This window comes from Pinus tabuliformis, chromosome J (genome assembly GCF_031772625.1).
Source record: "Pinus tabuliformis cultivar Carrire ecotype Pingquan chromosome J, CPIR1, whole genome shotgun sequence".
Taxonomy (NCBI): Eukaryota; Viridiplantae; Streptophyta; class Pinopsida; order Pinales; family Pinaceae; genus Pinus; species Pinus tabuliformis.
The window spans coordinates 508792065-508936243 of NC_142295.1; the positions used below are offsets into that span (position 1 = coordinate 508792065).

The following is a 144179-nucleotide window of genomic DNA, read 5'->3' on the forward strand; positions in this document are numbered from 1 at the left end:
TGTCGGAAACTGAATATTTTCCTCAATGTTTCTAATTTTCCGAGATCACACTAAGGTGGGGCAGAAAAGAGCATACGCATGAGAAAAATCAAAAATCCTTCATTTCTATTTCTAATTTGCCCAAATTGCACAAAGTCATGTGGCAAAGAGCATACGCATAAATGAAAGGTATAGATTCGGTAATAAAAAACAGAGAGATAAATAAACCGAAATAAATAGAGAAATAAATAACTAAAACTACAAATAAAGATTGTATACCTCCATATCTTAAAAATGATGTAGCTAGGGCTACCAGAACCTTTTCGCGTGAAACGAAAGGGGTTCCTCACTAGAACAGATGCTCCTAACACAATATAGAAATGCACTCGGTCCGAAAGCAATCAAAAACAGTAGATCTAGGAAATGACAGTCGAATGCAGTTGTACGACATTGGATTTGGATCACCAACGGATGCGGCCCTCAAATAGCTCTGATACCATGTAGGAATTTACAGGGTAAGTTCCTCATATAGAACACCAAAGGACACCGCTCACAAACAAATCACAGATCAATACACCAGTATTTTTGACGTGGTTAAAACCCTCAAAGAGGGAAATAGTCCATGGCCTAAGCCAATGCGGCCACTTCAGACAATTTATTAATAAAAGAAAGAAAATGTACATAAACTTCTCTCATGAACGGTGACCTTACAAATGACCCTCCATGCTCTTTAAGTAGAGATCATGGACCAATCGGGTGTTAAGCCACAGATCAAGTTTCGATAATACCAAGGAGAGAATGAACGTCAGATCACTTCATGTCTAGAACATATCGTGATCGTCGGATTGTAAGTTACAAAAGTACATAATAAAGAAACACACCTTACCTAACTCTACACTAGACCAAGTTATACTTAACTATTTCCTATGTGTCGGAATATCCTAACAAATTCAAATACTTCCTCCTATTAATTTAGCAGTTCACCAACAAATTCCAACCATGGGATGAGATTCCTCTTTTCGAGAGGACCACTTTTGACTATTGAAGTGCTCAATTTGGACAAGGGAAAGTGTAATTTTGAATTAAAGCCCACATGTGCATATTTGATCAGGTCGGGCCCAAAAGCAAATTGGCCACCCTTGGAAGGCTATAAATACAAGTGACCTCAACCTCATTTGGACATAATTATGGAGCATTATTATATTCTCTTCTTTGGTTTGGCTTGCATAGGTCTGAGGCAAATTCGTGGAGATTAGTTGGCATAGGTCTGAAATTGCAGGGTCTGAAACTCACATCTTTGATTTTAGGGTTTTGGATCTCAATCATAGGCATGTCATGGAGAAATTTTGACTGCAGTCACAAGCATGTCATGGAGAAATTTCAGTCGAATCATTTCAGTCACATGCATGACACATCTTCCCTGCGACTGGGACCTAAAGATTGAATTTTCAGTTGACTAAAGTTTTCTCCAGTTGACCGTAGAGTTCGATAGTTGACTACAAATAGTGATAGTTGACTACAGGTTCCTGAATAAAGGTTTTGATTATTGGCATTGTCGGGTTCATCTCATGAATGTTGTTTAGTTGTTTTTGTTGGATAGGTTTATAATTAAAGATATGGATAATTGTACTCTCTCCTTGATGAATCATTCAATGAAAATCTAATAAGAAGAAGAATTTGAAAGGGTTTTCCCCATAGTGGGTTTTTCCCTGGTCTCTGACCAATCCTGGTGTCTCTATGTGTGAATTATTTTCTTCTATTGTTCATTTATTGGAATTGTTGGTTTCATCTAATGAATGGTGTTTAGTTGTTTTTGTTGGATAGGTTTATGATTGAAGATATGGATCATTGTACTCTCTCCTTATTGAATCATCAATGACGATATAATAAGAGGAATTTGAAAATGTTTTCCCCATAGTGAGTTTTTCCCTGGTCTTCAATGTGTGAATTATTTTCTTCTAATGTTCCTTTATGTTCTATTTCATTGATGATGATGTTGTTCTTTCTATATAATTGCATATGTTTCTAAATAATGTTGTAAATATGAATAATGTTATGGGGTGAACTGTATATGTAAATGATGAAATGCAATTATAAAAGCAAAGAACAATATATCCCCAAAGAAAAATTAACATGGTATCAGAGATGGGCTGAAGAAATGTCATTGAAGATCACCTATGAATACACCCTTGATGGATGTAAGAGAATATGGAGGAGACCTAAAAGAATACTAAGGTTTGAAGGAAACTCTAGGAAATTTGGTTATTAGGGTTTAATGGATATTGTGAGGTTATGGTTTGGGAAAAACCCTGGTTTATGACAAATATTTGAGATATGTAATATATAAACCCTAGCATGATTTATGTAAAGATGTACAAGCACATGTGATAGATTTGATGATGCCCTAGATGGGATAGTCTCTATTACGCCTGGTTGTTGATAAAGTTGGTTGAAATATTGAAGGCGACATTGTCATATGGACAATGGACAGTGATGGCTCTTGATGGTCGTTTCAAGAGAGAGGTGATCACCTCTCATTGAAGATAAGTACTTTTCGATTTATGGTGCTTCTTTATGTATTTACTTTTGTTTAGATCTTATTATTGTTTTGATTATTAATTATACTTCTTGCATGTATATTTGAGTATTTGGATGCTTCTAACCTCCTAATGAGTTGTAATAAGTGGATCTTTCTTGAGGATCATGGCTAGTGTGGGAAGGGAAGAACTAGTGTTGGAAAGGGTAAAGAGGCACTTGATGAAAATTTAACAAAGTGTTATAACTACTTATGTAAAATAAGAAGGTGCATAGGTATTTGAACACTCAAGGTATGTATGGTGTTTTATTTCACTGTTAGTTGCAATATAAGATAACAAGGTAGGCCCTAAGGTATGATGGGAATGTCACCTTCACAAATGGATCATGCAGATGAAAGTTTGATTCATGGTACTCATGATGGGATGTTGTACTTGGCAGTGAACAAATATCTTACCTTTTAGACATGGTGAACTTCTTGATTCTATGAAGCTACTTAATATTGATCTTTGATATATTGGTACACTTGATGTTTGGCTAACATCTATAATTTTGGATATCTTAATCCCATAAAGAAGGATAGCACCTTGATTCTAATGGATGGTAACTTGATACTATTGATAATGTTTGTGACAAGCATGGTACCTTAATGATGAAAGTATGACAATAAGATTGATATACGGGATCTTCTTTTTATCCTTGGTTAGGTTTTGATAAACTTAGTAATTATGTCATATGGTAAAATATAGATGACCTAACTTGATGGACTAAGTTATGTAAGTGATATTGTGTTCATGTTATTTGAAGTATGATGAATCACCTATCTGCTACCATCATCATAAGACTCTAACTCTTTATAAAAGCTTGATGTCAAGTTCATATATGATAATGAAGTAGTTGAAGTTGACATGTTATGAATATGATAGATATATGTTTCAGAACTTGATATAGCTAGATTTTATTATTTAACAGTTTTGTTAATAGATGACAAGCATTTTGATAGACAGGTTGATGTTTTGAATGATGATGATTGAAGTGGCTTCCCTTTCAGAGGGAGAATCTCTTTATAAGATCCATTCTCCTATTGTAATTTGCATTAGATGTGTATGAGATTTTTTACTATTCAAGTGTGTTTTCTGGACATAAATAAACAAATATATGATATTGTTGGACCGCAACAAGTTCTAGTCTGAGAAGAGAGAGTTTTCCTTACTCTAAGCCTAAACCGCACGGAAGAAATCTTGAGGGTGCGGTTGTAGCCTCTCAACCACATGGAAGAAATCCTATAGGTATGATTATGCCTATAGGTCACAAAATTAAAGGCTTATGCATAAAATCAAGAATGAACCATCAGTATGACAATCCTGCAAATATGGAGAAGACGTCAAAAAGTTCCATGAGCAAGGAAGTTTGAATGTTTGACTTACTATAGAGAATGTGAATGTATTGACTAAACTTGTGAGTAACCGGAATATGCATATTAGTATGTTATTTTGATTTGATCATTAAAGCTAGTGTATGACAGTATTTGATAACAGTTGCAAGGGTTTGCAAGATCTGGCTGATTAGTATAGATGAACAATGACATGATACTTGATCATTCATAAATATGCTTTAGAACATTCACATAATGTTTCATATGTTTTTGGGTTATGGACTGATTGAACTCATTGTGATAACAAATTAGGTTTTATACATTATATCTAATGATTTTCCTTGATGGCAATCCTATGTTAACATAGTAAATTTCAGTGACTAATATTAGTATTCAATAATGGTTTTGTATTGGCCTCATTGTCCTTGGCACAATGGTTGAAGTATAAACAGTTTTGATTCAGTATGAAATAATCTCACAATAAATGGATGGAACCTGCATAACTCATTCTTGGTATATGCATGAAACTTATATGACTTCTCCCTGATATTTAGTGGTATAAATTATTCATGTTATGATCATAATGTTGGCTTGATAAAGGTTGATTGGATAATGTTTGGTAAATAAATGTGAGCTCTACCTGATAGTTGGTCCAAAAAGTTTGTCATGGTGACATTGGCCGAAACATTTTTTATTAGCTTTGGTTTGGCATCTAAGGCTTGATAAGATGAGTTAATTTATTTGATTGCCGAGTGTAAGGTTGGGAATATTAGTTTGGTCAAGTGTTATGTTTGCAAAAAGCATTGTATGAAGCAAGATAGTCGACCCTGGTATGTCTGCACTGACAGTTATCTGGTGAAGTTAGGAAGATGTGTCGATCTTAACCTCTACTTCAAAAGGGGCCAAGGTATGACTTTGATTTTGATTTTATATGATAATGGTCTACCATTGACAGGTAATGAGCCTTTGATGATCAAAGTAAGGGGTTTGGATTCTGAAGCTCGAAATAATGAATCATGGCATGATGAGTCACTTTTTGAAGTATGGAAAAGAAAATATATATCGTAAATCTACTGATTATTTTTTGGAAAGTGGAAATGCAAATCCTTGGACACTCCAGTTGAATGTCAAGAAGTTATGAAGATATATTGTTGAACGTGCCTTGGAAACCAACAGTTGATTGAAGCATTGATGTTTTGTGTGAACACACGTCCGTATATATTTGTCTTGCATATATCAACTTGAGTGAATTCATGATTGAGCCTCTTCATACACATTGAGATGTCGTCGAGCACACTTCGAGATATTTGCATGGGATGATCGATTTTTGGTCTAAGACATTCTTCCTGTGATATGTGGTTGCATAGATATTTTGATGTTTTTTGGATCATTATTGATGACATGAGCACATCTAGGGTTTGCCTCAGTATGATATCTACCATGATATTTTTGCATGAGAAGTCTATAGCTTTAAGCATGGCCGAGGTTGAGTACGATGATGTTGGCATGGCTAGGTTTGATACAGGTTGAAGAAACTCTTTGGAGATCTATTTGAGCACGTTTTGAATATGACATGGATACATTGTGATAATATTGAGTGGGATTTGATTGGCAAAGAATCTCGTATATACAGTTGGGATTGAGATCCCTTCGTATATTGGGTCAATGTTGTCGTATGAGACAAGCTTAGGCTTGTGGTTGTCGCCTCCATAAGAGGGAGTATGAATAAAGTATCATTTTTATGATATATATATTTTCTTGTATATGATATTTGATTGTATTGTGACATGATGATTAAGCAGATAACAAATACGAGCATGATGTACATAGAGAAGGACTGATCAAGAACATTGAACCAGATCTTCCCCCCATGTCTGAGATCCTGGAGTGAGGAATTGAGATGGAGGGATCTTGGGGTTGAGGGATCTCTGGACAATAGGGTCGTAGACATTGCTCCCCTATCTGTTACCCATAGGGTGTGTGTGATCCTTTTATGTTTTGAAAAGTCAGGTATCTCCCCTTATATTGGTCTATACATAGTATACCCCAATTGGTATCATACCCACAAGTTGGGCTTATTGGGATTTCCCCTCCTCGTCTGGCCGACGGGTTGAGGAGGCTTGGGGGTGTGTGATCCTTACCTTTATTAATTTGGGTATCTCACCCAAGCTCAAATTATGATGCAAATGTTCTACCACCTAACTCTTGAGGGTCACTATTGGGAAGATCAGTGGGTAATAGGATGGGCTGAGATGTGCTCCCCTATATCACCTATTGCTCAATATGGGGATGGAGATGCTTTTCTCCCCCATGAGAATCTAGGTTGAGACTAAGCTCCCTGATGTGCTTCCAGGTTGAAATGTTCTCCCTTATGATCATCTCTCTAATGTTTCCAGGGTGGTAGCATTGGGCTCCCCACTGGCAATGATATCGGTTGGTAGCAGTGACTCCATGATGGATAGAGGGTGGTAGCTTAGGCTCCCCTCTGATGTCAAATTCTTCTTATTTTAGATTCGAGAATTTTCAGCATATGAGTAGGGACAATCAAGAGATAAGCAAGAATAAGTAAGAGATAGCAGCGATGACATTTTATGGTGAGATACTTGAGATTGGATATGATTTGATGACAAGATTCTTTCAATGATTACATGATGTAGTTGGAATTTCTCCCTAGCTGAGATGGAGTGTTAATTTGGCATCTCAGTGGAAAAATCCAACCATGGGACGAGATTCCTCTTTTTGAGGGGACCAATTTTAACTATTTAAATGCTCAATTTGGACAAGGGGAAGTGTATTTTTTAATTAAAGCCCACATGTGCATATTTGATCAGGTCGAGCCCAAAAGAAAATTGGTCATCCTTGGAAAGCTATAAATACGAGTGACCTCAACCTCATTTGGACATTCATTATGGATCATTATTCTATTCTCTTCTTTGGTTTGGCTCGCACAAGTTTGATGCAAGTTCACAGAGATTGGTTGGCATAGGTACGAAATTTCAAGGTCTGAAGCTCACATCTCTATTTGTAGGGTTTTGGGTGTTAGCCACAAGCATGTCATGGAGAAATTTCGGCCGAAGCCTTTCAGTCGCATGCATGACACATCTTCCCTACCACTGGGACCTAAAGATTGAATTTTCGGTTGACTGAAGTTTTCATCAGTTGACCGCAGAGTTTGATAGTTGACTACAGAGAACAACAGTTGACTACAAGTTGGTTGAATTAAGGCTTTTATTATTGGAATTGTTTGGTTCATCTCATGACTGTTGTTTAGTTGTTTTCGCTGGATACGTTTATGGTTGAACATATATATCATTATACTCTCTCCTTGTTGAATCATTCAATGACAATCTAATCAGAAGAATTTGAAAGGGTTTTCCCTATAGTGGGTTTTGCCCTGGTCTGCAATCAATCTTGTTGTCTCTATGTGTCAATGTTTTTCTTCTATTGTTCCTTTATGTTCTATTGCATACGCGGGCAGCCAGCCCATGAATATGTTTATGATCTGATATTTATTTTTGAACTATATTGTATATAGCTGAAAATGAAACTACTGATAGCCCTGCGTGGCAACTTATATATATGATGATAACAGAACATCCTATGAGATGCATTTTTGCTCTTTTTGTTAGTACAGAAAGTAAAAACAGCCTCACGCTTATATGGCGGAATGAACATACAGCATATGCTAAACGCATCTACAACATGTAATTTTTTCCATATAATGAAAAGATTACGATTTTTCCAGTGGAAAAAAAATTGCATACGCTACTGAATAATGTTGTAAATCTGAATAATGTTATGGGGTGAATTGTATATGTAATGATGAAATGCAATTATCAAAGCAAAGAACAATATAGCCCTAAAGAAAAATTAACACCTCCCAAGTGGAAATTGTAAATCGACAATTTAAAAACAAATGCACACTGTCTTCGAATGCCAATCCGTAATGTGGGAATCTCCCAGGGCTCTGGAAGCCTCTCTTCATTAGATTTTCCCAAGTGATAATTCAATTGTGAAGAGTCATCCAAGTGAAGCATTTGAATTTGAGCGGGACTTCCCATTTCCACATCATATTTGTCCAATCTGCATAAAGATCGGGCTTATTATTCATTGTGAGATAAGAATAGAACTTTTTAGTGTAAATTCAAGTGTAGCAACACGACCTCCCCACACAAGTTTATCTTGCTTATGGGACAAAGAGATCCCAGCGTCACAAAAATGATTGCAATATACTCCCAATCAACCTCGAACTCCTTTGGAAGGCCAATCTCCCAGGAAGTTGGAGAGAATAGAGAGGGGCGGAATACATGGAGACTAGCTAAGGAGAAAATACCCTATTGATTTAGCATTTGAATAAAAAGAGTCGAGAGATTATGATCCCCATACATTCCCTTTATAGCATGCAGACTAATTAAAACCTTCTCGCCGCTACCCACCTGCGAGCATAAATTTCCATAGAGCCCAGGTTTTGCGAGCATAAATTGCCATAGAGCCAAGGTTTTGCAAGCATCAAGCTACGCCAAATGAGGGATGCTCTCTTTTTTGAGGGATCCCCTATTGTTATCCAATCCTCTAGGCTTGTATGTTGAATATACTTCCCGAATATGATTTCTTGCCATATACCATGTTCGCTAAAAACGCTCCACATATTTTTGATAGCAGGGCGAGATTAAAACGCCTGGAGTCCCATATACCCCACCCTCCCATCTCAGTCAGCCTAGTGATGGATTCAAGCCGGATTAGATGGAACTTCTTAATGTTACCATAGTCATACCAAATATTTTTTCCTATGATTGCATTAATTTTGTCGATGACCGCTCATGGAAGATAGCACAAATGCATCCAAAATATTGATATTCCACGCAGGACTACCTTGACCAATGTCCCTATTCGTCCTAGAGTGAGCCATTTGTAAGCACAAAGAGCAAGCTTTTTTTCAAATTTTTAAATTAGTTGGATCCAATCCAAATTTTCTTATTTGGTAGGCTTTAAATAGAACCCCAATATTTAAATCCCCCTAACAAAGATTTGTTTTTATCCCAAACAGAGATGCAATTTGTTGAATTACCTTTGAATCCTCTTCATCTAAAATGATTTTTTATTTTATCTTTGTTGATAATAGGACTAGATGCCTTGCCTTCTCCAGAACTGAGAACGTCATCTACAAATATGAGGTGAGTTGTTGAAGTGTTTCTACATACCCTACATCCAAAAATTGAACCAGTCACCTTCGTTTCTCTAATACCTTTGTTAAGTGCATCAATGATCAGGATGAAAAGAAGAGGGGAAAGAGCACATCCTTATCGCAATCCCCTAAAAGTTTTGAAGAAATCAATAGGCACGCCATTGATTAAGACAGCCATGGTCGTTGAAGACACACAGGCCATTATCCATTTGATGTGCCTGTAAGGAAATCCAATTTTATGGAGGATCATTCTAAGAAATTCCCAATCTACCATGGCATATGCTCTAATAAGGTCGATTTTCATGAGATATGCTTTCAGATTGCGGGTTTTAATTGTATGTATGCACTCTTGAGTGATAACCACCGCATCCCAGATTCTTCTATCAGATAGAAATCCAAATTGCTCCAGAGTGATATGCTGTGAGAGGATCTTCTTTAACTTTGTTGGTTAAAAGTTTAGAAATTATTTTGTAAACAGAGGTACATAAAGAGATAGGTTTATAATCAGAAAAATATAAAGATTTTGACATTTTGGGGATGAGAGTAAGGAATATTGCATTGGTAGCACCTGATATGTGGTCGAAGCAAATATATTCTTCCACCATTAGTAGCAAATCAGAGCCCATAAGGTCAAAGAAGAAGAGGAAAAGCTCGACCGGCCATCCATCTGGACCTGGGCTCTTGTCCTTCGCCATCTCCTTCAAAGTTTACATGAGGTCATCCTCCAAGATTGGTTTATCAACCTACAAAATGTCTTCATCATTGACCATGTGAGGGAATAGATTAGCCAACTCCATTTTATTTGCTATATTGTCCTTTGACTCCCTGAATTGCTTGTTGCAATATAGGAAAGCCTATTTCTTGATATCCTTCATCGAGGTGAGAACCCTACATGGATCATTTCTAATTGCCCATATGGAGATAGTACTCTTTTCTCTTTGTTGCCTTGTGAAAAATCCAGTGTTCTTGTCTCCTCCTTTAATCCAAGCCAACCTGCTCTTCAGTCTCCACTCATCTTCTTGAAATTTGAGGATTTTGTTTTTCCTTTCCCCCGGGTCTAATACAATCTTCTTGGTTTGATCCGAAAAATATTTTGAAATCGAAGGGTCCATGAGAGTTGTGATTTCATGTTCAATTGCAGACAGATCTCTCCAAATCTCTTTTTTACACTTGGAAATTTACGCTTGAACCTCCTGCTTGAGCCTCTTTAATTTAAGATTGACCTTCTCCATCTGTCTATCATTATCAAAAAAGTATGGTTACTCCAAGATTAGTGAACCAAGTCGATAAATTCTAGTTCATGCAAACAAGTGTGGTTGAATTTGAAAGGAAAAGTATTTGAATCATTCTCTTCGCTCCATTCCAATAGTATAGCATTGTGATCTAAGATTTCCCAGAAAAAGGATGTAGACTGGAGCTCCTTCATTCTCTCATACAAAAAGGAATGGACAAAGAACCTGACAAGACTTTTTGCAATTCCATCTACTCCAGAATGCCCATTTCTCCAATTTGGGCATACTAGGGAAGGGACTACATCCCTAAGCATCTTATGATTAAAGAGGTCTTTAAAATAACTTGCTCATGAGTCCATATTTGCTAGTTATCTTTGTGAAATATGCAATTTATCACTATGGAAAGTGCGATTTTTGTGACCAATGCATAGTTCATGATTATGATATAAACTAAAAGATGATAATCCGAGCTACTTGATGATGATTCAAGTCCATAATCTGAGTCTCAAGCATGAATCGAGTCAGTGACTAAGTCCGAGCCTCTTTACCTCTATATAAAGGTAACAAGTTTGAGCTACATTACCTCTATAGTATGAGCATATTATCTCTATGGAGTAGTAACCAATAGAAGTGAAGTTTGAAGTACATCATCTCGATGAAACTAGACTAGAAGTCTAAATTAAGTTGATTACAAACCGAGTTTGTCATTTCTGACAGTGACAAGTTTGAGTAAGGAAACAAGTTTTATCTTGTATCTTTGTGGAAGGAGTCAAGATCGAGCCACTTTATCTCTTTGGAAGGTGACAAGTTCTATGCTTGTGGTTACCCAAAAGTCTGAGAAGTCCAAGCTAATATAGTTCGAGCTCATTTTTGAAGAAGACCGAGCTAGCATCTCTGAGATCAAGTTGTTGAATTTGACACTATAGAATAAGACCAAGTTCTATAAAAATAAAATTAGGGATTTCTCTCTTCCTGTTATTCTCAATAATCAAGGAAGAGTTACATAGTCAACATAGTCAAGATAAACATTATATAGGCAGCGCCCAATAGAGCAATACAAAGGTAGCTCACAAAGGAAACTGAGTTTCATCTCTGAATAGTCTGATATAGTATTTCAATGAAGAAACAAATTGATATAAGGACAGAAGTCTAAGCCTTTAATAATACAAGACTGAGACCTTATGTTGTTTAATTCATGCTCTTATAGTATGATTTAGGTATCTTTTGTTGTAATCTTGAAGTGAAGTCCAAAAAGAAAAGTTTGAGACAATTCTATGAAGATTTATCTAAGGTATCAAACGGCATTAGAATAATGGGTGGCTTAGTATCTCGAAACTCATAACCATTAAGAGACTAACGAAATCATAAGTCTCCAAATGAATGTATCATGGCTTGATTTATCTACTTTGGAATTTGCATTAGCAACATCCTTATGTGCTTGGAATGAAATACTTGCATCAAAAGGTTATTTTCACTACAACATGATCAATCGCTTTTTACATCCATGGATTCTTGAAAAATCCATTATGGACTATTGTGATTCTGAATAAGTCTCCTCACCCACAAGTTCATTGGATTCACAATTGATCTCCTATCATGCTCATTGACAAAACTACAATTCAGTTGAAGAAGTCATGTAACCTTCATGTTGAATAACAAAACTTGTATAAGATATTATTTTGAAGTCGCCTTGTAAAACCTGCTAAATTTGAAGATATCACTTGTTGAAGATCAGAAAGAAAGATTAGGTTCCTCTCCAAGCTTTTAATATCGAATACTCTCTTGATATAGTCATTTGATTTGAAGTTTTTGCATATAAGGATAAGACTAGAATGAAAAGTTTAATGCACTTGGAAGGAAATTCCAAGTCTTTAAGGATTAAATGTTGCTTGATTTAAAGTGATCAAGGATCATCAAGGACATTTGAATATCTTGGGTTTGTAAACCTTAGCAAGCAACAAGGCTTGCATAAGAAAACCTTAGAGTTTATGAACAAAACCCTAGGATTGATTGCTTCCGCTGAAAGAAGAAACCCTGGGTCCTGTAAGGAAGGAATGGCATCATAACGATGATGAGGACAAAAGTTGATTAGCAAGTTGGATGAAGGAAGTCTAAGATCAAGGGGGAATCGACATGTTCTCAAAAGAACTATTTTATATATCTCTTTCTTGATTATTTTCATTTTTAGTATTAGTCTCGTGTCCTTGCATATCTTGTTTGATTGTATTTGTTCCTACATGGCTTCATAATGAGGACTATAGGTACATAATGAAGATTGCTAAGGTTGTGGCAGTAGATGAAGAATGGAAGAACAAAGTAAAAGTGTGTGACAATAGAACTTGTGTGGAGAGATATTAGATGAGTTATGGATGCTGAGGGAGTAGACAGATCAGCAAGATTAAAGCTTGTTTTGATCTATGTCGAAAGAAGTCAGTTGTGAATTCCAAGATAAGGATTGCTACAAGTACAAAGCAAAGGATTACCTAAGTAAGAGGGAGACAACTATGAATTCAAGCACCTCATGCATGGTACTTTCAAATTGATGGCTATTTGGTTCTGCAAAAAGGGACGTTGATTCGTTTGTTGAAGATGAGCCCGTGATTTTGATGATCTATTTATGACAAGGGCTAAGAACCTCTTTGTCCAGTGAAATATTGAAAACTAGCGAGACAAGGTCTTCTTGACTTGTGCCTTAGTCAAGAAATACCACGAGTTGTTCTTCTTTAGCATGCACAAGTCCCTATAAATTAAGACGAGTTCATGAAGCAGTTTGACTGATGTGCTAGAGTGGGAAGCTTAGCGTGTTGTCTCCTAGTGCGAGTTATTTTTGAAAATTGACATGTGAAGAGTCTTAGTTCTAAATTGAGACTAGACAAATTAGAAGACTCAGATTGACTCAGTTAACTCATTAATCACTAGTTTGACTTCCAAAAAAACCTAGTCAGATTTAGCCTATTTGATTTGCATATAAGGAGGACGAAGGCACTCACTGTATCATTTAATTTTGTGAGCACAGGTTTGTGTGAGAGTTTGTGAGAGGAAGAATGTGCTAAGGAGACACTTGTGCACAAATTAGTAGAAGCAATTTCCTTTGGAATTGTGCAATGATTTATGAAGTAATTCCTAAATAAGAGGAGTCACATATGTGCAAGGATTTAGGAAGAAATAAGGAGAAGCATGATTAGCGAGAAAGAAAAGGGTTTCAAGCTTAAGATAAGCAAAGAGAACAAGATTGTTTTCTATTGAAACAAGTTTGTATTGTAAGCAGATGTATTGCTCAAATTTCTATCAATAAAATTCCCAAACAAGCAAAGGGTTTCCCAGGATGGGTTCACTAGAAAAATAGTGTTTTTGCTATTGTGTGATTTTGTTTATTTCTGATTTTCTTTTCTACAAATTAAGTAGAGAAAATTTTGTGTCTTGGGTTACAAGTTAGTTTCAGATTTGTCCATTTAAGCAGTAGCAGAATTTTCGTGGGTTTTTGTAACGAACAAAATTCGTCTACTCAGAGGAATGCTCTGATACCAATGTAACGAACAAGGTTCATATACGCAGCGGAGTAATTTTCAAAATACTTGGAAGACGTAAACATCCATAGTAGGATAAGTAATTGTATATTGAATATTATATAAAAGAATTGATGAGATATATGAGATGTTACAATGAAGGTGAGGGCTTACTTATATACCCTAGGCAGGTACCTCTTCACTAACGGTCATGTCCTTAGGGACATATATTTTCATTAACTAGTTACTAATTTAACCATTATTTATTATTATTATTATTTTACATTATTTGAATTATTTTATATATATATTATTCATAACATTGTCTTCCTCTTAAAAAACTTTGTCCTCAAAGCTTACTGATAAAAGGGCTTAATTTCTTTTCCCATTTCGAGTATCTTCTCACCACTGAACTTTCAACTTCGTTGATACTAGAGGATATGATGCTCTCATTGATAAACAAAGTTGTCGGACTCGGAATGGATTTGACATCCTAGATTAATCTTCTATGGAATCTTCCAATCGCTAGAAATTTGTAATGAATGGTTATCATAGGATTGGATTTTGCAAATTCCAGCATTCCTTAAAAAATAAATGTTGTTTCCGCTCTAAATAGTTCAAATATGTAGACTGACTTAATTGTTTGCTCTTATGATTTGGATGTCAATAAGGAGTTCCTCTGGTTGGAATTTCCCTTATCATGTGTGGCAGTTTCATGTTTTACTTCAGATATTGTTGTTGTTGAGTTGGTTATTGAATCATCACTTGGAATTTCCATTGTTTGAACTGCAACATCTGAATATGTTTTAACTTTTATTGGTTTCTTGGTATTCGTTCCTCTTTCTTCTACTTGGACTGAAGACTTCGACACTTATTTCGTGATAAGTTCTAATTTGTTTTTAAATGATTTCTTATCATCCTTAAGCTTTTTAATTTGAGTGAGTAGACTTTGATTATGGTTTCTGAGACATAAAAGTTCCTCATTTTCTTAGTTAACTTTATTTTGGCATTCAAGCTTCTCATCTTTTAACATGGTCGAGCAACTCAAGTTTCAATTTACTTATTGGGTGGCCCCTCTCAAATAAGTAACTAAAAAAGCGATGGCGGCCTTTTAGTCGAGCGTTCGTTACCTCTCCCATAGGTCGAGAGTTCGACAGGCTCACCCTCATCCATATGATGGATGAGCGATAAATCCCTCACCCTGCCGGACCTCTCCTTATTAGTCGAGCCCCGTTGCTGGTCCTTAACAGTCGAGCATGCTTACGCATCCATTTGTTCTAATAACCTTTGGTTAAGGTCCTCAGCCCCAAGGGTTAGCTCAGCTGGTTGAGTCCCGATTGTTAAGTACCTCGTCGATCGGGAGGTCACAAGATCAATTCTCCTTTATGCCCTTGGGGTTAGGCCCTGCTAGTCTGGCCGACAGGTTTTAAAAGATTCCCTTCGGGGTTGATTTGCCCAGATTTTCCATGGAGGTAACGGCCACCCAATGACCATGAACCACCCAAAAGAAAAAACTTTGGTTAAGGTTCTTTAAACATAAACTTTCTTCTTCTTTTCCTGATGGACTTTCGTCGAGTTTCTTTCCAAAAAAATCTTTTCCTTCTTCTAACGGGTGTTTCTTAGCTTTATATTTTCTCACTTGTGTAGGTAGTTTTTTATTATGCTCCTTCAAACATGAATTTTTATGCTTCTTTGATATTGTTTATGGATTCTCTTGAAACATTAGTTTCGAAATATCCGTAAAATCTTTAGATAGAGACATTATCAGTTTTGATTTCGTTATCATATCTTGGAACGTGGTCATCTTCTTCTTGTAAGAAAACATCAAGAAAAAAATTTGTTTAACATGAACGTACCTAATTCTTTGAACCAAGGTCGACCGAAAATTATGTCAACCTCTTTGTCAAGCATAGTTACGACACAGAATTAAGATATGTACTCATAATGATCCACTGTCACTTGTAAATCATTAATTTCATATTCTTTTTTGCCCAAAATACCTTCTCGTTCGGCTATATTTAGCTCTAGAACTAATAGTTGATTTGTTAAATTAATATTGACGTAATTATCCTCGATGTTTGGATTAAGATACTAATCTACTTCCCTTCGATACATCCCTTTAATGTAAATAATCTAAAATTTACAATTGGAATACCTTTATAAGAGAACCTTCTTTCTTTTCTCATTTTCGAATTAGACTCCATCTTGTTCATTGAATATTAAATACGTTTGCCCCATTTTTTATGGTTTAACTATAACTATCACTTCTCTTTTATTCAGCGTTTATATTTTTAACTTTCTTTTGTTTTATTTTATTTTTTATAAACTTTTTTTCTATATATATTATTCCTTTTGTTCTTCTTTTACCTTGAAAATAGCATGGACAATTACCATGGGTTGTTAAAACCATGAGCTTGTAAACTTTAATGAAGAATTAAGATAATCTTATCAACTCTTCCTTCTCTTACGTATAGTTTAAAAATATTTGAAAATATTCTCTTTGGACTTTATCATGCACTATCTTTTTTTACTATTTTTTTAATAGAATCATTGAAATGTCAATGGCCAAAGACCCTTTTTTTCTTAAATAATTCTCTTTTTCTTTTTTTTACCTCTTTTCTTTTATAACATTTTTCCAATTCTTTTCTAAATTGATCTCGCCGAAAATGAGAAACTCCAACTCGTGTAGCAAAACGCTTTAGTTGTGACGACAAATTGATGGCCAAAGGTCGAGATCTGCCAACATGGCCCTGATACCAATTTAATGAACAATGTTCATATACACAACGTAGTAATCTTCAAAATACTTGGAAGATGTAAACATCCATAGTAGGATAAGGAATTGTATATTGAATATCATATAAAAGAATTGATGAGATATATAAGATGTTACAATAGGGGTGAAGGCTTGCTTATATACCCTAGGCAGGTACGTCTTCACTAACGATCATGTCCTTAGGACATACCTTTTCATTAACTAGTTACTAATTTAACCATTATTTATTATCAATATTTTACATTATTTGTATTATTTTATATATATATTATTCATAACAGTTTTCTACATGAAAGGAGGAGTTGACTGAAGGATCCTGGTCTAACCACCTAGGATTGAAAGTGTGGCATAATCTTGTTGAAATCTTTGTTGAAATCCTTTAGAAAATTGGCATGATGGACTATGAGTCCATGGATACCTCCATGATGGTAAATTTGAAGAAGTTGTGAGACTTTGTTGCTGACTTGCTTAACCCTACTGGTTGGCTCGTTGAACTATCTGATGCATGGATTTGTTGATTCTGATTGGGTTGGATGTTCTAGAGCACTTCTAGATGTTGTTTTAGCCTAGATATCATGGATGAGTATGATGCAGACCTTTCTTGCACTTAACATCGTTGAAGCTAAGTATACAGTGGATTCATGAAGCAATTTGGCTTTGAAAATTGTTTTGATCAGGGGTTGGAATCGACTATGATATATAATTACAATCAAATATGTGTGAAGCTTTCTAAGAAACTACTTTTTCATGACAAATTGAAGCACATTGAGATCAAGTATCACTATATCCAAGATGTTGTACAAAAAAGAGTTGAGGCTCAAATACATTTTTGTTTATGAGAAAGTTTCTAATGCTTTGACATAGCCACTATACCCGATAAAGTTTGATTCTTAAAGAAGCCTGGAGTGGTTGAGAATCCCTCTCATGGAGAGTGGAAGCATTGATTGTATAGCATCATGAATCTTCCTTGGGCTTGGCTGAGAAACCATGGTTTATGGTTGAGAAGATTGTTTTGGTTACTCCCTTGGGTCATTGAGTTTGACCGAGAAACCTTATGATTGGGGAGGTTGGTTATGAGGCTTCTAGTGATCCCTTAAGTTATTGCATTTGACCGAGACTAGTAGGCTTCGTTGGGGACACTGATGTTGAGTACTCTCCCTTGGGCCATTCTATTTGACTAAGAGACCATATGGTCTGGGAGATTGACCCTTTTGACATCGATATTAGGATTTCTCCTCGAGGTCGTGGACCGAGAGACTATATAGTCGAGGGGTTTGATATTGAGAGAGGGATTCCTCCCTTAGATCATTGAACTTGACAGAGAGACCCTTGTTTATGGTCGGGGAGATGGACCCTGTGAATTCTCTTAGGTCATTAGGTTTGACCAGGAGACCATTGGCATGGTGGGAGAGTTTGATCCTGATTACTCCCTTGAGCCATTGTGTTTGATTGAGAGATTAGTAGGTTAGTCAAGGATAATGATGTTGAGCTCCCTCTCTTGGGTCATTGATTTTGACTGAGAGGCCAATGGGATGGTCAGCGAAATTGACTTCGATTACTCTCTTGGGTCATTGTGCTTGATTGAGAAACCGTTGCATATGGTTGGCGAGTTGGGCCTCATGAACAATGTTGATTGATGAACCTAATGCTATGAACATTTCCTTATGATGAGACTTGTACATCTAAACTCTCCCTTGGATCATTACCTAGAGGCGAGTGGATTGGTCGGGGAAACTGATCTTAAGAGAAAATGAAAAGACCTCCTTAGTTAGGGGGGAGTGTTGAAAGATTGTAGTTGTGGTTGGTATTTTCAAAAGAGAAATTTACTGATTCAAACATAGTCATATATTTGTTAAAAGAAAATTGTGAAAGGCATTTTTCATGACCTTGAAATGGAAAAGGAAAATAAAATTTGCATTTATATTTGTTGATTTTTGACCCCACAAGTGTCCAAGTTGGCCCTCCTAAATCAAGTCATCATGACCCCTTGGAGGCACTCATTCGACCCCTCTTGGAGAATATATATATATTTGATCATTCCTAAGTGCGAAGATCCTAGGGACTGTCTTCTGTGGCTAAGTGTGAAGATCCTAGGGACTGTCTTCTGTGGCCAATGTGAAGGTTTGAGGTACCTTCTTCTGTGATATCATCCGAATTCTGAGTCTGAGGAAAAAGCCAAAATTTGGTCCTCTTGGAGTCCTGAAGCAGACCTTATTATGAACAAATCTGAGACATCTTATATTAGATATTGGAAGGTCAACTTAGCACTTGTGGGAAGTCATCTTGCTGGTCAGTTTGTTTCTATGTCTTGATGTCTTGTTGAAGGATCTTGTCAAAGGTATGTTTACCTTGATTGATGAATCTGGTGTACAAATTGGTTGAATTGGACATTATCTCCTAGGGAAAGGGTGTTGGGTTTTTCCCCTTGGAGTGGGGTTTTCCCAAGGTAATATTGTGTGTCTTGTTCATTGTTTTATTGTGATCTTTACTGCTCTATGGATCCTAATGTTAATGGCTGAATTTTTTTTCAAGTATAACTACTTGATGATTTGAATTCACTAAGAAGTCAAAACTGTATCATTAGTAGTTATCTGGAAGAAAATTGTTCTATTCTGCCAACCTACTAGAAAAATCAACACCAATTTCTCAGATCAGTGGAGTTGGAATTACATACCTACAGGACTCCCATTACTTTTTAAGTTTAAAGCAGTGTTTGGAATAGGATCAAACAATGTAGCAGAGTTCATGTCACTCAAATTAACCCTCATGTCGGGAGCAGAGCATGGAGCACAAAATCTTCAAATCTATGGTGATTAACTAGATTTTGGTTGTGTGTTTTGTAAAACATTACAGAGGACTATCTATGATGAGATCCAAAAGGATGATATGAGCATTCACAACTCTTTCTTTCTGCCATGTCTATAGGGAAAGGAACACTTAAGAAGCTCTGCTATCGAAGGAAGGACTGCGGTTGTATCCTAGGAGATGGATCATCAAAGTGGTGGATAGAATCACCAATGTTTCTGATCATGTGTCCTTTTATTAAGTTAGAGATGCTCTTCTTTACCTGGTCTGGATAAATTTTCAGAAGATCTTAGTGGAGATTGTGATACACTACTGAGGGGAATGGAAAACTGTATAATTGGACTAAATGGAAAGACTATATAACCAGGTTCTTGTATGGACATTTTTTATATATGAAAGAAGCCACCTGTGGCACTGTTCTTTTATTGGATAGGAAATAGATAAATTGCAGCAAATGACATATACAGACCCTTTGTTATAGAGCTACATAGCATGCTGATAAGCATCTGAAAAATGTAATTCTATTGATAATGATATAAATATTATTGCAAAAAGATTTCACGCGGGTTCAAAAAATACAAAAAAAAATCTATAATTGTTATTACTCTGTCAAGAAAGGGGCACTCCCAGAGCTGACACACAACTACACTCCCACGACCTAGCCACTAGTGAGCCACATGGAGATCCACATCATTTAAACGTCAGGTATTCTACCAAGGTTTAATGACATCCGATATGGAACTGGTATTTTCTCCAGTAATTTAAATTTTCCAAATCAAACCAGAAAACCAGACAAATGTGAACGCATTCATAAGACCTCTTGTTTTATTAGATATATTAGAAGTACAAAAGTTATATTAAATCACACAATTTTGATCATCTCCAAAATACCCAAGGCAACAAAGAACTAACCTGCAATAAATGTTTCGTACGGAGCACGTTTACAGTTAATAGATTCTCATATGTCCATAATAGAATTGTCGAGGATGACTTTGCTCTGCAACAATTAATTTGTTTGCCCAAGAGAAGACATCTCAACAAGAAATGCCTCTCTAACCTACATGCATTGTTGCACTCCAACCAATTTGACTTCCTTCGTAAAAGCATATCTGCCCTGCCAAGTACTCTAAAAACTCTTATTTCTGAAATATATTGATATTGTGAGCTAAAGAGGCAAACGAAAACATCTGTACAAGAATGAAACACACAGCCGTTGCACCAAATACTCTGAAAACTCTGTTATTTCTGAAATACAATACTACTGGGAGCTAGACCAAATATGTGACCGAGATTGTGCCCTTAAAGCATCACTCTCTGGTGCATCAAATATGTAAACCTATAAAATGATTTCATTAACAAATCCTACAACTATTCAACTTCCTAACCACAGATGAATTAAAGACTTCCAACCACAAAAAAACTCTTGTTATTTCAATTTTTTCATTTATAACCATGAAGAGCATATATCACTAGGCTACTTGCAAATAACCAATAAATATACACATCAAATGGTAGGAAAAAGGTGCACACACCAATAATTTAGCTCTTTTACTCTTCAGATGTGTCTATACCTTGAAGTTTACTTCGCTGTAGCCGAAGTATCAAAAATACAATATATAATTACAAAGTAAAACTTAATTGGCTCCACCTATCATGTGCCTATCCTCTTGGCTCCACATTCTGAACAGAACTTGGAGGTCTCTCTTAAATATGGTGAACCACATTGATCACAATATTTTGGAGGGCTCGTTGGCTGGAAACCACAAAAGAAAGCATTAGATAAAAACCATGCGTGTTATGAATTGATTGAATTCTTACAAACAGAATTTGATCTTCCCGTAACAGCAAAAAGTAGTATAAATACACTGACTCGCATAACTTTGAGAAACAGGCATTGCATGATTCAAGACAATTGGAATACATTGATGCAAATTTTGACATGGGGAAAATGACTGCATCAATTTCCATTTCAACTATTAAAGGAGATGGGGCAGTGCTACTGTTTATACATAGAAAAACATTCAATTACAGTAGTTCAGTTAGCATGATACAGTCAAATGCATACATAAATCAAAGCACAATGGGCTATCTGCCCAAGTGCATTAACCTGACCCAATTTTGAAATAACTAAGTTGTGGTTGTTAAACGCTTATTAATTCAGTGGCATATATGAAGGAGATTGCCTAAAGAGTCATGTAAAAAAATTTCCTATATTACACTAGTTATCTGAATGGGGGAACAGCGCAGCACAAATTCTTCAAGGGATGGCGGGTTGGGGACGTGTTATCACTCAAATCTGTGTCCACAAACCTGCATGACACTTTTAGATAGTCAATCCCGTCACAATTGAAAGTCTCTGCATCTGGACTGGTATTTTCCAGTCTCAAGGGGTGTCCCTGCATGACGTATTGCAGTTATCCACTTAATATTGCTGCGTAAAACTTCAGTTTGATTAGCATACAACAAAACTTCACTTTTGACTTGCCGGTAAGCAATCAAAAGTGGAGTAATTCTTCAAATGAAATATGTAATGGTTGATATCAGATTTCTAAAAATAATAGTAACAACGAAATTGAAAGTGATGCAAAAAGCGAATGTGCGCCTCAAGTGACATAATTCAAAACAAATGCACATCGCACTACATAAAAATGTATTCAATGGCCTCCAATACATTCAAAGAGGTAGAATCAAACATAATTGAATAAAATCACAGATTACCCAAGACGTTGGTTGCACCATAATGAGTATTGGGTGATGGACTACCATGAATTCCTTCACTTGCGGTGGAGGTAGTGGTCTAAGAGATTAGAGCATGGAAAAGTGAGATCTCCGCTGCTACCAAAGCATCTAAGAATAATTGTCCAACACTTGTAACGCTTCTCTGAAATGCCTGTATGGAAGAAACATTTCCTCACTCAAACTAGTCAATCCAATGGCTCAAAACAAGGAAAACTTGGAAAACCCAAAAGCTTTGTAAGTTCAGCCATTTTTTCTTTCTTTTCCGGTTTAGAATTGCTTTGCCTTTCACTGAGTTGCTCTTTTCATTATGACTGCTGCCTTGAAGATTTATTGCGACCTTTTAACTTAGCCTTTTTCTCATCCAAAATATCTTTTCTCACTGATCACCATTCATGCTTTACTCAACAGCTGGTTTTTTGCTTTTATGGGTCGAATTACCTCTTTATTCCCCCTTTTTTCACCATGAAAAATGTATCTTTCAACTGCTGGCTGTTAGTTTTTGTTGGATATGGTAGCATCGAACAGGTGTTATAGTCTCTAAGGTGTCAGAGAGGCTAAGGAACACAAGACCCCCAAAACCCAAAAAAGGTTTGGAGAAAAAACACTTAGAAAATTCTCAATTAAATTAATTGATTAATAATTAAAAAGTTCCTAAGTCTAACTTAGGAAAATTGATTAATTAATGGGTATTAATTGAGAAAACCGATTTTGCTCTAGAGACTTCCAAAAAATCGATTTGACAAAGTCTACTACAATATAAACCATCGATCATGATTAGATCTTGGTCATTGATGCTCCAGCGAAAGATTATAAGAGCAGGTCGAAGGGACTGGAGAGGACACACACAGTTTACAGTTAGTTAGCAAGGTAGTTCGAATTACCCAGTTCGCAGTATTTAGCAAGGTGCAGTTCGAGCCTAGGGAGATATAGTAGCAAGGGTTTGCAGCAGTGAGAATTTCCGGAGAAATTCTCGGGAGATTTTCCAGTTTTCAAAAACCAAGGAAGGAAAGCCGAATTATCCAGCAAGGAGGTTGTATTCTGCAGTGCGAGTTGCCCTGCTTGCCAGTGTGAGTTGCCCGAAGAAGTATCGATTCAATAGCGAGGGCCCAAATCCATTTATGGGAGGGACTCATCTAAAGCTGTTCCAGAGGCAGAACGAATTTTCTCCAGCAAGCAATGTGTATTTCCAATCCAGCAATGCAAATTAGCTGGGAGATGCAAGTTTGCCAGAGAAGCCAGATCTAGTAGCTGTAAGGGAAAAGAATTTTCTTTGTATATTTCTAGTTGAGATAAATTGTTGGAGGATTGCCAGTTGAGCATCCAGTTGTAATTCTCTATTTTTGTTGCATAATAATAAAACCCTCATCTGTTGCACCAGTTTTCCCTTTGGGGTTTTTCCGGGGACAGTTGTCCAAAAACAACGATGTTAATTTTATTGTGTGTGCATGTATTTCTCAGTTCCTGTTTATATTTCTGCAACATAATTTTATTGTGAAGAATTACAGTGTGAATTATTCGCTATTTGTCGTAATAATAATTACATAAGACAAATAAATTGTTAAAGTTAGGAGAATAATTTCCAGTTGCTGCAGTTCAAGGAATTTTCACATGGGATCAAAGCATTGAAGATCAAATCAAAGGCTTAGAGGCGAAGGAAGCGAGATTGTGCAGTTTCAAAGGGAGATTTGAAGCACCAGTTTCCAAATCTACGCAGGCCAGCCAAGCAGTCCGAGTAGCGGAGAGGCGGAAAAAAATCGATTTCAAGTTCAGGTGAAGGAAAAGTTTGATTTTGCCTTAGACCTGTAGTAGCAGGCAGTAGGATTATCAGAGAGGATTTCCAGTGAGCAAATCAGTGAGTTCGCAGTGCAGATCTGGCGCAATTATTTTGCAGCAAGGGCTTTGCAGCAACAGATCAACGAAGGGAAGGAAGAGAAAAGCACACAAAAATGGAATTTCAATAATTTCTCAAAGGGTTTCCAGTTTTCCAGTTGCAAAATTGGAGACCGTAATTTCTAGTAGCAAAAGGTAGTAACAGTCTTGTCAGTCCAACAAGTAAATTTCAGGGCTAGCAATGTGTGTGCCAAATTTCGGAGAAGGACTTCCAGAAGGTAGAGTGAGTTGCCTAGAGGAGAGTAACAGGCACTACGAGTTCTGAGAAAGACACCAGAGGCAAGTGCAGAAGCAAATCTGTGCATTCCACGAGTGCGAGTAGCAGGGAAAAGGTCGAGTTGGTCTGTCGGAAGGAGAAGAAGATTTCCAGCATATAGTTCTCCAGGGTATTTGAGTTTCGCAAAAATGGTTGCAGCAAGTGTCAGAGATCAAGACAGACTTAACGAAGCCTCAAACTTTAGCATCTGGAAGGCCAGGATTCAATTCCTTTTGGATGAGCACGGTTTGAAGGAGTTCGTGACAGTTGTAATTGCTAAACCAACAGATCCTATCTAGTTTCATGAGTACAAGAAGGATATGGCCAAAGCAAAGAGGATGGTCCTAGACGGAGTTTGGGATCACATAGTCCTGCATATCACAGACAGGAACACAACTAAGGACATGTGGGAAGTCGTCATAAAGTTGTACGAGAATCCATCTGAGAATCAAAAAATGATTCTCAAGGAGAAGCTAAGGACGTCAAGATGCAGAAGGGCGAGAACATTGTCTCTTATCTCTCCAGGACAAGGTGTTAGAAACCATCAGAAAGTGAGATGGTGTGCACAGCACTCAACGAGTTCACCAAGGAGAGGCGTACTTTCGTCCAAGTGATTTATGGGCGAGATACACTTCTAAGTTGGGAGCGCCTATGAAGTGACTTCACTTAGGAGGAGCTAAGGCTCAGTCTTGTGGAGGGTACCACCAACAGTAGTGGCAAAGGACCAAAAGTGGAGGAGAATGTTGCTCTTGCAAGTAAAGGAAAGGTGAATGGAATGAACAAAGTTCGTTCTTCAAGTTAAATACTCCAGAAGACTTGGAATATGTAGATCTCCATTTCGGATACAAGAATATATATTAAAATGTATGAGTAAGAATGATGTTAGAAATGAGAGTAAGGGGCCTGCCTTTTCATGGAAGGTCATGTCCCATTTAGACATGCCTCTTCAGTACTAACTACTAATAAACTAATGTCTTCTGCTTGATCTCTTTTTCTGCTACCAATGTCTTCTCATCTTGGAACAATCATCTTTGCCGATACAAGTTGATATGATCCTCTAAGTGACAAACAAAATTGTCACACTGAGAAGGGATCAGACCATCCTAAATTAATCTTCTGTCGAATCTTGCATTGACTGGAAACTTGTGATGAACTGTTATCACTGGACTGAGTTGTGCGCACTTCAATATTCTTTGGAACATAAGTTTGTTGTTTATGTTCTAAATAAGTAGCTTGATTGAATTGTCTACTTTCGTGATTCAGATGTCGATAAGGAATTTTAGTGATTTGACTTTCCTTTATCTTGTTTGTGTCACTTTCTATATGTATTTGAAGTATTTGATTTCCTTTAGCTATGGAAGTTACATGGTTAATTTCTGGATCTTCACTAGAATATTTTGTTGTTGAAACTGCAATTTCTATGTACATCTTTACTTCATCTAGTTTGTCCTCTTCTTGAGTTGTGATATTGACTGGATCGGTATTAGTTCCCTTATCTTCAACTGGGGATGTTATGGCTGGCAACTTCGATACTTCCTCTTGAATACATTGTTCTAACTTGTCTTTTAACGACTTCTTGTCCTTCTTAAGCTTTTTAATTTGTGTTAGTAATTTTTCGTTATGATCCTTAAGTCGCAAGACTTCTTCACTTCTATCAGCAGTGATTTTATCAATTTCATTTTGCATATTTTGTAATACTTTTTTACCTTCTTGAAAAATTACTTTTGAAATATCTTGGATGTCTTCTGGTGTTACTGAATTTGGCTTTACAGTGACATCCTGTAGTGTTATTTTTTTCTTTTTGTAAGAAAATGTCAAAAACTTCTTTTTCGTATTCAAGATGAAGGAACCAAGGGTTTCCATTCAGGGTGAACCTAAAATAATGTCACCTTGATCGCTCCATAGTGTTTGAACTGAGAATTGTGATACGAATGTATAATCTCCAACGTTTAATTGTAAATTGGTTATGTCATATATTTTGTTGTTAAAACAATCAAATTTTTAATTATATTTGACTCGAGAATCACTAATTGATTTGTGATGTTAGGTTTTATATAATTTTAATTTTCGGCTGGCGAGATAGCAATAGTAGCATATTTTTCAGCAATAGACCCTTTAATTCTAAATAGCACCTAGGCATAGTTATACTTAGTTTCTGGAAATCTTTCGGCCTTCATTTCAGTATTAGGCTTCATTTTTCTTCTTTAGGGTTTTAAAAGTAACCCCTTCCTTTCTTTAATAACCCTCCAAAACTTTTATTATTCCTTAATAATCCTTCCTTAAAATTATTTCTTATAATACTTTACTTTTCTTCAGATATAAAAATATACCTTTTTGAATTTTTCTCCTCCAATGTGTAATTTTATACTTCAATGAAACATATGAAGTATTTTAATTCTCTTTAAATCATTTTTAAGTATAACTACTTTTAAAATCTTGAATTGGAACTTTCTCTTTTCTTTTCTTTTCCTTTTTCTGTTTTTTTTAAATCTCCCCTATTACATTTTAGGTATCTTTATTTTTTTTATTTTACTTTATATAATATCTCTCTTCTTCTTTTGTAAAATTACCCAAAGTAAATTAGTCTATACACGTCTTCGACTTCTAGCACTTCCTCTTCAGCAGTAAGTGGTTATCTCTTATACAACTCTTGTATACTGATTTGAATTATTTTTTTTATTTATTATAAATATAAGCTTGGCCTTGAGATATATGTCACGGTCGACAAATTAACTTAATCTGTAAATGTATTTTTTTTGGTGGAAAATGATTGTAATTATTGTTTATGAAAGGTTGTGGACCGATTCAGAGATTACTTAAGTGCACGGGTTGCGCGATCATCATAATAGTCGAGTAATTGCAATGACAGTGATAAACATGTTGTTATGTGGTGTCTTGAATTGTCGACTCGACTCTTTCTGAAGGATGACTCCCTCCGAAAGGAGTTTCCCACGATTTATTTCTTCTTGGATATGAATCGAGGGCTTCCCTTTTTTTTTCAACCAGCGATTTGGTACAAGCAAACGTTGTGAATCCCTTCAATTGAACGATCTTTCAATACCTTAGAATTTGAATTGAAGCTTCTTCTATTTATGGATTAATAACACGTCTTTCGCGTCTCTCTCTTGACTGCAGTTTGGTTGCTTTTCATGAAATGACTTGGTAACAGTAGCAGTGGCTGAATTGGTGGTTGGCGGCGGCAGCGGCACCACTGGTTGGGGGAGCCCATCACGCTACTGCAGCACCCACTATTTTTTTTTCTTTCACTGACTGTGACTTGGCCGACTGGCAGGTGGTGAAGCTCTTGAACAACGAAAGCAAGTGAGGTAGATGCGGGTGTGAACGACGAGTAATTGGCGGCTAGTTTTGTCCTGCCTCGAAGGCAGAAGGCGACGTCTGTGGTAGTAGACAGCAATGGCGGAGCACTATGCAGTGGGTTGTTTTTGTCCGGCGAACAATATTTATTTATTATTTTTATTGTTACTTCTTTGTATTTTTTTAATTTTTTACTTCTTTATATATATTTTAAATCTTTGACTCTCTTTCTATATTTTTTTCCTTTTTTTATATACTCTTTTTTTTTAATTCTCTTTTCTTTTTCTTTCTTCTTTCTTTCTTTTTCTTTTTTCTTCCTTTTCTTTTTCTTAAATTATATGGCCAAAGGCTTGATGGCAAAATGGAGAAGCTCCAAATTTTGAGTAGCGAAACGCTTCAATTACGATGGCAACAAGGTTGACGAAGACTGAATGGCCAAAGGTCAGGATTGGAGAACATGACTCCGATACCAAATGGAACGAACAAAGTTCGTTCTTCAAGTTAAATACTCCAAAAGACTTGGACTATGTAAATCTCCATTTAGGATACAAGACTATATATTAAAATGTATGAGTAAGAATGATGTTACAAATGAGAGTAAGGGGCCTACTTATATACCCCCTGGCAGGTACCTCTCAATGCAAGGTCATGTCCCATTAAGACATGTCTCTTCAATACTAACTACTAATACACTAATCATTATTATAATTATCATCATTATTTTTATATGTTTTATTCATAACAGTGAAGAAGGATCCCAATCAAGGAGAAGGAGAAGGCTCGAAAGAAGAAAAGAAGGCCTTGTCGAAGGTCAAATGCTTTGAATGTGGTGAGTTTGGTCACTACGCCAGCCAGCGTATGAAGAGGAAGAAGGTCAAGAAGGGGGAGCAAATGGCAGCTTCAACAAAGATCGATGAGTTGACCTTGAGATTAAAGGAATTCGCATTGACAATGGTAGTACCTCCAAATGGAGGAGGAGCATGTTACTTCAAATTGCCAGATCAGGCACGGTCCATGGGAGGCGCAGCAAGTGGTCTAGATCTAGCCATGGCAAGCTTGATCAGTAGATAAGTTCCTGTTGTTGTAGAGTCCTCACATGGATCAGTACCTATGCTATGGGAGCCCACAGTATTTCAGTAGCAGGAGATATCAAGTTTCCAATTGCAATTGCAAGAAATTCGTGTGATTGGTGGCAGTGCAAATTGGTCAGTTGCAGGTAGCAAGCACAGTTCCATCCAGAGAGAGACTCCATGAGAGAGTTTCAGCCAAGGGTGGCAGTGCGAATTAGCCAGTTGCAAAGTGTTGGTGTAGTTCCAACAAGAGAGAGACTCCATGAGAGGGTTTCCAGCCCAAGAGAGATTTCCCAGTTCTTATTTAGAGGGAGATCATGATCAATACACACAGTAGCAGTGTTAGCAACAATGGAGTAGTAATGGAAAGGCAGCAACACAGAGGCATCAACAGTGTGAGATCAGAGTAGCGTAGTAGCAGCATAGGATGGTTCAGTTACAGGTTGTAGCAGTTGAATCATAGATTGTGTGCAGCGTAAGTTAGTCCAGCTACAAGATGTTCATCAATGAGAAGATGTGTAGAATGGATAGTAGAGAGTGAACACCTTCCTCACTAAGAGGGAGTGTTCGTTTTTTATGGATATGGTAGCATCGGATAGGTGTTCTAGTCTCTAAGGTGTCAGAGAGTCTATGGAACACGAGATCTCCAAAATCCAGAAAAGGTTTCAAGAGAAAACACTTAGAAACCTATCAATTAAATTACTTATCAATAATTAAAAAGTTCCCAAGTCTAACTTAGGAAAATAGATTAATTAGTGGGTATTAGTTGAGAAAATCGATTTCGCTCTAGAAACTTCCAAAAACTAATTTGACAGAGTATAAGATGATCTGAGCCATCGATCATGATTATATCTTGGTCGTTGATGCTCCAATGAGAGACTATAAGAGCAAGTCGAAGGGATTGGAGAGGAAGCACAGTTTACAGTTAGTGAGTAAGGAATTTCGAATTACCCAGTTTGCAGTATTCAGCAAGGTGCAATTTGAGCCTAGGGAGAGATAGTAGCAAGGGTTTGCAACAGTGAGAATTTCCGGAGAAATTCTTAGGAAGTTTTCAAGTTTTCAAGAGTCAAGGAAGGAAGGCTAAATTATCCAGCAGGGAGGTTGTATTCTGCAGTGTGAGTTGCCAGTTTGCTAGTGTGAGTTGCAAGAAGGATCGATTCAGCAGCTAAGGCCTGGATCTATTTTTGGAAGGTTGAGTGAATTGTTTCCAAAGGCAGAGGAAGGCGGGACAACTCATCTGGAGGTGTTCCGGAGGCAGAACAAATATTCTCCAGCAACCAGTGTGCATTCCCAATCCAACAATGCAAATTAGCTAGGAAGTGCGAGTTTGTTAGAGAGACCAGGTCGAGTAGCTGTGAGGGAAAAGAATTTTCTCAGTATATTTCCAGTTGAGGTAAATTGCCAGAGTATTGCCAGTTGGGAATCCAGTTGTAATCCTCTATTTTTGTTGCATAATAATAAAACCCTCATCTGTTGCACCAGTTTTCCCTTTGGGGTTTTTCTAGGGACAATTGTCCAAAAACAACAGTGTTAATTTTATTGTGTGTGTGTACATCTATTTCTCAGTTCTTGTTTATATTTCCATAGTGTAATTTTATTGTGAAGAATTGCAGTGTGAATTATTCGTTATTTGCCGTAATAATAATTACAGAAGACAGATAAATTGTTAAAGTTAGGAGAATAATTTCCAGTTGTTGCAGTTCAAGGAATTTTCACACTTGCTTTCTCCAATTTTGACCAATTTAACTTGTACCTTTAGAGTAAGGTATTGGGTTGTTGTTATATAACCTTTTCCATCCAAAGAAATGGCTTTCATTGTCGTTTTTTCAAAACATAAACCATCTTCTTATCCCTTTGTGTTGTTTCCCTTGGCTACTTTCTATTTTTCCTTTTAAAACTCAACATAACAGCCACTTATTAGTAATAGAATTTTCTAAATTCATAAAAATGAATGGCCTTTAATGACTGAAAAAGAACAAGTTAAATAAAGCATTCTTTGTCATTAACACATATATAAATGTAGCAACTTTTCTCCCCTTTTCATTGCTAAATTGTTGTAGAAGATGACTCTGGGTATCATCTTGTTCCCATGCAATGATGGGGAACAGAGGCTGAAGATTAATCTCCAAAGCATGAGCGAATAAGTAAAATGTGTTAAATTATGGTATGTTCTATGCTTAAGAGCAATTTACTTCAATTCTTCTTATTAGCCCAATATCAATTTCCAGTATGCAATCACATCAACATGATAGTAAAATGCAGATAGAACATAAATGTAAACAACAGAAGACAAGCCAAGACAAGAGACACAAGATGTGACGCTAGCCAAGGACAATCCCCAATGCAGGGAAACCCTTTGATCAATTCTTCTATATTCTTCAATAATTCAGCAGAGAGAGGGAGAGATAGTACAATATCACAAATCTGTGATTTACAACAACAGTAATGAAACCCTTGAACAACAATAGCAAGGGTGATCAATCAACTCCCAAATGTCCTCAAGACAACCTAGGAGAACTCGGTCTCCAACAGCAGTAATAGCAGCCCAAAACAGTCAATGTAAGATGGTCAAAACAGCAGTCAATGCTACAACATACTGCAACCAGCCCTAACCAGTCAACGTTGTCCCAAATGTGTCCTCCAACAAGTCAATGCAGGCTATCCAGCAATGCGGCTAGCCTAGGAGAGGTTGCCCACACAAAACCGCAGTCAATGGAGCCTATACACTAGTCAACACAGTCCTTTATCACCCAAACAAGGTTGTTGCACCTTCCTGCGTCCTCCTACAATGTTGCCCTAACTGCATCCTCTTTCCCACGTGAGAGAGTCTTCTTTCTCCTTCGTATACCCAAGAGACAAGGAGAGAGAAGAGATGTGAGGATGAGATGAGTGTGCTAATGCCTCAAGGTCTCCTCTACTTATATGCCACGTTGAGGTTTAGCTGGGGGTGTGCAACACAATTTTACTTGTTGGCCGACCTTGACAAATTGTCAAGAAATACAAATAAATTCATATCTCCATGAATACATGTCGGAATCGGATGATCATTAGATCAATCCTACACCTCTCGATGAGAGGAATCCAAGAAAAATATCAGCTGCCATAAATAAGATGACCCACATGGAGTTTGGCCCTCGTTGCCAATTTTAACACTCCCTCTCAACTAGGGAGAACTCCATATGCTAATCCATCTGTCTCTCGGTACTATCTCTGCCATCAAATGCACTGCTCGGCTTTGCTATGCTCTGTTGAACTATGAATAAGAAGAAATGATCGAGAATGTATCATACCATCCTCTACTGACCCGAAGTTAGTCCCAGATAAAAGAGAGCGCCCAATAGCACTCTTACTGACCCGAAGTCAGTCCCAATGAAGAGAGTGTGTCATACCACTCTTACTGACCCGAAGTCAGTTCCAAAAGAGAGTGAGTTATATCACTCTTACTGCCCGAAGTCAATTCCGATTGATCCCAGATCAATGTCATCCCTGCATAGGGAGTACGGTAGATACACGATGTGTCCATTGGTACAACTATGGTCCCTATCCTCATTTCCCTACTCATTGGCCAGATGAGAGGTACTTCCCATGCGTCTTGGATTGCATGGGTAGGATGTCTCAGCAACAGAAGGATGAGCCACTCATCCTGCCTACATGTTGCCACGGGGTATCACAAGGGAAGGCTAAACCATTCACCCTGTACACAGTGCACCACTAGGGGAGGGTGAGTCACCCTATGGTTGCTCGTCGCTCCAAGAAATACCCCAAGCCCCCTGGAGCTCCCAGAGCTCAATGTATGCATCATACAGGACCCTCATAAGAGGGTCTCTCCACGACTCCTAGTCGTTCTCGGAAAGTCAAGAATTTGACCTTTCCCAGGGGCTTCGTCAGAATGTCGGTAACCTGCTCATCAGTGCCAATATGATGGAGCCTTATTGCTCCTCGTTGTACCATATCCTAGATAAAATGGTAGCTGATATCGATGTGATTAGAGTGATCATGAAATACGGGATTCTCTGATAAACGAATCCCACTCTGGTTGTCGCAGAGGATCACAGTAGTATCCAGCATATGACCAAACAACTCACTAAAGAGCTTCCGCAACCAAACAGCTTCACAGGAGGCCATACTCGCAGCAATGTACTCGGCCTCAGCGGTGCTCAAAGCCACCGACTTCTGCTTCCTGCTCATCTAGGAAATCGAAGCAGAACCCAAAGAGAAACAACACCCAGAAGTGCTCTTTCAGTCCACCACACTGCCTGCCCAATCAGCATCGAAATAACCATGCAGCCTCACATCTCCAGCAGTGTATCTCAGTCCATGAGTGATTGTGCCCCAAAGATATCTCAGAAGATTCTTGGCACCAATCCAATGTGAGTGATGAGGCTCAACCATATATTGGCTCAACGTGTTGACTGCAAAACATATATCCAGACAAGAGTTCACCAAGAACATCAATGCTCCTATGAGTTGACGATACTCAGAAGTATTTCCAAAAACAAGTCCGGCAACACTACCGCATAACTTCTTGAAGTTAAGCTCCATCGGGGTAGTCACGAGCTTGCAGTCTACCATACCAAATCTCTCCAATATCTTCACCACGTATTTTCCTTGAAATAGAAAAATTTCTCCTGACTTTTGCCAGACCTCCAACCCTAGGAAATAGTGCATCGGTTCTAGGTCCTTCATCTCAAATTCGAAGGCCAACTCCCTCTTACATTTGTGAATGAGAGGGTCTGCACCTGTCAGAAAGAGGTCGTCAACATACAACACCAGTATGAGAGGCTTATCATCTTCAACCTTAAAGTAAAGGTTTGGATCGGCTTCACTCCTAGTGAATCCCAGCTTCATCAAATAGCTATCGATCCTCTCATACCAAGCTCGGGGTGCTTGCTTCAGCTCATAGAGAGTTGTCTTCAACCTGCATACATGAGATTCCCGATTATGAATCTAAACCCCCTCGGGTTGTTCCACATAGACTTCCTCTTTAATCGAACCATGCAAGAACGCGGTCTTGACATCCATTTGATGTAGGTTCCATCCTTGCGAAGCAGCAAGGGCTATGATCGAGCGGATGGTGGTGTATCGAGCAACGGGTGCAAATATCTCATCATCATCTACACCTTCCTTTTGAGAGAAGCCTCGAGCAACAAAGCAAACCTTCTACTTTTCAGCACTCCCATCAGTTCCATGCTTTATTTTGTAAAGCCACTTCGAGGTGACAATTGTTTTGTCTTGGGGTCTGGGAACCACATCCCAGACATCGTTCTTCATGATGGACTCATATTTTTCATTCATAGCATCCTTCCATACTTGATGCTTCACGGCTTCTTCGAATGACAAAGGCTCATTTTGAATGATGGTGGCAGGTGCTCATAATGGTCAAGTATCCCCGATACCTGGTCGGCTTCTTACTTTCACAGAAAGTCCCTCTGGGTGCAATATGTCTCTCGAGATCTTCAGGAGTCCCCTTAAGCCACGAGGGCCTCTTCCTAGAAGAGGAAGGCTCTTGCGGAGGGGGATCAATAGGATCCATAGGTTCTTCCACATCGGGCATCGTCTCATCTTCCTTCTCATCCGACTTCCTGGTGTCAACTTCTTTATCTTTCCTTAGAATAGGAACATTGTCAACCTTGCTAAGAGCCAAATCTTCATCAAAGGTGACATCATGACTTATTTCGACTTCATTTTGACCAGCCACATAGATTCTATAGCCCTGAGAATTTTCTCTATAGCCCACAAATATTCCCTTCTTTCCAGATGCACCCAATTTGTTTCTTTTCTCTTCCGACACATGAAAATATACAGGACTTCCAAAAATTCTAAAATGAGAGACATCAGGTTTCTTACCAGTGAACATTTCTTCAGGAGTCTTGGAATCAATGCTTGATGAGGGCATCGGTTTTGAACATATATGGCGATATTCGCAGCTTCAACCCAAAGAAACTTCAGAAGCCTTTGATCATGGAGCATGGGACGAACGGCTTCCACAATCATACGGTTCTTCCTTTCTGCCACACCATTTTGCTCAAGAGTGTATGGTGTTGTGGTCTCCCTCTTAATCCCAGCTTCTTTGCAAAAGTCATGAAACTCATTGGATTCATACTCGGTCCCATTATCAGTCCTTAAAATCTTTATCTCCTTCTTTGATTCTCGATCAAGGCTTTGAAGTGACAGAACCAGGAGAACACTTCATCCTTCTTTTTCAAGAAGTATATCCAAGTCTTGCGAGAATAATCATCTGTAAAAGTGAGATAATATAGATATCCTCCCAAAGAGTTCACGGGCATCATACCAGATATGTCGAAGTGAACCAACTGCAAAATGTCGAAGGTCTTGCTATGGCTTGAGGGGAATGGTCCCCTTTTGAGCTTTCCTTCGGCACATCCCGGACATACACCTTCATGCTCTATTTTGAACTCCAGCATCCCAACAAGTCCGGAGGAGAGGTAGTGGAGAGGGACAATATCAGATAATAATCATCTTGCTTATTGTTAACAACATTTGATTCATACCTGGAGTTCCTTGTTTTCTTGGAGGGTTGACCACTTCCTTGATTTCCTGCATTTCTCTTTCCTTTGCCATTGAACCTGCCATTCCTTTGATTGTGGTTGGAGCTGCCCCGGGAGTGATTTTGATCATCGTCATATGATGAGTCATTTCTATTTGGACACTCCCTCGCATAGTGGCCAAATTTATTGCAAACGAAGCATCTTCCCTTCCACCCTTCGATCCGGTCTTTCCTTTGAAGTGACCTTTAGACCCAAAATTATTTCTCATTTTGGCATGAGAGGAGAAAGCAGTGGGATTGCCTTTGCTTGAAGGAATTTCTTGCTCCACCATCCTTGTCTCTTCTTGAATGCATCTCACCATCAATTCCTCAAATCCCAGAATTCGATCATTGTTGAGAAGAGTGGTTCTAAATACATACCATTCGGATGGGAGCCCTCCAAGGGTAGTGATAGTTAGTTCCTTGTTAGAGATGACTTCTCCAATCGATAGGAGATCATTCTTGATCTCAGTGATCCTTAAGAAGTAGGATTGAATATCCTCGTCCTTGCCCTTCTTAATATCCTTCAACTTATTTTTGAGGAACAAAACTTGATTTGCATCACTAACTTTAAACAAGCTTACCAGTCTATCGTAGATCTCCTTCGAGGTGTTCAACTCAGAAATGTAAGCCACCAGACACTTGTCAATTGAGTCTCGGATGATCTTCTTTGCTTTGACTTCACCCTTAGTGTACTTGTTCCTTGTAGCAGTCGGTGCATTTGATGGAGGTTCTGTAATTCTACCCCTCACATAGTCCAACACTTCCTGCTCTTCCAATGTCAGATCAAGGGACATCTTCCATCCGTGATAGTCAGACTTCTCACAGAGCTTGTCTTCGGCAAGGAAGTGTGATGTGTAACCCATGAAGCCTTTTGATTTTTTTCCAACTGTCTTCAATGATTGCTCTTGCTCTTGCTTGGGCTTTGTCTTCACCTCAGCTCTAATACCATGTTAAATTATGGTATGTTCTACGCTTAAGAGCAATTTACTTCAATTCTTCTTATTAGCCCATTATCAATTTCCAGTATGCAATCACATCAACATGATAGTAAAATGCAGATAGAACATAAATGTAAACAACAGAAGACAAGCCAAGACAAGAGACACAAGATGTGGCGCTAGCCAGGGACAAACCCCAATGCAGGGAAACCCTTTGATCAATTCTTCTATAGTCTTCAATAATTCAACACAGAGAGAGAGAGATAGTACAATATCACAAATCTGTGATTTACAACAGCAGCAATGAAACCCTTGAATAGCAATAGCAAGGGTGATCAATCAGCTCCCAAATATCCTCAAGACAACCTAGGAGAACTCTATCTCCAACAACAGTAATAGCAGCACAAAACAGTGAATGTAATATGGTCAAAACAGCAGTGAATGCTACAGCATACTACAGCCAGCCCTAACCAGTCAACGATGTCCCAAATGTGTCCTCCAACAAGTCAACGCAGGTTGTCCAACAATGCGGCTAGCCTAGGAGAGGCTGCCCAGACAAAACCGCAGTCAATGGAGCCTAAACACTGGTCAACAGTCCTTTATCCCCCAAACAAGGTTGTTGCACCTTCTTGCGTCCTCCTACAATGCTTCCCTAACTACGTCGTCTTTCCCACATGAGAGAGAGTCTTCTTTCTCCTTCATATACCCAAGCGACAAGGAGAGAGAAGAGACGTGAGGATGAGATGAGTGTGCTAATGCCTCAAGGTCTCCTCTACTTATATGCCACGTTGGGGTTTAGCTGGGGGTGTGCAACACAATTTTACTTGCTGGCCGACCTTAACAAATTGTCATGAAATACAAATAAATTCATATATCCATGAATACATGTCAGAATCAGATTGATCGTTAGATCAATCCTACACTTCTCGACAAGAGGAATCCAAGAAAAATATCAGCTGCCATAAATAAGATGACCCACATGGAGTTTGGCCCTAGTTGCCAATTTTAACAAAATGGCTAATGATAATCCTACAAATTAAACCATCTTGTTTGTTTGACCCCTTTCCTCTTCTTATCATCAGAGTTCTGCTAGCATACTGGTTGTTTAACCATTGTAATGCTCAAAGTCTCTTTGCGGTCGTTTCTTGTAGGTGCTGATTGAGCTGTGTGCTGCTAACTTTGATCCCAGAGTTGTATTTCACTAGTTTTCTACAGAAAAGATACCTTCAATTTCACATATCCATTCAGCCATTCAATTATGTATGGAACAACCTCCAGACCTGTCATTATGTCTCCCAATCTGAATTAGTTTGATAGCTGCATAATTCCCGATGATCAGTCCATGATTTGCAATCAAATAATTGTGTATGAAATGGATCAAAGCAGACCCTGTATGTGTATCCATGATGAACAAATTATAACAGCAAAAAACCTTTTTAGAATACGGCCAATTATTAGTCTTTGGAAGAAAAACCTTAGATGAGGAAATATGCCCACTCAAAATCGAATAACCTTATTCTTTGCTGACATTAGTATATCTCTGAACTTATATAATGGTTGAAAAGGGGCAAATGGTGACAGATTCCTCTCTAATACCTCCACAGATGTTAGTATCACCAACTTCAGTCCTCTTATGTCATCAAGATAGTCATATAGGTTGCACAATATGTGCATCTTGATGTGGGTATCAGCACTTGAAGACAAGGTGGCTTCTAGAATGTTTCCAATCTTCTTTTAAATCAGGAATTCAAGTCCAATAAAAAGAGACCCAATGCCAATAATGATCAGACTTTGGTATAAAATTCAATAAAAAGGGACCCAATGCCTATAATGATCACCTTTGGTATAAAATTCATCTAAGTGAAGGTAGTGCTCATTCAGAAAAAGAATATTAACCATGATGATTTCTCCTTTATCCATCGTGGCATTCAGATCTGGCCAATATATGTTGTTGTTGACTACAGTCAGCAATATTATCTAAAGAAATTTCAACCCCCACTCTGGTTATCAGTTTTCCATATCACTCCATGCATTTAGTTTTAAATCCAAGCATAATAAAAATTCTAAAATCTGGAAATGAAAATATTTTCTGAAAACACAAATTTAGAGATTTCACAATTGCTGAAATTGCAGAAATATAACACAGCAAAATTATGACAGCCACACACAGAAAATAACACAGTGATTTTGGTCAATGTGACCCTGGAAAACCCCCTACAACTCTTGGGGAAAACTAGTTTGAGAGCTCTTCTTTATTTCTAAAAATGCTTTTACAGAGAATCTGAAATACACAGTAAAAATTCCAACAACCACAAATTACAACTTATCTCGGTTTCTGTACTTGAACTCCACCTCGAAAATCGTGACAATTAGCAAACAGCCAAAACAGAAATTTTCCAGCAATAAAACAACATTAAATGTTGTACGGTCTGCCTCGAAAAAAACATGCACATAAGTTGTACGAATGTACAGATTTCAACAGTACGACTGCCTTGAAAATCGTGTCCAAATCTGCCTCGAAATTCATGCCTTTGTTGCTGTCCCTCTTCATCGATTTTTGTGCCTTTCTCCTGCTGTACAATTTTGCCTTGGGATGTGTGCTAATAAATGTTGTTGCCCAGATTTGCTTAAATGTCTTCTTGCTGCTTTTCTTCAGTTCTTCACTACTCAGAAATTTTCTCCTTGCTCTCTCTTCTCTTTCTTTCAAATGCTCATGAAAGAATGAATTGATCTTTTTCACTTCTCTTCTCCTTTTACTCTCTAAATGACCTTTTGGGTTACCCTAAGATCTAATGGCTGAGATTCATTTAAATCTAGGGATGAGAATAAATGTGCATTTAATTCTCACTTTCTATTTTTTAACTCACCCACTTAAATAAAGACCCACTTAGCCTTTTATTTCCATAATCACTTTTTCACTTTCTAATTCTTCATTGACTTTAATAAAGTCACCTTTAAATTAGAATGTAACTTTACCACTTATAAAGTCACTTTTAAATTAAATTGACTTTACCACTTATAAAGTCACTTTAGGAGAAAAGTACAAATAAATTTGGACACTTTTCCCTAGGCCAAAGATCAAAGCCTTAGGGAACCACTTGTCCTCTGGTACCCAAATTTTAACACTCCTTACCGAGGAAAGTGTTCCTCACCACTCCCATCTTGTCTCTGAAGTAGACATGCTTGCCCCGTGGTAAGGCTTTGGTGAAAATTTCTGCTACCTGCTCATTTGTGGAAATGTACTCAAGCTTGACAGCTCCCTTTTGGACATAGTCTCTAATGAAGTGATACTTGATCTCAATATGCTTTGACCTGTCATGAAAAATTGGATTCTCCGTGAGTTTTATGCAACTCTGATTATCACAGTAAATTACTGAAGGTCTCAATACCTGACCAAATAGACCAAACAACATCTTGCGAAGCCATATGGCCTCACAACTAGCCAAACTAGCAGCCATATACTCTACCTCAGTTGAGCTCACTGCAACTGACTGTTGTTTCTTGTTGATCCACGACACAACTGCCGAACCCAAACCAAAACATCACCCGGAAGTACTCTTCCTATCTTAACCACAACCTGCCCAATCTGAATCCGTGTACCCTGCCAGTTTCACTCCATCACACTATCTATAATCCAGACCAAAATCCACAGTCCCCTACAAGTAACGAAGAATGTGTTTTGCAGCCACCCAGTGCACTCCCCTGGGCTCACACATGAATTAACTCATAGTGTTAACTGCAAAACATATATATGGTCGAGTGTTGACCAAATACATCAATTTACCAATCAACTGTTTGTATAGAGTAGGACCCACCAACTCGGAATCAGAACCGTGAAGCTTCTTCTAGTTAGTGATCATAGATGTAGACATGGGTTTGCAGTCCTCCATGTGAAATCTACTAAGAATATCCACAATGTACTTCCCTTGTCCCAGGAAGAAATGCCCCTCCTCCTGCCACACCTCCAATCCCAGAAAATAATGCATCAAGCCAATATCCTTCATCTCAAACTCTGAAGCAAGATCTCTCTTGCAACCCTCAATGAGTCTCTCTGCACTAGTAATGATCAAGTCAACAACATACAACACCAGAATGAGAGGCTCCTCACCCACCACAATGAAGTATAGGTTCAGATCAGCCTCACTCTTTGTGAAACCCAACTGTTGCAAGTATGTATCAATCCTCGAGTACCAAGCTCTAGGAGCTTGCTTCAGGCCATAGAGTGCCTTTTTCAATCTGCATACATGGGACTCCTTCCCATGCACCTCAAAGCCCTGCGGCTGCTCAATATAAACCTCCTCCTGAATGAAGCCATTGAGAAATGCAGTCTTCACATCCATGTGGTGGATCTTCCAACCCATCTCTGCTGCAATCGATATAATGGAGTGAATAGATGTATATCGAGCTATGGGAGTGAACGTCTCCTCAGAGTCAACTCCCTCTAGCTGTGAGAACCCTCTCGCCACAAATCGAGCCTTGAACTTCTCAATGCTGCCATCTGCAGCGTGTTTTATCTTGTAGAGCCATCTGAAAGTAACAACTAATTTACCTTCAAGCCTCGACACTACCTCCCAAACATCGTTCTTCATAATAGAAGAATACTCCTCCATCATGGCCTCTCTCCAGACCTGCTGGATGGCTACCTCCTCATAACTAGAAGGCTCGGAGTCAACAATGTTTGTTACCAATGCCATGTAACTACAGAACCGCTCAAGTGGTTTACTCTCTCTAACCTGTCTCTTTGGCCCAGCAACTGATGTGGCCTCGCGCAAGGTATCTTGAAACCACTTGGGCTTCCTCTTCCCTGAGCATACGTCTCCCACTGGGGTGAAAGAATCCTCATCATCATTAGAAGCTTGAACTCCCGAAGGCATGCCCACTAACCTCATGCCTGAATTTGTGCCTATAGATGTTGAAATACCGTGCGAACTGTCCATTAGTGGACTACCCTGTGAACTGCTCTGCGGATTGCCCTGCATGCTGCCCGAAGAACCACCCACCTGACTCTGAGAGCCATTGCTCATTGATGGACCTGACACTGTAATCGGTGTAATTCTAGATCCTTGACCGCTGGATCCCTATGACTGACTCAGCTACTCCTGAGGGTCTGGTGACTCTAGATACTCTAACTCACGTCACCTCCTGAAAGCTCTCTCCTCGAACTTCACATCCCGCCTGACAACCACTTTCCTCTGCACAGGAATATAAATCCAATAAGCTTTTGAGGTCTCGCTATAACCCACAAAGATGCCCTTGTCTGCAATGGGCTCTAGCTTGGTCCTGTTCTCCTTGGGGACATAGGAATATGTAAGCCACCTAAAGATACGAAAGTGCCCAACATCAAGCTTCTTCCCAGAAAAAGCCTCCTCCAAAGTCACATTCCCCAAGGCACGATGTGGACTCCTGTTCTGCAAGTACACAACAGTGTTGCAGGCCTCTGCCCACAAAAATAAAGGTAACCCCTGATCATGAAGCATGGCTTTGGCAACCCCTACAATGGATCTATTCTTCCTCTCTGTAACCCCATTCTGTTGGGGGTTGTAAGGAACTGTGAACTCCCTCCTAATGCCTGCCTCAGCACAAAAATCAACAAACTCACCAAGGGTATACTCCCCTCCATTGTTTGACCTGAGGACCTTGATCTTCCTACCTGTCTGGGTCTCCACAAGAGCTTTGAACTCTTGAAACCGCTTGAAGACCTCACTCTTGGTCTTCAAAAAATAAATCCAAGTCTTCCTGGAGTGGTCATCAATGAATAAAACATAGTACTCATAGCCACTCAAGGATACATGAGACATCTGACCACTCAAATCGGTATGAATCAAGTCAAGGATCCCGGTCGCTTTGCTGTCACTGCTGGGAAAAGGGGATCTTGCAAACTTTCCCATGGCACATCCTCTGCATACATCAAGGTGATCAAAACTGAAATCTGGCACACCAGTGATGATCTCCCGCAATGTACTCAAGGCCCCATGATACATGTGCCCCATCCTACGGTGCCAAATCTCACACAACTCTGAACTGCTAGATCTAGTGTCGGTCCTGCCTCGGGTGTTGCTACTCAATGCCATCAAGGGTTGGAATGAGAACCTGTACACCCTGGCATGGCGCACACCAATCACTCTCGCTAAAGAAGCTGGAGTTCCCCTAGGATATATAAGCACTTGCCCTCTGCTGAACAACACATCATACCCTCTGTCCTCAAGTGCTGAGACGGATATCAGGTTCTTCATTCCAAGCACATATAGAACATCTGACACTTTCAAGGGAGGTTTGGGTCCCCTATCAAATGTCAATGTCCCTACACCGACTGCTCTAACCATGTTGTCATCACCAAGTACTACCTCCATATCAGTATCATCCTCTGAAAGCTCTGAGAAGTACTCTTTGACTCCTGTCATATGGCGGGAAGCGCCACTGTCAACATACCAAATGCTAGAAGATGCTCTGCTAGTAGCGGGGAATGCACACTCCCTTTGAACCTATATGGCAGGTGATCCTACACTAGTGGCTTCACAAGCTATGAACCCAAACTCCTGATCAAAGCTCTCTATCTCTGCAGAAGTTGCCATGGGTTTGTCTCTCCATTTCTTGTTCTTCTTCTCTGGACACACAACAGCATAGTGTCCCAACTTTTGACAATTCCAACATTTGACTTTGGAATAGTCCTTCTCCTTGTTCCGTTGCTTGCTCTTACCTTTGCCTTTGCCTCCACTGTTGGAAGCTTGCTTCTTTGCTTTGCCCTTCTTGCCTCTTGCTAACAATGCCACATTGTCATCCTCCTCCACTTGTTTGGCTGCCCCAAGATGGTTCTTTTTGATCTCATTCTCAATGCAATCATCCCACAACCTCTCCCAATCGAGAAGGTTTTCCTGTGCAACAATGCCATCCACAAAATTCTCCCAAGTTTTGGGAAGACCATTCAAAGCAATCCTCACCAACTCAGTGGGTGCAATGATCTCACCTACGGCTACCAACTCATCTCTCACTGAACTGATCTTTGTGAGGTATGTTGTACCACTATCAGTCTTAGACATTTTAATGGCCTTCTGTTTCTTCTTTAGGACCATTTTTTTGTTTTCATATGAACTCTGGTAAAGACTGGTCAAGGCTGTCCACATCTCATGTGCATAAGTCTTTCGTCTCACATGAGGAATGACATGATCTTTCATTCCTTCCAGAATCAATATCTTTGCCTTAGCATTCTTTTTGTTAAACTCTACCAACTCTACAGGGTCAGCAGGTACTACTACTGGGTTCTGTGTGGTATTTACCATAATGCCCCAGACTTCTGCTTCCTCAAAGATGCTTTGGATTCTCTCCTTCAATGCACTGTAGTTGTTCTGGTCATCCAACCTATCTTCCACTCTCAAACCCAAAGACATGTTTCACAGTCCTACAAAACTGAAATTTTCAAATTTGTGGTAAAGGTTTCTGTTTTCTGCGTAAAAATCAGCACGCTGTAATTTTCACTTCGCTGTCCCAACTTGCACTTTTCAGCCAACCAACTTCTGATACCATGAAAAAATTTCAACCCCCACTCCGGTTATCAGTTTTCCTTATCATTCCATGCATTTAGTTTTAAATCCAAGCATGATAAAAATTCTAAAATCTGGAAATGACAATATTTTCTGAAAACACAAATTTAGAGATTTCACAACTGCTGAAATTGCATAAATAAATCACAGCAAAATTATGACAGCCACGCACAGAAAATAACACAACAGTGATTTTGGTCAATGTGACCCTGGAAAAACCCCCTACAACTCTTAGGGAAAACTAGTTTGAGAGCACTTCTTTATTTCTGAAAATGTTTTTACAGAGACACTGAAATACACAGTAAAAATTCCAGCAACCACAAATTACAACTTATCTCGATTTATGTGCTTGAACTCCACCTCGGAATTCATGCCCTCGATGTTGTCCCTCTTCCTCAATTTCTATGCCTTTCTCCTATTGTACGGTTTTGCCTTCGGATGCGTGCCAATAAATGTTGCTACTCAGATTTGTTGAAATGTCTTCTTCCTGCTCTTCTTCACTTTCTCACTACTTAAGTATTTTCTCCTTGCTCTCTCTTCTCTTTCTCTCAAATGTTCATGAAAGAATGAATTGATATTTTTCTCCTCTTCTCCTTTTACTTTCTAAATGACTTTTTGGGTTACCCTAACATCTAATGGCTGAGATTCATTTAGATCTAGGGATGAGAATAAATGTGCATTTAATTCTCACTTTCTATTTTTTAACTCACCCACTTAAATAAAGACCCACTTAGCCTTTTATTTCCATAGTCACTTTTTCACTTTCTAATTCTTTATTGACTTTAATAAAGTCACCTTTAAATTACCACTTATAAAGTCACTTTTAAATTAAATTTACTTTACCACTTATAAAGTCACTTTAGGAGAAAAGAACAAATAAATTTGGACACTTTTCTCTAGGCCAAATATCAAAGCCTTAGGGAACCACTTGTCCTCTAGTACCCAAATTTTAACATTATCTTTTCTTAAATGCAGCCCATTGTGTCCTCTGTCTAGGAAATCGCATCAAAACCATCCAGCTATGAAATTTACTAGCTTGCAGCCACCATTTTCATACCTAACTCACTGATTCCTGTGGAGAATACTAATCATAACCCTGTCCTGTGTCTCTATCCTCTCCTCCACTTAAAGAATTATTTTGACAAAAGAATAATAAAATCTCAATGAATGAGGGCCGAGGCTGAATGGGCCTCTTGGCAAAAACACAAAATCTGCTTTTCACATCTCCCCATTGAATTGGTTCTAGCTTTACTCATGAAGACATTAAATAAAGCTCCCACGCTCTCTTTAAAACAATTTGACCTCTTTTCCATGTGGTTAAATAATCAAATGAAAATTTAATGATTTCATTTAATTATTTAATCATTTCACAACTTATGACTTTGAAGTCATAATCCTTGAAAATTTACATTGAGATATGATTTAGATCCAGGGTGAGTGTCAGCTTAAGACAAAATCCAGTGACATAGATGTTACTCGACACCTCACTTTTCCATGGAAATGAAGTTCAGACCACCCCTCAGTTGCTAGTTAGGAACCACGACCAACACCTACACCTGCTAAAAATTTAAACTTAATAATCATATATATGCCTAGAAAGTAAAAAGGCAGTCTTCCTAAAAAAGCACGAGCAGCAAACTTTTTGGCCAAATGACATATTGGGCCGTAATTAAAAAAGAGCAAAAAAGCACAAAAGCGAAGGAAAAAGTGCCACTAAGGATCTGGGTGAAAATTGTCCCATTGGACTCGCTTTTTCACCAAGATCAACAAGAAGTAGCCAAATTGGATGTTTGGGCCCCTCATGGTCTAAATATCATAAAAAGCAGAACTGCCCAAAATAGCAATTTCCTGGAAACTGACAAAACCGAGTATAATAGGTCCTCTGATCAATAGTTATGCAATGAAGCATCTGAAAACAGAACAGTGTGACAGTCTCATTGGACCTTAACCCTTCAGTAGCAAGAAGCGCTACTGGGGTTAACAGGGTGGGATATATACCCTTAAGTGGCAAGAAGCACTACTGGGATTAATACCCTTCAGTAGCTAGAAGCATTACTGGGGTTAACAGGGCATATATATATATATATATATATATATAACATTCAAAATTCACCATAAACAATTGTAGTTCCTTCAAGCTTGTAAGTATAACAGGCTATATTATATGGTATTACAAACAGCCCTTCCACAAGCCAATTCTGAAAAAGCTTGGGCAATTTAAAAATCACTGAGTGACATTACATTATTGGCTGCTAGACATGAGCAAAATGCAATTAAGCTTTAAGAAACGTAAGTGTAACTATTTGCAATTTGCAATAAGGTCCATGTAGGGCCTATAAGACAGAGAACTGTCCCTATAGCAACTTTTCTTCCTCATTTTCTTGTTAATGATAATTATGTTAAAACATAAAAAACATTCATTTTTTAATAGGTTCTGCAAATTTTTACAACTCTGTTGAAAACCACTACAAAACACTTTGGTTCTGTAAAGATATTAGATTCATATTTCAGATCAAGGTGATAGAATACGAATTTATTCAAACATTTAACACCCAATCCATGTCACTAGTATCTGATTGTTTTCTAAAAGCCTGAGCCTGGGATGGTGGAAGAATTGGATTTGAATGTATCCTAAAAACCGATGTACTATATGTAAAAGCTGACATGACCCGAAAAATGAGAGCAATAACTACAAGGAACAACCCTTTGAAATGTTGCATTTCATGGTTTTTTGACATTAAGGCTTTGCTTGCTGTAATTTTGTTGCTGAAAATACAATAGTTAAATCACCAGAAACACAAATTGAAACCCACCATGCAAAACCCATGTTTTGAGCTGCAATTGTACAACAGGTTTAGATTCAGTGCAATATAAAACAAATGGATGGAAAAAATGATCATATTGTCCAATCATCAATGTCCATTTTCAAAATTAAACATATGCCCGGAATACCCTTAAATATGCCCAAAACATCACTGAAATCTGGCCAGAATGTTCCTTAAATCTTCCCAGAGTGTCTTTGGGATGGCCAACAAGTCCCCAAGTCCCTGAAGAAGTCATCAGCACTTTGGGGATGTTTCCTGGGATCCCCAAGTCCACGAAATGTTAGAACAGAGGGTAAAGGGATTCTTTTGGGGGGGCAGTCATTAGAACAGAGGGTAAAGGGATTCTTTTGGGGGGAAGGTCCCCGTACAACAAAGGAATTTTTCCTTTGCAACCTACTACTGGATCAAGCAAACACACCCTACCTTTGGCTCTTTGCATTTTAAAAGCACCAAATAGGACCAAATGGCAGCTGGCCGTACATCATCCCTGCCACAGTTGCACCTCCAAACACAATGCCCTTGATGCATTTTTCTGGTTTTTAAACTGTGTACCTAGTCCAGCACATGCATCCCTCTACAGCTGCCTCAGCATCAGAAACGTAATGCATTCAGACCTCCCATATCTGCATTCATGGCAACAGCAATCACCAACCCATGAGCCCTTTGTATTAAAGGCACAATAGCTTCAGCATGCTAACATGTGCAGCTAGGGAATACTTCACACCATGCCCTTTGGATAGGATAATTGCCAGTCTACATGCCTTCTCTTTTGCAGTCATACTCACTTCAACTCTCCAGAACGTGCAACCAGAGAAACCCAATCATTATGTTCCTGCTCTAACAGCCATGATTCCAGGCATCTTCTCTTTTGCAATCATACTCTCCCAGGAATCTCAACACATGCAGCTTGGCAAAGTCCATCTTCTGTTGTCATTGATCGGCATGATTGTATTTTGCAGGCCAACACGCTTTTGGGAATCTCCTTACATGCCACGAAGTGCAGCCCCCTATCACCCTGACAGTCCACTGTTGCAGCCATACTGCACACTCTTTCTATCAAAGGCAGCTGATTCATGCTAAGCATGCCACATCAAAGTCACAGCCACTTCATGCACCAGTAAACAAAAACTGACCTTTGTTGCAACGGACTCCATTAGAACTACCTTTCCACACTATTCTTATGCTTCTAGCAAATCGGACATGCCCCCCAGGGCCCGCATGTCTATACCCTGCATAGCAGAGACTGAACACACTAAGAAAGGTGTCGTAAAACAAGACACGTGTCAAACACGTCTGACACATGTCCTAGCAGTGTCCCAACACCAATGCATGGAGCACATATGGGAATTTGCACACTTAGAAGAAGAGAAAGCTTTAGCAGTCCAAAGCAGAGACAATAGTATATGTGCATTCCAGCTTTCATTTTATTTACAGGATGAGAAATGAGCAGCTGAAGGGAAAATAAAGATGTGGGATGTGTTTCCTAATGATATGGATTTGGACACGTTTTGAATTGCCATTAGCCAAAATGGAACTTGATGAACTAGTTCTAGAGCTGATCAGTTTGGATAATGGTGATCCTCTTTAAGGGGTCATCGTCCACACCAGCAGATGCAGATCTTGGATTGAATTGGAGGAGGATGGAGAGAGTACTGGCAGTGGTGGTGATCTTGATGATTCAAACATAGTGGAGGACAATTAATGAACTGAGTTTTTCTATCAAGGGTGCTAGTATCTACCCTATTTTGTATTGTCAATGGCATTCCCACCAATGGTATCAAGGATTCAGTTTCTCGATACATTCTGATTTTGATGACATCAAATGATTCAATAAGAAAATTGCATTTTATGGTTCTAAACTCCTACTCTATGTGTATTGAATATTCTAATTTCTTATGTTTGATCATCATTTGACATTAACATTGATGTAGTGTAACTAGTTGCATCAATATTTTGTAGAAGTTCTAGTTTCTAAAAAAGCTGAATCTTTATGTCTATATTTCGTATTTCAACTTTCTTGTGTTTGATCATCATTCCACATTGACATTGATGTAGTGACTAATTTTATTTGTAATTCAACTGATTTTCTCTTCTTTACGTCTATCTTTCATATTTGTATTTGTAATTTGTATATATATATATATATAACATGTCCCTCATCTCCTGTTTCAGGGGTCAACATGTCCCATGTCAGAAACTTTTATCTGTGTGTCCTTTGTCACAATGTCATGTGACTATGTTCTGCTTCAACTCCATCATTGTTCAATGCCACCTGCTTACAGAACCAAATAACATTGTGCCCTTATGCTTTGGGGAAAAGCGAATATTTAGGGCCATATAGTGTTGCATCAGGATTAGCACCTTGTAATGAAATCCTAATGATGATCACAACCCAAGCACGCACCCTTAAGTGATCAAGTTTGACCAATGTTGACTATATGAATGTATTTATACCTACAAATGCCATTGTAAAAGGCAGGCATGAGAATCAAGTAGCAGTGTAGTAGATTCTGTTGTGCTCCCACAACTTGTATATTAGTTTCAGTTATGGAATCTCTTTCAGCATTCTACAACCAGGCTATCTCTTAAGCTTTGAGTGTTGATTCTATAATATTGATGTGTTAAAAATGTGCAACAATATCTCTCAAAACAACAGTAGAAAACATTTTTTCTTCTGTAGGAAATCCCCACAACAAAGAGGGCATTCCCCACCATGTCGTTGTCCCCTAGGAATGGGGAAACATGGACACATTCCTATGCTTTTTTTATGTGGTTCACAGTCCCCAGAGATCAGTGACTGCTACATCCACGGAATATTTTTACCAGGCAGATCTACTCAAAACATAGTTACACGGGTACCGCTCCCAAGCATTGGAGAGCAAATACCCGACACTCCCCCACTCTTGGGAGCTGGGAGCTGGGAGGAAATGCTCCAAAACCGTCGAGAACTTAAATGGGTACTTTGGAGCTTTTTGGGAGCTTCACTGCAACAGATTTTGACGTTTCGGGTACTTATTTTGAGCAGATTTTGATGTTTCAGGTACCTATTTTGAGCAGGGAAGGTACCATTTGTTTATTTTCTAAGTGATACATGCCAGGTCAGGGGGCTGGACTGCATGAACTCTGTAAAGCGACAAAGACGTGGAGATGTAGCAAAGGTTTCAACAAAATATAGACAGTTGTCAATCATTCCTTGGCAGCTTCTGTTGCAAATCTTGAATTTCAACAATTGCAAATAAGTCTACTCTCTTGAAGCCTATCTTGAAGCTTTAATGATAAGATTCAACGAATTACAGTGATGGTCAGAAAGAGAAAGAGTAGTGTGTCAGTTTCATTTTATAAATTTCCAAACTTGAATTTCAAAGTTGAATATAATATAGCATTGCTTGAAAACACATAATAATCGAGTAATAACAATGTTTTTTCCAGTTCGAGACTTCCACATGTCTCTTCGCTGGGAAGGAATTTGACTGGCAAATTGTTGATGAATTAATATTTTGATTTTTTGGCAATGTTTCAAAGTTCAATCTTTTACATATTTCTTTGCAAGATGGAATTTGATTGGCAAGTTTTGTATGGAAATAAGTTAATTATTTTATTTTTATTTTTAATATATTATATTATTGTCACTCCCAACTTGACGTTTCCTGTAAATTTGGGCAAAGCTTCTAGCCGTGCCGGATACTTGTTCCCCGTACCCAAAACTCGTGCAACATACACTCAAAAGAATCACTTCGTGTCGGCTCAACCATGAAGCCTGCCCCCAGAGTGTCGAGAGAATTGAACCCGTGACCTCTGCAATAGCAGAGGTGCTTTAACGATGGGGAATCAACCAACTGAGCTAACTCTTGAGGCTAATGCATTCCTATGCTTTATATACCACACCATAGATTTTAAGACAAGCGTCCAAGAGATACACTATCAAAGCAATGGAAATAATAAGAAACCCTTTGCCGTGACAAGTTCGTATAACATCAAATAGTAAGAAATAATGAAACCTTTGGCACACATTGAAACTTGGAAAACAGGTTAATAATAGTTTACAATATAAACTGCAAATATGGGCATATTTTTTGCCACAAGGAGCAGGTAGGATACAAAACCCTGCATAAAAACTAGTGCATAACATCTACTATGATCGGCATGCATAAAAATTTAAAGAACAAACCCACTTTGTGGCCACCAAAATGTGGCAAAGTGTTGGGATGACTGATGATCACTCTAAAGATCTCAAGTACGAATCCAACAACCCAAAGTTGTTTTCTGTAACACCCCAACCTTCATATGTCAGTTTATGTGGTGCACTGGCACATGGTTATTTGGTTGCCTATTTGGACAAAAGTGCATTCTGTCAGTCTCTGTGGTGCAGTGGCACATGGGCATCCAGCTGTCCATGTGGCACAATAGCATGTATTGGTATGTGTGGCACAGTGGTGCATGGCTGTCTGTTCTGTATGGTACAATAAGCACACTAACCCTAGATTATGATTGATTAGACACTTTCTAGTGCAGTGGGGGATGGACTTTGGATATAATAACAATGATTTTCCATTGCTTAACATAGTTGATTATTGTAATATTTTGCAAATTTCTTATGGGCAGGGATTGTCAGCTCCCACACTAATGTCGTCAGATAATCCAACCACCAATAGCACCTTGATTGAATAAATGATGGCCAAGATTAGCGACCCTGAGCAAGGGAGTGTCTTGGGTGGGTATATGTGAATTCTGAAATGCCTTTCTGACTACACCACTCCTGTGTTTGTTGCATTGGACATAGATTGTGGCCTAGGTGGCATTCTCCCCCTTGAACCTAGTGAACGTTGGCCCAGGAACTGAAAACTATGGGATAAATGGGTGTGTAAGCATTAATTAACATGCAAAATTAGTAAATGAAATATATGAGGAAAGGACACAGGGCCCTCCATGTGTACACATGAGAACTGTTGGAAATATTTTCGAAATAATGGAGAGCCTTCCCTCTCAGCTTGCCTTGGAGAACAGAAACCTTGATTTCCTTTGTAAAACTCAGTCTATCTTGACTGGAATGTGCATTTTGGCCTTTTCCTTTGGTTTATTGCTGGAATGTGCATTTTGGCTTTTCTCAGCTGTGTGTTTGGTGGGGAGGTTCATGGCTAGTCTCCTTTCATTCCCGAGGAGTAAATTGTTGTAGAGAGTTTACTGGTGTGGGTTACAACCAGTGTTGTTAAAATCGCGATAAAATCGCGATTTTATTGGAAAATCGCGATTTTTTCACCTTGCCGATCAAATCGCGATTTTTATACGAAAAAATCGCCCTACTTTTTTTTTGCCGATTTTTACTGAAAAAATCGCGCTTTTTTCAAAAAATCGCGATTTTTTCGAAAAAAGCGCGATTTTTAACGAAAAAATCGTGGGGGCTCAGGACAGCATAGTTTTATAACTTTTTTTGGGTTTTTTCATGCAATGTTTTTTGAAAGAAACAAATAATTTTTGAGTGGGATAGCTTAATGATCAAGTCTAGGCCCTAGTATGGATATGCTATTCATGGTAATGTTAAATTCTTAAAGTAAAAGTGACATTCTCCTTAATCTTCATTTTCATCCTTTTACTTAAATTTTTAACATTACCATGAAATGACTCAGGATGTTTGAGAGTGGTTCCAGCCTCATTGGATTTCATATGGAGAAAGTAGAATTTTAGATTTCATTTAAAATTCAGCAGACTTATCAGTTTTTCAGGATTTCAGGATTGGGAGATTGTAATGTTTCCAGGTGACACCACCTGCCCGGGCTACCCCTGCCACCAGTAGAGGACGTGGTCTACCTCCTATAGCTCCTACTTCTAGTTCTTCAACGTCTAGAGCACATCAGACTCCACTGCCATTTCCACCTGCACGGGCACCAGCATCTACATCTAGAGGGAAAGGGAAAGCTGTGGCATTTTCTCGCAAGAGGGGCAGAGGAAATCAATAGGATTAGACTTTCATTTTATTGTATATGACATTATGACATGATGAGATACATTATCATATTTTTTGTTGATATTTTGAGGCTGAGTTGGGACTCAGGAGTCAGGACTTACTATTCAGGACATGATTCAATGTTATGTGTGATTTTAGCGCTAGAAATGATATTAAACATCTTATATATTAGTTTTTTTATCATATTTATGTGTCAATGTATTTATTTTATGTTGTAGATGGTTTAGATATTAAAAAAATTGAAAAAAAATGAAAAAAAAATGAATATTTTTGTACCAAACGATTTTTTCCCGCTTTTTTCCGATTTTTTCCCGATTTTTCCGATTTTTTCCGATTCGTTCCCCGCGCCGATTTAATCCCGATCGCGCTTTTAACAACACTGGTTACAACAAAAGTGAAAGGCATCAGGTTATTGTTTTTGACCAATGAATATTGTTCATTGATGTGATTTGAATTGAATTGGCATAGTGGCTTGCTTGGAAAGGAAAATAATAGATTAGTTACATGCATGTTTATATTGTTGAGTTATTAATCACACATATTGACTCAGATTTATGAGCAAGACATGGGTAATGGCAATCTAGCGCATATCGCTGGGTGGGCTGTTACAATTTCAATATAAATTGTGAGTTGTGGCTTAACTGATTTCCTCTTATCTGCTGAAACTGCATAGAACAAAGAAGCCATCAATGGTATAAACCATAACCAAAATTAGACCCAACCCGGCTTCAAAACCAATTGAATCAGAACAGAACCAGCTGCAACTAGCTAGAACCTGTCTAGACTCTAAACCAGGTTAGGTCAGAGCTGGTCCTGACAAGACTCAGTCAGAGCCAGCAGGTCTCGTCAGATTCAACTGGGCCTGACTGAGTCAATTTATACCCTTTGTCCATAAAATCCAGAAACAGACCTATTTTGCAGCAGATTTCCAGAGCAACATGGAGCAATTTTCCCAGTGATTCTTATGCACAGTGGGGCCATGTTAGACACACAGCTAGGGTATAGCAATAGAAACATCTCCCCCATTTGTTTACCATTATGTGTTACAAATTTTGTGCTTATTTCTGAACAGATTTGAGAGGATTTAGGGCACGGATTTTCACCAGCTAGGACACAGAATTTTGTTCCCATCTTCAGACCTGAATTTTAAATTTTTCACTGCTAAGAGAAAATTTCTGCAGGCTTCTGAGCTCATTCTCACTGGCTAGGACAGCTAGGATACACATTTCCGATTTGATTTTAATACTTGAGATTTTCACAGTAAAAGCAGCATTTCCAGAATTTCTGAGCTGAATTAGCTCATTAACTGATCTGAACTTTTGGATTTTTCTCACCTTTTACCCACCAAGCCTTTAAAAGTGCGTAATTTTTTTCAATTTGTCGGCTCTTTGCTGGGTCAATCCCCAGGTCTCTGCTGACTCACAGGTCAACTTTGACACTTCAGCCAAAATGGGTCAGGCACCAAGTCGGGTCTGACATCTTTGATTGAAAAGCTATATAAAAATTAAGGTACATAAAGGATTAAAAAACATACTATCAGTAGCACAGTCATTCACACAATAAACAGGAAATTTGAACACGTAAACATATTTCAGATGCTCATCTCTCGAGCTTGAAACAAAAAGATGGTACTGGAAAGAAATGAACAAGAACCAAAGCCTCAAACAGGAAGACGTACTAGAAAGAGCTAAAAGAGAAAGCATTGAATATCAATTTTGTTTCTTGAAAATTAGGTGTGACTCTTGCATTTCACAATGTGAACAAATGATATAAAACCAAAGCTAATGTATTCATAGTAGTCAAGACTACAAAAAAAATTAACTTTGTCGAGAATGAAGATCAACAGAAAGGAGAATTAGAAAGCATTAACCATTAAATTTCAGAAAACCTAAGTCATTGATTGTAGAAGCTAACACCATTCCTTGGTACTATCAGCAACATGCATAAGTTGCATATGTTTTCATCCCATCGCAAATTATTAAATAAGGTTTCTCATTTTACTTTTGAAAAAGGTCAAAGAATAAGCACTAGATAAGTGGAAAAAGTCAAAAGATGCTTGGGAACTCAACCTCCAACATAGTGAAATAATCAAAATAAAGATTGGACAAAAGCCATGTCAAATAGGCACTTACCAACACAAGCATTCTGCCTCCAACATTTAAAGGTGGTTGCTGCAAATTGCGAGACATATGCTGAGGTACTGGTGAGGTATGCTGTGCATGGGGCATGTCATCCAAGTGTGACGTGTGAGTGCAATGTTGTCCATGAGATGGATGGGATAAGTGCGGTGACTGCTGAGACTGATGAAGAGACTGGTGTTGGGATTGATGCAGCTGCTGGTGTTGGGGTTGATGTGGTAGACAATGCAACTGATGTTGTGGTTGGTGCTGTATTTGATGTTGAGGCTGTCAAATATGGAAAAACAATATATTATTCCAATGATACAACTTATAATAACTATATAAATATTCTACATATATATCTTATAACAAATAATGATGTATAGAAAAAAGCAAGTCCTACATACAGGTGATCGAGATGTGAGATTCAGGACATCATTCGTGTACTGCAACAACTCAGTTATAATTATTATCATGTCATTAGTTCGTGAATGCATGCCATTAAAAAAAAATAAAAGAATAAAAATTAAATTAAAATTAATATAAATCCAATAAAATAAACATTAATAAACAATATAACCAACAAGCAATAAGACAAATAGATTATAATAGAAACCAAACCAATGAGAATGCCAACTTACAGGTGAACGAAGACCAGGAGGAGCACCTAATGCTGGAGAATTATCTGCATTAGGATATGCCTTATCCACAATGGGCCAATATCCATGAGATAAAGAACACTTCAGTTACATTTCCAAAGTAAAAATGGCAACCATCGCAATTATTGGAAACTAAAAGCATGCAGGAACTCAAAACATTTGCAATCAAATTGTCATACTAGAATCAATACACTCACAGGCATTCCAGTTACAGTAGAAAGGGTGTTCTGAGGGGTACGTCTATATTTGTGTCTCGCTGAATAGAACTTATAATCTCTTTCAGAAATCGCTGCTTCATGCCTTCCTGTCAAGCGTTTGAACCTGAACCACATTGATCTTCCAAATGAGGATAAGATAAAAAACTTCACAGTAAATTCACAAGATATTAAGTTCCAAGATCTGGCCAATTTCCAACAGTTCTCAAAAACAACCTGAATCAACCATAACATCGCAGGGACCTTATGACAAAGGATATGAATAACCAATTTTCCTCTTTAATACAAGAATATTATATGAGTAGAAGATAAATGCAAAGGATATGAATAACCAATTTTCATTACTTTTATTGTTTTGTATACAGTGTACACCAATTAGCATGTCTCTAGAGTCGAGACTCAACCCTTACATGGCAATTCCAAAGGTAATGTGTGCTCAGATGGAACATGATGAGAAGAATGATAAAAGCTCCCTATGCAATGGGAAAATACAGTCTCATAAAAACATAGAACTCTGTTAATTTAAAGAAAACAATTTATCCATTACATATGAGGTGGAGACTTTAGAAAGAGGAAAGATCCTTACATGCAGTCAGCCCAATATGTAACTTCCTCTTCTCTAAAGAAACGATTGTAATTTCTAAATAGGAAACACATATCTACTCGGATGGCTAAGTGACAGTAGACAATAAAGAAGGAACATTAAACAAAAGGATAAATGTTACACTTAATGTATATATCTACTATACAAAACTAAGAAACACAAACAACATGTATTACTCATAATTTCCTCCCTACTTTAGAAGAAATTTGTCCCCAGTTTTGCTGTAAAAGAATAACTTGCTTTGAAAACTATACTAGGAGACCCACTTAGCTTGTAAAGCTAAGCTTCCTCTCTTGCCACCCAAATATGTTGTGGTTAGGTTACGTCTAGCAGTTCATGCCTTGGTGCCCACAAGTTTACCTTCTAGTAGTGGAGGTTGCAAATCCGGAAATTTATCCTAGTGTATTGATTTCACACTTGGTTCTCATCAGACAACAAACCCTAGCGGCTCACAGAATATGATATTGATAAGGAACTTTCATGCCCAATCCCCATTGATAACATGAGACCTCTAACTTTCCATGACTGATGATATGTGTTGTTTAGTATTCCATGTATTGTTCTTTGCCTAGATCTAGGTGTACGAGTGCAGGTTACCCTTTTTCTGATCTCCAGTATCTAGGTGAGGCCCTAGCCCACTGGTCTGGATCACTATTTATCCTGGTTAGGGATTTTTGGGTTCTTACCCTAGACATTCTCTTGCTATGCAGATCAACCATGGCATGCATGCTTATATTTGGTCCATTCATTAATTAGAGATGCTTTTAGGAGGTCTCCAACATTGTTAGCAGACAAGGACCTACTATTCCATTGGGTGTCTGATATGAATTTTTTTTAAATGATGCTTATAGAAACTTATAGTTGTTCCTTTAGCTAAGCTGCCATGCTATGAATGGTGTATCTATGCCATCAAAATCACCCAGGACTTGCACCTGGCCTCAAACTTGGGGAAAAAATGTCTTATGCACTTCCCACATTCTTACATTAAGCATACACATGCATAGTATTATAGTATATACTAATAATTCTCTAATTTTAGCACTTGAAACTATACATGCTTATCTCTCATTCCTCAACATATATGTAACTCACCAAATAGTCCCAGTCTATTAACAAAATTTCAAGTAACACAGCAGCCTCACAATTCACCGCCAAAAAATATCTTCCAGGTGGAAAGAACCAAGAAAAATTTGCATACCATTCAGCATCTTCAATAGGCATATTTGGCTGCTCCACAATCTCCAACCCATGAACCACTACAAAACGTACACGTTTCTCTTCCCTCGTAACCAGCTCTGGGAACTTTGTCCGTGCTTCTAGGGCAGATGCCATCTCTCTCCTTCTGAATGCATATGTGCCTGGAATTGTGATCAACATTTAAATTATGCTATTAATACGAGCTTCCATTTACATTCTACATAGCGTATTAAGATATAGCATTCATTCAAGCACATACATAAGTAAAGAAATACACTGTAGTCAAAATCCACAACAAATAAGAATAAGAAAATGCATATGAACATGAAAATCATACAGCAATATCGCACTACACAATCCACAATGAATACCTTTCCTAGGGAACTTCTTTACTAGTCTTCTATACAAGCCACCAGCTGCTTCAAGTGCCACACCCATCGTCTTTTCCCGGATTCCATCCAGAGTGGCAAGCCGTATGTTCACCTCATTAACAAGACTTTCATATAAGTTTGCCACATAAGCAAGTGGCAAGACAAATCTTGCATCACCTTCATATTGTGCCTCTCTGGACTTTCTCTTTTTCTGCTTATCCTTTCCATTAGGACTATTATAGGAAGATTCTGGTGAATCGGGAACTTCAATTACACGAGGTCGAAGAAAATAATCAAGAATGAGTTGCAAAAATCGAGCCCTTGCAGATTCAATTGGTATGACATCTGTTCCACATTGGGCACAAGGGGAAATTTCAAATTTTTGAGTTACAGGAAGACCATACACTCACAGAGTTGCAAGCAATCTAAAAAATCTGCATTGTTCAAGTCCCTATTACTGGTATAACTTTCCAACTACTTTAATAGAAAATAAAACAAAATAATGATTACCATTAATTGACAGTACACCATAAGGAGACCGTGGAGGTTCATTGTTTTCAAGCTGTAAAGAATGTTCTGGTTCTACACCACCCATGCCCTGTAGCTGCAAAGAACTTCCATAGGACTGGTGCACACAACCCTGAGATGCATCCACCACTCAGCATAGTTAACATCAGCGTAAATAACCTACAACTCTCAATGCAACTACAGGAATTAAGTTTTCTCCAAAAAAGATGATACAAAAATATAAGCAGATCTGTGATGCATAAATTTTGCACCTGCGTTATTTAAGATTGATAGGATGGAAAAAAGCAAAAAAAAGCAGGTGAACTGAAAAAATAAGGCTTTCTGCCACTGAGACACAATGTAAAAGCTTCTAAACACTGCTTCCAAAATAAAAGAAACACATCAACTTTATTTTTGGATGCACAAAGACAATGACACCCCTGTTGTCAAGGAAATCCGAAATATATAACATCAACACTTTCTAAAACACAACCACGAGATACTGATAAGAGTTTATAAAGTAGATGTACATGAAACATTTTAACGTAATAAGCCATGGTTCACAAATCATCTGAACTTGCCTTGTACAATTCCTTTAAGGCAAGTTATCCCTTGGTGAACAAATCAGAGAGGTGTACAGATCTGTTAAAGACTGCTACTAGTTAAATTAACAACTTCCCTTTGGTCCAAATTCCAATTAATCGAGTTAACCACATCTAACATGGACGATAAAGTTATAAACAAGGTTTTGACTCCATTTCAAATGCAGATTCGTGCTTCACCCAGCAACTTCAAATCAGTTTTTACACAACACATGCCATGCATGAAAAGATGCCATCATCCATACAGTAGTATGTCTAAAGCATAATCTCGAAACTGAATAAGCTACCATCAAAATTCGCTCTCAGATTTCAGAAAAGCAATCACAGCCTAAGCACAATGGGAAGATCAATCAACCTCTGTTACATTTCTGAGTTTCTCCTGCCTCGGGTCATGCCACAAGAAGTCAGAACAAATGATGTGGCACCAATATTTAGATCATTCCCTGGACTGGAATTAGATCATTGATCACTCTCAGCTAGCTGAGCATCAGAAAATTTATGGCAACCACTGTGGATGATTCCATAAACCTTAACTACACTGAGGACAGATTCCAACTTTTCATCAAAAGAATCAAATCAAAGTTCTTGTTCCTTCAAAATATAAAAAACAGTGTTTAGAGAGAATAATTTTGATTTTGTATTTAGAGAGGAAGTCAAAGACTGTGATTTATAGAAAACAAGGAAACCCAAACTCGGGAGAAACCCAGCAATATTTTCTAGGAGAAATTTTTCAATCAGCAAAAATGCAATCTGATATTTACAAGTCAAACTTGGTCAACCCAGACAAAAAATACAGTACCAGTCAAACCTGATCAAACAGGCTGAAATTCAGCCTTCTGCAGCAGCAAATCAGCTCAGTTAAATGGACCAGAAATACTGTGAAACAGTCAAACAATGTGGCCCACACGTGAGAGGTCAAACTCAGTCAACCACAGGTCAAACAGATCACAGAGCAGCTCAGCCAACACAGGTCAAACAGACCTCAGAAAACTCAGTCAGCACTGGTCAAAAAAAGATTTCAGAAAGTCTCAGTCAATGCTGGTCAAACTTTGGCTGTCTCAGAAATTCGGCTCCTTAGAAACTTCACCCTCTTCCTCATATTGTTTCCCACGTGTGAGAGAGAAAAATGTGAGTGATGAGTGAATGAGAAAATGAGAGGCTCAAGTGTCTTTTTATAGTGATTTTAGGGTGGCCAAGTGGCATGTCTCTTTGCTGGGCCGACCTGTACTTTTGGGGCCGACTTGAGAAAATTAAAATTAAAATTAATTTTAAATATAAATTTAATTTCCTTTCTTTTAATTTCCTTTCAAGAGCCAACTTGTGTAGGTGGGGAATACCTCCTGCAGCTACCAAAAAAATCAACACTCCCTCTTCGCTGACGTATTCACCTGAATTCCTCAAATGTCCACTTCACTGAAAATTTCTCCATCCCAAGAAAAGATTGAATGAGTTTGCCATCTTAATGTATCCATCCACTTCATGTTCTATTCTAGAACCATGTGGAAAGCATCCTACATCAGCATCATGCAAAGGATTTAGTCGCCAACTAGCCAAATACCCTCTGGCAATACGGTCAAATACCCCCTGACCAGGATAAAAACAAAACTAGTCTTGGATCACCAACTAACCAAGTTGTCACTTGGAACAAGGTCAATTTTTCCTGACCAACAGTGAAACCCTGGGCCCATTTACCATTCCCCCATGTCATCACATGGCACTTGAATGGCAAAAATACATGCTTTGAGGCACTCACTCTACTCGCTAACCAAGTAACCCTTAGCAACTTCAAAACCTTATGACCAAGGGAGCACTCCGAGCCTTGATGTTGTCTAGGCCGTTCTCCCTAGCCACATTACATGGCATCGAATCGAGGCCTTTGACCAAGGAAGATCTCACCCGGCTTCTGCCACACTTCTAATCCCAAGTAATAATGCATCAAACCTAGATCCTTCATTTTGAACTCAGAAATCAACTTCCTCTTACACTGATCAATGAGATTTTCTACTCCTATCAAAAACAACATCAACATATAACAACAAAATCAAAAACATATAACAACCGTGTAGTGAAGATTGGGGTCGGCAATACTCTTGGGGAAACCAAGACTCATCAGGTATCCATCAATCCGAGAATATCAAGCCTAAGGTGCTTGCTTGAGTCCATACAAAGCCTTCTTTAGTCTGCAAACATAAGACTCCTCATGTACCTCAAAGCCTTGTGGTTGCTCTACGTACACTTCTCCCTCAATCACTCCATTGAAGAAAGTGGTTTTCACATCCATCTGATGCAATTTCCAACCCAAAATATAAGCAATAGAAATAATAGTTCTAATAGAAGTGTAACTGGCAACTGGAGCAAATGTATTTTCATGGTCCTCTCCCTCCTTCTGGGAGAACCCTCTTACCACGAATCTCGCTTTGTATTTCTTTATGATGCCATCTACCACATGTTTGATTTTGTAGATCCACTTGGAAGTCACCATTGACATCCCCTCAAGTCTCGAAACAATTTCCCACACATCATACTTCATGATGAACTAATATTCCTCCATCATGGCATCCTTCGAAACTTGTTGGCCTGCTGGCTCCTCGTAGTTGGATAGCTCAAAATCAATGATGTGACTCATCAATGTTGCATATCCTAAGTACTTCTTAGGACGTTTGTTTTCCCTAAAAGTGCCACGGGGAGCTACATGCCCCTTTGCATCCTGCAATGTACATCGAAGCCATGTTGGCCTCTTCTTGGATTCTGGAACAACGACCCTAAGTAAGTCCACTGGCTCAACGGGCTCTTCTGGCTCTTTCTGATGATCTAAAGGATGTTCCACAAGTACAAAAGGCCCTGAATCCACATCCATGGGAGCCTCTTGCTCCTCATCATCAAGATCCGTGTGAGATCCTTCAGATCTCAAGTAGGTTGCATCTTCATCAAAGATAATGTCGCAGTTGACCTCAACCTGCCACTATCCTGGAACATAAATCTTATAAGCCTTTGATGTCTCACCATATCTAACAAATGTTCCCTTCTTCCCACAAGGCTCTAGCTTTGTCCTCTTCTGCTAAGGTACATGAAAGTAGACACGACAACCAAAGATCCTCAAATGCTCGACCTTTGGTTTCTCACCTGTGAAAGCCTCTTCAGAAGTCTTATTCCCCACAATCTAGTGAGGACTTCTATTACGAACATAAAATTTCATTTTGAATGCCTCTCCCCATAAGAACTTGGGTAAATCCTGATCATAAATCATTGCCTTAGTAGCCTATACAATGGAGTTGTTCTTCCTTTCGACAACCCCATTCTACTGAGATTTGTAAGGAACTATCAACTCCCTCTTAATCCCTGCCTCCTTGCAGAAGGCAATGATGTCCTTGGAAATATACTATACTCTATTATCTAACCACAGAACCTTGATCTTCTTCCCTGTCAAGTTCTCTAACTGAGCCTTGAACTCTCGGAACCTGGCAGGTTGGTTGGCATGTTTAAAGTTAGTAATGCAAACCAAGTTCTCTTCCTCGATATCAAGTTGAAGGACATAAAAAAGGGAAGAGGTGAAGATATCCAATCCTACTTCATGAGAATTACCGAGATAAAAAATGATCTTCTTTCAATTGAAGAAGTTATTGTTAATAGGGAGCTCACTCTCATTACCCTCGGAGGACTCCCTCGTGAATGGCATGTGTTCAACACTACTATCCTCAATAATGACAGGATTCCAAGTTTTGATGAATTGTTGACTAGATGCACTCAAGAAGAGACAAGGCTGATGGAGAGAGGCATGCCTTCAAATACGAATGATCCTATTGCATTCTCTGTTCATGCTAAAAGAAGAACAATGCAGGTTCAAAGAAGCAATGTCAAGGGAGACCGGGATTCAAATATGGAAGGAAGGGAAGATGCTTCATTTGTAACAGGTTTGGCCATTATGCTAGGGAGTGTCCTAATAGAAGGAATACACCTCATGATGATGACAACAACAACCACAACAATTACAAGGGAAACAACAATCAAAGGAATGGCAAATTCAACAACAAAGGAAAAAGGAATGCCCCCACTACTCAACATGGAAATGGTCGGCCTCCCAAAAGATCAAGAAACTCCAAGCATGATGACTCTAATGTTGTCGATAACAAGCAAAAAGAATTCTATCTTATCTCTGCCCTCTCTACTGCCTCTCCTCTGAATACCTTGGGAAATTGGTTGATTGATAGTGGTGCCTCAAGGCACTTTACTAGGTATAAGGAAGCTCTTTCAAATCTGATAGAAAAGGATACAAATTTGGAAATCATTCTTGGAGACAATGCCGTTTATCCCGTGAAAGGAGTTGGGAATATTACTCTTCAATTGAATCAAGGTAACATCATTCATCTACAAGAAGTACTATATGTACCTGATCTAAAGAAGAACCTAGTATCTATTTCAGCGATGGAAGACAAAGGATACAAGGTGGTATTCATCAATGGAAAGGTACATGTTTGGAAAAGGAATTTCAAAGAAGCATTTACTCTTGGATTCAGGGTTGATAACCTATATCAAGTTGGAGGAAGTCCATTGGGAGCTATGTCTTGCGACACATCTCTTCAATCCGAACTATGGCACCGAAGGTTTGCTCATCTTCGTTATAAGGCTCTACCTGATGTGAGGAAGATGGTGATAGGTATGTCCAAATTTAAAGTAGAACATGAAGGTGTTTGTCAGGGATGTGCCGAAAGAAAACATACAAGGGGACCATTCCCCTCAAGTGATAGCAAGACTACCAACATTTTGAAATTGGTTCGTTTTGATCTATCCCGTATGTTGCCTGTGACATCTTTGGGTGGATATTTGTATTATGCTATCTTTGTAGATGATTTTTCTCACAAAACTTGAATATATTTCTTGAAGAAGAAGGACGAAGCATTCTCATGGTTCCGTTCTTTCAAAGCCTTGGTCAAAAATCAAACCGAGAAGAAGATCAAAATATTGAGGACCGATAATGGAACCAAATATGAATCAAATGAGTTCAATGACTATTGTAGAGAAGCTGGCATTAAGAGGGAGACTACTACCGCATATACTCCTGAACAAAATGGTGTTGCTGAAAGGAAGAACCATTCAATTATAGAAGCCACTCGTGCCATGCTTCATGATCAAAGCCTTCTGAAGTTCTTATGGGCGGAAGCTGCCAACACTGTTGTGTACATTCAAAATAGATGCCCTCCTCAAGCATTGGACTCCAAAACTCCCAAAGAAGTTTTCAACGGTAAGAAACTCGATGTTTCTCACTTTAGAATTTTGGTAGCCCCGTATATTTTCATGTGCCGAAAGAAAAGAAAAGCAAATTGGATGCATCTGAGAGGAAAGGAACATTTGTGGACTACAGTGAAACTTCAAAAGCATATAGAATCTATGTGCCTGGTCAAAGAGAAGTGGAGATAAGTCATGATGTCACCTTCAATGAAGATGATGTCCTTGGGAAAATTAGTAGTAACCTTCCTATTCCAAGGAAGAATAAAGAAGCAGATTCAGGAAAGCAAGCAGACCCACAGGATGAGTTGATGCCCAATGTTGAAGGACCAATGGATCCCATTGATCCACCTCCTCATGAGCCCTCCTCCTCAAAAAGGAGACCCTCATGGCTTAGGGAAACTCTCGAGGATGTCGAGAATCATATTTTGCTCCCGAGGGAACTTTTCGCGAAAGTAAGAGGCCGAATAAATACCAAGGGTACTTAGTTGCAATGAGCACCATTGTTCAAACTGAGCCTTGCACATTCGATGACGCTGTGAAGCACCAAGTTTGGAAGGATGCTATGAACGAAGAGTATGAGTCGATTATGAAGAATGATGTTTGGGATGTGGTCCCTAGACCCAAGGACAAATCCGTTGTCACCTCGAAATGGCTCTACAAGATCAAGCATGGAGCTAATGGAAGTGTTGAAAAGTTCAAGGCCAGGTTTGTTGCTCGAGGCTTCTCTCAAAAGGAAGGTGTGGACTATGATGAGATATTTGCACCAGTTGCCCGATATACCACCATCTATTCGATTATAGCCCTTGCTGCCTCGCAAGGATGGAACCTACACCAGATGGATGTCAAGACTGCCTTCTTGCATGGTTCACTTAAGGAGGAAGTCTATGTAGAACAACCCGAGGGGTTCGAAGTTCAAGATCATCAGACACATGTATGCAGGTTGAAGAAAGCCCTCTATGGGTTGAAGCAAGCTCCCCGAGCTTGGTATGAGAGGATCGACAGCTATCTGATGAAGCTGGGTTTTACAAGAAGTGAAGTTGATCAGAAACTTTACTTTAAGGTTGAGAATGACAAACCTCTCATCTTGGCACTTTATGTGGACAATCTCTTTCTGACAGGTGCAGACCCTCTCATTCATCAACGCAAAAGGGAGTTGACTTCTGAAATTGAAATGAAGGACCTACGATTGATGCATTATTTCCTAGGGTTGGAAGTCTCGCAAAAGCCAAGTGAGATTTTCCTTTCTCAAGGAAAATACATTGTGAAGCTACTTGAAAGATTTGGGATGGTGCACTGCATGTCTGTGACGACTCCGATAGAACTTAACTTCAAAAAGTTATGTGGAAGTGTTGTTGGGCCCGTTTTGGGAAATCCTTCTAAGTATCGTCAACTCGCGGGGGCCCTGATGTTCTTAGTGAACTCCCGTTTAGACATATGCTTTGCAGTGTATACATTGAGTCAGTTTATGTTCGAGCCTCATCAGATACATTGGATTGTTGCCAAGAATCTCTTGAGATATCTTCGGGGCACAATCACTTATGGACTGAGATACACTACTGGGAATATGAGGCTCCATGGTTATTCTGATGTTGACTGGGCTGGCAGTGTGGTGGATCGTAAAAGCACATCGGGATGTTGCTTCTCTCTAGGTTCTGCTTCGATATCCTGGATGAGCAGGAAGCAGAAATCGGTTGTTTTGAGCACTGTTGAGGCTGAATATATTGTTGCTAGTATGGCCTCTTGTGAAGTTGTTTGGTTGAGGAAGCTCTTTAGTGAGTTGTTTGGACATGTGCTGGATACCACCGTGATCTATTGCGACAACCAAAGTGGGATTTGTCTTTCTGAGAATCCCGTGTTTCATGACCACTCCAAGCATATTGATATCAGGTACCACTTTATCTAGGATGTGGTACAAAGGGGAGCAATAAGGCTCCGTCATATTGGGGTTGATGATCAAGTTGCAGATATTCTTACGAAGCCCCTGGGGAAGGTCAAATTCTTAACCTTCCGTGAACGACTTGGAGTCGTGGAGAGACCCTCTTATGAGGGTCCTGTTTGAGTTGGATATTGAGCTCTGGGAGCTCCGGGGGGCTTGGGGTACTTCTTGGAGTGATGAGCGACCATAGGGTGAGTGGTTCACCTTCCCCTAATGGTGTGCTATGTACAGGGTGAGTGGTTCACCTTCCCCTGTGATACCCCATGATGGTTGAGATATGCATAAGATGAGTGGTTCACCTTCTCCTATGACATATGAGCAAGATGAGTGGTTCAAACTTCACCTTCTCCTACCAATACATCCTAACCATGCAGTCCGAGACTCATGGGAAGTACCTCTCATCCGGCCAATGAGTAGGGGAATGAGGATATGGACCATAGTACTACTAATGGACGCACCGTGTACTACCATACCCCCTATGGTAGGATGTTTGATATTGATCTGGGATCAATGGAGACTGACTTCGAGTCAGTGGAGAATGGTATGACACATTCTCGATCATTTCTTCTTCATTACTTCTTCATGGTTTTGTAGAGCAGAACAGAGTATAACAAGGATGTCAGAGATGGTACAGATTGACAGATGGTTTGTGGAGTTCTCCCTAGTTGAGAGGGAGTGTTAAATTTGGCAACTAGGGCCAAACTCCACCTTGGACAACTCATATGATGCAGCTAATATTTTTATTGGATTCCTCTTTCCGAGAGGTGTAGGATTGATCTAAAGATCATCTCATTCTGACATGTACAAATGGAATTATGAATTTATTTCTTCTATGGACAAATTGTCAAGGTCGGCCAACAAACTAATGTAGGCTCAGAAGCCCAAAAGACATGTCTCTTCACCCTCAACGTTGCATATAAATAGAAGGAGCATCTACCTCATTTGGACATCATTCATCACTCACATATCTCTCTCTCCTCATCTGATTGGGTGTACAGATTTCTGGGCAGCCTCTCTCCTCCACACGTGCGAAGGACAGTCTGTGATTTTCTGTTTCATGCGTTGACCAAATTGCAAAAGGTTTGACCAGCGTTGACCGAGCAGCAATTGACCTTGTTTGATTGCAATTTTCTTAGAGAAAATTCTGTTTAGGCAAGTTGCATTTTTGGGCACAAAATTTGAGGCATTCTGAACTGTTTGACCAGTGTTGACTGCATGGAAGTTGACCACAGGTTTGCCTCTGCGTTGACCGAGTTTGACTGGTATTTTCGGGACTGTTTTGGGCTGATTCGGGTTGTCCTTGGTGGTCGAATTGACTGGGTTTGATTGAGCTGATTTGGAGGTGTAATTCTGCTAAGTTGACTAGCGTTGACTTTATGGTTAGGGCATCCTATTGACTACAGTTTCACTAGACATATTTGACTATGACTAGGCAAGTGAATTTTGTGTATTGTACTCTCTCTCTCTGTGCTGAACTTTTGAAGAATAATAAGAAGAATTGATCAAAGGGTTTCCCCACATTAGGGTTTGTCCATGGCATGTGCCACATCTTGTGTCCTCTTGTCTTGGCTTGTCTTCTGCTTTTTATATATGTTCTATCTGCATTTACTATCATGTTAATGTGATTGCTAATCTGGAAATTGATATTGGGCTAATAAGAAAAATTGAAGTGAATTGCTCTTAAGCATAGAACATACCATTGTTATCTAAAATTAACAAGAAAAAATTTCTACAAGATGGTTCTCAGTGGGCAACCCCTTGGAGCCACCAATTAGGTCGTTGTGTCATTTCTTCACCACTTAAGCCAGAAATGTGGTCCCTCACCCATCTGTCATGATCGTATGTTTGAAGGTGGACCTCCCAGACCTAAAGGTATGCCTTGTCATTTGTTATTGAGTATTGTAGTTTACTTATCGTGGAAACTTTTGGGCATGGATTAATGGGGGGATTCGGCGGAAAGAGTGGGCTAGGTTTGTGCTCCTGTCCCCTAGACCTCTTTTGGATGTTACCCTTGGACCTTAGTCCCATGGGATCTCTTTTACTGACCTTTGGGTTCTAGGGATGGTACTTCATGGGAAACCCTGATTTTGGTTGTGTGGTCCCACTCCCTCATCCACATATATCACTCCCCCTCCATTCATTATAACCCCATTTCATCATTCTTCCCACCTGGGTCCACATTCCTTCACTAGGTCCACATAGGGTTAGCCTCCCCTTCCCCTTACCCACACCTTGGGTCAGGCATGGAATGATGCCCCAGAGGTTGATGCAGCTAAAAAAAAAAGTAAAAGCATAATTGGCCACATTCAACAGGAAAATGTACCACAAAATGCAAAAGATGGTCGAGACAAACACATTTAGCACGTGGGCAAAAGCCAATGCATGAGCTCTACCCCATTCCCATGGCCATCACCCTGGTTCCTATAGGCCCTAGATGAGCCTCCTCTATCATTCAGGAACCCATGATTGTCCCAACCCCTAGTGGGAAATGAACCGCCCCACCTCCAAGGGGGTATCCACTGTTATACTTTACACATCATGCTCTTGTTCCTTGAGCCCCAAGCAGTTAATCAAAGAAAAATCATAAAAGGCAAAAGGCATATGAAGAAGGGTGGAAAAATCAAGGTCGGGGTAACTCATGTACCACGATTGCTCCCTCCTATACATTATATACCCAAGTGTGGGCTTCCCTTTATTAGCTACCCTTGTACCCTAACATGTGGCCCAAGATTGCCCCTTTCATTCCCTATCCCATTCATCTATTTATCACATGCCACCACCTTTTGAAAGATGTACCTTGGACATATTGTCCCCTTTAAAGGTAGAAACCACCTAATAGGGTACTTGGTTAACCCCCTTGGAGCTAGGAGACATTAGCACATGTCAAAGGCCACTATGGAAGGGCATGCCATGATGAAGTGCCCACCTGTTGTCCATGGTTTGTAAGCTCTTTAACTCGATTTCTTTAAATGACTCGTTGTACTGGAAGGCAAGAGGACGCATCGGATCTTATGCAGGATTGCAAATGGTCTTCATTTTGGGTTTGGTCTCCCCATACAGGGTCCTAACCCTCCAAAGGGCTACATTGGCATATGTAGGGTGTGTGTAGAGAGCCATGGGCGTTCACAAGCAGTAGACAACATTCCATGGATCCCCGGAGACGTTCAAAGATTGCTCGAGATTCACCTATTGGACAAAGAAGATGCACCTGGTTCACCATGCCCAGTCAGCCTCACCGTTGTACCATGTACTTGGCAAATGACCCAGGACCTGTATGATGATGTGGCATCACTTACACCATCATTCGAGCCCTTGCAAATGATCTACAAGCATCTTCGATCTATTTGGAGACCCATGAGGTTACTTGTGTGCCCCCACACCCATTTGGAGCACCACAGGTTTATTATTTGGAGAACAAGGGGCCAACCCCTTGTCCACTACTTTTGGGAGTCCTATTTCTCATTATGGCACCTATGGACTTCACCAGGCCTCTTATAAGGCCCAACGACATGTACTATTGGTCATTCGACCTCTTGAGAGGCTTATTCTTTTGTTTATGAGCTAGTTTGGTGGGCTTGTCACCAAAAGTTAGTTATTTTGTACATTATTTTATTTTAGGGGCTAATTAAACCTAATTAGCTAAATCGGACTCATTAGAATTTAGAAGTGTATAAATACAAGTGATGTGATTTCATTTTAGCATCATCACTTGGATTGGATCATATCTACTTGTGAGATTTTCACTATCTTTTGAGGATGAGATTTTTGGGATGAATGGATGAATTTCGATGTTTGGTTAATCTTCTTTGTCTTGGAGCTTCTATGATTGGCATATCTTGGTGATTGGATATATTCTTCTTACATGTAAGTACTATGTTAATGCTATTTTGATTCTTTATGTTGTTGCATTCATGATATTGGGATTTTCGCTATTCTAGGGTTAATTTGTTGCTTTTCTTAGAATGAAATTGTGGAAATTGAATCTCTAAATAGTGATATATCATGTATGGGCCATGTTTGAATGAATGAATGTTCCTAGAGACATTTTGTCTTGATAAGTCACCAAATATTGTTGAACGAAGTATAAAGACCTTGAAGCTCCTTCCATTAAGCCCTAATGCCCAACGAAGTTGCTTTTTAGGCCTCCTTGACAAGTGGAAATAAATCCAAACTCTTGATCTTCCATGACTCCATCTCTCCCAAAGGATTAGGCACTGGTCCTCCATAGGTGATCACCTTAAAGCATATTTTTTGCACCTTCTTTCTTTCTAGGCCTAACCTACATAGGTCACCTAGGGCATCACTTATCTCACAATCTAGCCATCCAAATACTTCGATTTTTGGTCCACAACTGCGTTGGAGTTTGCTCTAGAGGCCCTCCAAATTTGAAGCAAATTTGACGATGGGATCTCGAGATATTGCAAGCCCTAGCTCGAGGATTGTTTCTTTCCCTAGGTTTCCCTTGGCTAGTGACCTCATTGGGATTATTGCATCAAATTCAAAGAAAAATTCTCCTTTAATCCCTTTCCCCCCCTCAATTAGGTCAAGCACACCCTTGGTTGATAAATTCCATCCCCTTGACCTAATTTTGGGTCCACTTGGTCTCATGTGGTCCCATAACCTTTTGAAGATAATTCCATAAAGACCTTTTGATATCCAAGTTTCCACAAGATCTTAGGGTCTAAGAATCTCCTTGATAAGTCATATACTCAAACCCTAGCCCTTGAAATTCTCCCAAACCCTTCCTAAAGAGCCTTTCATCTTGCTTTCCAAGTAGGCTAGCCATATATTTGAGCCTCTCTTGTGAATAGGCTTCTAGGATCACCTTTCACCCTATCGTTGATCCATTCATCTTCATGATCCTCATTATATCGGGTCTCCTCCCATCGGTGAAAGTTCGTAAAGAGCAGGGAGCCTTAGCTAAGGTGACAGTGGGCTATCACTCTATTGTTGCCCTTGACCTAGTAGTTTCCCTATAGGACCCCCTCCTCAAACCCCTGCTAGTTTGAGTGGTAACAGACCTCATCATTGGTCTTCATGAAGTAGATCCATGTTTTTGGGAGAAATCATCAATGAAAGTTACATAGTACAAGAAACCACCCAAAGATGATATTGTCATTGATCTGCATACATCTGAATGTATTAGATCTAAGATCCCCTTGGACCTACTATCACTACTCAGAAAAGATCCCTTGACATTCTTGCCAAGTGCACAACCCTTGCAAACTCCTTCATGCTCTACTTGGAGCTCTGGAAGACTTGTAACCATCTTCCTCAATGTTAGCAAAGCCTTGTAGTGTATGTGAGCAAATCTTCAATGTCATAACTCACATAGATTGGTGTTATCATGTACCAATGCTTGGGCTGATCATCCCAGGAGTTTGTACAAGCCTCCCTCTCGAACACCAATCACCTTTGCAGAATCTATGCTTGAGCCCTTATTCCATACAAGACTTGTCCATCAATGCAACTCTATACCCTTTGTTTTCCAAGGATGAAGTAAAGATTAGGTTCTTTTTCAAACCTGTTATACATAACACATCATTTATATGAATATTTTCTCCCAACTCCAAATGGAAAGATGTTGACCCAACACCTTTGACTACATACTTGGTATTGTCACCAAGTTCCACTTTCTGTGTTGACTTCCTCTCTACCAATTCTATGAGACTATCACGGTCACCTGTCATATGTCTGGAGGCACCACTGTCCACTAACCAAATGTCACTGTGATCTGCAACAATGCATGCAAGGGCAGAGAAGAAGAAGTAATCTATATCATATGTACTATCATTCCAGAATCTCTTTTCATGTGGATGCTCATTAATGTTTGTTGATGAAGCATTTTGATTGCCCTTCCTCTTCCTATCATTATTCCCTTCAGGACACTTGTTTTTATATTAACCAAAATTATGACAACTGAAACACTGAATCTTTGACATATCCTTCTTCTTCTTTTTTTTAACGGGCGCAGGTATTCTGCCTGTATTCCTTTTCTGAAATTTTCCAAAATTTCTTCTTCCTTTACCATCCTTCGTATGAGCTGTAAATGCTTGAGACTCACCATCTTGAGGTTGAGACTCGCCATCTTGAGGTTGAGACTCGCCACCTTAAGGTCTCTAAATCTTCCCCTTTGATATCAGCCTAGACTCCTCTTGGATACAAGAAGCCCATAGCTGAACAAACTTTGGAATTTGTGTTCTACCATAAATGCTTGATACAAATGACTCCCATGAATCTGAAAACCCATTAAGGGTCACAGTCACAAGTTATGACTCGTTAATATTTTGTCCAATGGCCTTGAGCTGAACTCTCAACTGAGAAATCCTCATGAAGTAGGAAGCCACAGTATCTAAGCTAGACATCTAAATTAGTGTGGAAAAAGTCGGCAAAAAGTCGGGATTAAATCCCAAAAATCCGATTTTTTCATCAAAACAATTAAATCGGCCGACTTTTTGCCGACTTTTTCACTGATGAAAAAAATCGGGAATAAATCGAATTAATCCCGATTTTATCGGGAGTTGACCAAAAAAATCGTCCCTCTTTCCTAGGCCGCAGATAAGAGGCCGAAAAGGGGGAAAACACATTTGTTTGTTGTTTTTGCTCCCATTCGTCCCTGTGGAGAGAGTAGTTGTTTGCCATTGCCCAAGAGGAGGAGATTTGCTAGTTTTGTGGTGGGGATTTGGAGATTTGTCCACTGCTCAACGTGAGAGATTCAAAGTGTCGAATTGTTGCTGCCAGGTATGTATTTTAATTTCTCTCTTAGTCTTTGTTACACAAATGGCTTCTTAAATCTTTCTATAATTCTATTAGTTTGTTTTTATCTTATTTTTGCCTAGAATTTTGAATCAAAACATTGTTTAGAATCTAGATTGAAGCAAAACTTCAACTTTCAAGAATCAAATGACAAAAATTCAAACCCTTGTTTACTGAATCTGAGTGTGTTCAAGTGAGTGAGAAGAGGCATTTAAAATCTAAAATCAACAATTGCATTTGTGTTTGCTTCTTATGTGATGGGAAATTTTTAATTTTTTTCAAATTTTTTTTGTGCCCAGGTTCAAATTCAAGTTCAAAGTTTAAAACAAAATGCCAAGGCTTTTGGACGCTATGTGGGAATATGGTGAACCTGATACTATACCCGAATCTGGGGGGATCAATAGAATGTATTTGACTTGCAAGTTGTGTGGCAAGCATATGTTAGAAGGTATCAATAGATTAAAATTCCATTTGGGGCAAATTCTGGGGCAAAATGTAGACCTTTGCCCAAATCCATCTCCAGAAATCATCCGATAGGCCATTCAATCGTTGATGGATAAAGAGGAGGGCAAAGACACCAGGGCAGCACTAAAAATCCAACTTGTAGGGGCCTCAAGAGTGGGGGGAAGTGAGAGTGCTTCTTCAACATCACCTTCCACACCCATATGTCCCAACCCCTCAACTTTCTCATCTTTTTTTGTTCCTAGAACCACACCTGGTGCACAACCTGGCATCAAATCAGCATTTAAAAAAAAGGAAAAGGCGGGAACCTGACACGTTGGTCAGTAAGTTTCTTTCAACATTGCCAAGACAAACCCATTCTACCAACCAATGTTTGATGTTGTTGTTGTCGTTGGCCCAGGGTACAAAGCCCCCACCTTTGCAGAATTGAGAGGGCCTTTTCTTCAAGATGAAAAGACTGATTGCACTTCAAGATTAGAGGAGTTTAAAGCATCATGGGAACACACTGGATGCAAAGTCATGTGAGATGGTTGGACTGACCAGAAGGGTAGGACCCTTCTTAACTTCTTGGTTAGTTGTCCCAAGGGGACAATGTTTATGAAATTTGTTGATGCATTTGCACACATTAAATATGCACGTTTATTATGTGAGTTGTTGGACATCTTCATTCAGGTAGTAGGCCCAAGCAATGTTGTCCAAGTCATAACAGATAATGCTGCAAATTATGTTGCAGCTGGCAAGTTGCTTATGTAGGGGTATCCTAACTTGTTTTGGACACCTTGTGTTGCTCATTGCATTGACTTAATGTTGGAGGATATAAGTAAGATTCCTAGTGTGAGGGATATTGTTGAATCATCCAGGAGCATAACAAAATTTATATATAATCATGCATTTGTGTTTAGCTTGATGAGAAGATTCACCAACAACAAAGAGTTGGTGCGTGCTGCCATTACATGATTTGCCGCTACTTTCATATCTCTTCAGCCTCTGTTGAATTTTATGTGGGATGTGAAGAGCATGTTTCTTTCACCAAATTGGCGTGCTTTATCTATTAGCCGCAAACCAGAGGGGGAGGGCATATGCAAACTAGTTTCATATGATCAAAGCTTTTGGACAGGAGTAGAGGAGGTGTGTTCCATTTCATAACCTTTGGTAAGGGTTCTTCAGTTGGTTGATGGAGAGAAGCCCGCAAATGGGTTACTTGTATGAAGCCATGGATAGGGCCAAAAAAGCCATTTGTGCTTATTATGAAGATAAGGGAGACGAGGGGTTAGAGAAACAAAAGGTCATATGGAGAGTGATAGATGAGCGATGGAAAAATACCCTCCATCGCCCCATTCATGCTGCAGGTATCTACCTCAACCCCGCATTTGCTTATGCATGTGGTTTCAGATTTGATACCGAGGTGATGGATGGGGTAAAAAAAATTCAAATTAAATTTTTTGAATTCATTTGATTATTTTTAATATTTATTTTTTCTAAGTACTAATTTACAATCTATGACCCTAATACAGGTTGGAGTCCCAACGCCTCAATGAGATGGTCTACGTCTACTACAATCTTCAATTGTGGGTGAGACAACTTCAGAAATCTCCTGATGTGGAAGCCATCTCATTAGCAATATTGATACCACTGTTGCATGGAGGGTCGAAACTGAGAGGTCAACCATGGACTCGATCCCAGATTGGTTAGATGTGGATCCAGAGGAGGTAGCAGTTGCAGGGGAGGGAGAGCCAGAGGTAGAGGAGGAGGAGCAGCATCAGGGTCAATAAGCAGAGCTAGATGAGGATGATGAGGGGGAGGTGACACCATCTAGGATGGGCAGCAACAGCATAGGACAGAGGTCACCTCTTTCATTGGCTTCTAGAGGATGACTGACTCCATTTGTATTTCCAGGGGCTAGACCTTCTTCCTCTAAAGGAAAAGGCAAAGCTATTCCCTATTCCCGTAAAAGGCACAGAGGACCTTAGTGGTTGATTACTTTATGACATGTAGATGACTCATGATATGCATTTATTATATTTTTTGTTGATATTTTGACTCTTGAGAGTTGAGACTCAGACACGACTCAAGATTAAGGAGTTGATTCACTATTTTGATATGTGATGTAGCACTAGACTTCATATACATATTATATATTAGCTTTCTTTACATGTTTATGTGGAAATGCATTTATTTGATGTTGTGGATACTCTAGATACTAAAAAAATAAAAATAAAAATAAATGAATATTTTTGTGTTTTTTCAATTTTGCCGACTTTTTCAAAAAACTCTCGACTTTAAAGAGTTTTTCAACTTTTGGACCCTTGCTGATTTAATCCCGACTTTGACTTTTTCCACATTGATCTAAATATCAAGAAGTTGATTCGTCAAGGTCATCTTCTGACCAATGTTGTTGACTTCATATGGCCCTACTAGGGCATCATATATTTGCTTTGAAATCTTTAGCCCAACAAACAAATGGAATCAAATGGTCTTTGATGGATTCAACAAGAATCTTTTGGCCTTAGTTTCCATCTTCTTGTGCTTGGCCTTTCCCTCATCATCCTGAGGTTCAGTAATCTTGCCTTCCACATATTCCATGACATCATTCTCTTCAAGAATGAGATCCATTCTGGTCCTCCAAGCCCTAAAATTTGTTGCACCTTCCAGCCTATCTTCAAGCTTGATAGAGGGAGCAATCTGGTCAAGGATCTGGCAAAAGATCAGATTGCAGAATAAGTGTCTTCAAGGGTGATCTCAATAGCCTCTGTTCACCAAAGCTTTGATACCATGTTGATTTTGTAGTGCTAATTAGACAAGCACAATTTTCTGCAACTGATAATTACTTCCAATGATATGTGATATTATTTTAGCACACCTCAGAACATCACTAAGCAATTACACTCGGACAATTCAACTATAAATGCAACCGAAACAGTAAAGATCACAGTAAAATAACCATGCACACTGGACACCAAAATTTTGCCCTAGGAAACTCAAACTCGAGAGAAAACCCAGCAATCTTTTCTAAGAGGAATTGTTCAGTTCAGCAAAAGTACAATCTGACAATTGCAAATCAAACTTGGTCAACCTAGACCTAAAATACAGCACTGGTCAAACAGGGCCAAAATTCAGCGTTTTGCAGAAGCAAATCAGCTCAGTCAAACTGACCAGAAATATTCAGTCAAACAGTCAAACAATGCAGCCCACTCAAGCAAGGTCAAACTCAGTCAACTGCAGGTCAAACAGGCCTCAGAAAACTTGGTCAACGCTAGTCAAAACTGATCTCAAAAGGTCTCAATCAACGCTAGTCAATGCTGGTCAAACTTTGGCTGTCCCAGAAATTCAGCCCCTTAGGAACTTCAGCCTCTTCCTCAGAGTGCTTCCCACGTGTGAGAGACAGAGATATGTAAGTAATGAGTCAGAAAATGAGAGGCTCAAATGTCTTTTTACAGTGATTTTAGGGTGCCTAAGTGGAACGTCTCTTTGCTGGGCCGACTTGAGCAAATTAAATTTAAATTTAAACTTAATTTTCTTTCAAGAGCCGACTTGTGTAGCTGGGGAATACCTCCTGCAGTTACCCAAAAAATCAACAACCTTGAGTTCAAATATAAGCAGCTTCCATATCCTAACAGTCTTCCTGAACATAACAAGGAGAAAGATAAACTGCAGTCTTCATATCTGAGGTGACAGAGAAGGGGATCCAGGAGATTGTCATCTCTTATCACTCTCCTCTCTGTGTATTTGAGGCCCTACAGGCTAAGGGAGGTTACCAAAGAAATCCCCCATCCTATGCTTAATTTGTCAATGAAAAGCAGTTGCTCCAGATGGATATTAGTATTTGGCATAATTATCCCCATATAAATCTGTGCTTTCGTTTGAAGTTGTCTTGGTATAACTGTCTTTAAGATCATTCCCTGAACTGGAATTAAAGTTTGATCACTCTCAGCGGGCTGAGCATCGGATATTTTATGACCACTGTGGATGATTCCATGACTCTTACTACACTCAGGATATATTCCAATTGTTCATAATAAGAATCCTATTGTTTCTTCAACTTGTCAGCAAGTAAATTCTGAACAGCCCCATTCAGTTGTAATTGCTAATTGGAAGACTGTTCTTTGACCACAAGTATGGATAGGAACCTTATCAGCAAAGAAGAAAGTACAGTCTTCGTCTGAATCCTTGGATCAGTCGCACATATTTCTGTCCAAAATCCCCATTTCATGAACCACCATAAGTTATTGTTTCTTCATATTACCAGCAAATAAAATCCCAAACTGCCCATTCAGATGTGACTGCTCATAGGACTGTTCTCTGACCACAAGTGTGCCTAGGATCCTTGTCAACAATGAAGATAGAGGAATCTTCCCCCTTTGAATTCCTGAATGAATCCCACTGATTTCTACCCGAAATCAACTCCCTCATCCTTTTGAAATATCAGCTCCAATGACTCCAAACTTTCTTTCCAAAAACAAGACCCCTCCTCTTGCCTCTTATGTCTTTTGTGTCATCCTCCTATACCTTTAGGATGCAGGGACTCAGGGTTTCTGTTGAACTTTCTGAAACTCACTTGGGGACCTTGGTGATCTGGAGATGGTGAATGCTGTGGCTGCCCACTGTCATTAATATCCACTACATAATGATCATTTTGTGGCTGATATAAATCCATTTTGAAAATATAGTCAAAGGGGGTAACATAAACAAGAGAACAAAAATATGTGTTCATGTCCAAGTAGTAATTCAGAACAAGATAAACTCCACGAGAGATATCCCAGTCTAACTAGGTTTGGTCTTCATTATTGTACTTGGAGTCAAAATGTAATATATTTGTCAAAAGAAAGTGAAAAGAATTTCATTGAATTGACTTATTAAAGCATGGGTTTCATGCTTGGGTCAATTATAGGTCAAGCCTCCATTGTAGGCTTTAAGTTGTTGTCAAAATTATGTGGTCAAAGACTCCTCCATGAAGTCGTCCTCTTCAGCAAAAGTCATCACTCGGTCTCTTCATCAAAGTCTTCAAGACGGCTTCCCTCAATATATTCATGTCAGCCTAATTTCAAGGGGAAACAACTATATAAAGGAGTATAGACTTTGCATAAATGACAGTCAAGACACTCGGTCTCTTCATCAAAGTCTTCAAGACGGCTTCCCTCAATATATTCATGTCAGCCTAATTTCAAGGGGAAACAACTATATAAAGGAGTATAGACTTTGCATAAATGACAGTCAAGAAGTTCGGATAAGATTTCAGAGATAGTGTTTTGCTACTACTACAGGATAGGAGTTTGGATAGATCACAGAGATGATCACAGTAAAGAAGATTTCGGATAAATCTCAGAGGAAAGGTCTCGGACCTCGGTATCACTGTCTCACAGTCTCGGTGCTATCTCACAGTCAAGGTCTCGGTGCCATCATGGACAAGGTCTCGGTGAAATCTCAGGGAGAAGGTTTCGGTGCTTTCTCAGGAGAACATTTCGGTGACATCACAGTAAAGGTTTTAGTGCTTTCTCAGGAGAACATTTCGGTCGGTGTCATGACAATAATGAGGTTTGGGTGGAATCACAGTAAGGAGACCTAGGTGTCATCACAGTGATAAGGATGGTGTCTCAGTGCAAACACAATGACAGGTATTCAATGCAATCACAGTGAAAGGAAGATCAAAGATGACTTGATGGAGGAGTCTCGAGTCTAAATTGTAAGAGTCCTGGTTGTCTCATTTGTTGAATCTACTGAAGGAAGAATTTGTGACTGGTTTTCCCCTCAAGGGGGGTTTTGCCCTGGCAGCGTGCCTACATCTTGTGTTCTCTTCTATTTGTTGCTTGGCATTAGTCTTGATGATTAGAAAAGATAAATCAAAAGAACTAATAATAATAACGAAAACATCACAAGATAATGTCATAATAAGGAAAATCATTTAACTGCCATCTCTATCGATTTTCCAACATGGTATCGGAGCTATGGTCATGGTCAAAGGCAGTTTGAAGAAGGGCAATTCTGGGCTAATGAAACTAAGATTACAGTAAGCATATTAAAGACACCTAGAAGGAGGAGGTTCGAATGTCTCAATGAAAACAAGTTCGGTGTAAATATCAACAAGAAATTCGAGTATAACCATAATACATTTCAGTAAGAGACAGTTCGGATCATTTCAGGATAGGTTCATAGAACTTCAATGAAGAAAGGCTACAGTTCAGAGATATAATTCCGCTCCACAGGACAGTGATATAATTCATAATATCAAGTGAACTTCGAATAAACTGCAGTAAGGAAATTCGTAGAAGTCTCAAAGAATAGGAATTAGTTTGGTGTATATCACAGTAAGGAAGCTCGGTACTATTGCAGTGAAGGGAGCTCAGTATTATTGCAATAAGGCTGCATCAGAACTGAAAGGGAACCAAACTATATTGTTGACTGCATACCACCATAGAAAATGAAGAACCTAGTTATTTTTATATTGAGACTATAGAATTGAAAGACTGAAATATGTCTCTGCTAATAGAGGACTGAATTAATGATGCCACTACAAAACTAATTGAAGTCAAGTTACATCTCTAATAAAAGCCTAGTTATGATTGAAGTCTGGTAAAGATAATACCACAGATGTCACTGCGGAATCAGATTCTGCGCTAGGTAAGGATGCCACAGAAATCAAGTAAGTATTCCTTATGCACAAGTCTAATGAGCTATCTAATCAGAGGTACGTAAATACAAGGTACATTTTTTGATTTGTAATCTTAGATGATGACATACAAGAACTTTAATCCTAATAAGTAGTCTAGTATTTCAAGCAAAAGTCCTTGATTATAAGAAGAAATAACTTTTCGTAAGATTCCATCCTCCATGGTTACATTGGAGATCTAACTTGAGAAAAATTAAATTATGTTCTTGGTATCACATGTTTTGCTTGAAAGCATGCATTACAGGTATAGAAGATCATGGCTTACACTTCAAGGAATTCCTACAAGGTTTGTCAAGGAACAAAGGTATGCCTTAAACTATAAATCATTGATCTCTTCATATTAAAGGTTTATTCATTTGATATTCTATTACTAACATTGTTATGTCTACCTATATTGAATCATAATGATTCTTGTTCCAGGTGATTCATCATCTGATAAATCTACCCTCTTTACATCCTTAAATGTTTGGAGTTTTGGTAAGATCATGAAAAACCCTAACTTATTAGGGTTGAAATGGTGTAGTCTGAAATCCCAGACGTTTGAAGTATTGGTGTAGTAGGGTTTGCTTTGCTATGTTAGAAAACCCTAGATCTTTAGGGTTTGGTTGCCTCTATAAGCAATACTCCTATCATGTCTTTAAAGTTGAATCCTAGGAATGAAACCCTAGGTGTATATGTGTCCATGTGATCAAAACCCTAGCCTGGTCTAGGTCAGTATATGTCTAATGTATTAATGTTGCCTGACATATGATTATGAATGATGATGAATTCCTAGATATGTGTGTTGACCTAATTATTGATGGTCATAAGTCTTAGGGTTTAATCTAAGCCCTTGTCTGAGTTTGATGTTCTAGGATGATGTTGTTTGGAAATCTAGGGTTTTGCAGCTAAACCCTAGTAGTAGTTAAATTCTCTAGTATGTGTGATATGACAATCTGGAATCTATGAATCTATATAGTGATTGCTGAGAATTTGAAAATGGAAACCTAGGGTTTACATCAAACCCTAGTAGATGCTAGTTGTGATGTTGATTAAGTTGTGATTGGTTTTTATTGTTGAAGCTCATGTATGAAGTCTTAGAGAGGTCTAACATATGAAGTCAAAATGTAATATATTTGTCAAAAGAAAGTGAAAAGAATTTTATTGAATTGACTTATTAAAGCATGGGTTTCATGCTTGTGTCAATAATAGGTCAAGCCTCCATTGTAGGCTTTAGGTTGTTGTCAAAATAGTGTAGTCAAAGACTCCTCTTATCAAGTCATCCTCTTCAGCAAAAGTCATCACTCAGCCTCTTCATCAAAGTCTTCAAGTCGGCTTCCCTCAATATATTCATGTCGGCCTAATATAAGGACGCATCTCTTCATATAGTCATGTCGGCCTAATTTCAAGGGGAAACAACTATATAAAGGAGTATGGACTTCGCATAAATGACAGTCAAGAATTTCGGGTCAGATTTCAGAGATAGTGTTTCGGTACTACTACAGGATAGGAGTTCAGATAGATCACAGAGATGATCACAGTAAAGAAGATTTCAGATAAATCTCAGAGGAAAGGTCTCAGTATCACTGTCTCACAATCTCAGTGCTATCTCACAATCAAGATCTCGGTGCTATCTCACAATCAAGGTCTTAGTGCCATCTCAAGGACAAGGTCTCAGTGAAATCTCAGGGAGAAGGTTTCGGTGCTTTCTCAGGAGAACATTTCGGTGCCATCACAGTAAAGGTTTTGGTGTCTCCACAGAGATAAGATCTCAGTGTCATGACAATGATGAGGTTTCAGTGGAATCACAGTGAGGAGATCTCGGTGTCATGATAGTGATAAGGATGATGTCTCAGTGCAAATACAATGACAGGTATTCAATGCAATCACAATGAAAGGAAGATCAAAGATGACTTGATGGAGGAGTCTCAAGTCTAGATTGTAAGGGTCCTAGTTGTCTCACTTGTTGAATCTACTAAAGGAAGAATTTGTGACTAGGTTTTCCCCTTGAGGGGGGTTTTGCCCTGGCAGTGTGCCTACATCTTGTGTTCTCTTCTATTTATTGCTTGGCATTAGTCTTGATGATTAGTAAAGATAAATCGAAAGAACTAATAATAATAACGAAAACATCACAAATGTCATAATAAGAAAAATCATATAACTGCCATCTCTATCGATTTTCCAACAACCTTGGTGATCTGGAGATGGTGAATGCTGTGACTGCCCACTGTCATTGCTATCCACTACATAATGATCATTTTGTGGCTGATATAAATCAATTTTGAAAAGACACAAAAATATTTTTTGGTGTCCAAGTAGTAATTCAGAACAGGATAAACTCCACGAGAGATATCCCAGTCTCATTCTACAGTAAAGCAGGAACATCAAGACCCAAGATAACAGAACTGCTGAACTAGAGAAAATGTTAAATAGAAAAAACAATCAGTGGCACATGTACAAGCAACCTTCAACAGAACACTCCTCCCCACTCCATTGAACACCGACATGAAAGGGATACATACCAGAAACTAGCTCAAAACTGAAAACAAGAAACACCAATAGATTTGTAGAACTTTGGGACAATCACAAAGTGAACCTTCTTGCACTGACAAAAATCCAACAGATACAAGAAGCCAGGAACCCAAAAAAAAGATTCGAAGGCTCACCAAGAACTGCAATAATGAAATCTGTGAAGTGAATCATCGTGACTCAGAAAGACAGCCATGTTTAACAACCCAGTAATACCAATGATACCTCCTTCACTTGATTATATAATATTTCCCACAACCCATACTGCAAACAGCGAATACCATACACATCTGGGAGAGATAGTGAACAATAAAGATATCCATCAATTTGTTAAATTATAAAATGCTACCTTGTCATACCAATTACCAATGATACTTGTCCTCTAACAACATACCTTTTGCATAATGGGTCAACAAGTAAATGGGAAAAGCAGCTTAAGCAGGAGGAGGCACTTTCCAGCCAGGGAATCTCCCAGTTGTTTCTATTTGACTGAAAACTGATTGATCTAGACATGAACAGGTTCAAGAGAGCTCCAACAAGGCTTGAAAGACCAACCCCATGTATGTAGCAAAATACAGGAGTGTTCACTTAGCTTTGGTTCCAGATAAATTCAAATCTAAATAATTTTCCACATATATGTGTCTGTGTGTGTGTGGGTGGAAAATAATTTAGATTTGAATTTATCTGGGACTAATCCATATATATTCAAAAAGGAAAATAAATTGGCATCAGTTTCCTTATCCCCAAGACTGTCAACCATCTCTTCTGGGAAAGATAATTGAAAGCTCCTGATTTGACTCAACTTTGGAGGCTATGAGCATGCTTCCATGAAATTTCTCTTATGATTAATCTCGTACCAACTTGACCAAACATCTCACTAAGATGAAAGTGATGGTAAATAATACTCCCTCCCTTTGTTTGGTTACATAAGAATTTGTCTTCTAATAATTATTGTCTTCCCTTTGTTTCAGATCCCCTCCATGACTTTCTAATATAATAAGCTATAATTCCCAGGAAATCCTGCCTTGACTGTTAACTCTTTCCACCAACAAAATAGGTATCAATGTTAGCCAATCCATCCACTATACTATTGTTCTTTTCCTGAATATGTTGGAATCTAATATCTTCAAAAGAATTAAGTAACCTACTTGCCTCCTTCAAAGAAGCCATAAGCCCCCATTTTGAAGATGAAGAGGACCCAAAACTTCCTGATCCAGCCAATTTCAGTTTATCTATAATAATTTTTTAACCCTTGGCAATCACCATACATTGGATACCTAAATCAATTGCCAATGTTAATCCTTTTCTTACCACCATTGAATCTGCATGGCTATTACTCAGTGTTTCACGGGGACGCGTCCCCCAGGGTGGGGAGCGCGCCCCCATGCTGGAAACTCCTGGGGAAACGTTTCCCCAGTGAGGGAACATGTTTCCCTTGTGGAGGAGGGATGGGGGGTAGGCACTCAGATGCACCCTCCCCCCTTCCCACGAATTTTCTCTAATAATAATTAAAAACATCAACAACAACAAAAAATCCCAGGAGAACATTTAATCCCAAAAGACCTTTATATCTATAGGTAGGCTTGTAGCTAAAGTTCCTCCAACTGCTCCACCAACCAAGAAAAAAAGGAGCGGATCATGTCACTGGAAATGCAATATTTGTGGCCATACTTGGGTAGGGAGTTACAGTCGGATTAAACAACACCTCTTGGGCATTGGTGGAAAAGGGGTTAGTGTATGTGATAAATTAAAAATGTTTGAGAGATCTGAGCTTTTGAGGCTAGAAATGGGAGATGCAAAGGGCGCCTTATGTAGCCAAAATGTCACTTTAGTTGAAGGTCAAAATGTGGAAAGGAGTTTGAAAAGGAAGGCTAACACAGCCACCAATATTGGCAATATGCCTCCACCATGTTTTGCTGGAACATCATCAAAAACTAAAAGTAAGGATGTTCGTTCTGACATAATGGGGCCAACTATTGCAGGGATGTATGGTAAATTGAACCGTGATGATACAGATGATGCAGTTGGCATATTTTTTTTGCCAATGGCATCCCTTTCCTCGTTACTTGTTCTTATTACAAGAAGATGGTAAAGGCAATTACAAAAGGGGGAACCTCGTATGTGCCTCCAAGTGAAATAAGTTGAGGACAATGATCTTAGAAAGAGAAGTGTCCAAAATTACTATGCAGAAAGAGATTATGAGACAGACATGGGTGAGGGCAGGGTGCTCTATTGTTATGGATGGGTGGACAGACATTGCAAAACGTCCACTCATCAACATCATAGTTACATGTGTAGATGGGTCTTTCTTTCTTAGAGCTATTGATTTCTCTGGAAAGTGCAAAGATGTGACTTTCCAATTTGAACTTCTTCAGGATGCCATAGAGGAGGTTGGTCCCGGGCGATGTTGTGCAGGTTGTGACAGATTCAGCAGCAATGTGCAGATCAGCTGGATTATTGATTCAGGGTAGATACAAACATATTTTTTGGACCCCTTGTTGTGTGCATGCACTCAACAATGCACTGAAAGAAATTGGTAAAATTCATTGGGTATCCACTTTGGTATTAGTTGTGAGGGATGTGCAAATGTTTATCTGCAACCATCACACCTCCTTAGCCATGTACAGGGCTCACTCGAGGAAAGAATTCCTCAAGCCCACAGAGACTAGATATGCCAGCTATTTTCTTTTATTGGAGAGGATGTTGCAGGTGCAACTAGCATTGCAAGCCATGGTTTTGACTCCAAGGTGGAACAAGTGGACAAAATCCAAGACAAGAGAAGGGAAGAAGATCAGGGCATAGATATTGGATAATGATTAGTGGGTAGATTGCAGTTACTTGGTCTTTATCTTACGCCTTGTAGTTGAGGTCAATCGCTACACTAACGTAGACTCTCCTAATCTTGGAGAAATATATGAGACTTTTGATAGCATGTTGGGTCAAGTAAAGGCAACCATTCATGAGAAAGAGCCCTCCTTAGAGTTCTATATAAACCATATTCGACCCATTATTCAGCATAGATGGGATCGAATGAACACACCTTTGCATATGGCAACATATGCATTGAACCCAAAATGGCATATTCCTAGGCCTGGTAGAATTGCTCCCATTGATGATAAAGAAATCAAGAATGGATTTTGAGCTGCCATTTCAAAGATGTACAGTGCAGAGGAGGGGAAAATACTTCGAAGGCAGTGAATTCAATTTGCAAGTTTCACTAGTCCCTTTAACAATAACGATGCAAGGGAAGATCATGATGACTTAGGCATGGATGACCCCATTGGTTGGTGGAGGATGCATGGAGATGATGCTCCTCTGCAGTTGAGAGGAATTGGTCCACATAGAGCTTCATCCATCAAGAGGAATAGACTCGCCTCCATAAGAGAAGAGAAGCTAGTTGCAGTGCACAATGCCCTGCATCTTGCACACAAGAGAACGTCATATTATCAAATGGAACCAACTACACAATGGGATGTGGTTCCAGAGGAGGATGCACGAATAGATGAGGAGGATAGATAGCACGAGATACAGCATGGTTTGGTTGGTATGCCATTGCTTACTCATGAGAGTGACTCAGACTCAAATAGTGACATTCCCATTGATGGTCCTGATCGCTTCATGCAGCAAATGGATGTAGAGAACCAGTCGCTAGAGCATTAGCACACTCCTCTATGCTTGTTAGTTATTCGATCATGATGTTCATTTCTTTTAGCTACTTTTCATTGTTCTAGTTTTGAACTTTTGACTCTAGATACTGATGATTGAGTCCTTGACTCTTTTAGTATATGTTATCTAGTACTTTTTGAGAAGCATACTATTTCATTGCATTCTATGTTTACTTTTATTTTAGTATTCTATGGCTATTTTAGGCTTCAGCATAATGTCATTGTCATATGATGAATTTACTATTAGATGTACATTGCATAATTTCAATTGTCAAATGATGAATTTAATTTAAATGTACATTGCGGAAATGTTAATTCATGATAGTCTAATACGAAATGATGAATTTCAATTTAGATGTACATTTCATAATTACTAAGATTTACTATTTAGTTATTGACATATCCCACTTCTTCACCCCTGTGAGCATCCCCCGATGCAATGAGTGCTAAGTGGACTATTCAAAAATCATGATAAATTAGTCAGTTACAACTACCTCTCATGGAAATGGTCATAGATGAATGACTCACTTTAATGTAGTTGAATCCCAAAAATGATATCTAATATAATGCACTACGAAATCCCCTCAACACTTAAATATTGTTGAGATTTTATTTTTTATTTTTATATATTAAATTTTTAATAATCTTATAATTTTTTACTTCGACGTCCCCCGTTTCCCCGAAATTTCCTTGCATATCCTAGCTCCCGCAATTCCCCGCCCCTAGAAACTCGGTGGAACATTGTTATTACTAGATTCACCAACATTCCGAACAAAAAAACCCATAGGTTGCCCATTAGTGTCTTAAATAATACATTCAACTCTAGCTCTACTTGGATTTCCACACAAGTATCGATCCAAGTTTATGTTATAAAATGGTAAAAAAGGTTGAATAGTTGTTGATTTAGATTGTGGATATATATTCGACTTTCAATTTTGATCTAATCCACAAATACACCCTTTAAATCTTCTTTTGTCCACTTTTTAATGAAATTACTTTGTAGATATTTTTTATTATAATCTTGAATTGCAACAAAAGTTTTATATTTACTTAAAGCATTCTCACATTTTAATTGTTCCATATATTCCAAGTGATCGTACATGGAATATTTGCCCATACTCTCACTCCAAATTTAGAATTGATATTTCCCATGGACCAGGATGGACCACGTGTGAAGCAATATTGCAATATCCTCCCAATTGGGAACCTTGTGCCCCATACAATGGCGCACCCACTCCCAACAAATTTGGGTGAAAGCACAATGAATAAAAAGGTGGTCAAGATATTCTCAAGCTTTCAAACACACAACATATAGAGGAGGCCCCCTAAAACCACTTCAAGAAATTATCCTAGGCCAAAGTTCTTTTCCAAGCTAACTACAATGAAAAAAATTAAGCCATAGATATGAATTCCAAACCTTTGCCCAAACCATGTCTCTCCTTCCCAAGTATTGCAAATTGATACTTTTGTATAAGCTAAATAACATCTCACCAAAACTCTTTCCAAAATCTCACCAAAACTCTTTCCCCCATCTAAGGATATAGGACCTTCTTTAACTAAGATTTGTCTCCTCTCTATTTCCTCCCAGAGCTTATCTTTTGAATCTCCCAAGCTTTTGGAGGACACTATTTACAGATTTGATTGATCCCTATAGATCTGTTTTCTAAGAGTTTTGAAAAGAGATAATCTAAGGATATAGGACCTTCTTTAACTAAGATTTGTCTCCTCTCTATTTCCTCCCAGAGCTTATCTTTTGAATCTCCCAAGCTTTTGGAGGACACAATTTACAGATTTGATTGATCCATATAGATCTGTTTTCTAAGAGTTTTGAAAAGAGATATTTATGATAAGTAGTAATTCTTCTTTGCTATACTTCCCTAAACCCAGCCTCTCTCAATGTTGTGTTGTTGTTGTGTATTTTCATCACCTTAGCCTCACCTTTATAGCTTTACATTGAGCCAAAACCCTAATCCTAACCCTAACCCTAATCTCAAATCGATGGACGGGCGAGATTAGATCTTGCCTCACTTGAGATCAATGTCTAAGGTCAAAACTTAATCACTAAAGTAAAAAAAATTACTTTATCTAAGTTTCTATTTTAGCTTAATAAGCCAAACATATAATTATGTGTTTTTCCTAAGTTAAACTTAGGCTAAGTTACATCAGCAAATATTCTAACTTATGCCCTTGGGGTTAGGCCTTGCTAGTTTGGCCAGCAGCTAAATCCTTTCGAGTTGATCTACCTGGATTTTTCCGTGGATGTAGCAGCCACTTAGTGTCCATGAACCACCTTAAGAAAAGCAAAAATTCTAACGTGATATGTGGGCGACTTTCGCGCACCTAGACACGAAGCCTATGCAGAAGTACCTTCCCAAGCTACAAACTTCAACACTCCACCTGGATCTGTCTCCAAACCCATCTCAATATTTGTAGTTGCTCCCTCTGACATTGAATCCTATCCAATTACCTTATCTAAAATCGGAGTTGAGAACCTATCACATCCAACCATGCTCCGAGGATACTGCTCCTGAACATCCATCAATGTCATATCATACCATCTGAAGCTCTCGGCAGTACCTAAAGAATTACTCTTCCCCCCCGCTTACTCCCTCTCAACAACTGACACTGATCCTATATCCAAGATCCCCTCAGATATACCCACAGGCTATCCCAACAACCTATATGACTGCCCTATCCGATGATAAACACTACAGTTGCATCTAAGGTCGCTCCCTCTGAATATAGAAACACTTGTCCATCCTGAAACAAAACTCTATATCTAGCATCCTTCAAGGCTAATACCGAGAGCACATGTACCACCAACCCTGGAACAAATAACATCCCTATCACCTCTAGAAATCCTCCTGACTCAAGCTAGAATCTGACACATCCAAGCCCCATCACTGCATGCATGGTGCTAGCTCCACAACTCACATGGCAGTTTGAGCCCGTCTCTAAAATACTACAGAACACTGACCTCATCCCCGTCATGTGATTAGACGCTCTACTATCCACTAGCCATAACCCACTATCCTCATACACAACAGTACTACTATCAGAAACATAGGCAACTAGAGAAAATTCCTTCTCAAATTTCTCCATAAAGTCATCAATCTCAGATGACATTGATGTAACCCCCTGATCCTCCTTCTTCTTGTATGGACACTGGCTCGCATAGTGACCAATCTTGTGACACGCAAAGCACTTTACTTTGCTCATGTCCTTCACAGAAGCAGATCCCCCACTTCCCTTTACTTTACCTTTGCCCTTTACAACAAGAGCAAAATTCTCCTCATCATCCTTTCCATCATGTTGGCCTGCAATTTTGGAACATCTCCTTGTCTCTTCCTGTACGAAATCATCCCACAATCTATCCCAACTAGGCAGATTTTCCTATGCGACAATCCCATCAACAAAGGCATCCCATTTCGAAGGAAAGCCACTCAAGGTTGATCTGACCAACTCTTCACTATCAATAGTTTCCCCCACTACTGCCAAGTCATCTCTAATCTAAGTGATCTTGGTTAGGTATGATGCAATTGTGTCAGTTTCAGACATCTTGTCGTTTCTCAATTTCTCCTTCAACACCATCCTTTTGCTTTGGTTTGTACTTTGGTACAACTTGGTTAAAGATGCCCACATCTCAAAGGCATACTTCTTCTCTGTCAAATGAGGTATAACCATAGTATTCAAAACCAGTCGGTTTGAACCGTAAACTGGTCAAACCGGCTGGTTCATTAGCCCACGCCATCAAACTAGTTGCAAAACCAAGTTATTTGAGCGGCCTCACCAGTTTTTTGGTCTAATCGGCCATAAACCGGCTAGTTTAAGACAGTACCAGTCAGTTTTCTCATAAACAGATCGGTTTATTACCAGACCAACCGCGGACCCGACAGAAAGTGGTTTTGTGAGTTTTGAAGCGGTTTTGAGGGAAACATGGGTCTGTTTCCCTCAAAAAACAGCCCCTCCAAGAAAAGAATGCCTCCCCTCTCATTTTCCTCACGCATCTCAACCCTAGCAACGCTAGCAATCAATGGTAATGTTAAATTCTTAAAGTAAAAGTGACACTTCCTTTATCTTCATTTTCATCCTTTCACTTAAATCTTTAACATTACCATGAAATGACTCAGGATGTTTGAGAGTGGTTTCGACCTCATTGGATTTCATATGGAGAAACTAGAATTTTAGATTTCACGCAAAATTCAGCAGAGTTAATGGCTTTCAGGATTTCGTGGTTTGGGGGTTTGCAATGTTTCCATTTGATTCTATCATGCGTGAGGGTATGAGATTGGCATTTGATCAAGAGCAAGAATCCCTTTAAGAACCTTGATGTTGGTGGCATTGATTGTTGAACTTCGTTGATGTTGGAGGTATTGATTGTTTAACTCCTCTACCATGGCCTTAACAAAAATGTACCCTTCACTCAAAGGAAAATAACTAGTTAGGTATGCCAAGCCTTTTCTACCACATTATAAGGTTGAGGAGATGAACCCTTCACTCAAACCAAAATCACTGGTTAGGCATGTTAAACTTTTTCAATTTCTATCATATTATAAGGTTGAGCAATCCAAGTCTGAAGACTTTGAGCTAGATGATGTTTATGTATCTCTTGTTGATGATCCCATTTCTAGTAGTGCTAAATCAATGATGAGTTTCATGAGTGATCATGTTGATCAGTGATTTGTAGTTTTGATGTCTAGTTTTGCTGCTACTACTACCACTACTACTGAGGTTGCAAAGGAGTTTTAGGAGTCCTCAAACTCTGAGCCAGATTATTTATGTAGCTCATGTTGATGATCCCATGTCTAGTAGTGGTGATGAGTTTGATCATGATGAGGAGAGATCATGCCGATCAATGATATGTAGACTTGTAGTAGGTCAGTGGCCCCATAGCTTGTAGCATTGTTTTTGAACTCTAGAGGCCATTTAGAGCCTCATTGATTATGTATTTTGTTGTTGATATGTATTGCACTCGGTGTCATTTTGATATATTCACCTTTACATGGTATATAGATGAGCAAACTTTGCATATTTTGTCTCTGATGGTTTCGAATCATGGTTTTAAATCTTCAAAATATTTTTTTTCATTAAAAATTAATTATTTCATGTATTTTTTAAAGACTAGTTCATTGAGATCTGAGCAGCCCCGATTTGAAACATGTTTTGATAGGTGGACCGGTTCGGCCAACCATTCTGATTTTGAATACTATGGGTATAACATTGTCTCTAATGGAGTCCAGGATTATTCTCTTGGCCTTCACGTCTTCTTATTAAACTCAACCAACTAAGTAGGATTTACAGGAATTGGGGCAACCTTCTCCATGATGTCCCACAACTCCTGCTCCTCAAATAACAGAAAAATTTGCTCCTTTCATGCGCTGAAATATCCTGCCTTGTCCAACCTGTCCTTGTAACGTAGCCCAGTAATCATCTCTGTCAAACTGACCAATAGTTAACTTTTCACCCTTTGCACGCTGCCCCCGCCCACTGCCCAGACACTTCAGAAGTATAGCAACGAAATTTTTTTAATTAATTTTAATTGTGTGACCCTCTGCTCAAAGTTGTGTCGGCTTCTTCACTAATAGTGAGCTCGTCTGTGACCTCTGTTGCCACCACCTACACCTGACTGTCTGCGCAATCTGACGCCCAATTATTGTTGCGTCCTCTAACCATCCATCCACGGCCCTCCTCAACCACCAACAAGCTTTATCTTACTGCCACCACCACAACTCTAGCTCATGTCGCTTGACCCCCTTTTGGCTCTAACACTCTACCAAATCTGATGTCTGACCAGTCTATTGTCGTGCTTGCCTAGTCACACCCATCAAATCTTGTCATGAGCCTATGTCCCTCTCCACTCGTTTATATGGTTACGGGCCTGCAACCCTTCTCTTCATTGTGTCACGAGGACTCGACCCTATGCTCAACACCATCCAACTAGCGCAGCCTCAACCCTCCTGCCACAAACCTACTTTCCAATCCTCAGCTCCGCCTGTTCTCATCCTTTCGGGTCATCTCTGTCGAGCTAGCGGGTTGTCCGTTGAGTGTGGCTTATTCCATTTCCTTCTACCTATGTTACATTGTCGTTGTGTGTGTGTTCAACCCCCCGCCTCCAAACCTCTACACACACTTGATTTGCTACGACTACCTGGTCCGTGTTCTCAACCTAACGTTCTTTACGCGCAGTCCAACTAGTCGACCAACTGGTCTAGCTACAGTTGTTATCGGTGACTAACTGGCTCGGTTGTCGGCCGCTACCCCGTCCTTTTATTATTATTATTATTATTATTATTATTATTATTATTCAAAAAAACAAGCCCTTGTCTATTCCTTTACTTTTATTTTTTTGAATCAGACTTTTTTTCGAATAAAAAAAAATCTCGACCCCAAAAAAGTTCTCACCGCCTTAATAAAAAAATTTCGTTCCCATGATCCCAACCAACCAAGCTCCAACAATCCGATACGAACCTAACACCTATAATTCCAAGATCGATTCAAAGTTGGAGCTCTAATACTGTGTTAGACTTTCTCGAACCCGGCACCAGGTGTTTGATTCACAGCAATAATTAACTGAATGAATACATAGCCAAATTCCTAACACAAAAATATATAGCGGAAGCAAAAAAAATCAATTTGAATCACATGCACATAAACAAATTTCTGCCCAATCAACAGTTTTTCATTAATAAATTAATCGTGGAACTTACTTGGGCTCCCGTCTTGGGATAATGGCCCAATTGAGAAAATAAAAAATATATAACTAATCATCAGTCTCTTTGCACTCTCTCAAATTCAGCACACGTTCACTGAGAAGCCTCTCTCAATCTTGTGTTGTTGTGTCTTCTCCACACCTTAGCCTCACCTTTATAACTTTACATTGAGCCAAAACCCTAATCCTAACCATACCCCTAATGGCAAATTGATGGACGGTTGAGATTAGATCTCGCCTCACTTGAGATTAACGACTAAGATTAAAACTTAATCACTAAAGTAAATAATTTTCTTTATCTAAGTTTTTATTTTAGCTCAATAAGCCAACATATAATTATGTGTTTTTTCCTAAGTTAAAGTTAGGCTAAGTTATATTAACAAATATTCTAAGGTGATATGTGAGTGACTTTCGCACGCCTAGACACAAAGCATGTGTAGAAGTACCTGCCCAAGGTACAAACTTCAACATTCTTCAATCTCCTACATGATTCCAAAGTAATGCCTTGTTGATGTTTCATCTATTAGATTTTGTCTCTTATAGAAGTATAATGAAAAAATTGTGTTTGTCCTCCTATTTAAACCATCTTATCCATGACTTTTATTTTCATAACATCTCCTGCCAATTTTTGCTCCTAGATTTTTTCTGATGGTGTAGATTCTTGACTAGCAAGTTTAGGAGAGAAACCATTCTGAAGAAATTCTTCTTGAATATTAACCACTTGTCTAAAATTTTCCTCTGCCTAAAAAATTTGCCAAAGACCTATCTGTTCCACTCCTCATAATTTATCTTTAAAAGTTTGAGTTTTTCTGGAATATAAAGATTTTTTATCCCCTCTCTATGTTAAGATGCCACCCATTTGAAATATTTTTATTTTTTTAATTTGAAGGGGGCCATCCACATCATTTCAAATCTGAAAGGAGAATTCAAGGGTCTTGAATTCGATTAAAGAAGCAGACATGGGCAGTGATCTTGATCAGCTCATCTTTGAGTAAATATTCTACTATTGTGTTATGAGCAAAAAGAGATAATCACTCATAAAAAGCCAATCTAATCTTTTTGCCAATGAGAGTTTATCAAACTCTTCTATTATTCCATGCAAATAAATCATTTTTAGCCATGGTATCAACCAACTGTAAAGATTCAATGAGTTCTTGCAATTTATGAACTGCCATATCTACTTTACGAAGCCACCTTTTTCCCCGAGTTTGAAGTATAATTAAAATCTTCCCCAATTATCCAAGGTTCCCCATTAAGTTTTGTCTCTATATAATGAAGAATGCCCAAAAGGCCATATTTGCTTGATATTGAATTGGGGCATACATATTAGTAACCCTATCTCTTAGATTACTCCCAAATTCCTTAAAGTCAGTCAATAATCAGAATTGCCCACTTCCTTGCTTATCCATTGCAATGGTTCTATTATATGGTCCCCTACAAGAAAATTGTTTCTAAAGTAATCTAACAAAGTTGTGTTTAATCAATATTCTTTCACTATAGGCATTTAGCCCTCCTCTAATCCAAATTGGATCATTATGTTATTTGTTAACTATCGTGATTCCTTCAGAGTTGAAAAATTGGAGAAATTAGCTTACAAGGCCATTTTTTGCAGAGGATCCTAGTTTGATGAATTAAGGTTTGAAACCTTCCAAAGGAAATTTGAGACATTAAACAAAGTTTTTTGGGGTCCAAAAACTCTCACTCACGCCAAACTCCCTAGTGTTACTCTACACTTGCGAACCTTTCCAACATTGTAAGAAAGAGGTCAAATGGAACCCATATGCAAAAGTTATGCCTTCTGGAAGTTAACCTTCCTCTTTTTTCCACCATAATTTGAAAGGATGTCAACCCCATTACTCGAGGAAAAGTGGCTAGCCACATGGAGACTATGAAGAAGACTCTCAAAGAGTTAAAGTTATAAATCTAGTTGAGACTTGGAGTCAAACTTAACCCCTAGTTAGCTATTGGGCTATGTTATAATCTGTCTAGTGGGAGAAAGAATGGTTCCATTCTATTTGAGTGCATTTTGTTCCATATTATAGCAAAATAGCTAAGAGTGGAGAGAGAGAGATAGAGAGAGAGCTCGTATTCTGTAGCAGCCCAAGAGCCACAGGTATCGGGTAACTCCACAGAGAGCACCTTCACCTTTGTATTTGCATCATTTCCATTCTAGACAAAAGAGCGCAGAGCAACCTCACCTTCCAATTGAGTAAAGAGTTTCCCAAATCATATCTTGGTGTTCATTGTATTTCATTGTTCTCTAGTTTTTGCATTTTATCTATTGCATGCATAAACAACATAATCAATAATAATAAATCTAAAATCTAAAGGAATTAAGCCTTCATAGTATCAATTTCGGTTTACTTTAATAGATATGTTGTGATGAATTGTCCAATGGAATATCCATGACGGTTTACCGATCATATTGGTATCAGAGCAAGTTTCTTTGGGTATTTTGGGGGAAGTTGCAAGGCATCAGACAAGTTTAAACAAAAAGTCATAAAACCCTAGCCATGGCCAATGAATCGATTTATGATAACCCACGGCTAGAAGCTCAAGGTGCAAATATAATTGTAATGTGAGCCTCCTCATGACAACCCTAACCAGTAAGCATAGGCTAATCGAAGAAGATAGGGGTTCCAACTCAAAGGTCAAATCAAGCAGAAAATCATGGAATCCAGAAGAACAAGAGAAGGAGTTTAGGAAACTTGAAAAAGTGCAGTCTAGTTCAAGCGTCGTGAACCATTTACAAGCAGTCGAGTTCAAGCGTCGTGAACCATTTACAAGCAGTCGAGTTCAAGCGTCGTGAACCATTTACACTCTCCCTTCAAGATGAAAGCAAAGGTGCATATCAACCAGTATCAAGGTGAGATAGATGCTTTGAAATTAAATCATTGGTTGCAATGATTAGAGGTTTATTTTAGTGTTCACCATGTGGAGGAGGAACAGGAATTTTCATTTGCTTGTTTGAGATATATGGCCATGGGCCGACCTAGTGGGAAAGCCATATAAGAACCCTTAGGCTAGAGGGAGATCCTCCAGTAACTATGCAAGAGGATTTTAAAACTATCATCACGTCCCAATTCTACGCTATCGAGTATGTAGAGGACCAATGGTTCCAGTGGCATTTCTTCAAGCAAAGACAGAGGCAGAGCATACAAGAGTACACCATACAAGAAGATGTTTAGTATTTTTCCTCAAGACCCAAATGTACTCCTCAAGTATGTGGAGGCCCTATAGAGCCATCTACAAAAGCAAGTGACGTTGTTCAAACCAAAAATAGTGGATGAGGCTTGTGTGTAGGCCCAGTGCCTTAGAAAACATAGGCTAGAAGAAAGGGCAATCCATTGGTCAAGAACATGAGAAATCTTTAAAGGAGGAGAAGAAAAACAAAGGGGGAAAAGACAAGAAGAAAACAGCAATAGCATACTAGTACAAAGACCCTAGCAACCACTACCATATTAATGGTCACATAGAGGAGAAGTGCTAGATATCAATGTTGCGAACATCGCGATCAGGATTAAATCGGCAAGGATCCGAAATAAGAAAACAAAAAAAAAAAAAACAAAAAAAAAAATTGTGGAAATCGGTAAAAATTGGCAAAATTAACAAAAAATATACATACATACATACATACATACATATATATATATATATATATATATAAATCGTGATTTTTGCAACATTGCTAGAGATTACATCCAAAGTTCAACCTGAAGAGTTATAAGGAGGGAGCAAGGAAGAAAAATTTGATAGCCACATATTCAAGCAATCAAGTGGAAAGCAAGTTGGACATGGATGAGATGATTGCTTACACATCAGTGCAAAAAGGGGTGAATCTAAGTAGCCTTCAATGGCATGAAGAGAAGGAGATGACCAAACTTTTCCATGTAAAGATATAGGTCAAAAAAACAAAGGCTTATGCTCTATTCAACTCAGGTTCACAAGCAAATCTCATAGCAGCAAATCTAGTAAAGAAACTTGGACCAAAATTTCATGGCCATCCTACCCCATATCCATTGGGATGGGTGAAAGAGGAGGCAGAGATAAAGGTAAATAAACAGTGTAAAATGAAAGTTTATAACTTTATATTACTGATGATTTTATTAATGAATTAGAATTGGATGTAGTTCCACTTGATGTATGTGGAATTCTTTTTGGGAGCACCTATTTGAACATGTAGGATGCAATCCACGTGCAAAGAGCCAATAAGTACCACCTCATCAAGGATAGAAAATCCTTCATTCATCAAAGTGCACAAGGGAAAATCAAAGATTTCACTTACAAGTGTTGACCAAACTAAGAAATTGATCCGTTCTAGCAAGAAGTATGTTTTATTATTCTTAAGAGAAAATCAATCTGTAGAAGAGTCAATGAGAGCAAAGGCATCCCTAGAGGGTGCACTAAGTAACAAAGACTGCAACTGAAAGAGTTGCTATAGGCATACAAGGGAGTTTTTCAAGAACCTCAAGGGCTACCATGCAAGAGGGATGTAGAGCACGAGATCCAATTATTGCCAAACTCTCCGGTTGTACAAACAATCCATTTTGAAAGCAAGTAAAGTGAAAAAATAGTTGCAGCAGCTGCTAGAGCAAAGTGTTATTCGACCAAGTACCTCATCACGTGGGACACCCATCATAATTGAGCCAAAAAAGGATGGGACATGGTGAATGCACATTGATTACAGGTAATTAAACAAATTCACGCTCAAGAACAGGTACACCCTACCCTAGATATATGATCCGTTGGACAAGTTGTAGCAAGCAAAATACTTCAACAAGTTGAATTGAAAATCAGGGTATCACCAAGTTTGAGTCAAAGAAGAAGACCTAGAATGCCACTTTCAAAACTAGACAAAGTTTGTATGAGTGGTTAGTCATGCCTTTTGGTCTATGTAATGCACCAACTACATTCATGAGATTAATGAATGATGCACTGTGCCTTTATCTAAATTCATGTGTTATTGTTTATTTGTATGATATATTGGTTTACAATGCCAATTGGGAAGAGTGCATATCACACTTGATGCAGGTGCTTGAAACTTTGAAGAAGCACTAGTTGTTGCCAAATCTCAAGAAATGCGAGTTTGCACAACAATCTTTGGTGTATTTAGGCTATGTGATTGGTGGAGGATAGCTCGATATAGATCCTACTAAGATGGAGGCCATCAGGAAGTGGTCAGTGCCTGCAAATGTTTCAGAGGTTAGGAGTTTTGTTTGGGCAACACAGTACCTGAGGAATTTCATAGTCTAATTTTCAACAATAGTTGCACCACTCCACACCCTAACAATGAGTGGCAAGAGTTTCCAATGGGGGAAGGGTAAGCAGAAGGCCTTTAAAGAGTTGAAGAAGAAAATCAGTCAAGCACCAATTCTTGCATTACCAAACTTGCAGCAGCCCTTTGAAGTGAAGCTGGATGTGAGGAGGTATGTTATGGGAGCAGTTCATGATGAAGGGAGGAAGGCATGTATGCAACCATTCTGAAGTGTTTCATGGGGCAATCCTCAAATACCCTACCTACGAAAAGGAGCTCTATGTACCCCATGGAGCTTCTGATTGAACAAAGGCAGCAACTTCAAAGAGCAAAAAACAAAATAAACAACCTCCAGACTTAGATTGAAGAAATTCATCAGATGGGTATTCAGGGTACTATGTTCCCCCCTTCCTCTGTCAATTCTGTAAATTCCCCTGCATTTATCCTTCCTGACCTAAATGTAAAAGCACCATGCCTGAAGATTTTTACAGGGTTCAGCTCTCCCCCAGATGTCTAAATAGTATGCAGGTGAAATCTGGGCTCAATTTAAGAATTTTCTATAAAATATACACTAGTAGAACTTTTAGCTTTCAGCTGGGAAGCAATTTTGGTGTTATACTGTAGTGATGACAGGCTACTAGAACAGTGGGTAGACCCCAGACAACTAGAACAAATCTATGTAATTTGGAAGCCTTGCTGTGTTGACACAGATTTTGATTAATACAAATATTACTATTATGGTGAAAAAAAGGAGGACATGGAGAGGAGAAGAAAGGAGCTTTTACAGTTGTAAAAACAATTCCAACATGCACTCAATGAACATATCCAACTTTTAACCAAACATGCCCACGCATCATACAGCACACAGAGAAGTGGAAAGGAGGCCAAGCAGAAGGCAATCTAGCAATATTTTAGGAGGCCACGACCATAGTCAACAAATCTCCAGAATAAGCTTCACGACAGGAACTTTAAAAAATAAAATTTAACCAAAAACAAAACAATTTGAAGAAATTTGTATGTTTCCAGTATCTTGCCAATTAAGACACATGTTTCCAGTATATATTGCCAATGAAGGCACAGATAATAGGATTTTTTAGATGAGGTTTTATGGTCATATAAATATGTCCGAAACGTCATCATGCTTTGGCATATGGGACTTTTATTGTTATATGGAAAAGAGTACTAAAGAGCACTGCCAAAGGGTATTACTGAGCACTACCAGACACAGAATATGTTTATATTATTTCGGCCGCACAGAGAGAGAAGGGACCAAGACGCCATTCATTCTTTGGTGTATTAGACTTTTACTGTTCAACATGGGAAAGGGTATTCATTATATAGCATATGGGACTTTTAATGCTCAACATGGGAAACAGCAGACAAAAGATATGCTTATATTTTTTGACCGCGCAATGGAAGGGAGGTACCAAGACACTATGCGGTCTTAGTGTATAGGACTTTTACTATTCAACATGGGAAAGGATACAATCAAGCATTGCCAGAAAGAGGACTTTTTTTATTTTTTAGGGCAGCACAAAGGGAAAGAGGGGAAGGCCAAGGAACCAAGCACACTTGGCCCACAGCTAATCCAACATTATGTGACTGGGAGTCAGAAGGTGAAGATTCCATATTGAATTAAAGAAAAGTGTAATGTCAATGCCCAATATAAACAAGTAATTGAAATTTTCGTTTTTTAAAAAACCCTGATGGGTGTAGCACTTGGACGAAGGCATCGAAGATTGGAGGAAGGGATACTTACAGCAGAACTGGAATCATCGTCGTTGTCTAAGCTGTCGCCGGTAACAGCGTCCCTCTCGACGTCGCTGATTCCGTCAATTTGAGGAGTGGAGGTGCCGTCAACGGTGTTGAGGTCGTGCATAGAGTTGCCAATAAAAGAATTGGCAGAGTTGAGATTGTAATGCGGCAAGGAACCCATGCGGGTTCCCATCTCCACTATTCTCCTCGGACAAAGCAGAGATGTGAACGAGGAGGGGAATGAAGTGTTCGCATTTGACGCCACTGTGATGATCTTCCACTACACTCGCCTAAAGGCTGCTGCTTGGACGGTTTCTTGCTCCCGCTTCTGCAAAGACAAGAAGAAGACGACGCCACGGGAAATGAAAACCCTAAGGCCATTGCAAGCAAATTTTATCAAAACAGAAACAGAATGAAGCTAACAGGCCAGTCCGGGTGGAAAAAATATGTACAGACGAAGGGAATATCAAACCAGGTTATTTTGAATGTGGAGGAAGAGATCTTGTTCGAAGAATTCCCAACCTCCCACCATGCCTCGTTTCATACCTGATTCCACACCAGACCTCCAAGCCTCGAACCTCCCTACTTCAACTTTAGTTTCGACTGTCAAAATGTTAGCGGTCAGGTCACTTCGCCCTTTTACCCTTTGGTTGGTAAGTAGGTTGGGATCAACATGACAGAAAAAGTGGAAAATAAAAAAAAATAATAATAAACAAAATTATTATTGTGGAACACATTACATGCCTTTGCTTCGGGCCTTCATGGCTTTTCAATATTTGGAACATTTTTGGTATGTGTTTTTAAAATAGGGTCGAAGGATTTATTTTATTCTTATTTTATTTTCTTCTTATTTGTTTTTGGGTTTTGAAAATAGCATTAGGTAGCATTACATTGGGGTATGGAGGATAGAGTATATGGTAACAGCATGTTTTGTTAAGGTATTTTGTAGCAATGTTTAAAATGTTGTAGGTAATAATATTGAAGAATATTTTTGAAAATGATTAGTAATTTATATGTTTTAGGATTTGTCATTATATCATAAATATATATTTATTTTAAAAAAATATAATATTGATAAGAGAAATTTGGTTTAAGATAATTATGAGTTTTATTATATCATAATTTTAATATTAATGATATAGTTAGAAAAGTATATAATAGTTGATTGGTTGTAAAGTGAATGCTTATAGTGTTTTTCTAAAAATGTCTAATATTTGTGTGTTTTAGAATTCTTCTTATGACATGAATCATGTTTATTTACAGTTTGGGGAAGTTTTGGAATTGTTTCTACAGCATAGATACACCTCTATCTACAAATTGAGAGGAAAAATCTATGTACAAGTGAGAATATTTGTCATGTTGTCGAGTGACATGGAGGCCCTATAGCCTTTCAACTTGAAGGTGGGGTGCATCAATTAGAGACACCACCATGCAAGGTAGACAAGACAGTTGTGGCAAGAGCAAATGGCTCCTCATTAGGGAAAGTCTCAAAACTTAATCTTAACACCTCAATGCCTACATGGAAAAACAACGATGAACCCATACTTGGATATAACATCTTCTTTCAATGGTGGGTGAAGACTAAGTAAAAGTCAAAATGTTACGTACATCTAAAAATGTGTACAAAAAGTTTTTATTACCATGTTATCCAACATAAAGGATAGAGAACAAATCTATACTTCTTTAACTCATTCATGTTATAAATGAGGTGTCGTACAAGTGTTTTTACCTAGCAACAAAGGATTTCTCTAAAGTACATGTATGGATTGGAATTTTGAAACCTAAAACTGATAGCTGGTTGAGCTTGAATGCAAAAATACACAAGAGGTATTTAATAATAATTTATTATGTATATAAAATGTTTAAGTGATAAATGTTACAATGAGGACCCGCATATATATACCTAAGCAAGTGTCTTTTTGTGAAAGGGCATGTCTTTTAGACATGCCTTTTCACTTAACTTAATGACTACTTAACATAACCAATATTTGATTATTTAATATTTACATTTATTTTATTTATTTTAGTTGTTATGAATTATATTCATAACATAGCCCCTTCCTTCGGAAGCTTTGTCCTCAAAGCTTTAATGTTGTGGATTTTCCTCACTTAGTGTCTATCGTCTCGATGTATATAATCTGACCATCCTCTGGCCATGTAGCTCATCAGTAATATTCCCTTGGATTTTTTGTTTTTTTATTTTTTTTCTACTCTAAATTTATTTTTATTTTTTATTTTTTATAACTCTAATAATTTTAATTTTTTTATAACTCAAAAAAAAATTACACTGATTTTTTTAATTAATTAACTAGTCTTGTCTCAAATTGTGGAACTCTGACTGTGGATAATAAAAAAAGACACGTGAATATATACACACACACCGAGCCCACCATGCACCGCTCCAGCATGAATCGATGTCGAACCCATTGACCCTTGACGTTTGACCAGTTATCACGATGCTTGATTGCATGGACAGATTCCTATAAATTGTTTGTCAACTGTCAGACAGCGAAGCACAAGTAGTATAGCAGGGTTTAGAACGAACGGACGTTGGTTTTATCGGGCAATCGGCTGAGCTACAAATGAATAAGTATTTCCCTCAGGCATTTGACCCTGGCCATAACCGACAGCTCGAGGAACTAGATACTGATATGGAGGAGAGATTTGATTCATGAAGTTATAATTGGCATTTACATAGACAACATGATTGACATTAGCATTGGGCACGCTCGAACCTTGATGTGGTGATTACACTAATAGATTCAAACCCTGGTTAACCCAAAAGGACGGATTATCAAAACTATGCGCATGAATAATGCCAACATGTGTTCCAGTTTGATTGAATGGACGAATATCGAAGCCATTGGCAATGGTCATCGAATTGACCCTGCGAGACTTCAAAGTATGCTTTTCATTTGCCAGCTTGCAAGACAATTGATGCCCATCGTCTATTGTCTTCATTAACTCCTCTATAGCACATTTTGTTGCCTCCGCTATCTTGAAAATAAAGAGGGTGTATCCCCTCGACCTGCTCGTCTATTTATCAAACCTTAGCAGCCCCTCTTCGATATCACAGTACAAAGAAAAAAAACAAAAAAGACGATTGGTCTCCATGCCCTGCTCTAGTAAATTTTGATATGCCACAGTCGACGGGTAAGTAGTGGACAGTGTCAGACTGAGTTTAGGAATTATCGCGGATAGTTGGGGATGGCACACCGAGACAGAGTCTGGAATATATTGAATCGAACTGGTGTATTGCTAATCGAACGGTGACCAAACGTTTGACAAGAGGTGCGAATAGAGCAGTGACCACTACGTTTGACGGTAGGTGAAATTATTCTGAGCCATGGTCGACGGATAGGTAGCGGACTGACAGTGCAACAAACGAGCAAACAGGGGATGGATTTCGCAGCATAATGGATAGAAGCAACAGAGATTGGACGACAGTGTTATTATCGAACAATGTTATTATCGGCGTGTGGGGCACAATAATACGTTAACTTATGCAGACAGTGACACAATTGTGGACGTCGAGGAGTGAACAAGCGTGGACCAGAAAAAAATGGTGGGCAGGAGTATGGTGGTGTCGAGGGTGCACAGCGGAGAGGGAATGACGAAACCGTGTAGTCATCCTTTGGCCATTTTATTAACTTAGGTAGGGGTTGCTTCTGAATTACATCCCATTTTTTTATAATATTTGCCACAACTCCCTGATTTTGGTGATAAGCCACATCTAGGGGAGGGATGCCATTACCTATGTGCCCTCCCCTCCACCTCAACTTTTGGCACGTGGACACCTGCCCCCAGTGTACGACACCTGCCTAGTGGAGCCTGCCACATGTTGTGGTGGGTGGCCGCATTTAACTTACCACATTACTCGTCGTTTAGGGTTTCATTCCAGTTGTTTTCTCCGATGTCTGCTCTGCCCTGTGTTGTTTTGTTCGGGTCCGGTGTGTGGGCGATGCGCTCCACTAACGATGGCGTGGGATGGCTCCAATACTTGTGCGCCTTGTCCGCCATTCTTGACCTGCTCACCTGACGAGGTTGCTTGCAGTGGTTCGTAAACGGACTAGGGTTTATGTTGTGGTTGTTTGATTGTGCCTACCATTGTTGTTCAGGGTTTAGGGTTTTGTTGCTTTACCTGTTTCGAGGGGGGTTTAACTCTGTTGTTGTTGTTAAACGCTCTGCGGGGTCGGGGGTTTACATATGTCATTGTTGTTGTTCGTTCTGCACCACCGAGGGTTTACAGATACCTTGGTCATTGTTTCATTCTCACGGCCTGTTGTTTGGGAAGGAGCCAGTACCAAATTCTAGCCAGTTCGAGGTCGAAGGTAAATTTATAAATACATGGGTTTTTATGGGTTTTTTTTCAAATTGTGTTTGTATATTTTTGCCATCTGCTAATTTTTTCATGTTTTACAAGTTTTGGTTGCAGGTCTGGCGAGGTCTAGAGGACGTTTGGACATGGCTTCTGCGTCTTTCCCATACATATGTATGCAGTAGATTAGGGAAGCTCGTATTGAATTAATACTTGTAACTATACATAACTTTCTTACATAGATAGCGAGAGAAATTCGTGCATGTAGCTTTTAATGGGATTATCATCTTGTGCAATCATAACGTGTTGCCATAACCTATGTATGATTAAATGTTATAACAGACTTCCAGCAATCATAACAATGACCAGTCTTCCAGGATGTGTTGTCTCACAATAATATTTTGGGTAAATGTTATGTGCTGTTTCATCACCAAGTATTGCTACAATCTGATGAAATGTAAACTAAAAATGTTGTCATTGTGTATTTATGGTTGGGCATGATGTTATATGTAATTGTAGCGCTAGGCACAATACATTGTTACAAGGTGTGAGTTTGTGATAAGATGTAGAGATTTCACATTGCAGATATTTCACATTCAGAGGTTTCACTTGTATATTGTTGTTTCATTCCTTTGTGGCATCTGGTTTGTGGAAAAATCTGGATTTTATGTCATTTTGGAAATGGTTTTGGTTCTGGTCAGATTTAGACTGTTGCCTTATTGAGTTTATATCAGATGGATCTAAGTTGTCCTTTTGTAAATTTCTATATTGAGGAGTTTCTTTATTGCACTGTCTCCATATTTGTTGATGTATTAAATGTTGGTTTATAAGGGATATTCAATGCCCATAGTGCATTGCCCATTTGTATTGTGTTTTAATTAGAAGTGCATTGATTTAAAAAGGTAAATTGATGCTCATGGTGGGCTCGTCGACCAACCCATTTGCATTGTATATTCATTTATAAGAGTTATTCAATGTCCATAGTTGGCAGAATTGGAGGTAAATTGTTTTGTAAGAGCAACTTTGCATTGTGTTTGGATTCGAAGTAAATTGGGTTATAAGGGAAATTCAATGACGAGAGTGAATTACCCATTTGTATTATGTTTTAATTGGAGGTACATTGATTTATAAAGGTATTTTGATGCTCATAGTGGGCAGTCTAGCCCATTTGCATTGTGTTTTAATTCATTTATCTATTGTTTGGAATAGAGTTTGTGATAATATGTAAAGATTTCACATTCAGAGGTTTCACATTCGAACTTCTTAGACATATACTTTAAATGCAGTGATTGCATTAATATGTGAAATTCATTTTCCGATTCACTTACAGTTAAAAGATGTAATTTCACTTAATGTTTGGGTTGGAACGAATGTACAGTTGAAAGATGTTTGGGTTGGAACGAATGTACTTGTGTATTGTTGTTTCATTCCTTTGTGGCATCTAGTTTGTGGAGAAATCTAGATTTTATGTCATTTTGGAAATGGTTTTGGTTCTGGTCAGATTTAGTCTGTTGTCTTATTGAGTTTATATCAAATGGATCTAAGTTGTCCTTTTGTAAATTGCCATCTTGAGGAGCTTCTTTATTGCATTGTCTCCATATTTTTTGATGTATTGAATGTTGGTTTATAAGGGAAATTCAATGCCCATAGTGCATTGCCCATTTGTATTGTGTTTTAATTGGAAGTGCATTGATTTAAAAAGGTAAACTGATGCTCATAGTGGGCTGGTCTACCAGCCCATTTGCATTGTATATTCATTTATAAGAGTCATTCAATGTCCATAGTTGGCAGAATTGGAGGTAAATTGATTTGTAAGAGCAACTTTGCATTGTGTTTGGATTCAAAGTAAATTGGGTTATAAGGGAAATTCAATGTTGAGAGTGCATTACCCATTTGTATTATGTTTTAATTGGAGGTACATTGATTTATAAAGGTATTTTGATGCTCATAGTGGGTAGTCCAACCCATTTGCATTGTGTTTTAATTCATTTATCTATTGTTTGGAATAGAGTTTGTGATAATATGCAGAGATTTCACATTCGAACTTCTTAGACAGATACTTTAAATGCAGTCACTGCATTAATATGTGAAATTCATTTTCCGATTCACTTATAGTTAAAAGATGTAATTTCACTTAATGTTTGGGTTAGAACGAATGTACAATTTAAAGATGTTTGGGTTGGAACGAATGTACAATTTAAAGATGTTTGGGTTGGAACGAATGTACTTGTGTATTGTTGTTTCATTCCTTTGTGGCATCTGGTTTGTGGAGAAATCTGGATTTTATGTCATTTTGGAAATGGTTTTGGTTATGGTCAGATTTAGTCTGTTGTCTTATTGAGTTGATATCAGATGGATCTAAGTTGTCCTTTTGTAAATTGCCATCTTGAGGAGCTTCTTTATTGCTCTGTCTCCATATTTGTTGATGTATTGAATGTTGGTTTATAAGGGAAATTCAATGCCCAGAGTGCATTGCCCATTTGTATTGTGTTTTAATTGGAAGTGCATTGATTTAAAAAGGTAAACTGATGCTCATAGAAATCTGGTTCACTATTTTATGGAATTTTCATATTAAAATAAGTGACTTGTTCAAGATTTCATTATTCACTCGTTTGTCATCATATTTACAACTCAGTTATAAATGTTTTGTAAATCATTTGGTGTGTAGAGGCATAACAAAAAATCCCATTTGCATTCTCAGGTAAGATTTCTACATTATAATAGACTATAGATGTTCCTTCTAAAATGGATTTTGGTTACAATGCCGCAAACAGTATGAAATAAAACAACCTAGGTTGTAAGCCAAAATCTTTTTGTGACAAGAAAAAGATACAATCCATCCAAAATCCACATCATAATGTGGTTACAACCAAAAACATATGACACCCCTATTCTTTATGGCCTTGAGAATCTTGAGTGCCAAAACTCCCCGAGTTACCTTCTTGAGCCAGGTAGGTTGGCCTACCTAAAAAGGGTTGATTAGGAAATGGTTGATTGTTGCCATATGATTGAGTCCAATTTGCACCTTCCAACCATGGAGGAATTGAGTACCCATACCTCACATTTGCACTACTAACCCCTGCATTAAGTGGAGGTGTGTAATGAGCATACATAGAATTGACACCTCCTCTAGTAGGAATAAGGCAAGTGGGTAAACCCTTAGTTTGATAGTGAGGCACTTGAATGTTTATGAGGTCTTGGAATAATGGTGTATTATCTACAATATTGTCCAATGAGTTTGAAATAATCCTGGTTTCATCAACTATGCTTGCATCATTATCAACCATATTGATCATCCCTTGTTCCTTTTCAAGCATTTGTTGTGTCTTTCTTGATTCCTTTTCCTGTCTTTCCATTTGTTTTTGTTGGTCCTTAACTTGCCTTGCTTTATCTCTTTCAAGCCTTTCATATGCTCAACGTTGTGCTACAACAATCCTTGCTGCCTTCCTCTCCTTAACTAGATCCTTCTTTTTCTGTTATAATTCTTGCATTTCAAATTTCCTTTTTTTCAAACTCAACTAACAGGTTTATCTCGTCTTCTGAGGTGAGTAATTGTGAACTTCGGCCGAAACGAAGACTACCCAGTGTACCTTGATTTTTTTCAATTGATACTCTCTCTACTGGTAGCTTTAGGAACCGGCCAAGTATCTTCTCCACCCCTCCCACCTGCATGTCATTGCTTGGTACTTCCCTTTCAGTATCTGAGACAACTGATTGAACTCTTTCATTATCTTCATTTGATGCCTCATTATGTGCTTCATCTTCTTCCATTGATTTGTTGTCCACAAAAAAATGAACAATTTCACTGTTCAATTCTGCTGGTTGTGAGGGCATGTTCATGCTTTGTTCATTGGTTGTTGAGACACTATGTTCATTCATATTAATCATGGCTTTTGCCAGCCATGACGGTGGGGTTACTTGGCTTGGCAATGTCAATTGGTCATTGTCAACTACATGTTTAACAATGTCATTAACAATATCAACAACAAGATTTTCATGTTCTTGAGTTGGTGGAACGATCTCCATGTTACTGCAAATTTGTTCATGATTATACTATGTTTCACATACAGTTTCATCATCTTCATCATATAAGTGTCCTTGAGAGAGGGAAATCATATTACCAGCTGCAACCACATCATCTTGGTCATCTACTTCTTGCAATTCAACACCTATTTGGACATGCCCTTCTTCCCGACCATCCACATGAAACGCCTGGCTACAACCAGTATCATGCATAAGAGCATCATAATTCAGTGGCTAGATTCCTGTCCTCCTAAAGCCAGCCTTGATATTTGATGGTGTCAGAGCCCTTTTAAAAGCTTTACTTGCAAGCTTTGCTAGCTCGAACCTTTTCACCTCAACCCCTGGATTCTTTGCCATCCATGCAGCACGCTCTGACCTGAAATAGCTCTTGAAAGGGCCAAACACACTAACATCAAGGGGTTGCAGTCTGTGAGTGGTATGAGCGGGCAATGTCAACAAGTCAATGCCTAAATTGTTTGCTTCCTCAATTGTTTGTTTAGCCATGTGGCTCCCATGGCCATCTAATATCAATAGGTGTCTGTTATTAGGTGAGATGCCACCTAGTACCAATGCAACAAAGTGAAAAAGCCAACTTAAAAACAGTTCTTTAGTCATCCATGCATGGGGATGTGCAACCATGCATGCACCTAGTTCACAGTTCTGTATATAGTTTTTTAGTTGATTTTTACCTTTGAATTGATAAAATCCTGGGTTTGAAGTACCAATTGCATTGACACAACATAAAATAGTTATCCACTCCCTACTCTTAGGCAAAACCTTTGGCACATTTCAACTCCCTCTCTTGGCAATCACCTGCATGCCACAATTCCTCCCTGCTTGTAAACCTATTTCATCACAGTTCCATATATGGTTTGCTCCATAAGAATGTTTATCGTAAGCACAAGAAAGAGTGTCATAGAACTTCTACACAACTGCAGGGCGCAAATTTAATGCTCTGTCTCTGTCAAGGCCCTCAGTAGTATGCAATACAAGGTCTGGATGCCTTTTTTTAAACCCAAACCCCCATGATTTACCAGGAAACCCATCTTTGAATTGGTTTGGCCTCCCTTGACAGATTTGAGCAAAAGTTGATTTGAGTTGTATCAACTCTAGCCCATGTCCCAAATGGGCAATGTCTTTACATCACTCAACCACCTCAGACTCCCCCTCGTCAGTCATAACTGTAAGAGGCCCTCTACGTTTTGTATGAGTCAGTCCATTTATCCAATAATGCATTGATGAGGGAGGAATACCATGTTTTTTTACAGATGCCCAAACTGAGTATCCATTAAAATCTATGTCGTCAATTGCAACTAACATTTCTTCTTTTTTCCATCCTCTTATAGTGCTGATCTTTTTAGTTGAACTTGCCCCTTGGACTGTTGTTGATGGTGGTTCTATGGGTGATGGTGTGAGAATATCGGCTTTAATTGCATGCTCATCCTCAACAACATTCCTTGGGGCATTGTTGACATTGAAATCACCTGTCCTATCCTCATTTGACGATGGGCATCGCAGCTGGGCACCCTTGTCACTCTCCTGCCACTTCTCCTTGTATGAGCAACATAACTAACTCTTGCCATAGATGCAACAACCTGTAGAATTTTTATTTTTTTTTTTATTTTTTTACAAAGTCGGCTGCTGTTTATATTCAAAAAAGATAGGGGAGACTAAGCTCCATTGTTACAGGGTAGTGTAGATGAGAAGTAGAGTAGGGGAGGACAACATTGAGAACAAAATCCCTTTTGCTTCCATCATTCTTAACTGTATGAAAAACTGAGCTAGTATAGACTCGAACAAACTGAAATAACAAAAGATAGTATTTGCAATTCATGCTTAATCAATGCTTATGTGGTGGATTTGACGTGTTGTGGATTCTTCAGGGTTGCCTTCAGCATCTCTATTTCTTGCATTTGCTGAGCTGGTACTTGGAGCATTATTTTTTTCCAGAATATACTTCAGAATATCCATGGACTCTTTGACATGGTTGCACCTGTTTGAGAGGTCATTGAACTGTCCTTGGAGTGAAGACACTCTGTGATGGAAGAGATTGAGGTCGGCCTCATGTTTCTCCTTATTAATTTGAGCTTGAGTGTCAATTTTGGTATCCAAGATCTTCTGTTGTGCGCGGATTTGCTCCAGCTCTGCTTAGAGATTAGCACAGTGGAAGTAATCTTCGCTTCTTGCCATGCTTTGAGAGCAATTTGTTGAACCTGAGTGTAGCACAAGCCTGTAAAAGTGTAGCTCCAATGGGTAGAGATCTGGGATAAAGAGGTAGCAGGGGGCTTTGAGAAGCAAAGGGACGGAAGATCGGGATGAAGAATGATGAGGGAGATGTGGTCGCATAGAAGGGGAATGCAAGAGCGGAAGAGGGAAGAGGAAGGAGTGATTCAGATCGAGGGGGACCATGATTAAATACAAGTGCTTGGCCAAAGAATCGAGGAGGTATGGAAATGCATTCACATGAAAATTGAGAGATAGTTCACGGGAATGGTATGAAGACAGTAGGAACGCTTGTGAGAAAAGACGGAGGCTGAGTATTTGGGTTGAATTCAGAGATTTTATGACATTGATATCCTCTACAATAGATTTGAAGGAGATTTTAGGTGACCCATGAGCTAAATCAATCATGAGAATAATACAAATGTCAATGAGGAGGGATCCGATGGAATTGGACACCTCTGCAGATAACCTGTGAGGTGATTTATTTCTGATTATGGCAGAAAACATTGTGACTTAGAGGCGTTACAACGAAGTATGCCAATAGGGTGGAAGCAGACTCTGTTTGCACGTGTATCTGCCTCCTTGTTGAGAGCGTGGAGTACACGATAGAATCGAGCTTCTTTCATTTGATGGGCAAGTGCTTGGCATCTACTGATTGATTTTTGTAGGATCACATTGGAGGCGCTTCAGTTGTGCACCATGAGGCTGATGATAATAGTTGAGTCTTCAATGATTGTTGCTATGTGTATGCCAAGTTTTTTAAGCTGGAGAAGACCTTGGTAGAGGGCAAGAACTTCGACCCTGTTATTGGATAGATTGCCTAGTCCCCATTCATAGGTAGTTATGATGTCTCCATTGGCGTTATAGATGATTCCTCCAACCCTAGCCATTCCTGGGTTAGATTTAGAGGCACCATCAAAGAAAAGATAATGGGTGTTGCAATTTCTGAGCCATAAAGAAAACTCCTCATCTTTCATTCTAATTTTCCAACTGTAGCTAGAGTTGTTGTTGTTGTTGGTGTTACTCCTGCTGTGGGCGTTGTTGTTTTTGTCCAGCAAATACCCTATGAAGTTCCTTTCTTCCACATAGAGATTAGCTGTGTCAAGTTTCCCTTGACTTTTGGCAGACATTTCTTCCAATGTGAGACTCCATGCCTTATTGTATAACTTTCTGATGCTTGATTCTTTGTCCTTGAAGACCATGTGATTTCGAGCTAGCCATATGTTCCACAAGGGAGAGCTTGGTAAAGAATTCCATACTCTACGTGCAACGTTGTTTTTCTTATGTTGCCAAGGGTAGTTTCTTTTCCATAGTTGCAGGGCTTCAACAACAGAGCTGTTGGTACCCCAAGGTAGGTTGATGTTCCGAAAAGCTTCTCTCCAACAGGCTATGGCAAAGGGGCAATCTATGAATAGATGTTGAATGGTTTCTTTAGCTGCTTGACAATTTGGATAGTGGGATGGGCCAATTACCCCATGTTTTTTTAGATTCTCAAAGGTGAGGACTTTCCCTTTTAGGGGGACCCAAATAAAGAATTTTATGTTTGGGAGGGTCTCCGTTTTCCAAGCTATTTTCCACTGCGTCCAAATGGGCATGGGGTGTTCATCGCTGCAGATCTGTTGGTAAGCGGCTTTGACTGTGTAGTTGGAGCGTGAGGGGTCCCAACGAAAGCCATCATCACTGTTGCGTTTGATGGGGGCAATTCCATGAAGATGGGTTTGAAGATTGGTGAGGCTTGCTTCTATTTCAATGGGTATATTTGGGAAGGTCCATCCTTTCCAAATCTGAGATTGGGCGTCCCACTGAGATATCTGATCCAAATTATGAATCCCCATGCTGTTAAGAAAGGATAAGATCTGCTGAGTACCAGGTCTGATGCTAATGGTTTGCTAGCCCATTATCTTATCTGCTCCAATTCTAATATTACGGCCACCCTTGGCAACCTTGGAAATGTTTTGTGCAAGGAGGGGGATTGCTTTCTTACACAGCGCCCAGATTTTAGAACAAGATCTGCTAGGGATCTCATGATCCAAGAGTTGTTGCCTTGGGGAATTGAGATATTTGATTTCTAACACTTTTTTCCACCAAGCAAGCTTGCCATTAATGAGTCTCCACACAATATTGCCACTAAGGGCCAGATTTAGGAGTTTTGGTGATCTAATTCCAAGCCTTCCTTGCTCCTGAGATGGAATAACATGTTTCCAGTTTATAAGGTTATATTTTTTTCTTTCATTTTCCCCCCTTGCCAAAGAAAGTGATGGAGGATGGCCTCCACTTTGTGATGAAAACTAGCTGGGGCTTGCAGGAGCGAGAATTGATATAAGGGTAAGGAGGAGAGACCTGATTTTAGAAGAATTAGGTGCCCTGCTGGGTTAAGCCAAGAGGTGCCCCATTGCTGCACTTTCCTTTTCATTTTGTCAATAATAGTGTCCCAGACTGCAGCTTTCAGATTGCCAGCACTCACTGGCATGCCCAGGTAGGAAAAGTGCCCCCAATCCAACTTGCAAGGGACTCCAAAAGTGTTGGCAATGTTGTGCAGAGTTTGAGCAGAAGTGTTCCAGCCATAGATGCAGCTCTTGAGGTAGTTGACCAAACCTCCGGAGTAGCTCATATATTTATCTAGGAGGGATTTGAATCGGCGAGCTATGATGTTGGAGGCTCCTCCCATTAACAGTGTATCGTCAGCAAATTGGGAATGGTTTATGTTCTTGACTCCATTTCCAAATTTGATCCCAGTAATAAGTCCCATGCGACGATTGTAGTCCAAGGCCCTGCTGAAGGATTCAACCATCAAGATGAAAAGGTAAGGAGAGAGGGGACAGCCTTGTCTTAGACCTCGGGAAGATTGGAAGGAAGGCCCTGGTCTACCATTAATGAGAGGGGAGATCTAGGGGCCAATAATGCATGCTTTGACAAGGTCAATGAAGGGCGCGATCCCAATTTGTCCAAAACAACAAATAAAAAGGAGTGCCTAACTCGATCGAAGGCATTGGCTAAGTCAAGTTTTAGGATGAAGCCTTTTTAATTTTTAGTTTGGCTAGAATGAATGGCCTCTTAGCCTAGAAGGATGGAGTCGGATATTTGTCTGTTGGCCAAGAAACCTCCTTGGTTTTCAGAAATGAGAGAGGGAAGGAGAGGTTTGAGGCGCGAAGCAAGGATTTTGGTCAAGATTTTATAAGAAGAGTTGCACAAAGAAATGGGTCGGAAATGAGAGAAGGATGAGGGTCTATTCTCTTTGGGAATAAGGGCAAGATGAGTGGCATTAGTGTATCCTCTGATTTTGCACTTGCATTGAGCCCATCTTATCATTTTGACAAGGTCTTTTTTGATAGTTCCCCAATAAGTTCTGTAAAAACAAATGGGGAAACCATCTGGCCTAGGGGCTTTGTCTGGCTGGAGCGTCTAGATGGCATTTTGAATTTCATCCTCTTCAATTTCTTTGATTAAGCTTGCATTGATTTCCTCACTGATTCCCGTGGGCAAGTGCTGAAGAAGATCTGAGTAGTCTTCTGCTGCTTTTGTCTCAGTTAGGAGGACACTGTAATAGTCTGAGGCAGTCTTCTTAATAGCATCTTGAGCAGTTTGGAGATGGCCTTCCTCGTCAATGATGGAGGTGACATTATTCCTAATTTTCCTGACTATGGCCTACTTGTGGAAGAAGGCAGAATTTTTATCCCCTCCTTGCAACCAAAGCTGTCTCGATTTTATTCTCCATTTTTGTTCTTCATCTCTATTGGCACGATAAAGTTGGAAATAGAGATCGCCTTCTAATGCTTTGTATTCTTGGGAGAGTCCTTGTTCCTCTATTTTGCTGTGGACCCTTTCTAATTCACTTTTTATTTCAGCTTTGGCCTTCTCTGGTTCTTTGTAATAATTCTTTGCCCAATCCTTTAAGGTACATTTGGTCCTCTTCAACTTGCTTTCCCAAATGAATCTCAATGATCCTTCTATGTGCTGACTCCATGTGAGTTTAACAATCTGATCTGCGGTGGGAATGTTGCTCCAAAATGAGCTGAATTTAAACGGAATGGGCCCCAAGGGGTAGTGGGCCTCAAGGACTAGGACTGTAGGATAATGATTAGATGCTGAATAGGGAAGGACAACAGCGTAAGCAGTGGAGTAAGCAAAAAGAAGAGAGACATTTATCATAATCCTGTCTAGCCGCTCCATAATGTTATCTTTGCCTAATCTGCAGTTGTTCCAAGTGAATCTACGGTTTTTTGGAACAACGTCAACTAAATCGTGTTCCTGCATGATAATTTCCAGCTTTGTTCTGTGGGGATCATGGGTAAAAATACCTCCTCTCTTCTCATTGGAGTGGAGTATGAGATTGAGATCTCCGCCAAGAATAATATTACTATTATCTTCATCATCTATGTCTATTTTGAGAGAAGCCCAACATTGCTCTTTATCTCTGAAGTGATTTGGTGCATAGATATTGTAGATGACTATCTGTTTGTTATCTGATTGATTCTCTAGAGTGACTTTAATCCAATACTGACTGATTGTATTGGATATGCATGTCCAAGTACTTTGGTTCCAGATGGTGGTGATTCCGCCGGAGGCGCCCCTTGATTCACAAATGTAACCTTCATACTGCTTGAGCTGATCAATGATTCCTTTCATTTCTTGATGTCCTTGTTTTGTTTCTTGAAGCATTAAGATTCCTGGTTTCTCATGAGCTATCAGGTCTTTCAGGGCAGCAATTTTAGAGGGGTGCCCTAGTCCCCTGCTATTCCAGGATAGGACCTTCATCATTGAGTATGGGGTATACGGAGAGTTGCTCGCCCTCCCTGCTCCTTGTGTGCTACTTCTTTGCTATTTTGCCCCAGAATGTAGGTTTCTATGGGGTTTTGTGTACCCATGGCTATGTCTTTTTGGGCATTTTCATCCCTCTGTTGCTTTATGGATTTTCTACCTGGTCCTTGTTTTTTATGCGTTTCCAGATTTACACCGTGCTCTTTAGAGGAGCTCCTGGTTGTGCGGGTAAGGGGAGGGTCATGAGATGAAGAGGGAGAAGTTTGCGAAAGGGGGATGGGGATGGGGGGGTCATTTTCAGGGAGGGAAAGGGCATCAAAGGGGTTAGATGATTCCAAAGGAGTCTCAGAGTGAGGAGCAGTGGCAGAAATGTTAAGGAGAGGATCCAAGGAGGAGGTGGAGGGGGAGCTGAGTGATTAATCTTGGGAGGAGCAGCTTTAGGGTTTGCCTTAGGAACGGAGGCAGTCTTCTTCTTTTTTACAGTTTCCCATTGCTCATCTTGTGTAGCATTTTCAACATCAACTAACTTAGAGCAGCGGTTGGCAAAATGGCCATATTCATGACATACCTTGCATTTAAATGGGATCTGTTCGTAGTCCAGCTGCTGGATGTGAGTCCAGTCATCCACTTTGAGCTTGATAGCTTCCGAAAGACCCTTGCCGAGATCAACTTCAACACAGATGCGCGCACAAGCTTGCATATTGTCCTTTGGCTCGCTGCAATCAATAAACTTCCCAACAACATTACCGATGGCTCGAACCAATTCATCTCCCCAACAATGGAGAGGGAGACGAGGAAGCTAGACCCAAACCGGGACTACACTAGGACATCAAGTTCGGGATCGATGTCCGGAGTCCATTTGTTTAGATACAATCCTCTGGAATCCATGAAATACGGTTCGTTCCTGAAGATTAGATCCTTGTCTTCTCTTGATTCAAAGTGGAAGGTGAAGTATCCTTTCTCATAGAAGCGAATAGAGATTTTGCCGCTTATTTTGTCAGCCCAATTCCGCTCGATCCACCTTTGTACTGTCTTCGGGGAGGGCCATAGGCCAGTGAATTGCCTAATGAGGCCTCATTCTGCTAGAGAAAGAGTTGCCATACGACGAAGGGCAGGAGGAAGAACTACTTCTTGCAATCCATCCAACTTCTTTACAAATTTCGAAATTGCAGGACAAGGACGTTGGGACGAAAGAGATTTTACTAGGGCGGAGAAGGCCATTTGGGTAGCTGCCGGCTCCGGGGTTGCATCCGGAGGGGCCATGGCAAATAGGAGGGCCGGAGGCCGCTAGCGAAGGAGGACACAGGCTCAGAGCAGAGCGGCGCGACCTAGCTCAAAGAATCCCAAAATAAGATAACAACCTGTAGAATTATTGCATGCATTTAGTTAAGAATATTTGTAAATTATGCTTTCATACAAGGCAAAAATACTTATGCTTTATTACAGGACATTATCAACATGTATGTTAGTATCCTTGAACAATCAAATCTGCAAAATCATTTTGTTATATGTCTTCAAAATTATCAGTGATTGTTGTTTTTGATAACTTATTTTTACACTTAAAATACCATGACTGTATTTGTACTTGGAAAACTACTGTCGGTTTCCACCTTCTTCTGGTACTATGAGAAGATCTGGAAGTTATTGTTGTTTGAATTAATTTGTTTAGACTCATGTTTGTTATCGCAATTGAATTCATTCATGGAAAACATTGTCTCACCAAGTGGACTTGCATTGTCAATCATATAGTTCAAGTAGGGTTTTCCTTATGTTGCTTTCAAGTTGAAAAGAACTTTGAGTAATAAGAAACTTCTACTATGTTAGTATCCTTGGAAAATCAAATATACAGAATCATTTTGTTGTATGTCTTCAAAATTATCAGCGATTGTTGTTTTGATAACTTGTCTTTACCCTTAAAGTACCATGATTGTATTTGTACTCGGAAAACTATTGTCAATTTCCACCTTCTTCTGGTACTATGAGAAGATTTGGTAGTTACTATTGTTTGAATTAATTTGTTTAGACTCTTGTTTGTTATCGCAATTGAATTCATTCATGGCCCCCGCTGTCTCACCAAGTGGACTTGCATTGTCAATCATGTAGTTCAAGTAGGGTTTGCCTTATGTTGCTTTCAAGTTGAAAAGAACTTTTGAGTAATACAAAACTTCCATTGTAGTTAAAGTTTCTCCTGCAAGATTTTATCCAGGATTGCTAGTGTCAATATTGCAGGCTTGTCTTGGTGTTTTCATATATTCTAGCCTCTGCCAACAGCAATGGTCTGAGTTACCATAACCAACCTAAGAACATATTGAAGGGATTGGTTGTTTGCCTACAAAGTAATGAACTCTAAGATGAGGTCAACATTTGGTATTCTCAAGGATGCACTGATGGGAGTGGGCTCATGTGTTTGGTAGGATGTATTTGAGAGTTGTACTGTTGGAGGATCATGTAGTTCAAGTAGTGTTTTCCTTATGTTGCTTTCAAGTTGAAAAGAACTTTTGAGTAATAAGAAACTTCTACTATGTTAGTATCCTTGAAAAATCAAATATACAGAATCATTTTGTTGTATGTCTTCAAAATTATCAATGATTGTTGTTTTGATAACTTGTCTTTACACTTAAAATACCATGATTGTATTTGTACTTGGAAAACTACTGTCGGTTTCCACCTTCTTCTGGTACTATGAGAAGATCTGGTAATTACTATTGTTTGAATTAATTTATTTAGACTCTTGTTTGTTATCGCAATTGAATTCATTCATGGTCCCCGTTGTCTCACCAAGTGGACTTGCATTATCAATCATGTAGTTCAAGTAGGGTTTGCCTTATGTTGCTGTCAAGTTGAAAAGAACTTTTGAGTAACAAGAAACTTCCATTGTTGTAGAAGTTTCTCCTGCAAGATTTGATCTAGGATTGCTAGTGTCAATATTGTAGGCTTGTCTTGGTGTTTTCATATCTTCTAGCCTCTGCCAACAACAATGTTTGAGTTACCATAACCAACTTGAGAACATATTGAAGGGATTGGTTGTTTGCCTACAAAGTAATGAACTCTAACATGAGGTCAACATTTGGTATTCTCAAGGATGCACTGATGGGAGTGGGCTCATGTGTTTGGTAGGATGTATTTGAGAGTTGTATTGTTGGAGGATCATGTAGTGTTTTCCTTATGTTGCTTTCAAGTTGAAAAGAACTTTTGAGTAATAAGAAACATTTACTATGTTAGTATCCTTGAAAAATCAAATATACAGAATCATTTTGTTGTATGTCTTCAAAATTATCAGTGATTGTTGTTTTGATAACTTGTTTTTACACTTAAAATACCATGACTGTATTTGTACTTGGAAAACTATTGTCGATTTCCACCTTCTTCTGGTAGTATGAGAAGATCTTGTAGTTATTATTGTTTTAATTAATTTGTTTAGACTCATGTTTGTTATCGCAATTGAATTCATTCATGGCCCCCGCTATCTCACCAAGTGGACTTGCATTGTCAATCATGTAAAGAACTTTTGAGTAATAAGAAACTTCCATTGTAGTAGAAGTTTCTCCTGCAAGATTTGATCTAGGATTGCTAGTGTCAATATTGTAGGCTTGTCTTGGTGTTTTCATATATTCTAGCCTCTGCCAACAACAATGGTCTGAGTTCCCATAACCAACCTGAGAACATATTGAAGGGAATGATGTTTGCCTACACAGTAATGAACTCTAAGATGAGGTCAACATTTGGTATTCTCAAGGATGCACTGATGGGAGTGGGCTCATATGTTTGGTAGGATATATTTGAGAGTTATACTATTGGAGGATTATGCGATGATTTTGGGCTTGGATTTTATGAGGACAACGCAAACATTTCCTTTGTTGGAGAAGGATAAACTTTTTATCATTAGAGACCATGGAGCTCAGATAGTGCCAATGGTGAAGAAGAGTAGTGTGGGATATCATTCAATGGTATTCACAGTTGTGTTGTATGAGATAGATCCTCAGTTACATAAGTTTGAGAAGGGGTCAACCCTATATCATGATCAACAAGAAAGGGAGCAGGTGGACATGCCTACATGAGCATCTTAAATTGACAATATGAGTCAATTTGTAGGTTGGGTAGGACCACAAAGATAATGCCTTCTAGGTCTGTTCTTCGATCTTCAAGAAGACTCTTTGCGGGTTCACAAAATACACAGAGATTGAAGATGATCTTCGCTTCTTTGTCACTATTAAGACTCAGATTTTAGACCTTGAAGATAACTCCCTTTATAAGGACTATCTCTACAAACTATGATTCGGTCAAGTACAGAGTGTTAAACTCGGCGAGAAGAATCAGTCCTGCTGTTACTAACTCCTTGATTAGGATTTCGGCTTTCATGCCCAACATTTGATTTAATGTCTCAAGGAGCTTGGTCCTGGGAATGCTTATGATTTTTGAAGAAATGAAGCCAAAGCAAGACTTCTTTTCAGAATATTAGGCTATTTTTTTAATCAATCCCTTACGAGTTGTTCCTATTCATTTAGGGGCATTCTTGAGCTTTTTTATGAAAATAATGTGGGGTTTTAGTGGGTCCCCAAAGGCTATCAGTAAGGTAGAAAGGTAAGAACGTTGTATCATGCTTGCCATGTAATTGAATCAATTTGTTCAAGTCTCTAGCTGTACTAGGTTTGTTTACAAGGAAGTTCTAATTGCCAGTTATAAGAGTGCTTTGATTAACAACATGTTTCTAATGCTTCAGCGTCTGGATTTTATATTGGATCCTCATCAATGGGTGTAACAGTGACTAGCTCTTGATCTTGCTTTCAATAGAGCCTGTAGTTCCCAAGGGAGCTTCTATCCATTGGATTCAGTTATGGCAACCAGTGTGTTGTTAGAGTGAGAGGCCCAAGTGCTTCTTCTAATGAGGATGCTTTTAGTGCATAAGTGGATGATAGAGATCCTATGGGTATTGTGGATTATTGCAAATATGTGATGGGGATATATGATTTTCAATTGACTGAGAAATGGCTTGCAAAGATGAGTTGTTTGAAGACAGAGATTGAAGGAGTGCGAATATACACGAGGAAAAGACTTTCGTTAGATACCTTAGTTGCTTAGAGTCTATATAAAATCTTTTGTGTGAGGGATGATTGATTGCCTTAGCGTAGAAGTTTCTCTTGCAAGATTTGATCCAGGATTGCTAGTGTCAGTATTGTAGGCTTGTCTTGGTGTTTTCATATATTCTAGCCTCTACCAACAGTAATGGTCTGAGTTACCATAACCAACCTGAGAACATATTGAAGGGAATGATGAGCACATTAATTGACCAAGTTCAATCTAATTGTAATACTTCAGAATTTTTTGAGGAAGACATAACATTTCATTCAAATATTCAGCACAAGATTAATTTCTCATAGGTTCTGTTCTTTTTCAAAATATAGAAAAATAGAACAAATATATATTTTCATGAAAATGAAACTGTAAGAACTGAAATAAAAAACTATGAAAAATGAAAATAGAACTGTAAGAAAAATGTGTTGTAATTGAAATAACTAACTTGGATATACTATCAAATGTTCTGTGATGTTTTGTCTCCAAGGCTGGTGAATAGTTTGAATGCATAACATGCAACTTCAGTAGTGGTTGAACTTCTTTTATAGTTTTTTGTACTTGAATTTAATTGGTGGTAAGGATGGACATGGATTGCAATGGCTTCATTTTGAATGTGTGATATGGATTTAATTTGATGTGATCCAATGGTTGGGAATTTGTTATTTGTTGATCCATGTGCTTTGATCTGTTTTAATGAGAAATAGAATGGGTTGGTGTCATTTATTGAAGTAATTGGGTTGGGTGTCATTTATTGAACATGTGCTTTGATCTGTTTTAATGAGAAATAGAATGGGTTGGGTGTCATTTATTGAAGTTATTGGGTTGGGTGTCATTTATTGAACAAAGTGGGTTTAAATGTTATTGGGTTGGGTGTCATTTATTGAACAAAGTGGGTTTAAATGTTATTGGGTTGGGTGTCATTTATTGAACATGGTGGGTTTAAATGTTGAACAACACAACAGTTATGGCTGACATACATTCACTTTTATTATGTGCAGGTATGGATATTTATTTGGGATACATAGCTTCAGTTCTGATGAGTGGGGATTGAAGTGACTGCTACTTTGTACTTCTGGAATAAACCATTTTGGAAGGATTTATGGTTTTATTTGTTTTCTAGTTGAGTCAATATGGTTTGTACTCTTAAGTATTAAGATACTATTTATGGACAATTGTGGGCCCAATCAATGTTTTGGGAAATTTTGGACACAAATTAAAACATATTTGCACTTAATGTTATTTATTTTTGTTTAAATATTGGTTGCAAAAGTCTCAATTTATGGTGGTTTGGTGGGACCAATATTATATCAATTACTAGTCCCTGCACAACATTAGACATCTCTCCCCTATAACGCGCATTAAATAACTGTCATGGATATATGTCGAAGCTTCTGCTTTGATAAGATTACAAACAAACCAAGGAGAGGTCTCCCTAGTAGCAATGTGTAGAGCAGTTTGGCCATAACGATTTTGAACATCCAACAACTGATTACGAGTTGAAGAATTTTGCTTACAGTCCAAGTTATTTTGGAAATTCTGAAAAGGGATCTTAAAATTAATTAATTAAATATTATTGATATTATTAATTAACTTTTCAGAAGTTAACAATTCCTCTCTTCCTCACTAATAGACGATGGCTCTTTTGAGGCTTGAGCATGTTCTTTAGGCGCCTCGAAACATTTCTCTAAGGTTCTTTAAAGGGATCCCCTCAACTTTGCATCTTTTTGTTTCTTTGATGATAGATTGTTTCACTTTAGGTAGGGTGATGGAGTGATCATATCATTCAAGCCTTTTCATGCTTTTCCTAAGAACAATCTATAGATATCCTACTTATTCCCTAAAAGAATAAGGTGAAATAAATTTCTATTGTTTCACTTTGTGTAAGGCCTAGTAGATTGACTCCCATCATGAAAATATATCTTAAGAGGGTGTATACTCCTATAGTTATTCATATTGAGATAAATTTTCAAATGAAACTTATAATCTTCCACACAGTTTCATCCGAAATTTTATCTCAATAAGAATATATCTTATCAATTAAAATATTTAGTCAATTATTAAGTGATAAAGTATCAATATTAAAAATATTATTGCTAATATTAATGTTATAATAATTAATTTTAATATGTGTATGTATTATATTAATATTAATAGTGTGTTTAGTAATATTTTTAATATTAATATTAATGTGATAGTTGATAGTGTTATTATTAGTGAATATAAATTATAAAATTAATGGTCATAATCATTAAAAATAAATTAAGACATATTTATTAATATAACTACAATTTATCCTGGATGCGGGTGTTTAAGATGGCTTTAAATTCGATGGGACTGGAGTGGGGTGAGAAAGGTCGCCACCTGCCAGCCTTGTACAACGAAGTTATTAACCAGTGGACGGATGATCATAGGCATGTGGGCATTGCTATGTTTAAGGGAATTAGTACAGGCGACCTTGAATCATCTTTCACCTCCGCACTCTTTGATATGTTCTAGCTCTCGGCCCCCATGAATGCCATAGTAATAGTGGGCGAGTCTCGAGGTAGGGGAAAGGGTAATAAAACTAGCCTCCACCATGGGTTCGTTCATGTGTCTCTCATGTTATGTTGGTTGGATGCAACGAAGCTGGGCTCCTGCTCTGTTAGTTCGGAGAAGCAGCCTCAGTCTATTTCCTTGATTCTCTCTGAAGCTTTGGGTTCCCGTCTGATTGTTCGCTTGTCTGGCCTGCGCCCTGCTTCTCTGGTTGCTCGTTCTGGTATTTACAAAGGCACCGTCGCTGTCAAAATGCCCCGACTCCGCTAAAGGATGATAAGTCGCAGAGGCACCTCTCGGAGGGCGCCCTCTAGCCCTTCATCCCTCTCTCCCTCCAATGATTTCATTTCAAGCCATTACCCTCGCACTCGCAGCGGGAGAGGGCGCTTTCTGTGGCCTAGGCAATTCCTTGAGCCCAGTTCTCCAAGTTCCTCGTCCTCGCCCTCCTTCGGCTCTGCAGTCTTCACTTTTAATTGCACCCAGAACCGTCCAAGGATCACCGCTCATGTCTCGGTGCTCTTTCTTGAGGAAGCCCAGGAAGGGGGAGAGTCCAGTGCTCATCAGGAGGAACCAGGCTTAGTTTCTGTGCCGAATCCTGGCTCTCCGCGAGCTATGGAGATTCCTGCGAGCAATGTTAATGACATAGTGATAGAGCTAACGGTCCCAGGTTCGCTTATGAACGATGCTGCTCGAACTTAGGATCTGTCTGACGGTGGATGGTGCAGAATCGTGGAGGAGCCTCCAGACGCCTAATTCATGCTCTGCAGCCCTATCTCAGGTTATGCAACCCAATATAGAGGGCTTTTGCCACCGTTGATAATTTTTGTAATTGCTGTTACGCCAAGGTTAAATACGCATGTTTTTTGTAATGCTTGTAAGCTTAGTAAGGCCTGGATGGTTAACACTAGACCCCCTGCGAGGGACTGCATAACATGGTCTCGTCCAAACTCACTGTCTTGGACAATTCTCTGTTTCATTCTGCCTTTCCTTCTGGGCAGCTGTTTTTGACGCTAGTCATGATGTAACTGTACACCTTTAATGTGAATAATAGAACAATCTTATTTAGAAAAAAAAATATAACTACAATTTATCCTTAATGAGAATTTTTATTTAGTTTGTAAAGAGATTTATTAATAATTAGTTGAGTTAGAAATTGATTAATTATTATTATTATTATTAATTAGTTAAATCTTATTAACAAAATATTTATTTAATTATTAAGTAATATAGCATTATTATTAAAAAATATTATTGTTATAAATATTAGTTTTAATAGTATTATTATTTAAATAGTAATAATATTATTTAAATGCCCACGGGGCTTTGGATTGACGGTGAATGGGTGTACCGTTAAGGCACTCCTTGCGATAGGTCACCGGTTCAAATCCCCCGTGAGTGTTTAGGTAGTATTAAAAAAAAAAAAAAATTATATATATATATATATATTATTATTAATTTAAATATCTTTATTAATAATAATACTATCAAATTAAATAGAACAAAAGATTGGCTATTCTAAGGGAAATATCCTTCTAAGGATAAAGAAGATGACAAAAAAGCATGTTATCTTAATCAAGAAGAAACCAATGACATAGATTTGCAGGGAGTCATCCAAGATGAGGACACTATGATACAACGAGTCTCTGGCATTGTACAACAAGTAGAAAAGGAACTCATTGACTCTTTGACATTGGATGGATCTGGGGACTCTAAAAGAGCTCGTGTCTCAGAAAGTTCCAATTCAGACAAAGAAGACCCTCACGTGGGACAAGAATTGGCTTTGGTTCTAGTTGATCCAAATCTTGATGCCTGACAAAAAGTGCATAGGCGGAAAGGAAAAAAAGAAAGATTTGCACCAGACAACCTTAATTTCTTCTTATCTTGTTATTGTCATTTATTTATTTTATTTTTTATTTTTTTAATTAATTTATTAATTTATTTTATTTTTTTAATTTTATTTTATTTTTTTAATTTTATTTTATCTTGAGGCTCCTTGTTTTTTATGGTCCTTCATGTTGCTTTCAGCTTTTTCTTTGTACTTCACATGTACTTCTCTCATGATATATGCATACACACTATGTGTGTCTACAAAATGTAATTTTTATTTTTATTAATAGAAATTACAGTTTTTTTTTTTTTTTTTTTTTTTAGGAAAAAAGTACTATTAAATTATTTTACTATTTTACAATATTAATGTAATACAAATTCTAGTTGGTTGATGGTTCATAATCACTAAAAGTTGTTTAGGTCATAAAGAAAAACTTTGTTTTTTAGATTAATTAGTTGATAATGTAATATCATTGATTGTCTCCTCACTGGACGATTGAGTAGTTGTCAGAATGGGATGTTATCCCCTCCACCCAGTTTCAAATCCCATGATGGGACATCTTTGGCATGTTGCAATGAAGCTCAAGGAGCGGGCTCCCTAACCTTTGTGGAGTCTCGACTCTTGCTAAGTCATAAATTCCTGGTATATCGAGTTTACGGGTTGTTGGATATACTGTTGGTGTTATAGTGGCAATCGATAGGTTTGATCTTGGGCCTCACCCAGATTATTCAACGAGTTACCCATTCACCATGATAAATAATAATGATGATGATATTTTTTACCCTGCCAAAGCCTTTCTCCTTTAGTCTTTCTAAGTAATCGGGTTATGACACCATTTTTTCCACAAATCATCGAAAACTGACATTCTGCATTCCATAATTTACACCTACATTTTTGCAACACAGAGATTGTACCATTTCTATACTTGGTCGTTTTTCTTTCTTATGCGAATTTCTGGATGGCCTTTCTTAACTCTCCATATTGCATGAGTTGGTCCCACATTTCTCTCTTTAGTTTTTAATACTTAGTCATTTTATTCATATGCAGGTTGAATACCCTCCATAATTCCTTTTTACTCATCCCTAACCCCATACTTAGTCATTTAAACATGTTATTTCATTTGCATGTGGATGCAGGCGTCACTCCTCAACAAAAGCCCCATTATTATGTCCCACATCCTCTATTCATTATTTATACCCTCGAGATACATTAATCAAGAATGCCACTACATCCCTCGCATGATTGAGTTTCTTTCTTGTATTAAGTAAGCACATTTTTCGTTAAGAGTTCATTGTCTTCCCAAATCACAACCATACTTGTTATTTATGATCCATTTATTTAGCACAAATCATGTAACAACCCCAGGTTGATTTTCCATGTAAATAAAATAAGACCAAGGTCATGGGACATGTATTCTAAGCTGAATGTTGGGCAAAACATAGTGATGGGTGTTGTAGCATTTTTTGGTTTTGATAAGGTAGAATAAAATAGTCAAAAAATAAAAAATATTTTGAAAAAATGTTAAGTTAGGATATGGACATAACAATATTGAATAGAATGTTTTTGAAAAAATATCTTGATGATGATGTCCATATCAAAGAAAATGTTAGGTTAGATGTCCTAAAAAATAAAGACAAAAAGAAAATGTTAGGTTAGAAAGAAAAGAAAACAAATAAACTCTGAAAGTGAGCAAGTCTAAATGCCACTACTATTTTTTCTGCAAAATAATGGTTGTGTGCAGCTTGTCATAAATGCCACAACCCATGACAGTCAAATAGTTTAATCTTGACTGCTTCATGCTTTAAATTTGATGTTATAGTTAGAGAATAAAGATCTGGCCAAACTGTTTAATCTTGGCAGATCAGTAGTTAGGTAGAGAATAATAAGGTGCTCATCAGTTTAATCTGAGCCCTTAGATGTTATAAGGTTAGAATTAGATAGTTTGCTTTTATAAAATAAAAAGAAAGGAAAAGGGTTTGCTAGCTTAAATGCACCCATTAACTGAAGAAAAATGATAGGATAAGCAAAGGGTAAGTAGGAGAAAGGTTGCAGAAGTATCATAATTCATTGGACAAAATGTACATTTATCATGTTTTACCATATGTTTCTATGTCCACGAGGCAATTACACAAAGCAAATGAAGGTCTACAAGATCAATTAATTAACTTCCCTTATCCCCATTCATCCCTACATTTACCAATTTCCCCTTCCCACCTTCATACAGTTCATATTCATTCATTTTCCATAAAAACCCCTTTTCCTAAAATAAAATCCTTTTTGCTTAGGAAAAGTGAAAAACCCATGCTAAATCCCCTTTTACCCAAAAACCCACAAAAAGTTGTTTAGCCTAAGTATTGATATATATATATGAAGGCAAATAACTTATTAAAAAGCATCATACTTAGTCTATTTCCCCTTTCTGCCCATATTTCATATTAACTCTAATTTATAGTATTAAACCCCTAAAAGTTCCCTTTCCCATATATATTAACTCCCCTTGAAAATACCCTGAAACCATAAATTTTATAATAAAACTATGTATTCCATGAAATATCGCATCGCAAACCTTTCAACGTGCATACACTCTCCCCGCATTGCGATATGTGATTGCAATGGACCCCGACCTGACGCAAATATATATCGTAATTCAATGCCATTTCACATCTGCCTCCATCGCAAGCTCCCGGCTAAAGAATTACCCTCCGTCATTGCAATCTTTGATTGCGATGGGAACCCGGACCTGATCGCAATATTATCTATAATTTATTTCCATATCGCATCCGACCCTTATCACATTCCTTTGCGATGGGCCTTCCTTCACTAAACCCTAATTGCGATATGCAATGAACCCGAACCCGATATCATTATCCACCCGCATTCATATTATTTCAAGTCCGCCATATCTGTTTTGTGAAGGATTTCTTTGTTAAAATGTTTTTATGGTTTAAACATAAAACCCCGCTAATCTCGGTTTTTAACCATAATAAAGCCCATACCACCATGATTAACTGTTGGGCCCCTCCATTGCTCTTTCCTTTTCCCTCCGCGCTGCTCTTTCACTCCTCCACCATTCGATCAAATCCATTCAAATCTATCGACCCTCAGTGATTTCGGGTTGGCTCTCTGTACGAGCATTACCCGCCCGAAAAGTGGTATTCCACTGACCTCCCTTTGCTACGTGTCAGGCTCAGATTATTTTAGGGGACCCCTCCCAAAACTGCCCACACCTCATAAAGCGATGCGATGAAAACCAAAACCACCTCCCGCATAACGATAAAATGACCATTGTTCACTTTGCCCCATATTTCAAAAAGAAAGGTGTTTTTTCAGTTTAAACGCAAAAAACACCATTTTGCTTTGTTTTGCCTGTTTTACACAATGAAGCCTCCATAAGCCATTACGACCAATAAAACCATCATTTTATCTTCCAATACGCCTCGGACTCCTTCCCTTATCCTTTTAAGCTCAAAAAGCCATTTAAGGCCGTCTCCGTCACCTATGTTTTTCTTAACAATTTCTATGTTTTGCAGGTAAAGCTTCTATTTCAGGCTTACAAAGAAAAAGCTTGCATACAGTTTGAAGACAAATATGAAGATTATATCAAATTACTTTACCATGTGACATAAAATCTAAAAGGATTTACTGTTGAAAAACATAGTAAAAACTTGAAATGCACAGTAAAGGTAAAAAGAACATAGTAAAGGCTACTCAGCAGGGTCAAAGGATATTCACAGAGTTTAAAGAGTATCAGATGAAAGATCAAATGAAGGAATTAACTAGCGTAAAGGATACAAACAATCAAGGAGCTTAAAGGGGCAAAAGATCAAACAACAAAGCTAGCACAACCTCAATAAAAGGGACAACAAGAAGCAGTTCAATAGCTGCCCTTATCTTCTTGCATGAAGATCTTTCATTTCCTAGCATAAATCTTAATCAGTTTTAGGATATTTCCTTAGTTTCATTATTGTATAAATAACTCTCTTCTCGAGTTATTATAAGTTCAAAGTTCAAGATTCATTGTTCATTACTTATTAAGTTGTGACTGTTCATTCTACTTTGAACCTGGTTGCACCTTTGAAGGAAGCTTTTGTAGACACTTGATGTACTCAGTCTTTCTAGAACCTTAATACAAAGCAGAGGATTCTGAATTTGGTTTTACACAGTTTGTGTTATCCTGTAAGTTTTTCCAGTTATCAATCATTATGTTTTTCTTCATATGCTTATGACTTATAGAGATATCTAGGTAGGAATAATTGTGTCTCAATTTATTCCTATAAGCTCCTGAAGTGATCATCTATTAAGAGAATGGATTAATGAACTGTCTATTTAGCTAATCCCCTCTAATAAATAAATCATCAACATCTTGTGCAAGCTTAAGTATATTGCCTTGAATCTTTGGAACGTAGTTTAGAAGGTTTTCACACTTATGATTGTTCTGTTTTACAGTCTGGAAACTGTGATAATCATATTATTTTTTGTCTTCTTCTCACCACTATTTTTGATCTATATCACTGTGTAAAGCTTTATAACAGCCCTTTGCTGAGATATTAATATAACCCAAAGGATTAAGTATTTCAATTCTAAATCTGTCTTCATTCATTAGTCTTCCAAAACTAAAACCAAAAACCCCAAAACAATTATTTTAGATGCTTTGGCATTGGTAGTTGACCTACTACTATCTCAGAGGTACAACATCAGACTGGCACCGTTGCCAGGGATTCGAATTTCTTTTAAGTTTCCCTTGGAACAACGATATTCATTCATTATTTTCCTTTAAGGTGATTAAAGGATTTAGAAAGGTTAAAATCATTCACCTAGGCGACTCCACACTCCCAAGCTGGCACCTTTTAAACATACCAGATCTTGTTCAGAAGCTGACATAGTTAGTCCTCTGTCAGATCCTGAAAGGCTTCTGAAAAAAGCCAGTTCTAAAAGGGGACACCAACCATCTTCTTCTTCCTCTTCAGTCCTACAGTCTGAAGAATTAGAATCATTTGACCCCTATAGTAATATCCCATCTGATCCTGATTACTCCCATTTATCACCTAGGGTTGCTGAACTTCTAGATAAAGGAGTTGATTTTAAGTCAACATACCTTATTCATTCATTAGAATCTCATCCAATACCCACACTACCACCAGGATCACCTAAAACTGAATCTGATTTAGGTGTTAATCTACCAGAATATAAACCCACAGATTTCATATCCCCTACCACCTATCATTTTCCTTCCATTTTTGACCGACCTGAAGCTTCTTCTTCTGGATAACCTGAGGAGACCTTCTTTATATATTCCAATCCTCTCTTTGAAACAAAAGAAGGTATTCCTTTACAGGTCCCAAAGTTAGTTCTTAAGACTCCTTTGAAGTCTTTCAGGAGATCTCCTCCTTCACCTCCAACTAGTTCATCAACCCCTGATTCACCATCTTCTTCCTCTACTTCTTCTTCATCCTCTACATCCACACAAACATCTCATACTTCACCTGGACAACCTCATATACCTCAAGCACCTCATACACCACCTGTTGTCATTGCTTTCCGACCTATTGTACAGGCTAGATATGCTAACTTAGTCTTACCTAATAACCTTGATGCATTCACAGCTGGATACTTAAAATACCTTCCCAAGTACAATGGAGAAACTAGTCCCTCAGCTGAGGACCATCTTCAAGCTTTCCTAGACTTTGCAAACAACATGAATATTGAACAAGAAAACATTTATATGAGATTGTTTGTACAGTCACTTGAAGGAAATGTGAGGATTTGGTTTAGGCAGTTACCAGCAGCTACCATTAGAAATTGGGAAGAGCTTACAACCATATTTAAAAATCAATGGGGTGTGAAAAAGGATCCTCTTTACTTCCTCACAGAATTTGAAGAGATTAAAAGGAACTTCGGTGAACCAGTATCAGATTTTATCAAAAGATTCAATAAACTCTATCACAAAATGCCTGCTAATTGTAAGCCCCCTGTAGCAGCAGCTAAGTCTAGATTTTCTAAAGCTTTTGATGATGACTTTGCTGTTATGCTACGAGAGAGAACTTCAAGAACTCTTGAAGATATGCAAACAAACGCTATAGAAGTAGAAGTAAATAGGGCAACCTCAACTTCTTTAAAACGTAAGGAAGAAAAGGCCCAAAGAAAATTCAAATCTGTTCAAGAAGCCTCTAGTTCCTCTAAGACTAAATCAGAAGACTCAAAAATAGATGAAATAACATCTCTTCTTAGAAACCTATCAAATAGGATTTCAAAGATTGAGACCCAACCTAGGACAATACAAAAAACAGTTACTAGACCTCAAAACCAAAATCAAGGTCAGTATAAAAGAAATCCACCACTACAAATTCTTCAGAGACCTAGCAATGATCAACAGGTTCCTACTCCTCTATTGATAGATGATCAACAACCTGATGATAATACTATGAAAATTACTGAAGATATTAATAGTATGGATTATTCTTCCAATCAAACAACCATCATTTCTCTCTCACAACAAAATCAGGTTCAAGAAGATCAGGAAGCTTCATAGGTCTCTAAATATCATGCTTTCTTTGAATTTTTAATTGCAAAATTAAACAAGAGGTATGATCTTAGGCCTAGACCTGGTCCTGGGAGACTTCCAAAGGAAACTCCAATAATTGAACCACGTACCAAAACTGCTGAAGCTCAAACAACTCTTATTCAGCCCTTAGATTAGTCAATTGATACTACCCAATTTGATAAAAACATTTTGACTACATTTAATGTTGAAAAAGAATTAGAGAGGATTAATATCCCAATTCCACTGTCAGAACTTTCTAAAAACCCTGGTTACAAAAGCCAAGTCATAAAATGGATATAAAATACTTCAGTTGATGCTGAAGGTGATGTCATAATTCTGCAAGACGAAAAACCAGCAGTAGTTTTTGGCCCTAGTTCAAACATGATAGATGAGATAGTGCCTCCTTTCTATGTAACTCTTAAAACAAATGATTCCATGTTGTATAATTGTATGCTTGATTCAGGAGCATCACACAACCTTATGCCAAAATCTATCATGGACCATTTGAAACTCGACATAACTAAATCCTACCATGATCTGTACACCTTTGATTCTAAAAGGGTGCCCTGTTTGGGATTGATCAAGGATCTAGTGGTTACCCTTGCCCAAATTCCAGCGAAAAAGTGTAGTACTTGATATTGTTATCACAGATATCCCTCCCAAGTTTGGAATGCTCCTTTCTAGGTCTCACTGTGCCAAATTAGGGGGAACTCTACAGATGGATATGTCATATGCTACTATTCCTGTTTATGGAGGAGAGAAATTAAGATTATATAGAGAGGTAAGATTTGCACATACTGTTTGTAAGACTGACCAACCAAGGAACCATCCAATCTATGCAATAGATCAAGACTTTGGTTGTTTTAAACTCACTTCAAACCAACATAAAACTGAAGTCAAAATTGAAGAGGTAGTTGAAAGTCCTAAACCAAACCAAACTGATATTTGGAAACTATTCTTTGATGGCTCTTGCATGAAAGATGAGGCAGGAACTGGAGTAGCTTTAATTTCACTTGAAAAAGAAAATATAACCCAATCATGTAAATTAGACTTTGAAGTTACAAATAATGTAGCTGAATATGAAACTTTCCTTTTAGGATTGCAATTAGCCAAAAGCTTAAAAGTTCAAAACTTAGGTGTCTTTGCTGATTCAGAACTTATTGTTAAGCAAGTAAGAAATGTGTGTGGTCTAAAATGCATATGAAAATTAGAGTTTAATTAATGTCAACCCGGGAAGGTAAACATAGAAGTGCTTATCTAAAATATATAGATCTAGAAAGATTCCTAATTTGTCCAAGATCTTAAAGTCCCCTTACAAGAACATATTCATTAAGATCTCTTTCAATAACTAATCAAACTTAGATCTAACAATTGTTTGAGATCTATGATTCTCTTACAAGAACATATTCTACAAGATCTCTTCCAACATTAGAACATCTAATAAGAAATTAAAAGCTGAAATGAAATAAACCTAGATCTAATAATTGTATGAGATCTTACGGTTCTCTTACAAGAACACTTTCAAATAAGACTCTTCCAATATTAGAACATTTAACAAAACTTGAAAGCTGAAATCAAACAAAAACATAAAATAAATTATAAACAAATAAGCATGCAAGTGAGGCCATGGGGGCCCTCCACAACTCCACAAGCATACCACTTCAATGGAGACTCAGATGTAGAAGCAAAATTGAAGTATGATCCTTTATTTCAAAATTCTAAGATTACAAAAACTTCCAGATTACAAATGGAGGAGATTGTACTCCTATTTATACAATGGGATGAGTAACAAACTCATAATGATCATCCACTAATCTACTTTCCCATTATTACAAAATATGATCCCACAAATCTCTCAAGCATTTTTAACTACTTTCCCATTATTACAAAATATGATCCCTTTGAATCCTGCATAAATCTCTCACATATCTTGGATAAGATATGCCAACCAAATCCTTCATGATCTTCTCCTTAAGAATTAGATAAGATATGCCAACCAAATCCTCCGTGATTTTCTCCTTAGGAATTGGATAAGATATGCCAACCAAATCCTCCATGATTTTCTCCCTAGGAATAGGCTTGCATAATTATCTTCTTAATATGGTGGAGGAGATATTAATTCTTCACATATTTCCGACACATCACAAAACTCACATATTCTTGAGATATATATAAAAATATGTATATTTTCTAATATTTAATCATAAATTCACTTGTAATACAAAAATGAATAAAATGGAAAATAAGAAGGTGAAACCCAAATGTATGTATGAAAATGATATGATAAAAGGTTAATGGGATGATGAAATGTAAGGAATAGTGAAGAAAAAGGTGGATGAAAATATGACATTTATGAGTCCCAACAAAATGCTTGCCAGACCAAGCACCCTAGACTTAGGTCTTACCGAAATGAAGTATGGGATTCAATTGAAAACTTCTTTGATGGTTTTAATTTGGCTCATATTCCCAGAGATCAGAATATTCATGCACATGCCTTAGTTGTCTCTGCTAGCTCTTTTAAAATTCTTGATCATACTGATGTACTATATCAAATACAAGTCAAATATAGGCCATCTATCCCAGATAATCTGAAACATTGGCAAATATTCGAAGATGATGAACATTTGAAATCATTTCTGCAAGTAATAGATGATTTTTCATTTCTACAAATTGATGAAGATAGAACTGAAATAAATGAAAACACAGATGGAAATGATACTTCAAATTTTAAAACCCAAATTGCTAATCATAACATTATTTAATTATCTAATAATTTTATTCCAAAAGGACTCATTACTTTAGAAAATTTGTTTGATCAAAATGATGTCCTCCGAAACCCTCAGTCCATTTCTTCAAAAGATGACATAGAAGAGATTAACATTGGAACTGATGAAGATATCAAAAAAATCAAAATATTTGCATCTCTAGACCCTGAGATCAAAGCTCAATATCTTAAGTTACTGCAAAATTATAAGGATGTTTTTGCTTGGACTTATGCTGATCTAAAGACCTATGATACTTCATTTATGCAGCATAAGATTCCTTTGAAGCCAGAAGCAAAACCTTATCAACATAAGCTTAGAAGGATAAATCCAGCCCTTCTACCAACTGTAGAAAGGGAGATTAAGAAAATGCTAGATGCTCATATCATCCTCCCTCTTAGATATTCTAATTGGGTTGCAAATCTAGTTCCTGTTAGAAAGAAAAATGGAGAAATAAGACTCTGTGTGGATTTTAGAAATTTGAATAAGGCATCATTAAAAGATAATTATCCTTTGCCCAAAATGGATCAATTACTTCAAATGGTTTCAGGAGCACAAAGACTTTCTATGCTTGATGGTTTTTCAGGTTACAATCAGGTGAATGTTGATACAACAGACAGAGAGAAGACAACCTTTACTACACCCTGGGGTACATTCATGTACGCTAGGATGCCATTTGGCTTAACCAATGCTGGAGCAACATTTCAGAGAGCTATGGACATAGCTTTTATGGGTCAGGTAAATAAATTTGTGGTTATTTATCTTGATGACATAACTGTTTTTTCTAAATCTGATCAGAAACATCTAAAGCACTTGATGAAGGTTTTTGACAGGTGTATAAAATTTGGAATATCATTGAACCCTAAGAAGTCCTTGTTTGCTTTCAAAGAAGGAAAGTTGCCGGGCCATATAATTTCAAAGGAGGGAGTAGTAATTGACCCCAAGCGAGTATCTGCCATTGAAACATTGACCTTAACTAAAAACAAGAAGGAGATTCAAGCTTTTATAGGAAAGATTAATTTTCTAAGGAGGTTTATTCCAAATTATGCAGAGATTGTAAAAGATATAATTGACATGCTCCGAAAGGACCATGAAGTCAAATGGAATCCCTCTTCTAAGCATGTATTTGAACAAATAAAAAGGGCTATCTCTGAAGCTCCCACCTTAGCCAACCCTTATTATACTAAGCCATTTAATATTTTCTCTTTTGCCTCTGAAACTACCCTTGCTGCTGTTCTATTACAGAAAAAATGAATATTCCCATGACCAACCCATAGCCTTTTCAGTAAGGTTATGAGAGATGCTGAACTTAAGTATGACATCATTGAGAAGCAAGCCTACACCCTCATTCAAGCCCTAAAATCATTCAGAATGTATGTCTTACATTCACCTATTACTGTTTATGTCCCTAATAGTGTTGTGAAAATTGTCCTAACCCAACCAGACACTGATGGGAAAAGAGGTAGATGGATCACTCAAATTCTGGAGTTTGATCTAACTATCAAGACTACCAAGCTAGTAAAAGGTCAAGGATTAGCCAAGCTTCTAGCTGAATCCAATTGCAAAGTACTTGGAATCAATTCTGTTTTAGAAATACAAGGGAAGAATACACAAGAACCTTCCCTTCATCCTAAAGGGGAGAATCCACAAGAACCTTCCCTTCATCCTAAAGGGGAGAATCCACAAGAACCTTCCCTTCATCCTAAAGGGGAGAATCCACAAGAACCTCTACCTTCAGAGCAGATCAATCCTATACACATTGATGAAAAATTCTTGTTGTCAAACTGGTATCAAGATATTGTAAATTTCTTGATCCATTTTGAGTGTCCAACATCATTCTCCAAAACCCAATGTAAAACCCTTAAGTTAAAATCAGTCAAGTACTACATTATAAATGCAAATTTATACTGGAAAGATCCACTGAATATTTTGTTATTATGTTTAACAGAATCAGAAACTGAAGGAATCATTGATCAGTTTCATACAGGATTTTGTGGGGGACACTATGCTTAGAGAGCAACAACATACAAGATTCAGAGGGGAGGATTTTATTGGCCCACATTGTTCTTACAAGTAGGGGCAAAGGTGAGAGGTTGTGTTCCTTGTCAAATGTTTGCTGGTAAACAAAGATTAGCAGCTCTTCCACTCGTTTCATTAATAGTTTCAGCACCTTTTTCTCAGTGGGGATTAGATTTTGTTGGAGAGATTCACCCCACTTCAAGTAATCAGCATAGATGGATCCTCACTACAACAGACTACTTTACTAAATGGGTGGAAGCAATTCCAGTCAAAAATGCTATTGATTCAATAGTAATTAAGTTTATTGAGGAGAATACCTTATCTAGATTTGGTTGCTGAACTCAAATTGTCACTGATAATGCAACAGCTTTTTCTAGTGTTAAAATAATTGAATTTTGCCAGAAATATCATATTTTGTTACGTCATTCAACTCCATACTATCCTTAAGGTAATGGCCTTGCAAAGTCATCAAATAAAAGTCTGGTAAAGGTAATCAAAAAGTCTCTAGCTGATCATAAGAAGAGTTGGGATTCACATTTGACTTATATAGTATGGGCAAATAGAATTACTCCAAAGAGATCAACTCGAAAATCTCTATTTCAATTAGTCTATGGGAAAGATGCAAGCTTCCCTACCAATTTGGCCTTCCCTATTTTAAAATTCCAGTAGGATTCAACAGATGAACCTGATGATTTTTCAAGAAGAATAAATCAGATTATTGAACTTAATGAAGACAGAGATGAAGTTCAATACAAATTGAATAAATATCAAAATAAGATGAAGGCCCTGTTTGACAGAAGAGCCATGGAAAGGGACTTTAAGGAAGGTGATCTAGTTCTAAGATGGGATGCCAAGAGAGAAGAGAAAGTAAAGCATGACAAATTTGACAACCTATGGTTTGGACCTTTAGCAATTGCTGAAGTCAAGGGTAACAACACTTTTGTGCTGCAGAATCTTCAGGGGTTATATTCCACTTATCCTGTAAATGGAAGGTTTCTCAAACATTTCATTCAGTACTAAGAAGTTGAAATAGTTTTCATTGTAAATACTCTGGTTTTCTTTTACCTTTCAAGATGTCAGTGTGATTTTCTTTACAGCAAGGACTCCATAGCCCGAGGAGAAGGCACATGGATCTGCAGGTTCTCTGCATTCTACAGGAGAAATCAGTCCTCAGATGGAGCCAATGTTGTAGCATTTTTTGGTTTTGATAAGGTAGAATAAAATAGTAAAAAATAAAAAATAAAAAAAAATTGAAAAAATGTTAAGTTAGGATATGGACATAACAATATTGAATAGAATGTTTTTGAAAAATATCATGATGATGATGTCCATATCAAAAAAAATGTTAGGTTAGATGTCTTAAAAAATAAAGACAAAAAGAAAATGTTAGGTTAGAAAGAAAAGAAAACAAATAAACTCTGAAAGTGAGCAAGTCTAAATGCCACTACTTTTTTTTCTGCAAAATAATGGTTGTGTGCAGCTTGTCATAAATGACACAACCAATGACAGTCAAATAGTTTAATCTTGACTGCTTCATGCTTTAAATTTGATGTTATAGTTAGAGAATAAAGTATTTGGCCAAACTGTTTAATCTTGGCAGATCAGTAGTTAGGTAGAGAATAATAAGGTGCTCATCAGTTTAATCTAGGCCCTTGGATGTTATAAGGTTAGAATTAGATAGTTTACTTTTGTAAAATAAAAAGAAAGGAAAAGGGTTTGCTAGCTTAAATGCACCCATTAAGTGAAGAAAAATGATAGGATAAGTAAAGGGTAAGTAGGAGAAAGGTTGCAAAGTATGATAATTCATTAGACAAAATGTACATTTATCATGTTTTACCATATGTTTCTATGTCCATGAGGCAATTACACAAAGCAAATGAAGGTCTACAAGATCAATTAATTAACTTCCCTTATCCTCATTCATCCCTACATTTACTAATTTCCCCGTCCCACCTTCATACAGTTCATATTCATTGATTTTCCATAAATACCCCTTTTCCTAAGATTAAAATCCTTTTTGCTTAGGAAAAGTGAAAAACCAATGCTAAGTCCTCTTTTACCCAAAAACCCACAAAAAGTTGTTTAGCCTAAGTATTGATATATATATGTGAAGGCAAATAACTTATTAAAAAGCATCATACTTAGTATATTTCCCCTTTCCGCCCATATTTCATATTAACTCTAATTTATAGTATTAAACCCCTAAAAGTTCCCTTTCCCGTATATATTAACTCCCCTTATAAAGTACCCCGAAACCATAAGTTTTATAATAAAACTATGTATTCCATGAAATATCGCATCGCAAACCTTTCAACGTGCATACACTCTCCCCGCATTGCGATATGCGATTGCGATGGACCTGGACCCGACGCAAATATATATCGTAATTCAATTCCATTTCACATCCGCCTCCATCATGAGCTCTCGGCTAAAGCATTACCCTCCACCATTGCGATCTCTGATTGCGATGGGAACCCGGACCCGATCGCAATATTATCTATAATTTATTTCCATATCGCGTCTGGCCCTTATCACATTCCTTTGCGATGGGCCTTCCTTCGCTAAACCCCGATTGCGATATGTGATGAACCCGGACCCGATATCATTATCCGCCCGCATTCATATTATTTCAAGTCCGCCATATTTGTTTTGCGAAGGATTTCTTTGTTAAAATGTTTTTATGGTTTAAACATAAAACCCCACTAATCTCGGGTTTTAACCATAATAAAGCCCATACCGCCATGATTAACTATTGGGCCTCTCCATTTCTCTTTCCTTTTCCCTCTGCGCTGCTCTTTCGCTCCACCACCGTTCGATCAAATCCATTCAAATCTATCAACCCTCAGTGATTTCGGGTTGGTTCTCTGTACGAGCATTACCTGCCCTAAAAGCGGTATTCCACTGACCTCCCATTGCTATGTGTCAGGCTCAGATTATTTCGGGGGACCCCTCCCAAAACCACTCGCACCTCATAAAGCGATGTGATGAAAACCAAAACCACCTCGCGCATAACGACAAAATGACCACTGTTCACTTTGCCCCATATTTCAAAAAGAAAGCCGTTTTTCAGTTTAAACGCAAAAATCACCATTTTGCTCTGTTTTGCCTGTTTTACACAGTGAAGCCTCCATAAGCCGCTGCGACCAATAAAACCATCATTTTATCTTCCGATACGCTCCGAACTCCTTCCAATATCCTTTTAAGCTCAAAAAGCCATTGAAGACCGTCTCCGTCACCTATGTTTTTCTTAACAATTTCTGTGTTTTGCAGGTAAAGCTTCTATTCTAGGCTTACAAAGAAAAAGCCTACATACAGTTTGAAGTAAAAAATGAAGCTTATATCAAATTACTTTACCATGTGACATAAATCTAAAAGGATTTACTGTTGAAAAACATAGTAAAAACCTGAAATGCACAGTAAAGGTAAAAAGAACACAGTAAAGGCTACTCAGCAGGGTCAAAATATATTCACAGAGTTTAAAGAGTATCAGATGAAAGATCAAATGAAGTAATTAACCAGCGTAAAGGATACAAACAATCAAGCAGCGTAAAGGGGCAAAATATCAAACAACAAAGCCAACACAACCTAAATAAAAGGGACAACAAGAAACAGTTCAATAGCTACCCCTATCTTCTTGCATGAAGATCTTTCATTTCCTAGAATAAATCTTAATCAGTTTTAAGATATTTCCTTAGTTTCATTATTGTATAAATAACTCCCTTCTTGAGTTATTGTAGGTTTGAAGTTCAAGATTCATTGTTCATTACTTATTAAGTTGTGACTGTTCATTCTACTTTGAACCTGGTTGCACCTTTGAAGGAAGCTTTTGTAGACACTTGATGTACTCAGACTTTTTGGAACCTTAATACAAAGCAGAGGATTCTGAATTTGGTTTTACACAGTTTGTGTTATCGTGTAAGTTTTTCCAGTTTTCAATCATTATGTTTTTCTTCATATGCTTATGACTTATAGAAATATCTAGGTAAGAATAATTGTGTCTCAATTTATTCCCATAAGCTCCTGAAGTGATCATCTATTAAGAGAATGGATTAATGAACTGTCTGTTTTGCTAATCCCCTCTAATCAATAAATCATCAGCGTCTTGTGTAAGCTTAAGTATATTGCCTTGAATCTTTGGAACATGGTTAAGAAGGTTTTCACACTTATGATTGTTCTGTTTTACAATTTGGAAACTGTGATAATCATATTATTTTTTGTCTTCTTCTCACCACTATTTTTTATCTATATCACTGTGTAAAGCTTTATAGTAGCCCTTTGCTGAGATATTAATATAACCCAAAGGATTAAGTATTTCAATTCTACATCTGTCTTCATTCGTTGGTCTTCCAAAACTAAAACCAAAAACCCCAAAACAATTATTTTAGATGCTCTGGCATTGGTAGTTGACCTACTACTATCTCAGAGGTACAACAATGGGTACCATTGATGATTAATTAATGGCTATGGAAATTGGCAAACACAAAGTGGCAATAATTGGCATTGTAGTTATGAAAATAAAGGAAAATAAGAGAAAATGAAGGTGGAGAGACACATATTTTCATGAGAAGGAAGTTGAAGGAAAAATGAAGGAAAATGAAGAAAATAAAGGCCTCAATGATAAAAAGGCTTATGAGGATCAGTTGACGCCTTTTGTCAATTTAAGTTTTTTTTAGTTTAGTTTTGGGAGCTCTCTTCTATTATCTCACACTCTTGCACACTTAGAGAAATTTTGGAGCATTCTTGGAGTACTTTGGCATACATTGGATTTGAAGAAATAAGGCAAAGGAAATAATGAAAGCACGAGGGAACGGGTGGATCGGTAGCTTCAACTGGATTTCTTTGCAAGTAATATGTTTCATTTGTTATTTCCCTGTTGATTTCTGGATGCATGGTATATGCATGTGATTATCTGGTTATGTGTTGTCATTGGCATGGAGGATTGCCTGGATTGATAGTGGTTTTAGTCTCGCCTTGCCATTTCCTGGATGACCATGGTGTTGTGGGTTTTTCCACTTGTTGTTTTTCTTATTGGTGCTCAGGTTCTTGATGGCTGTGGGTTGGAACAAACGCTCTGGAACAACTTGGGTTGAGTTACTAGTCCTGGAGTCTAGGTTGGGACAAAAGCTCTAGAGCCCTTGGTGGGTAGAATTACTAGTCCTTGGAGCTAGGTTGGACAAAACGCTTTAGAGCCTTGGAAGGTTGTGGATTGAGTTACTAATTCCCGAAGCCTTGGATAGCTTGGGTAGATACTGATATGGTTGGTGTTAATGATGTCCGACCGTAGAGGTGGAATCACTGTGGTTGAGGGTTGAGGTGGTTTAGCCTTTGGAAGCCTTGGTTGTTTTTTCTTGGTTTATTCCATGAGATCCCACATTCATGCTTGGAATATGGTGCGGGGGTGATTGGCTGAAAGAAAGATTTGGTTCAACCCAATATATGGTCGGGTGGTACATGGAATTCCCTAACTTGGTTGGTATTTTCATATGTTAATATGATACATTTCCTTATTTTGATCTATGAGAATTTATAGTGATTATGTTGGTGATATTATGGTTGAGTTGCCATGGTCTCTATGTTGTTTATTTACTGGTTATTTTTTTATTACATGATGTATGTTATCTATGACTCTTGTCATGAATCATTATTTATTGATTGATCGATGAATGTATGTACTAATAAGTGTTGTTGTAGCTATGTGGAGAGGGCATAAATCCTTCTTGGCGATTCTCAAAAGAATCTCAAACTCTTATGATCATATATTCATTCATGACTTGTAGCTTTTATGTTTGCCGTGTTTTTAACGAAATGTCTAGTGTGTTCTAGGCAGTCTAGGTCAAGTGCTTGATTCAAGTTTGAATGATTAGCTTTGTCCTCATGTCAATAATGATTCTGGAAAGTATTAGACAATTTCGGGCAATGCTCTGGAGGCTGGCCTAGAATTCTGGCTCAAATCTTGGGACCACACCCTCTGAACTGGAAATTTTGGGCTATAACCATATGGAAGCAGTGTCATGCATGCGGTTGGATCCCTATAACTGCACCCTTGCAGGCTTGTGCATGCGGTTGGGTTTTTAAGTTAGAGAAAAGCATCCCAAGCTCAAGGTTTGGTCACTTGGGGTGGTTCTTTGGCCCCTGAGTGTCCTGTAAGCCTTAAGGAATGTTTGTGAGTTGTTAGTTGTCGGCCCCACTTTCATAACTGAAGCTTGGAGGTTGGGTCATGTCATAGTAACTCTTCGTCTCATGTTTACCCTGGAAGGCTAGTGAAATTGGGTAAATGTGGAAGAGGGTGGTTACAGGGTGGTATCAGAGCTTCCAAGTTCAAACACTTAGAATAGATGGGTGGAACGTGTTTGTCATGCATGCATGTTAGTTGTTGATGTGTTTGTTATGCATGTATTGTGATGGTCATTGTTGCAGTTGTGTCATTGTGTAGAGGTTGATGATTTTGAGGTTGGATGATTGATATGTTGATTTCATTATATATACATATGTTGTCCTAATTCGGTGACTGTGCAGATGAGATAGCCTCTCGTGAAACACACTAAGGTACGTTGATTGTGTTTATATTTGGTTTATCTGACATGGTATGTTTACATGAAGAAGAAGATCAGTGATGGCTAGTAGGATGGTGGATTACAGTTCATGAGACTCTCCTTACAGATCAGATGAGCAACACATAGATGAGTACTCATGACATAATAGATACCTTGAGAAGTATAAAGGAAAAAATCATAAGTTGCAAAGAAGATAATGATAGGATCATTTGGTCACATGAAAGACTTGCTAGAGCATAGGAAAAAAAGCAAAGGTAAATGCAACAATTCTTGAGAGTTTATCAGATTTGCAAAGATAGGGACAACCACAGATCAGTTATGGACAAGAGGAAAGGAAAAATGGGGCATATGGTAGTAGGTCAGACAAGGATGATACAATTAGATGCGGTAGATGGATGGATACACCTTACAAGAAGGCAGTGGTTATGGATTCTATTCTAGTTTTGGATCAAAGATACAACATGGTCATCATCGTTATCATGCTTATAGGGGGAGCGAGAAGCAGTAATTGTTAGATGATTTCAAGAAAGCTAAACCTCACATCTTTGATGGAGAACTGAAGAAACCAGAAGTTGCAGAAGCATGGTTATTTGGGATGAATAAGTTATTTGAACCGTATGATTATGTAGAGAATATGAAAGCCATAATAGTCATTTTCAGTCTCAAAGGGAAAGTAGACATCTGGTGGGAAGATGCAAAGCATGTCAAAAGCATCAAGACAGAGGAGTTCAGTTGGAATGAATTCAAGAGACTTTTCAGGAAGAAGTATTTGTCAGAGAAATACTATGGTGGTAAGTCTAAGGAGTTATATGAATTGAATATGGGATCTATGATAGATGACGAATATATGACTATGTTTTTGGCATTGTTGAGGTATGTACCACATCTTAAGGACGAGAAGATGAAGGTTCAAAGATTTGTTAGTGGGTTGCCATCAGCATTTAAGGATCAGATTGAGTGTGATGAGCCTCAAACACTGGAGCAAGTAATTGGGAATTTGAAGCATTGTTATGAGCATTCTAAGCGTAAGTCGGAGCTTAAGCAGGGTTGGAAAGGTAATGACAAGACTAAGGGAAAGTGGGATAAGAAGTGAGGAAGATCTCAGGATGAAAGTAACAAGGAAAATGCAATGACGTACAATAAATTTAATGCAATTTACAAAGGACAAGAATTTTAATCCGAGGAGCAGAACAAGGGTGAGGGTAAGCCTTTGCAGTGTTGGACTTGTGGAAAGGATCATCGTAGGAGATATTATCCACAACATCAGGGTGGTAGACCTCAGATTTATAGTGCTTAGGAGGCATAAATAGTTGGGCATGTTGGACCGAGTATTCCTCATATTTATGCAGCATTGGATAAAAGGTAGGTTGATCATCAATCATCTATTATCGATATGGAAAAAGTGCATGCAAAGTCTTGTTTGGTGCAATTGGCTACATGCACTAAGAAAATAGTTCATCATTGGGTAAGATCTTGTGCATTTGAGTTGAACGGTATGTCTACATTAGCGCATCTAAATGTGCTTTCGTTGGGATCATACAATATGTTGTTGGGTATGGATTGATTGTACATTCATAGGACTAAGGTAGATTGTTATGATAAGGCTATTGAGTGCTTGGATGGTGATGGATAAAAGAGAATCTTACAGGTAAGAAGAAGCCTACATCAGTGAGAATGGTTACAAATATGTAGACAAAGCACAATAGTAGGAAAGAATGTGTCTTGTTTGTAGTTCATATTTATAGTGACAAAGGGAAGGATGTTGAGGATGTTGAAGTCTTGAAGAGGTGTCTAATTTTGTAGCAGTTTCAAGATGTATTTCCAGCATAAATGTTTGAGTTACCACCTCATAGGGAAGTGGA

General features: G+C 38.3%; 2 protein-coding genes across 3 annotated transcripts; both read right to left on the reverse strand.

The window, feature by feature from the left end:
- Nucleotides 1–20788: 20788 nt before the first annotated feature.
- On the reverse strand, nt 20789–100383 carry LOC149227998 (PPR containing protein). Of its 2 annotated transcripts, none has more exons than XM_089378029.1 (10): nt 100233–100383; nt 99691–100014; nt 58153–58282; nt 57643–57987; nt 57273–57432; nt 55453–55576; nt 55238–55297; nt 55004–55042; nt 54609–54881; nt 20789–21146 (listed from the first exon to the last, which is right to left on the reverse strand). In XM_089378029.1, exons 2-10 carry the CDS (start codon nt 99877–99879, stop codon nt 21045–21047), a joined length of 1422 nt encoding a protein of 473 aa, XP_089234155.1. In that variant the 5' UTR covers nt 99880–100014; nt 100233–100383; the 3' UTR covers nt 20789–21044. The 2 variants fall into 2 exon arrangements, with proteins under 2 accessions (XP_089234155.1, XP_089234154.1); XM_089378028.1 differs by having other exon boundaries at nt 100159–100316.
- Nucleotides 100384–113895: 13512 nt separating this feature from the next.
- LOC149227999 (uncharacterized) lies at nt 113896–115005 on the reverse strand. The gene has a single exon (XM_089380645.1). It carries the CDS (start codon nt 115003–115005, stop codon nt 113896–113898), a length of 1110 nt encoding a protein of 369 aa, XP_089236771.1.
- Nucleotides 115006–144179: the final 29174 nt, after the last annotated feature.

What these genes read in the sequence shown, in the direction of transcription:
- LOC149227998 (XM_089378029.1), bottom strand. Translation starts at nt 99,879, where the DNA reads ATGGGAACCCGCATGGGTTCCTTGCCGCATTACAATCTCAACTCTGCC. An exon ending in AAAGAAGTTCCCTAGGAAAG is followed by an intron (nt 57,433 to 57,642) that starts GTATTCATTGTG and finishes TCACAATTCCAG; the next exon opens with GCACATATGCATTCAGAAGG. An exon ending in CTCCTGGTCTTCGTTCACCT is followed by an intron (nt 55,043 to 55,237) that starts GTAAGTTGGCAT and finishes GAGTTGTTGCAG; the next exon opens with TACACGAATGATGTCCTGAA.
- LOC149227999 (XM_089380645.1), bottom strand. Translation starts at nt 115,005, where the DNA reads ATGAAGGTCCTATCCTGGAATAGCAGGGGACTAGGGCACCCCTCTAAA.